Raw genomic sequence first — 144,179 nt, forward strand, 5'->3', positions numbered from 1 at the left:
TAACTTTTAGGACTATAGTTACTGATATTTTCTTTTGTGAAAAAAATAATAGATTCTTCTGTGTGCACAAATTATGTTAAATGTAAAATTACTGTTGTGAGTGGTGGCAGAGGGAACACTTATAAATCCGATTAATTTGTGAAGAAGATCATAGCATATTTTATAGTGATCTTTGGACAGTTTATTCCTCTTCCCATACATTTTCATCATTATTAAGATGGACTTAATTCCTTGGGCCAAATAAAATTACAGGTTTTCTGAGTCATGTACATAAGCCAAATACAACATGGACAAAGTATAAAATGAGTCTGTGCATTTTCTACTCTTTATCTCCTGATTTCCTCACGCTTCCTCCTACTGATGAAATGGGGTCCAACTAAAGTACATGAACTATGCAATTGCATCACCATGGATAACTGCTACCAATATGAGTTATTTGAGTTATCATTATTTATAATTTTTTAGAGATCATTTTAGAGTGCAAAGTCTTCAATAATGCAGACTTAGATTTTAATCTGGGTTTTGTGATTTAGTGTCTGTGTGATCTTGGGGAAATGACCTAATCTCTCTGAACTTTAGTGCCCTGATCTGCATGTAATTTAAAGTTACAATTGCTTCTTCCCATTGAGCTTAACTATGAGAAGACAGCTTCTCTAAATAAGCCTTTTCAGTCTCTTCTAATTAGCTCCCCAATTTCTTATTGCCATGCTTAAAAAGGCCTGAGCCTTGATCTAGGCACTTTGGCCTCTACTGTGTGGGCTCTACTGCTCATCACTCCTCCAGACATCCATCTTCCATCCCCGTACCCATGGTTGATCCCAGGTCTCTGGACTTAGAGGCCAGAGATGTTGTTTTTCTTTTCCACTTTATCCTACATGCAACAAGACTTTTCCTTGAATTTTCCGCAGCACTGCAAAGACCATAAACAGCAGCTTTTAATTTTATTATCCTTAAGATTAGATTAAAGTAAAAAGAATAGAAAGACTGTAATACTTTCCAAATTATATCAATTTCTTCCAATTATATCCTGTTTCTTCCTAGGCTCCCCCTTCAATTCCCCTGCTCACCTCCCAAGACACAAGTTAGAGCTCACAACTGTTAAAGTGCCCTGGGAGCCCAGAGTTCATCTCAGAGAAAAGACGGAGTTGGTCTTCACGCTTTTATAACACACACCAAGACTTCCTTTCCTAGGTCAGCATTTAACTTTCCTTAGTTGGTGGGCTTTGGCTGTGTTCCTTCCCTGTGAAGGAACTTCTTTTGTTTCTCTCTCTCTCTCTCTCTCTCTCTCTCTCTCTCTCTCTCTCTCTTACACACACACACACACACACACACACACACACACACACACACACAACTAATTTTAAGATGTGTTCTGGCTGAGAACATGCAATAAGATGATCAGATGGAATAGATTAGTTCATATCCCCAAGTCGTAACTGTTCTGTCTTGAGTAATTTCAAGAAGGATGTCAGTAGAATGGGTGGGCTTGGTTCAGTCCCATTTTGAACAATGTCTTTTTCATCAAGCATTAAAAGTATGAGATTCAATATCGCTGAGGAGTACCACAATAATTCACAATTTATTTCTCTCTACTGAGGAAATCTAATAAAAATGATAAAAGTAATGCATTAACAAAATACTTAGCAAATTGAATTACTCCCATCTCTCCTCTCAAATGTGAACAGTCTGGCTCATCTGTTCATCTCCTAGGTATGAAACTTAAGCTTTATTTTAATTGTGAAACCAAATGCTTTACTTTGGGGGTTTTCGGCTCATAGCGAAACAATTTTGCTCAAAAGCAGTGTTCATTGTGATTTAGTTTCTCACACAGTCTTTAAGTCAGTTTATCCTAAGGGCAAAACCCTCTCTACAGAGGAAATTATGTTTTAAGTCAGAATGAACCATATATGTTCAATGAAGTAATAACTGAATAGAGTAAAATTTAGTAATATATAATTGTACTTCACTCTAACACAAGAGCCTCTGATTCATCCCAGAGAAAGAGGAGCTGTGATATGAAAGAGGCCTCTTGCCAATATCAACCCACACTTAGAAGGTCAAGTAAGAACATGAGAGGAAAAGCGTAGAGAGAGCAGAGATGAAAACAAGTCCTGAGTGCCCTATTATTGACCTGAGAAAGAGAACCAAGGGATATCTTGGCTAACGTATAATCTAGAACTACAAAGAAATCAGGGCTAACATGTTAGCAGGTTCAGGGATCCTTCAGCTTTTGCAATTTGCTAGTGAAGTGCTTCTCAATAATTACAGTTTACAGGTGAATTTGAGGCTGTTCAATGACTCCAGAAGCCGATTCAGCCTGCTAGTGTTATAACACACATTGTGATAGCAATTAACTCTACTTGTGTGTTCATATAGATTTCCTGAACTTGCTCTGTAAGAAATGCAACTATCAAATCATGAGGTATCTCTCAAGAGAGGACAAATTATTACTGTTCAGATAGTATTACTTCCCCTGCAAAAGTACATGCTACTATTGTCATATGTATATCCACATATGGTGTCATTTTCCATAACACAGAATGCATATGGAGTGTTTCAGAATTAATACTTGGTTATTTGTACATGATTGGTTGAACTGAGGATCTCTATTTTCAGATTGATTATATTGTATGCTAAAACATAAAGTTGTCAAAAAGATGGTTTTGTAGTTTCAAACAGATCAAAATTATATATTTAAAAACAATTTGAAATTAATTTTTTAAAAAGCTTCAATGTTCTTTTTAAAATTGGCTTTGAAATAGAATGAAATATTTTAAAAGGTGTCCTAATCAAATATAGAACATAAGAATGAAAACTGAGTAAATGCACTCTCACAATAATATATGATAATTCAGCTCCTCTGACATGAATATCATTTTTAAATTGATGTTTCTTAGATTTAATAAAGGCAGCTTTTCAACACACAAATATGTTTGTGTATTTATATACATTTTATGGTTAAAGTTTTGCAAATGCATAAACAATGTCTTCTAAAAGTAATACACAACTTGCATAATAGCTAATTATGCTGCCAGTTGGATGTAACCCACTCAAAGTATATATATATATATATATATATATATATATATATATATATATCCTACATTCAGAAAATATTACGCAATGCCCGAAATCCAAAATTATTATTAGAAGCCCGTGATTTTTATCATGGTTTTACCATGTTAACAATTTTAAAATATCTTGGGAAAATCATAGTTTAGAAAGACATTTTAATTTGCTCTTAAGCAATCCAATTTAGTAATTTTGATTATAGCATTGTTAATATTATGGGCAGCTATAATAGAGTTTAGATTTTTTCTTTCATTATTAAATACTTTCTTCAGATCAAATGTATAACTCAGATTTTAGAGCAAATACTTAACAATTGTTTTCAAGCACTTAATATATAACATTAATATGCTAATTAAAACAAACAGAGTTCTTTTAAATCAGTAACTACCAAGTTATTATAGAATCATAAGCCATTTTAACAAGCTGTGGACAATGCTGTTAGCCTAAATGTTCTCAGGTGATTGAAGAATACACAACCAAATTACTTTCAGGATGATGACTTCATGTAGATCATTTATATCATTAAATGCAATTACTATAAGTTGGCTAAATATATGTGTTTTCTAATAATATTCAACTACTTGTATAACTGTGGTATCCTAGTTGAATCCATGAGAAATATCTTATATGAACTGGGGGGAATGTTGTAAAAATTCCTACAAATACAATAATCACTGTGTTTATAGTCACCACCTCAACAGTCCTGGATTGTTAATATGGCTTCCATCTTTTGACTGGCAGAGAGCATACTGAAGAGTCACAGTTTCTGAAAGAAAATAATCATAATAGTGCAACTATTACATGCTAACTTTGTGCAAAACCTGTGCTTAGTTTTGTGTAGAGATTATCTCTGTTTTGTTTTTGTGATGGGTTTTGCTATGTTGCCTAGGCTGTTCTTGAACTTGTAGGCTCAAGCAATGCCTCTGCCTCAGCCTCCCAAGAGGCTGGAGCTACAAGCGTCCACCACCAGGTCTAGCTGGTGAGTTAGCTCTTTTAAAGCTAGCTACACCACTGTACGCTGAGCTCTATTATATCCCTATTTACAGATAAAAACACCGGGGTTCCATAGTTATATACCCAGTCATTATTACCCCAACAAGCATTTCACTAGACATTTCTTGTCAAATAACTACTTTTCAAATATCTTTCTTGGCACAATATCTCAAGATGAATACTCAACTTGAATCGATATTAGTTTATCAATGTAGAGGATTATTTTATATATGGTGCCATATAACTGAGAAAATTGTTTCAAGTAGGTTTCATTTTGTATTATTGAGTTTTTTGAAGTTTAAATGACTAGGCCATTTTTCGAATATATAATTGAGATTTTGAAAATAGAAACTATTGTTTTACTACTTTTTCCCTATAAGAGGCATCTATGTTCTGAGAACTTAATGAATCAATCAAATTTTATAATTAAATAAAATTCAGAATGATAGCTGTTTTTTTCTTATGAGCCTTACAATTAATAACATTTGGGGAGAAAAATAAAAATCATTAGGGGAAATAAAAGACTGGTTTTTGCACTGACAAGAAAGACCCCATTTTATTTGATTATTTCCAGTATTGCAAGGGGGTTACTACTGAAATCTGGTATGTGTGTGTGGTAGGGGCGTGCAGGGGCACGTTACTACTGGAAATGAAGAGAAGAAAAATTATGCATATGGCATAGAGGAAACAAAAACAAGTTTTGAAAGTACATTCAGTATATCTCCAGTTTTCATCAAAATTCTGTGGTTTGTTAAACTGAAAAAAAAATGATCTCAAGATTTGGAGTTCTAAAAAGAAAGATATATAACTTAACCTTATACACCATGAGAAATGATCAGAGTATTTACACTTTTCTTACTCTTCACTGATTTTAAAGAATAAAAGATAAACCATCCAGCTTTTAAATTCCAGAACTAGTGTCAAATAATAAGAATTAAAGCATTAGTAATTTCAATTCTATTCATTACTGATTTAACTAATTTACTGTGATTATACAAAGAAATATATTCTGAGACTACAATGAAAGATCTGTGCCCTCTCCTGTCCTCATCAAATTTTTCCTTATTTTCAAAGTAATCAAAGCTGATAAAATGCAGCAACAGATATAATAAAAAGTACTTGAAAATAAATTGAGGCTTATGAGATAGAATGAGGGATGTGGCTGATAACTGAATTTTTGGAAAAAGAAGAAGAATGGTATGGAATATGATGGACTGTGTTGGTGTGCACAAATTATATTTGTAATTATTGAACAGTACACACACACACACACACACACGCACACACACACACACAGGTTCTCTCATAGAAGCTACAATGCTTCTTTTGATGTAAAATTAATTGAAGGCCTGGGGAGGTAGCTCAGTGGTTCAGTGCTTGCCCAGCATGTTCAAGGTCCTGAGTTCAATCCCCATCACTGCAAAATGAAAGAATGGAAGGAAGAAAGGAAAATAAAGAAAGCTCCCATTGTGGAGAGGAAATAATACATGCACATTTCACTCCAATTGACTTTAAAAAGGCATTCCCTGCCCGTATATATTTGATACAGGGCATTCTCTAATTGTTCCAGATAATGCTATATAGAAAACAAGATTGCAAGCTGTAGGAAATAATCTACTATACAGAAATAAACAGTAGCTTGATATATGTGTGTGTGTTTATTATGTATACCATATCCTTTGTATGCACATACAAGCTTTGCATTTGGAATATGTATTGCCATATATGTGTTTGGTCACTGGGACTGAGTACAAATAATAATGCCAATATTAAACTGAAATGTTACGTTGCCTTCAAGAGAACTGCATGCTAAGAAGTGAGTTAGCACAATGCAATATACCTTTCTGAAATAACTCTAAGAGGGAGGGCCATGGAATATAAATAAAATATGTGCTGTATTCTCTGAATTTGTGAAAAATAAGCATGAAATAAAATTTAGCAAAGAGTGCACTGACATTCCTTATTTTATTTAATTTTACCCAATAAGATACCCTCTTTTTCTGATTAGAAATCCATTATGTAAACACAAGGCTGCCTGAGATCTGCAGGTTGTCTTCCTATTTTTCATTAAGAGCCCTTTGACATGGCAGAGAGGGAGGTAAGTGTTCTGAGAACAGAAAGAAATTGTACTTTTATTGGACTAAGCATTCACATCCTCATTGGGACTGAATACACTCAATGTTAAATTTATTTCATGTTCATCAATGGAGTTTCAGTAAATCTAAACAAAATTCAAGCCCATGATCTAACATTATCAGTCAAAATTTATAAAATCTCCATAGGCTTCTGGCAATTGAAGGGAATCATTCACCATGTGCTGCAACATTTTATGCTAGATGCATTAATTAGAAAGGTTATCATGTGCTTAAGTGTAGGAAAAAAGTTGATCCAAGTGTAATGGGAAGATGTGCATTGGGCATGAACAATGAATCAGGAAATTAACTCATTAAGGCTTGCCCTAGGAAAAAGGTTGCCCATAATAGCTGCTTACTTTAACCTTACAGAGGAAGGAAAGACACTTGACACTCTCCAGATAAGGTCTGTAAGAATCAATTCAATTATATTATTTCATAGAAAAGATGGGAACTGAATGACTTCAACTGCAAAACCCCATCTGGTAATATCAACTCAATTTACCATGTCTTATATTGACAGTTTCACCTTTAACTCAGAGCTATCATACAATCAGCCAAGGAGCTTTCTGGCAATCATTCAAAGTACTTAGGAAGCAGGTTTGTTAAACATTTTAAGATATGACCAAGAAATGGGCTAGTATACAGTGTATTTTTAAGTTAATGAAATAGTATATAGGGGGCATATACATTTATATAGTGGTAAACTTGATAGTACTTGATCATGTTTAACCTCATCCCACTTCAATTTTGGAAAATCATTTTTAGTAATATTCATTAAAAAAAGAAAATTATACCTTCAAGAACAAAAAGACAGATAATAAAACCTTATGAATGAGTTCACAGTATGAGTACCTCCAATTTTCTCCCTTTCATCTGAGTACATTTTTAAAAATAAATATTATACAATTTTTATTAAAATATATTTAAGAAGACAACTAAATTAAAAATATGCTATATTTTTACATAGGGAAACACAATATTAGAAAGATATTGTGAAGATGTTGATTCTCCCCCAAATTGACTTTTTTTTTCTTTTTCTTTTTTTCTTTTTTTTTTTTGCAGTAATGATTCCAAGCTCCATCTCCATTTTCATGCTTTTTTCATTCTGGAATTTAGTTACTTTGAAGAAATGGTTGAAAAACACAAGTCATGGCTTCAAAAATCTTATAAAATATTTTTTTTTGAGATGATACTTCAGTTGAACCAGAAACCTCACTTATAGTATGTTTGGAGTAGCATTTATTATGAAGCCCCTTTTAGTGTTTTTATGTCACCTCTGCCCTGTCAAGCCAAGCTGTTGGATCCTTGAGCACAAGTCATACTGGCCTCCTCATGAATGCAGGAAGCCATATACCTGCTTGAAACCCCTCAGTGACCTGTCTGTATTTACCAACACTCCGCAGTTAGCAACATCTGTGTCTTTTCAGAAGGACCCATTTCGCCTTTGGAAAATCCACTAGCAGCTTAATATGTCAAAGCCCCTTTTGCTCAGTGTGCACATTGTTTAAGTCCCCACCAGAGGACTTTATTTTCCAAGTGTTATTTTGAGCATCTAATTTCCTTACTTTTCTGCCTTTCCAATGCTCCTAGTCAACAATATATCACATGACTAGGCTTAAGTCACTAATGAATAACCATAGATTCCCTCCTGATTTCAAAATAATTGAGTAACAAATTAGGTAAAATGTGGAAAATAAAGCATCCCTTTATTAATCATAAAACTGACATCACAGTAGACAGCAATGTCTGCCCATCAAAAACTAGCTATTACTTTGCTAAACTAGATAAATTTATGTAGTCATAGATATTGCCAGTAAAGAGTAACTATAAATCTATTTCTCAGAGTAAAAAGTTGGAGGCCTGGGGATGCAGTTCCATGGTAGAGCCCTCACCTACCATGCATGAGGCCCTGGGTTTGATATTCAGTAACACACACACACACACACACACACACACACACACACACAAATAAAGACTGAAAATATGATAAGTATTTAGAAAAATTGAATTTTTATATAAATGATACATATATTTTTCCATCATTAAAAGGAACTAGGCATCTGTCATTAGTGTGCATATGTGAGTGCATGTGTATATATACACGGGTGTAAATATAGAGAAAGCACAATTCATATATGCATACACACCTACATGTACATGTTCAGTTTTTCTAAAGTCTTCTCGATCAGTATTAACTTTTTATAATCTTTTATTTTTCAAATCTCCAACCACATTTCTAGTGTTCTCTATTAAAAGAATCTGACACCAGAGTTGTTTACATTGTATTATTTTCTGCTTCTTATTTCAACCATTATTTCTGAACACCAAGAATTCATTTATCTAAATAATATTTTGGGGGTACTACACAAGACATCTTAATATTGATTATTTACTTGAGTGACACTTTCTAAAGTATTGGGTTAAGCACTTTGTGACTTAAATTATCTCAAAACACATGATGTGGCTTGTCTTCAAACTTTGGAAGCTTAATTTAAATGTTTTCTACACATGATGTTTTTATAGTATTTTAACTATTCTCTCATGGGACAATAAACAGGACACGTTTATCTGCGAAAGACAGAGAAGGTAACACACTTTGAATAATCTAGCTGATCTATTTTTATATTTTACTCATTAATTTTGAGAGGTGAATAGATCACAATGAACACACTCCTTAAACGTGTGGAAAAAGCCACTCCTGAATGTGAACAGGCAGCTCTGCCAATGTCTTCTAGTTGGTCTTACTTTTCATACTCGTTACTATTTTCAATCTTTCATTTCTTTGCAGTGATCATTTTCAGCATGTACCTTTATACAAACAAATATCCTTTCTAACAGCAGTTCGGCAGCCATTATTTTATCGTTTCAGTTTTCAATGTCATGAAAAATGCCTGAGAGTTTTTTTAATGTGAAGATTTTACTGCTGTCACTTCCTCTGGGACATCTTTATCCTCTCACAACCACTGTCCTCATTTATGTCAATAAACATGCCTCTACTGAAATTCTGAGCTTGGTATGGCATCAGTGTCAACATTCCCTAGTAAGCTATTTACTCTACGACTCCACTGACTTCCATTTGAAATCTCCAAAGTTATTTTGTTATAGTAAAAGTTTCTACCATAGTATATGCAATTCAAAAGTATAACTGTTTTAGGTTTTTATTGCTGTAATAACAAATTACCACAAATTTGGTGGCTTAAAACAAATTCACCCTCATATAATTCTGCAGATTGGACGTCTGCTCTCTCTAGCTCCTTCCTGGAGGCCGTGTGCCAGGCAATTTTCCTCCTTCCTGCCCTTCCACCATGACATTCTACCTCTTCTCAATCCCAGAGCAATAAAGCCAGTCGACCATAGACTAAAACCTCTAAAATTGAAAGTAAACTAAATTTTTCCTCTTTTCAATCGTTTTTCTCAGGTATTTGTCCAAGTAGCAAAAAGCTGATTAGCACAGTCCATAAACAGTTTTTGTTCTCTGGACAACCCTGGCTTTGTGTACTCATTATACTTGTTCAGTATGGTCTGCACTGTAACTTCATGCAGACCCAGGATTCCTTTTATCATTGTTTTACTTTTGCCATTTCCAATCTAATTATAACTCATTTTATTTTCTGCACTCTTACATTTTTTTCTTTTGCTTGCTACACGTTTGACTTTGTTGGACAGATATTTCTCTTCATTATAATTTTTTAAATAAAATGTTACCTGAGTTTTTCACTGAGAGCAAAGGAAGAAACAGAAATATATAACTCCACTATCTTTGCATAAATTGAACAAGGAATGTACAGTGACCAATCACTGACAGACTTGAAAGAAGGATATGATTGGTTGTGGAATGTAATTACATCTACTTTATGATTTGTGGGCTGAAGAGCTAGCAATGAAGTGAGAAGGTTGTGCAAATAAAGTATGCATCATATACTCTGGAAACTGAAATTTTAAAACATATTGTTGGTAATTGGTGGCATTTTACTAAGCTGTGGTGACAATTATGTGCCTACTGAAACCAGGCAGAGAAACCAGCCTGACCCATATAACAATGATAAGAAACAAGTGAATGAGGAAAACAGAGTTCTACGATGATCTATGTCTGACCTTGAGAAAACCAGGATTCTAGGGTTTTTCAGTAAAATAAAGGATTTAAACTTTGTGAGACTTAAAATTCTTCCAAATATATATATATATATTTGAGAGTCTATATATATATAGACTCTCTTCAGATCATAAGATTGTTTATGCAATATAGTGATAAGAAGATGTGTTTTACTTTACACAAAAGGAACAATTATCAGTAATGATTGCTTAAGAATATATGAATGTCAAGTTTGCATTGTTGATGTAAACTGTAGCTGTCAAAATAGAAGTGAAAAGGATGAAGTCTTCTAACTCAAATGTTAGCAGTAAAACCATATCAAAATTTGACAACCTGACATTCATAAATTGCTTTTTGTCCACATATGGTACAAACCACCATCTGTTACACACTTGGCTCTGTCATCCTTTTGATCTGGATTTCATCAAAAGCTCACATTTCCTAATAGCTGAGAATAAAATGATAATAACATTTTCTTTCAAATGCTCACTATATGATGGCAGTTTACCTAATAACAACTAGTTAATGGGAAGGGATGGATTCTAAGAGCATTCCCATATGTGACAGCGTGGCTTTATAGGAATAGTGAGTTTCATGCTCCAGCCCAACTGTCTCCACATGAGAGTGAAAACTTCTTCTCATCACCATCCAGGAGAGAAAACTATGTGATAATGTTGTAGATTCTTTGCTACTGTATTTCTTCCCTGTGATTCATAGTGAAGTGACACATTCAGCAGGTGAGTATGGAGAAGAGAAGAATCATCATCTTTGACCCTTCCTCATTTGCATTTTAGATGAGTACTGCCAAAGCATTCTGTACTTTTCTGTTTGGTGGCCCTTGCTACCATTTTGTTGCAAGCACACAGAGGAGGCCCATAGTAATAGCATCCTCTAATACAAGGGTGCTTATGAACAAGCTCATCGCTCCACAGATGAAAAGGCATATTCTTCACTAATGAACTGGCATTTGGGTCTACAACATTTTCTGTGTCTTATTCTTAATGATTCTGAATTAGGAAGGGAGAAAAAGGATTACTTATTTGAAACATAGTTCCTCAGCATTAATAAACTTCCCAATGTAGAAAAAATGGAATGATGGGTTGCAGTAAGGGAAAAAGTCTTACTTAATATTTTTCAGGCTCAAGAATCAAGAAAACAAAAGAAAATTGCTTAGAAAGCTAAAATTTAAATATATGTCAATTTTCTCAGAAGGGAAACTCATTTATCCTTGAGTACAGGGTAAAGACATTCTTTTTATATCGTTAAAAATTTGCAGAAGATTTCCTTGTCTATGATAAAGGTGCAAAAATATAGTTAAACCATTTTCCTCTTTATATTTGTCTTCATCTTTTCAAAACCCTCAAGTCTTATTTTGCATTTGAATCTATATTTTAAATGCTTTTATTCTAAATTTTCCTAATACAAATTTACATTAAATAGAAAACATTTGACAAAGTTCAGTCTCAATAATGTTTAGAACACCAGAGTAATCGAGGACAGAAAGAACTATCTCAACATTGTAAAGGTATATATAACAAACCCAAATTCAATATCATACAGAACAGAGAAAAAATGAAAGCATTTTCTCTAAAAATAGGAAGGAGATGAGATTGACCACCCTCAACACTTGTCTGTAACATAGTCATTGAAACTCCAGCAAGATGGGGGAAAAAAGAGAAGTAAATTAAAGAGATACAAATAGAAGAAGAATAAATTACCTCTGTTGATGGTGTGATCCAAACAACTCTACCAGAAGACTTTCAGAGCTGATACAAAAAGGGTCATCATTTACAAAGTACATGTATGAAGACTTGAATTGGGTGTCAACATACCTTATATACAAACAGAGATATGAAAAATTATGGTATATATGTGTATTAAGAATTGTAATGCCAAAAAAGTACATGTATAATGGCATAAATTGACTGGAACATACTTTATATACAGAGATAGGAAAAATTGTGTTCTATATGTGTAAGAAGGATTGTAATTCATTTCACTGTTGTCCTGTATTTAATAAAAATAATAAGAAAACAGGATCCAAGATGGTGGAGTTGAGGAGATACCATTTCTGGCTTCTCTGTGCATGAATCCCAGAAAGCAGTCAGACCACTCGCCTTGAGGAATTACAGTATCTCATCTCAGAGCATGTGACAGGACCCCACACAGCGGAAATCTCTCTGTCTGGCAGCAGGAATCTGGACTCCTGTAAAGGAGCTGCTGCAGATTGAGATTGAGTGCTCCCAGACTCTTTGGCGGCAGTGCAGAGACATTGGGTCAGCTCCTCTACAAAGCTGCAGTCCACCAGGCTGCGTTTGGCTTCTGCATAGGCCACCAGACTGAGTTCTGAACACACCACAGGGACAGCCCAGCTTTCCCCACCTCACCAGACACCCCAGTGTGGGAAATGGACAAACTCCATCTTGGAAAATCTATCTCACCAACTTCTGGTGGATGTGGCTAAGAGTGTGGATAGGCAACTGAACAGGTATCTGGTTCCCAACCCCCCTTCCCTAGCCGTAATAACTCAAAATCTTTCTCTCAAGCTTTTGGTTGGCGTGGCTATCAGAGTGGAGTACCACTGTGCACATACCTGGTTTCCAACTACCCCTCCCCCTAGCTATGATAACCCAAAACCTTTCTGGCCATCTTTTGGGGAGTGTGGCTATCAATGTGGATCTGCGACTGAATAGGTACCTCATTTCCAACTCACCCTCCCACTTAATGTGATAACTCAGCAGGCACAGTTACTATCCAACACAAAAACAGCGCTTAGTTGGTCAGGAGCACAGTACAGCCAGGGCAGTGCCCACATGGAGTGAACAGAGGGCTGTGAGCAAGAGATCCCGCAATTGAGACCTGATAAGCAATAGAGGAGAGGAGGCTAAAAACTGAGAGCAACAAAGAGAGACCAAGATTAGACAGGCTCCAGGTAAGAGAGGGAGAGCCTTCTCACACTGGTTATTTCCACCACCCTGAGGGCAGAGACTCAAGCTGGAATAGACAACTCCACCTACTGAAAAAGAGGAAAACAGAATTCTAAGACTGTTTTTTTATTTCTTTTCTTTCCCTCTCTTTTTTCTTTCCTTTTTATTTTTCTTCCTCCCTCTCTTCCTCTTTCAACCTCCTATTTCTACTTCAGGTAATTTACTAATTACATATATGTGTTTGTTTTTATACATCCTATTGTCCTCCCATGTACTTTGTCTACACTAAATTACCTCCTTTCCATTCTCCTGCTACTAACTCCCCTGATTAGTGTTCTACTCCAAAGTTGTTAAGATATATTAACCCCATACCCTCACATCTTTCCCCCTTAACATAATGTCTTACACCCTACCCCCAGTTCTCTATATGCCACAAGAAACTCTATACCTTTTATGAAACTACTGACTATATTTTAAATAATAATTGAATCCAATACTTCTAGACATAGACTAACTATAAATGTCTAAATAACAAAAACTTGCTCTTAGATGATGTATTGTTGATATTGGGAACTGTTAACATCGTCCTTCCCACAAAGGAGAAATCTTGGAACTATACAAATCTATAGGGTAAAAACAATAACACAACACTCTCACAAAGCTGGAAAGAAACACAAGCAAAATGAAAAGACAAGGAAAGAAAGTACCACAAACAATTCAAGATAACACATCATTAGAAGAATTAACATCCACAGCAGACAAAATGACAGATAAACATTTCAGGATATACATGATTCAGATGTTTTGGAGTTTCAGAGAAGACATTAGAGAACAAATATAGACATGAAAGATCACTTTGACAATGAGTTAAAACACAAATCCAAGAAGCAAAAGACCACCTCTACAGGGAGATAGAGGATATACAAAACAAACAAACAAACTAACTAACTACCAACAACAAAAAAACTCTAGAAATCCTGGAAATGAGAGAAATAATAAACCAAATTAAAAATTCAAATGAGAGTATTACCAGCAGAATAGGCCACTTAGAAGATAGGACATCAGACAACGAGGACAAAGTATATCATCTTGAAAAGAACACAGACAGCACAGAGAGAATGATTAGAAAACACAAGCAGAATATCCAAGAAATATGGGATAACATAAAAACACCAACTTTAAGAGTTATTGGAATAGAGGAAGGTATAGAGGTTCAAACCAAAGGAATGAATGAAATAATATCAGAAAAGTTTCCAGACATGAAGAATGAAACAAAAATCCAAATCCAAGAAGCCTATAGGATGCCAAATGTGCAAAATCACAAAAGATCCACACTGAGACACATTACAATGAAAATGCCCAACATACAAAATAAAGAGAGAATTTTAAAAGTCACAAGAGAAAGGAATCAGATTAGATTACATATAGGGGTAAGCCAATTAGAATAACGGCTGATTTTTCAACACAGACAATGAAAGCTAGAAGATCCTGGAACAACATAATTCAAATGCTGAAAGATAATGGGTTCCAACCAAGTATTTTGTATCCAGAAAAATTAAGCTTCAGTTTTGAAGATGAAGAAATTGCCAGGAAAAGAAAACCAAAACAAAATTTGAATGTTATAGTAATTGTGATTTTAATGAACAATATACACTGAGAACTTTGTAAGTCTGATGACAAGTATTTCTTCAGTGAGGTGGTGGAAGTTTACTAGCCTGATGTAAGAGAAAAGAAAGTTCTGTGAATAAAAAAATTTCACATGTTATTAACATATTTTATGAAGCCTAATGAATACAAAAAGTAAAAGGAGAAAAATATTTAAATATGACCAATATAATTTATTTTTACTCTGTTCTATGGAAATTTGTCATGAAATACTAGGTTTTAGTACTTAAATACAGGAATGACTAATTTTGAAAAGTAGGAAAGGAATTATTGTCCACCAGCTGTTAGTCTGTGCTCCTAAATATGATCACATTAGTATGTTTATAAAAAAAACTTCATTTTTGAAAATACGATAATTAATGAACTGAAATATCAGGTTGAAAATTAAATTACTTCTTCAGAAAAAGTACACTTTAACAAATGGGATTTTAGAACTATCAGAGCAATAAATTGCCTTAGATAATTTTAATCAAATTTTAATAACATTTAAATAAAAATCAAATCATTCTGATTATATTTATGTTAAAGGCTGCATGACATATGCATGCTTGTATAACTTCCTGAGTTTGAAAGCTTTATGTGTTGCAAAAAATGCCTGAAAAGTGAAAGACTATACTCAATCATTTGAGAATGGTTTTTTCTGCCCATTCATTCTTCATTGCTGTATTTCCATTTCCAAAGTTCCTAATTTCCCAAGAAGGGCACAGGGCTTCAAAACTATAAATGGCTAACATATCAATATCTACTGCTTATGTCAAACAAATCAATAGGGATAATAAATGATTTAATGCTTCAGTGCATACAGTTATACAAATATTTATTCATGTTCTTAGCGTTCTCAGAGTTGATCAAAACCTATTTGCCTTGAAAATTTTCTCACATAATTGTGTTTACCTATGCTATCCTTTCAAATTCACATTTAATATTTAAATTCTGTTCTGGGGCATCCCAGAGAACCAAACTTGTTAGAAATATTTCTATGCAATCATTTTCCTGATGTGAGGTTGAAGTGGTATGGTGATTTTATTCATTTGGATTCCAATATGAACTAATGGTTCTAAATAACTCATTTCCTTCATATGGATTCTAATATTATTTGGACATCTGTTAAATCATTATATTTAATTGAAACACATACTTTGTAGTTGATTAATAGCTCAAGACAGTCTATAGAATATATGACATAAAATCATTATTAATCAGTACTAATGAATCTTGATTGTGAAACATGCTTCTCTGTTAAATTTTATAAAGATAAGTGAACACTAAAATACAGTCCACTTTCTATGAAATCATCATTCTTTCCTTCAGTGCATCAAAAATGTAAGCTACAGGAGAACTAGGACTTTTTTTGTGCTCTTTGATCTATTCCAATCACATGGAAAATTGCCTGGAAAGGATTAAATACATCTCTTCCTCAGAGGAAATTGAAGTGCACAGACCACCCATCTCTACTTTATTCGCTGGGTAAGACATAATGTCAACCAGAGGCTCAAATCCAGGAAACCAAGTTTGGGCTCCTGTAGTTGAAAGAAGATGTGAGGCACAGTTGGTGTTTTAGTCAGCTTTTTCACAGCTGTGACTAAAGGACCCACAGTACAATTGTAGAGGAAAAAGGGTTTATTTGAGAGCTCATGGTTTCAAAAGTCTTAGTCCATAGAAGGCTTCCCTCATTCCTTGGGGCTTGACGGGAGGCTGAGCATCAATGGCAGGAGAGGGTAACAGAGGGAAACAGCTCACATCATGGTGACCAGGAGGCAGAGAGAGAGGTCTCCACTCAAAAGATACAAATATATACCCCAAAGCCAAGTCCCAATTCCCATCTCTCCAGCCATATCCTTACCACTCCAGTTAATCCAATCAGGAATTAATTATCTGATTGGGCTAAGGCTGTAATCTAGTCATTTCTCCTCCATGCCTTCTTGCATTGTCTCACACATGAGCTTTCAGGAGACACTCCAGCTAAACCATAACAGTTGGGATAGTACATATGTTTTATTTGGAGGTAAATGTAGACAATTGCCAGTGCCTAGCTGTCGGTGCCATCCCTCAAGTCATCCATAGGCACTTTTTATAGGCAGGCCAAACAGAGAAGGCACATTACCAACAAATTACATAATGGGTGCATGCTTACAAGCAAATGAAGGTAAGTAGGCAGGCTACAGTATAATAGTACAGATTTTGAAAGAACAATTGTAATGGAAAACTTAGAAGCAAAAGGAAATATAACCCTATAATAATTTTGTCAGAATTGTTAAGTGAGCACAGAAACGTGAAGAACTAAGCACATTTTTTTTTCCATTTTGTTTGAAACATAAAGGAAAAATAAGAAATGGGTAACTCCAGTAGATAGTCAATATTTGAACAGATGGAAGATAAGGTTAAAAAAATCAATACGTCCATCTGTTTAGGTTCTGTGTTTTCTAATTAAGAAGATAATCTTCAACCTGGAAGAACAGGATAATTCGAAAATAGTTTTGGAAGTGAAATACATGATTGGAGGGGGCTTGAAAGTGACCACATACTTTTAAATGAAGTTATGTTTTCTAGCTGAGGTGCATTAGATCTCAGGACCAAAGAATTATAGAAATGACTTCAGGTAGAGAGATACCACTTGCTTTAAAGATTCATGGGAATAAGAAAGGTGATAGAAGATACACCATAAATATCATGATTTTCCCAAGGAGAAATTTGTAAAATCCAGTATTAAAAATGCCCTCATATTCAAATTCTCTCCCAATATATGCTATTTATATGATTTGTGGGGGTACTTAGCAAACATAACCAGATTCTAAGTATCATTTATTGAGACTATTGTAGCAATAATTTTTTTTTTCTCATTGGGTTTTTTTTTGGGGGGGAGAGAAGATTTATATGAATTTACTGTGATAAACTTATTGGCAAATTTTGGGTATAAATAAATAGTTATGATGAGTTTTTGAATGTTTTATAGTTAATTATAGACTTATTCTAAGGGGATTACCTAATGACAATTTAAAAAAATCTGGATAGAGTTCAAGAGTTCTGTTTTGGATATGAGATGTCCCCTGCAAAACTCACATGTGAGACAATGCAAGAAGGTTCAGAGTAGAAATGATTGGATTGTGGGAGTCAACCCAATCAGTGAATTAATCCCTGGTGGGATTAACTTAGTGGTACTAGAGGCAGGTGTAGCTGGAGGACGTGGTTAATTGGGGGCATGGTTAACGAGTATATATTTTGTATCTGGAACTGGAGTGTCTCTGTTTCACAATCACCGTGAGGTGAGCTGTTCCCTCTGCCACACTCTTCTGCCATTGTTCTGTCTAACCTCAAGCCCCAAGGAATGGATCCAGTCTCCTCCGGAATAAGGCCTCTGAAACAGTGAGCCCTCAAATAAACTTTTCCTCTCCTACAGTTGAGCTGGTCAGATTATTTAGTCACAGCAGAGAAAAAGCTGACTAAAACATGCTCCATCTTATTCAACAATTTAATAATTTTTTTTAGATCAAGATACAAAATTCAAGTTTCTCACAATGTAAATTTTGTATAATAGCTATTATGTTGATTGGCATCTCATTGAAAGTATATATTGTGAAGGAGACTGGAACTTCAGAGAACATTCCAAACCAGTGGCTAAGAAGATGAAGTAAGCAACACGTGCAAACACTGTAGAGAAAGAAAGAAAGAGAACTTGAAATATCCAGTCCCAGAAGAAACAGAGATTATAAAAGATCAGGGAAATCTGTTGCCATCTAAGGTCAAGCAGAAGGAATCCTGGACTTACTTTTTTAAGACTGGAATCCTCCCTTGTGTTTAATGTATGCCAGTCCAAAGGAAGAGTATGGGGGTGTCCCTAAGTTGCAGAAGGAGGAAGAAAGATAAGTCAGAAAGAAGAAAATGAATGTAAAACCTGTGGTGATAGTATTTCAATTTTTGGAATAATGGAAATTCAGTCAAATAGGAGTAAATTGTTATAAATAATTAGGTGAAAAATCAGTAGAAAAAATATAGAAATGAGTAACATGGTTGCTTAAAATATAGAAAATGGTCCAAAATGATTATTTTTCCCTATAAAGGACAAAATCAACAAAATTTGACTCTTATTTTGTTTTGCTAGAAGGGGCTGTATAATTTAATCTGTTGAGGATCACAGACAAGTCAAGGTGGCACCTGACACTTTGCCAGGAGGAGTGGTTTGAGAAGTAATGGCAGTGAGCTGTTAAGATGATGGAGATTCCTTAATGACTGACTGCTGTGTCTAGATTATGTCAATTAAGTTAAGCTGTGTATAATTATTAAGATGATGAGGATTCCATCCTTAATGACTGATTGCTGTAATTGGATGATGCTAAATTGAGTCAAGTTGTGTATTCAGTTATGTATATATACCTTTGCTGTCCTACAATAAAGTGGCTCCCACTGTACCAATCTTCACAAGTTGCTTGTCACTACCCTGACACCCCCCCCCAGTAATTTTGCCCAGCCAGACTGCATTAATCTGTGTTTCAATAAAACATGATCAGGTAGTGGGGATTAAGAAATAATTACAGAGAGTTTGAAGGAAGAGAATAGTGATAAGAATGGAGAAAAGAGCCAAAACCATTGGAAGGTAGACTTCACAGAACTTAGTATCCACTGACTGAAAAGAAGCAAGTGGAGTAATATGCAATCATATCTTAAAAAGGGTATAGAAAGGACAGTGATACTGCCTGGAAAAAAAGAGTGGTGTCATTAAAATATTCTTCCAGCAAGGCCAATAAGTGAGAGGAGAAAGGTAATGGCGCTTCACACATCCCAACTTGTAGGCACCTCTCCCATAGGAGAGATGTGCCTGTCTGCCCTGAAGAATAAATAGTTCAATTCAGACAAGCTTGTTTCTCTACCTGGTTCATTACATATAGATAGAGTTCATTACACATTAACTTAAATCAATAAGTGCTCATTCTTTAAAATTGCATGTTAAATTATACTCTAAACACACTTTAGGAATATTTTTCCAATCTTTTAAATTAATACTGTAACATGCATGCAAGAAAAAGAGCAGAGATTCATACGTACATGGTTTCAGTTTATGATAAATGAGCTCATCTTTAGTACCAAAATTTATAAACGAAGCATTTTCATCACCTCAGAAGACTCCTCTGAACCCTTGAAAAAAGTGCTGCTTTCAAGTAAATAATCTCTCATTTCTAACCGCCTATGGTTACATAAAGAACAATATAATATTTATTCTTTAATGTATTTCTTTTGCTAAAATTATGCTTTTGGGATTCATACATATATTTGTATATAATTATAGTGTTTTTCTTCTTATTGTATAATGTTTTATTGAGTGAATATACCACAATTCATTTATCCATTCTGACCTTGATGGACATTTTGTGAGCATTTGGAAGTTTCTAGATTTTGTATATTAGTAATTCTGCTCTTCTGAACATTCTTATATACAGTTGGGGTATGAACATATTATGCCTTTCTTTTGGGTGTGTGGTAACCAGGAGAAAAATTACTGGATCAAAATTATGCATAAGTTCAGTATAAGTGGACTGCTAGTTTTTCAAAGTGGTTGTACCATTTACAGTCTCACTAACAGATTCAGGGAGCTCAGTTTATTCCACATTCTCATTACCACTTTAAATGGTTAGAAGGTCTCATTTCAGTTTTTCTAGTGAGTGTGGGGTTTTATGTTTTGTATCTCTAACAACAGAAAAATTTGAATATTTTATTCATATTGATTTCTTAGTTATATATTCAACCTTATAAACTCTCTGTATAAAATTTCTTTATTCTACAGCTTTTTCTATTTTCTGTGGTTTGTATTAGCTCTCTATATACTAAGAATATTTATCATTTATCATATATATGTATATGTATTAACATGGACATCTTTCCCATTCTATTCTTTTTCCACTTCAGTTATTTCCTTTGTGTCTTCTCAGCAAAAAAATTCTCAACAGCAATATAATTCAATTAAAACATTTTTCTCCTTTATTATTTGCATTTGTTATATTCTTTTTAAAAACTGTACTCTAGGTCATGAAGTTGACATCATATATTATCTTCTACAAACTGTACTCTCTCTTTTGTACTTTATTCACCCACAATTCATTTTCTGGATGGGGTGATAAAATGATCAAACTTAAGTTTTTAGAAATACTGTATTTTCCGCTTTGTACAGCAGAGATACTTTTGACTACTATCTGATGTCGGTATAAGTTTTTATATGTAGTACTCTTTTCCAGATCTATTTTTACTTTGATCTAGTTTTTATCTTTGTGATAAGGCCATGGTGTTTTAATTATTATCATTTTACTTATGTCTTAATAAATGTCCATAGAAATTTCCAAGTTTATTCCTGAAGAATGCCTGTAGGTGTATTGGACTTTTGCTTTTTAATATAAATATTAAGATCAGCTTGCCAGCTCTCTCAAACACACACACACACACACACACACATACACACACACACACACACACACACACACACACACTGATGTTTTGACTGAAACTACATTGGTTTTCTAGAATTGATATTTTTGCAACACTAAGTTTTTCTGAGTATCAAGGTTCATTACATTTCACAAGATATTTTTTATTCAAATATATTTTTTTTCCTATTTAGAAGTCTGATATGTTTTGTTATACTGAGTCCTAGACATTTCCAGGATCCTGTTTTGTTTTGTTTTTGGAGGAAATTTTCAATAATATAAAAATAATACATTGTAATCCAATAATTTTATGGCTTTAGTTTTTTGCTGTGTTTATTCACAGTAGCCTTCTGGGAAATCTTACTGCATATTTTTCTTTAGTTTCTCTTATTTCTATAATCTCTTCTTTCTGCCTTTCAGTCCTTGATATTCTTTAGGGGTTGTCAAAAAGAGTTATAAACTCTACTATTCTCATTATACAGTTATGTTGTAGAAGTCTCTAAACCCATGCTGTTCAGAAATCCCTTGGGTAAGCATTTTCTGTCACAGTGGTCACCTGAGAAGTGACAGTGATGAAGTAAACCACCTGTATGTGTTGTGACAAGGGCAGGGCAGATAACCTTGGTGTTCTATTTTCCCATCAGGTATAACAGCTGTTTACTCAGATAAGTCACTAGTAGTAATAATAATTTTTAGAAAATTTCTTTCTAAATATTGATACCAGGAAGTAAAAAAACTTAATGACATACAAATAAATAATGATGAGTGCTATGAAAAATGCAAATAGCACCATTTCAAGGAGTATTATCTGCTTGGTACCAATCTTTCCCTGAATCATCCATCATGATAACAAGGAGCATAAATACAGAGGGAGATAACATTGGAGAATCAATGAGGGAAAATCAATTAAAGAATTTCAAATGCGGCCTCTTCCCTGCCCCAAATCCATGTGGACACAAGTCTCAATGTACATTTTGATGAATAAGGAAAAACATTTAATTATTTCCAGCCAGGCTGGCAAACATATCTTTTGTTATGTTGTTTTAAATATTGAGGGCCCATGCTTAAGAAAACAATAGTTCAAGGGATAATTGACTTATAATAATCTCTCAGAATGCTCACGAAGCATATACAGTGATAAAGTATAGCTTCAAGGGTATGAGTCACTTACTTCTACAATAAAAGCTGTTTTAAACTAGGAACAAACACAACCAGGGGTTGGGGGTGTGGCTCAAGCGGTAGCATGCGTTCAGCCCGCCTGGTTCAATCCTCAGCACCACATACAAACAAATGTTGTGTCCGCCGAAAAACTAAGAAATAAATATTAAAATTCTCTCTCTCTCTCTCTCTCTCTCTCTCTCTCTCTCTCTCTCTCTCTCTCTCTCTCTCTCCCTCTCTCACTCTTTCTTAAAAAAAAACACAACCAGATTTGAGCTTAGGAAAGATAAAATGCTAAAGAACCAAATTCAAACCTTCATTCTATGATTTTTGCCCACAAAGAACTAAAATGTTTATCAAGTACCTACTATACATGAAAAGAAAAAGGAAAAAAAGGAAAGAAAAAGCAAAACAAAACGTGTTTCTTCAAGTAGTTTTCATGCAGCAGACATTAAATATTCTCATTTAAAAATTGTGAGTTGTCTTTGAATTCAATTATTATTATCCTGAAGATAGCATAGAATCTGACATGCCAATTTCAGTGGGGACAAAAAAAAGCATCTACTTTCTTGTTATAAGAAAAATCTGGGACTTTTTCAATTTAATTGAAGATATATTAGAGTACTTATTCTTAATATCTTGGAGCCAGTGTTAAGGAACACTGGCTTTGCAAAATTTTAAGTGACAAATGTTATTTCAGAAAGCACAGAATAACTGGTTGAAGCAGGCACCTCTTTCATGAGACTGATTAGTTGTAAATAAGCTGTAGAGTGGATAAAGAATATTACATTCCTAGAGCTATTTGAGAGTCCTTGGGAAGGTCAATCTGTGAAAATATATATTTTCCATAGTTTTTAAATATAATTGTGACTCTAGGTCTGAAAAACAAATGCATATTTCCTATTTTCTATCTTGTTTTAGAAACAATTTTCTAAAACAAGATAGAAAACCTTCAGAATTGTGAACTTCATTGTTTTAGTTGGAAATAATGCAAAAAAAAAAAGAACTTAAGGGAACATCTTTTTCTTGCCCTTTCTGAATAATTATGCTTGTCAGCAGCATTGTTTCATGAATTAGTTCATAAAATTGTTCTATAATACTTTTTTTCATCCCTCTCTATACATAATTGGGCTAACATCATTTTGTATGCGTTCTAGAACAAGGCTGTCAAAACTCAATGGGAAGTCTAAAGAGTGTCCACATGTTAATTGAAAATAGGTAACACAAGGTAATATTTCAATCACAGATCAGAAAGCAGAAACTAAGACTTGTCAAGTAATGTTTCTGAAGTGTCTTTCCATCGATTAGTTTCTGAGATTCACAGGGAAGATTTCTTAAGAAAAAATTCCTGCTTATTTTTGAGAAAATTATGTTAAAAAAGAGAAAGCTTTGAGAAAACAGAAAGAAATTCAAAAAGAAGAAAAAAGGAACCAGCAGAAGTCTCTTGATAGTGCATTTTTACTACCAAACTACTGAAAGCTTCTGAAAGAAACTACAACACCAGTAACAGCAACCAGAGACAAATCAAGCATTTACTATCAACCATTTACCATTCAATCTACTTGACTATGTCTATTTTGAGCAGCAAGGACACTAAACAATTAACAACAAAAGCTTCTGGTGGGAAAACCATATCAAAGACTCAGTGCAATACATAAAACCAAATATCAAAGTATTTCAAATTTTAGCCTCAGCATCAATACACTTAAATTAAAATTTTTTGAATTTTATGAGCTAGTAACTAAATTCTCATTGCTAATTATGGGATACATGATAAGGCAAAGTGCCACGTTGCCTTTTCTTGCAACAATATGCAAAGTACTTTTTAAAGCCATGGTTGTTGTCAAATATTGAAGTAGTTTTTTCTTTTTTTTAAATTTTTTTTTATTGGTTGTTCAAAACATTACATAGCTCTTGACATATCTTATTTCATACATTGGATTCAAGTGGGTTAGTAGTTTTTCTTTGTTGTTCTCATGAAAATCTTTATTTTCTAACCCCCTCCTCACACACACTCTGATTTTCCATTAACCAAAGATCTAGGTGTTATTGTATTCATTTTATAAATGAGGAAATGAGGCACAGAGGAATGAAACCATTGGTCCAAGACCACACAGCTTATAAGGCAGCACACTGACACTACCACGGCCCTGCTCAAGGCCACGCCTCTTCTGGGCTACATTTCCTCTATAGGTCAGGATGGCCATTTTCCTGAGTTATGCTTCCATTCTTAATAAAAACACTATAGTGAGGTTTTTAAAATTTACATTTTAAAACCTTCATGACCCTCTGGCTATTTTTTATCCAATTTGTAAAGTAAGAATTTCTTCTGTCCATATGAAGTGGTTTACCTTATGAAATAGGCTTCTTTTCTTTTTTCTCTTTCTCTTATACATCTCAACCTAAAAATACAACAGAAGATTTTGTTAAAAGCTTTGCAATTTTCTTTGAATGTATATAGATTTTTAAATATTTTCCAAAAAGAGAAAAACTTAAATGGAAATTAAGCAGTTTATCATTTTTAACCACGCAGAATACATTTATTAATTTCTGTTTACAATTTGGTGTCTTCAAAATCCATTACTTATTGACATTCATTTATATATTCAATTTCTCATGGAAATGTTGCTTTCCTATTTCTCTGTAGATAATAAAATTCTCTTCCTAGGGTTCAAAATTACTGAATAAGTTTAGTTAATAGTTAGGTTAATTTTTAATCATTGTTTTATTTTTCCTGCAGTAAGAACTAAGATACTATAGGATGAGCCTAATACAAAGTGGAGATTTTGGTTCTCTGTCTTATTTACTTTTTGTGAGAACATAAGTTAAATGTAAGTAAAACTCAATATTCCTTTCAACACATTGAGTAAAATATACACTTGTTTTTATATATAGATAGATAAATCTAGATATAATTGATGTAAACATTAACTTCTCAGTCAGTAATACATTACGACCCATATAAATAATCCTCAATAGCCAAATATTTGTGAATAAAAGAATCTAAGGTCTTTTCGTGTCAACATTCTTCTCCTGTGTATACTTTAATTACTTCTGCATTTTTTTCTCTTTGCATACTTCTAGAATATGAAAAACACTGTACATTTGGGGCTGGGGATGTGGCTCAAGCAGTAGCGCGCTCGCCTGGCATGCGTGTGGCCCGGGTTCCATCCTCAGCACCATATACAAGGATGTTGTGTCCGCCGAAAACTAAAAAATAAATATTAAAAAATTCTCTCTTCTCTCTCTCTCTCTCTCTCTCTCTCTCTCTCTCTCTCTCTCTCTTAAAAAAAGAACTCAATAATTTGAATACTTTTAACTGAGAATCATCATTTCTATCTTCTTTTATTGTTATGCTTAATGGTTTCATCTGTCACTTCTCCTAAAAACTTTCATTTACTTAAATGTATACTTTCATTGTGGATTGTGATTCCCTTAAAATTAAATCTCATGAGGAAATCAGACATACCGTTGTGCATTTCTATCACATAATAAAGCTGGGCAGATGATGTTTATGGTGTGGTGAGACAGCTAGAGTTTGATAGCTGTAGTAAGACTAATGAAAGGAATGGCAGTTACTGATGAGCATTCACTAGGGTGACGGGGACCTGTGTTGGTCTTCCCTTTTCTTCTATTCAATAGAAATGTGTTTGACTGAAGAATTTTTCTCAGGTAGACCTTAACGGTTACTTCACTAATGATCCCAATTCCAACCAGTGACCCAGAAATGAAAGACTATATTTCACAAAACTGCTGGCCTGGACTCTAAACAAGACTCACAAAATGTCATGTCCTTGAAAACAGGAACCCCAACATGCTGGTATATGCCTGTTACTCAAAACTGAGTTCAAAAATAAAATATTGAATGGGCCACAGAAGAAGGTTATGTCTAAGTGTAAAAAAGAAACACAAATCTTTTCTCCTCTGTATGAGAAACATTAGAAAATCTGAAATGTGATATTATGTTGGTACAAGATCAACCATACAAGTCCTTTTATACACTAGTGCCATTTCAATATTATTTATGACTCCAAGGGGACTTTTCAATTTATTTTATGATTTTTAGAAGGTATGGATTTCAGAAGTCCTGCTGAATCTAGGTTTGTCCACATATAAAACAGTATTAAATCTATTTTAGCACTAACAGACAACTTAACTGATATTCTTTTATCTAAATGATGATCATGTTGACCCTCTTTATAAGAAAACTTTGCCTAAAATTTTCTGTTTCAATAAATGGCAAGGCTTTTTTTTTATTCTTGCAACCAAAGAGAAGTACAAATTAAATTTAACAAATATTGAATTTAAATATGATAATAGTATATATGAAAGATAAATGTAATAGCACTCTGCATAGATATTTTCTGGACTCTATATGCTTCTAATACTTACAGATCATAATAATGACATACTTGCTTACCCAAATATCATGGAGAATGATTGATTAATGTATCTATCCATCTATGCGTTCATTTGACTATCATGCTACAATAGTGGGTATGTAAAAGAATTACTTATGTGATTGCTGATTGCTTTGCATTGGTCTTTGCTAAGCAATTGCTGCTGAAGTGTTATTCAAAGTGCTCTACAACTTTGCCCTTCCCCCAGCAATGTATAATTTCCAGTTTTACCACATTCTCCTCACCTTTTAGAATTTTCAGATTTTATATTTTTGGGGCATTCTAACTGATATATAGAGGAATTTAATTGGATTTCAATTTATGTTTTCCTAATGACATAGATGTTAGCTCCTTCACATAAACTTGTTTGTCATGTACACAGGTTCTTTAATAAACAATGGATTCATATATTTGTCCGTTTAGTTCTAGTTAATTGTTATATTTACTTCTAATATTTTAACATGTTCAGGAGATGTCTTTTATAAGATTCATAACTTCAAAATATTTTCTCCTAGTTTGAGTTTTGCTGCCTTGTTTTATAGATAATATCTTTTGATATTCAATTTGTCTTGCTTGTTCTGTTTTGGGTTGCTTTAGACAACTTATTCAAGTGACATTTGCTTAAAGCAATGTCACAATTTTATTACTACATTTTTTCCACAAATTTTTTAGGTTTTGCTTTTATATTTTGGACTATAGTAAAATTGGACTTAAATTTTTTCTTCTTCTTCTTCTTTTTTTTTTTTTTTTTTTTTTTTTTTTTTTTTTTTTTTTTGCCAATATGTGAATAGCCAGTTTAAAACACTGGTCTTTACATTGCATTGTCTTTGCTTCATTCCTTGCAAACAATTGAGTCTATCTGTACCAATTCCTGTATTATCCATTTACTACCATTGATTTAGGTGTGTGTTATGTTGCTTCTACCAAACAAACTTTTTCTGTAAAGGACTGCATGATACATATTTTAGGCTTTGTAGGACTCATTTTTCTTTATAATTTTCATTTCCATTTTATTTTTTAAAATGTAAAAAAAATAAAAAATAAAATCAAATCAAAGGGCATTCCAGTTTGTGGTCAGTAATTAGCCTTTCAGCATGTGCTGCATTGTGTTGGCCTTCAGGGTCCTGTCTTGATTCCCAGCCTGCCAGTGACTGTGACAAATTTACATATTGTCAGTGTTTCAGTTTTGTTCTTTTATTGAAGAATAGTTTTGGCTATTGAAATTTTCTTCTTTTATATATAAATTTCAGAATGAGTTTGTTGATTTCTATAATTTTTTTCTGAAATTTCAGTTTTTGATTGACATATTGAATCTTTAGACTTATTTGGAAAAAAATTAATATCCTAAAAATATTGAGATTTCTAATCCATGACCACAAGACATCTTCTTTTATTTCTTTTTTTAAATTGAAAGAGTATCAATTTCAACACAGAACTATTATGCATATTGATTAGATTAATATGCATTTTATTGTTTATTATTATAAATCATAAAGTGGGTTTTTAGATTCCAATTTCCAGTTGTCCACTGCTAATAAAAATACAACTGATTTTTTTGTATATTAGTATTATATTCCATGAACATTATAAACTTATTCATTTGTTCTAGAAATAGTTTGTTGTTCTTTTTTTTTACTTAATCATTCTTTTAATTAAGTCATTTAATTAAACAAAAAAATTTTTACACAAATTATTGATAAATAAACACAACTTGGTTTGGAAAATGAAATACAATTTAATCATATGTATATAGTTGTATTCATAAGATAAGTTTGCTCAATGAAAAGCTATATAATAATGAGAAACATTAAAGGGTCAAATTCAAGTACAAAGGAAGACACTCCTCTGAATTTCCATGTTTCATTGAGCATCACAAACCAACAATCTTTCAGTTCTTTTCTTGTGCATTATTCTGTTTCCATATTCTCTGCATCTGATTGGATCCCTAGATTTTATTTCATTTTTGTTGTGACATTCTCCACTGATATATATCATTGGATGCTGTTTTGGGGGTTGAATGTCCTCTGGGTGACCATTCCTACCTGTAGAGCATGCAGACTTTTCCCTGTGTTTCCAAACAGAACTCAGTCGTTATACATTTTTTAATTTATTATATATGACAGCAGAATGTACAACAATTCATATTACACAATGGAGCATAATTTTTCATATATCTGGCTGTACACTAGAAATCCTTTTTTTTCAAAAATATATTTTAGTTGTATACAGACACAATATCTTTATTTTATTTGTTTTTATGCGGTACAGAGGACTGAACCAAGTTCCTCACACATGCTATGCAAACACTCTACCACCTGAGCTACAACCCCAGCCCTACAAATAGTTTTTTTTTAGTAGCTTTTTTTGAACTTCCTGTTTGGAGTTCCTAGGTAGATAGTCTGTTGTTTATCTAATGTTGCTTTCATTTCTTTCTTTTCAATATTTACACCTTTTAATCTTTGATCTGGTCACATGCACTGAGTAGGCCCTCATGTATAATACCAAATGAGTTGTGCTGGTGAGGATCAGTATCTTGTTCCTAGTCTCAGGGATGTAAAGCATTCAGAACTTCATCATGTATAAGTGCAATTGTACACAACAGGTTTTGTTTTAATTTATGATACCCTTTATCAAGTTGAGAAGTTTCCAGTTCTCCCACAGATGGGACATTTTATCATGAATAATAGTTGAAATTTGTCCTTAGAGTGATGGATTTTCAAATGCTGAACAAGACTTTACTTGTGATAAATTAGTTTGATCCCAATATATCATCCAGTTTATATATTGCTGGATTCCATTTCTAAGTTTTTTTTTATTGAGGACTTTTTGATCTTTATTGATTATGGGTATTTATTTTAATTTTATTTTTGATCAAAGTGTTTTTCTATTCTTGAGAGAATGGTTATACTGAACAGATAAAATGAGAAGAATCCTTTTTCTTCTACAGTCAAGGAGTGTGAAAAACTTGCATTGTTGCTGCCTTGAGTGTATTGCAGATTTTAGGCTGGGCTGAAGGTCTGTGGTAGAGCATTTGCCTAGCAGGCACAAGGTCCTGGGCTCAATATAGATCTCATTTCAAAAGTATATTCATATTAGATTGGAAGCATGTGTGTGTGTGTGTGTGTGTGTGTGTGTGTTTGTGTGTGTGTGTGTTTGTGTGTGTGTGTGTATGTGTGTGTGTGTCTGTTTTAAGGTTAACTGTGACTTCAGTCTAAGTATTCCACCTAGCATTATTCAGATAGACTTTTTCTTCTTGAGTGATTTCTTTGTAATTTGTGTCTTTTAATAAATTGATTCATCTAATCTAATTTGTCAAATTTGGGGTATATAATTGCATTTAATATGTCCTCAAATCTTTTTAATTTAACTTAATTAGAATATTTGGAATTTGTTTCTTCTCTCTGTTACTTGGTTTTTCTAGCCAGCATATTATTAAGTTTTTATATATTTAAAGTTTTTCTATTGAGTTTTTACTTTCACTTCATGAAGTTGTATGTTTTATTTATTTAAAATACTCTTTTTGTGTGTGTGTATAAATCAGTTACACAATAAAAAAAAAAACCACTGAGGAATTTCTGATACTGTCTTGCTCCTAAGAATGTAGATTGCCAAAGTTCTTCTGTTATTCCCTACTGTCCCCTCTTATTATGAGTTAGTATCTGGCTATCAAAGAGAACATTTGGCCTTTGGTTGTTATACTCTGTATATGAATAATACGTCAAAATACATTATATTGCCATTTATAACTATTAAGAACAAATAAAAAATAAACAAACAAAAAGAAAGTAGATTGTTATAGTTTTATATACACTGACAGAAAAACACATGCCCTTTGATCAGAGGTGGCATTTTTATTCAAGTTGAAAGCAACACCCAGAGCAGTTTCCTAGCACTGATGCTCCTGCTGCAAGACCAGATGGACCACAAGATAGAAATCCTGAAATCAAGAAAAAACTGTCTTTATAATCCTCTGGTACACTTGCTCATCCTCCCCTCCATATAAAATAGTCTGGAAACATCTTCCAGGAGAGAAGAGAGGTGTCTGTAGATTTATTAACACAGAATGTGAGCAAAGGTATTCAAGCAGGGGAATTAGGTAGTTGTATGATTCCAGGTCTTTCCAAAGGTTCTTATCTTTTTTAATATAATTTTTCATTTGTTTTAATTAGTTACACATGACAGTACAGTGATCTTGACATATCATAAATTTGAATCAGATGGCATATAATTTCTCATTTTTCTGAGTGTACAGGTTGCAGAATCACATTTTTATTTTTTTGGAGACACTAGCTTTCAAGTGTGTTTCATAAAGACTCTTGAGTGACATGATCGGAACTGTGCAAAAATATCGAGACAACAGTGGCATAATATCTTTTAATAATTATGTTAAGTTTTGTTTTTATTTTCTTGAGATGGAAGATAAGATCATAGCTGTATATAGGTCTGAATGCAAAGCAGTTAATGATATATATATATATTTCTGCCAAATCCTGTTTTATGTGTATTCTTCAATTTTTAATGTTCATTCAACGAAAATATTGTCTTTCTTTTATGATATCTTCTTCAACCCACCCATCTTAGAAGTGGGGTAATTTCCAAATATTTTTAGGATTTTTCCAGATGATTTTTGTTATTGTTTTGTAGCATAGTTACCTTATAATCAAAGGATATACATTATATAATTTCAGTTCTTTAAATTTGTATACTTTTTCAATGGCCTCAAGTATTTTTATCTTGGTGATTGTTCCCTGGGAAAAAAGTTGGATTCAACTGTTTTATTTCTGCTATTAGATTATCATTTATGACTCATTCCTATTTTTTAACAATTTTCCTCTATTTGGCATACACATCCTTAATCATTATCTTCACTACTTTAAGCTATTACTTGTCTATGCAATAAGTTACCCATTGCCTCTCCAATTCTCTTTGCTAGTGTTTTCATACTATGCAATGCAGGAAATTTTCCATTAGGTATCAATTAAGTTTTAAAATATTTAAATATAGAAAAATTACCTTTTTTATTTCTTCAATACTAGACTCTTCAAAATTTTGTTTGTTGACCTCTATTTTCTCTATTTTTATTTAGCATCATAATCTCTTTGTCTGAAAATTTTTCATATATATATATATATATATATATATATATATATATATATATAATTAGTTTAGATCTAAGAGAGTTTGGCTATTAAATATATATAGAGAGATATATGTATATATACACATATACATGAATTGAGATATATTTATATACATCTATCTCTCTATATATATGTATATACATTTCTCTCTCTCTCTCTCTCTCTCTATATATATATATATATATATATATATATATATATATATATATCATAAAAACATATGTACAAACATTCTTGTTGAGTACCTACATACAGGGGGAATTTCTAAGTCATGATTCATATTCATGTTCAATATTATTTGATAAATATACAGTCATATCTGCTTAAACTGTTTACCAGATATATACAAGAAATCTGAACTGTGCAAATCCTGAACTATCCCCACCTTTAGCTATACTTGTTATTGTCATTCCTTCTCATTTCTGTTGAATGTGAATGTTGAATTTTATTTTGAAATTAATTTTAATTTGCATGTATGTTTAGTTTTCACTTTATGGATGTCAAATTAAATAAAGCACCTTTTTATGTTTATTGACTGCTAGTATATTAGCTTTTAAAATATGCCTGCTTGCTTTTCTGCCCATCTACCTATTTCGTTTTCTGTTTTTGTCTTTCTTTTGGTTTGTTTGTTTTTTTGTTTTTCTAGTAGAAAATCTTTCAAGTCCTTATAACTTTTATTTCATTTTGTTTTCTAATGCACAGGTTAGAAATAGAACAAGCTGAAAATAAGTGAGGATATTAGCATCCTGCTCTACCAACTTCAGAAAATACTTTCAGAATTACATTACTTAGTATTATTTAGAGCAAATATCTTATATATATTTTAGCAGTTAAAGAATGCACTTAAATAATAGATATTTAACTTGTATCTGCTTTTTGTAAGAAATAGATGTCAAATATTGTTATTAAATGAAAGTATTGTAATACATTATGAGACAACTATAGCACATATACATTATTCAAAATTGTAATAGATAACTAAACTCAAATTTAACTTAAAACATCAAAAACAAGAATACCTGCTTCATTCATAGTGAGTTTAAGGCCTTTTAGGATGAATTGATTTGGATGCATTTCTACATCTATAGAGATGATTGTATAATTTTTGTTTTATTTAATTTAATTATATAATTGATTTTAAAAAATTAAGCTAGGGCTGGGGATGTGGCTAAAGCAGTAGCCCGCTTACCTGGCATGCGCACAGCCCTGGGTTCGATCCTCAGCACCACGTACAAATAAAGATGTTGTGTCCGCCAAAAACTAAAAAATAAATATTAAAAATCTCTCTCTCGCTCTCTCGCTCTCTCGCTCTCTCTCTCTCTCTCTCTCTCTCTCTCTCTCTCTCTCTCAAAAATAAATAAATAAATAATAAATAATAAAAAATTAAGCCAATTCTGGATTAAACCCAACTGAATTGTAAAATATATGTATTTTACAATTGAGTTGGTATATGTATTATGTTTAAAAGGTATAACTATTTTAAAAATTCAAATCTCCCGTACACAGGGTTCTACTGGATTTGGTTTGCTAAAATTTTATTTCAAATTTTTCATTTTCATGTCGACAAGAGTAATTTTCTCTTCTGTTAAATCCTCAGGTTTTGTGTTTAAGGTTCTGGTTTATAAGAAAAAAATGATGATAAAATCGTAGTGATTTTTTTGGTCCTTAGATGCTTTGTATAAGATTTTCATTATTTCTCTTTTGATTATTATTGAAATTCATTGCTGAAAACATCAGAGAAGAGATTTTTCTTTGTGTGAAGGTATTTTAAAGTTTTGGTTATATTATTTATATATAACTAACATATACAGAATATAAATATATTATTTATAGCTTTATATTCTTACTAAGTTAATTTGCTTATATTATCAGCCACTCAAATGCACTACAGTCATCAAGTGTATTTAGTAATTTTGTCTATCTTATTTTAGTTCTGCCATTTTTCTATTACATCTTTCAAGTCATAAAAGTAGAATTGTCACATTATTTGCAGATTAAAACTCTTGGCATAGTAAATTGTACTTCTTTATCTGTAGTAATTTTTCTTATATTAACATCTACTTTTTGTTCAGCTTCATTTAAATTAAAGGCTTCAAATTATAGCTTCTATTTATGTTTTACTACTATATAACTTTAAAACATATTTTAGCTTCCTGGCTGATTTTCTAATCCTGATATTTTTTGTCATGTAATTGTAACATTTAAAAGACACATTTCCCCTCATAGAAGACAGGTGGAATTGTTTTATGTGTGACCAGAAAGCAATTGTTGAAGTGTCCCTTCCCACAATATACATTATAGAAAGAAAGAAATTTAAATGGTTAAAAACACCCTGTTGAAACTTCCTTTCTGTTATACAGCACACTTGATGTTTTTCAAGCTTTAAATATGAATAGGAAAAATTTGTGTTTTTGTGTCCTGGATTTTATAAGAAATTCTTCTATTATCATAATGATCTTACTTTCTGGAAGGTAAAAATGTAATGGAAGACATCAAACATATCTCTATTTCCTTTACTGAAATGTATAAACAAAAAAATAGGGTGTGACATATTCACTCCGATGTAAGGAATTGTTCACTATGCCTTGCATCTGGCACTTGTAAGTGTTCCTGTTTTACTATTATTGTAATTGTCTCTGGATATCTTTTTTATTGCCACCAAAATAAAACAAATAAATAAAAACAAAAACCCATAATACACTCCCACATTCACACACAAAGACAAAAAATTACCAAAAATTCTAATAAATTTAGGAAAGAAGTTGGATCAGAATAAACCAAAAGGTGAATGAAAGGAGAAAACCATAAAATAAGCAGAAGACTGGGGGTAGGACATGACAGGGTGAGATTGGGAAAGAGCCATAAATGTGCACTTAAGACACCTAAATGTCAATACCTGCTAAAACTGGGGATCCAAATGTGGGCTCTCTGTGATTCTGAAACAACCATGTACTGCTACTGGGTAGAGGAGCAGTGCCTAAAGTTCTCTGTAGAAACTACTCAGTCCTGATTGAGTGGTATGAGAGCAGGCAGAAACAATACATGAAATAAGGGGCGGGGCTTGTTCCAGAAGAAGTTCACTTCCAAACAGAGGCTTCATTTCCACACTGGCTGGACCTGCAAGCAGCAGCATGGTAACCCAATCCAAGTTTTTAGTAGTTCTATAATTGTTCGCTATACAATTACCTCAGCTTCTCTGTACATTTTAACATTTACATGATAAAAGTTGTAAAAATATGTCTTTGAATTATCCAACAATTTTAACCATTATGCAAAGTTTAAATACTAAAAGGTCATACATTGTAAAAGAAATTCAAATTCTTGAATATGGTGAAGACAGCTACCCACAGAGAACAGAAACCACCAAGCATTGGCCCATGGCTTCCCAAGTTTCTGAACTCTCTCACTTTCTGTACTCGCTTGCCTGGGGACCAACAGTTTTGAGAGTGAGGGCAGTCCACAGACAGTGCTTTGAGCTGTGTTTATACTATTTTTCCCTAATGTACATTATATTATGAGATTAATATTTTTAAAAATATAAAATTATATTTATAGTGTATGCTATATGTGTATGCCCAAGGCCCTGTGTTAAATCTCTGTCATCAAAAATGTAAAATAAAAGCAGAAGAGAGATGGGCATGGTGGTACACACCTGTCATACCAGCATCTAAGAGGCTGAGGCAGGAGGATCATGAGTTCAAGGCCAGCCTCAGCAACTTAGCGAGGTCCTAATTAATTCAGTGAGACCCTGTCCTGAATGAAATATTAAAAATGGCTGTGGATGAATCCTGAAATCTAGAAGTCACAACGTTAATCTGCAGAAATGCTAAACCCAGGGGCTAAGTGTATTTGTAGACTATGTAACTCAGGAGGTACCTGAGGACCCAAGGTAGATCTGATAGGGATCCATGCCAGGGCTCTGGACAGGGAGTAGGACACAGTGCTGCTTCCAAAAAGCTTTCAGTTAGTGCAGAGTGCTTCAGCCCTGGCACTATTGACATTCTGGACTGTTCCAGCTGTGAGGCATGGTGTGTGCATTGCAGGAGGTTTAGCAGTGTCCCTGTCATCTACTCACTTGATGGTAGTAGCACCTATGCATAATTGTGACGAGCAAAACATTGCCATATGTCTCCCTACAGACAAATCAACTCTATCATGAATGACTGGCATAATACAAAATATTGATAATCACTATTAACAAGTACTATAATATGCCAAGTAGTGAGGAACTTTAAAATTCTCATGGAAAGATAACATCCATGAAATTTCTATATCCTGTCAGGCACAGTGGTTTACACCTATATTCCCAGCAGTTTGGGAGTCTGAGGGAGGAGGATTGAAAGTTTGAAGCAAGCCTCATGAACTTAGTGAGACCCTAAGCAATTCAGCAATTCCCTGTCTCTAAATAAAATATATAAAAGGACTGGAGATGTGGATCAGTGGATAAAATGCACCCTGAGTTCAATTCCTGGTACAAAAAAAAAAAACAAACTTGTGTTTCTTGCTGGTCACAGTGGCACATACCTATAATCTTAGCATCTTGGGAGACTGAGGATTACACATTTCATGCCAGCCTCAGCAACTTGGGAAGACCATGTCTCAAAATAATAAGAAGAAAGAGAATCAGAATAGGCTGGGGATGCTTCTCAGTGGTAGAGCACTTGCCTAGCACATGCAAGGCCCTGGGTTCCACCCTCAATACTGAAAAAAATTACATATCCTAGGTGATATTTATAATGAGAAGGAAAATGATAAGCAACATCTATACTGTTCTATGACTGTGAAACAGCTCCCAATTGTATTGGGATTCAAAGATGACCAAAATCTATCCAGTAGGTTATTTTACTGAATGCTCACAATGGTCTTCCAAATAGTTATTATAGTATGTACTGAGTGAAAAATAAACCAGAATACCCAGAAACACTATTCCTTTCAATATTAGGATGCTGAGGTTGATGCTTAATGTCTCCAAGGCTCATGTCACCATCACCACCACCCACATCCACCAAAATAATACTATCTATGCAGGGGACACACATATGTATCAACTACCTACTGTTCTAAGGTCATCAAATTATTTAATGCTCATAAATTCCTATAGTATCCTTCCATTATACAGAAGGATAAGAGAAATTAGAGATTTAGCCAAAGCTAAAGTGTTATAAATTGGTAGGTGAGGGATTTTTACCTGCATCACAAAAGTGGTTCTTCTTTCCAGCTGCACACACAGGGAGACAGATATTCAATCCTCATTATTAATAGTTTCTATGTGTGTAAATTTTCCTACCCACTATATTTAATTTGTAACCTCAAAATCAATGCTCTTGACACCTTCATGGTCCTTTATGAATATACACAGAGCAATGAAAACTTTTAGCCACCAAGTGTGCATGTACCCACCTAGATCATGCCTGACCTTCTTATTATTTCATGGTCACTATCAACATCAAGCAGCATTGATGGTGCAGGACTGAGCTATGAAAAAGACAGAAGACAGGCTACAATTGGGGGCATGCAAGATGACCATCAATAGATAAAGCTGCCTGGGCATCACTGATGTGAGGCTAAAATACTGACACGACAGTCATGTTACCCAGAGTGAGAAAGATGCCAAACTTTTTCCAGCAGCTCTTTTTTTTTTTTTTTTTTTTTTGAGGGACTGGGGTAACCCGGGATTGAACTCAGGGCCACTTGACCACTGAGCCACATCCTCAGCACTATTTTGTATTTTGTTTAGAGACAGGGTCTCACTGGGATGCTTGGTGCCTCACTAAGTTTCTGAGGTTGGCTTTGAACTTGTGATCCTCCTGCATCAGCCTCCTGAGATGCCTGGATGACAGGCATGCACCACTGTGTCTGGTCTACCCTGTACACTTCAGGGTAAAAAATGGTCACAGGTCAATCTGTAGGCAGCTGTGCACACTTCAGAGGTGCAATAGCTCTACCCTTTGCTTCAGGCCACTATGACGGTCCAACATTAGGCAGAGATAAGCCATGGACACCGCTGCCCTTTTCTTCCTGACCATGTCCATACTCAGTAGTGTATCCCAGATGGATAACACAACCCAGAATGGCGTGGCAGAAATATCTACAATGATCCCATTGAGAGAACAAAATATCAACAAAGAATGTTTCCTACATTGCAGCATCCTAATGGTTCACAGTGAGAAGAAATGCCATTTCTTTGCCTAGAATGACAAAAGGAAAAAATAATCTTCAAGATAAGACATTTTCATTTTTGAGGCACTGATCTACATTATTTGGTGACAAAAGGAGCACTCCTATGAAGAAGAGGGCCCTAGGGGGTAGCTTGAGAAATAACTCAAAAGTGTACAGTTGGGGTGGAGTATGAGTGTCTGAGTGATGGAGGGGGCTGGGGATATGCTAGGGGGGTGGTGCATACCTGTAATTCCAGCAGCTCAGGGGGCTGAAGAAGGAGGATGGCAACTTCGAGGCTGGTCTCAGCAATTTAGTGAGGCTTTAGGCAACTCAGTGAGTCCTTATCTCAAAATAAAATACAAGAAAAGGGCTGGGGATGTGGCTCAGTGGTTAAACACCATGGGGTTCAATCCCTGGTACAAGAATTAAAAAAATGTCTTATATAGAGTAAACAATGTGATAAAGACAAGTGTTTGGTTCCTCAGAATTCCACAGTGGCTGATTCCAGGGAGAAAATCAGCCATAGGTAAAACTTAATTATGCTTTTGGAGGCCCTTGGAGACTCCTGTGTGAAGAGAGTGATGTATGCTTGGCACAGTCTGGGGAAAGAGGGATGCCTGTGGGAGAGAAGACACAGCCAGGAGGAGTGTGTGGCTTTTAAAGGGTAATTCTGGACTCTCAAAGGGAGGAAGGAACCTATTTCCCCCACTTACAGCTGCACCTGCTTGCAAATGGGACAGAGCAAAGGATTTAGTCAAGTTTAGCTCTGATTTAGACTTGCTCTTGTGTGACTTTTTCTAACTTAAGGAAACTTCAAATTAGCAATGTTGAAATTTTGCTGAGAGGTGACAGTATAGTTTCGAGTCCACAGCATGAACCCTGAAGCCAGGCTGTGTGGGTCCCCATGGAAATTCTGTCACTTACAAGCCATGTAACCTTGGGCTAGCTTCTTGATCTCTATGAACTTCAGTTTTCTCCTTTCAAAAGAGGTTTTATGCCAGGCATGATGACACACCAGTAATCCCAGAAGCTCTGGAAGCTTAGGCAGGAAGACTGCAAGTTAAAACAAGCTCAGCAACTTAGCAAGGCCCTAAGCAACTTACTTAGCAAAACCATGTCATTAAATAAAATATAAAAAGAGCTGGGGATGTGGCTCTGTGGTTATAACAAAAGAGCTGGCTCTGTGGTTAAGTTCCCCAGGGTTCAATCCCTGGTACCAAAAAAAAAAAGTTACAGTGATGTTTAAATGAAGAAATATACCTAAACCACTTAGCACTGTACCCAGCACACACGTGGTATTAATTAGTTGTGTATTTATAAGCTTGTACTGGCTCCAAAGAGTCATATGCTAACATGTCTCCCCAATTCCAAACTGAGTGTTATCAGTCATTACAGCAATAATTTGTTATATGTTTACCAGCATAAGGCACATCAAGAATTTTTAATATATAACTAAAGCACAGACTGGTTTATTTCAATTCTTTGCTTTTCTATAGATGACATAAACATTTAGAGGTTGCCCCCCAATCCTCAACCCACCAACCAATACTCTCGTGCTCTTCAAACTACAATAAAAGGATGCCCACAGGAGGTTAAAAACATTGTACTGAAAATGCTTTCAATACACTTAACCCACCAAATATCAAATCTCAGCCTGGCTTGCCTTAAACAAAGTCCAGTGGTGTGAGTCTACTGCAGAGCAAAATCACTGACACCATACCTCTTTTTGTTGTGAGGGGGTACTGGGGATTGAACTCAGGGGTGCTCAATCACTGAGACACATCTCATCCCCATTTTGTATTTTATTTAGAGACAGAGTTGCACTGAGTTGCTTAGGGCCTCACCAAGTTGGTAAAGCTGGACTCAAACTTGTGGTCTTCCTGCTTCAGCCTCCCAAGCTGCTGGGATTACAGGTGCAGGCCTGCACCCCTGTGCCCAACACAGAGCTCAATTTATAACACAGTGTGGTAAACCTCATGGAATTCACTGAATATTGAACTCAAAGTGAAAAAAAAAAAGAGTGGTTGCCAAGATCTGCTCTCACATCACTGTAAAGTTGAAATATTTTAAGTCAACCCATCGTAAGGTGGGGGCCATCTCTATTTATGGAGTGCTATCAATCTGTCTAGCACAGACTCGCTCATTATAGGGTACAGAAATATCATGAAGGTCCAAATAACAATCTCCCTAACCTATTTCACAAAGATAAAGCCATGAGGAAGAATCAAACTCACCCCCACTCCCTGCCCATCAACCTCTGCTCATCTCTTAGGTTAAAGGAAGAGCAAGCAGGAATCTGTCACCAGCTAGCTGGGGAGAATTTCTTTGTCTGGAATCATGCTTAGTACCACCAAACTTTATGAGCTAGTATTTGTTTCCTCCCCCAGGAACCTCAGGTCTTTGCCCAGATAATGTGGATAAATACAGCCTGGCCCTGAGGCTGTGTCATCTGCTGCTCTACCTGTACTCCTACTATATACAAACCTAGCAAAACCATCATGGACCATAGGAGGGGCACACAGAACCCCATTCACGATCTGAGTGAGAATGTATCAGGACTCCAGAATGTGTCAAAGTGCTTTTTTCTACCACTTTCTACCACTGGGAGATATTCATTTCACCATTTTTAGCTGTGTCTTATGATGTAAGCTACTTGAAATTGTGCATGATACATTAATCACAACATCTAAGGATTATAGAGAATATATTCTTTTAAGCACTTTTTCTAACTCCTTTTTGCAACCCTGTGAAGTATATTGGTAATACTCCACTTGACAGGAGGAAAAGCTGAGCTTTAATAAATTAATTTGTGGGCTGGAGTTTTGGCTCAGTGGTAGAGTGCTTGCCTAGCACAAGTGAGGCACTGGGGTTCAATCCTCAGCACCACATAAAAATACATAAACCAGATAATGATATTGAGTTCATCAACAACTTAAAAACTATTTTTAAAAATGTCTCTAGTAAGACACTAATTCACACAAATATGCAGATCAAATGTCTCTGTGACTTAAAACTGCTCCCTAGCTGGGCATGCATGTAATCCCAGCAGCTCAGGAGGCTGAGGCAGGAAGTCAGCAAGTTCAAAGCCAGCCTCAACAACTTAGCAAGGCCCTTAGCAAGTCAGGGAAAACCTGTCTCTAAATAAAATACAAAGGGGACGGGGCTGGGATGTGGCTCAGTAGTTGAGTGCCACTGAGTTCAATCCTAGGTACAAAAAAAAAAAAGAAAAGAAAAACAAATAAAAGAAAGAAAAAGAAAAAACTGTCTTCCAACTCCCTTCCTCTTAGGTAGTGAAAATTTTTACATGTATTAGAGATGATTTTTTTCTCACTTGAAAAGTGGCTGCAGCATCCTTCAGAGCAAAAATACTTCACCTCCCCAAAAAAGTGCAGGCACAAACTAGATTCACTAGGAATCTGTGCCTCAATGAAACCTGAGGGGGATATGATCATACTTTCCAATTCACAAAATGTTTTATGTCATCTGCACAGTCAAATGCAAAAGAAAAAAAACTGGGGATTATTCACACAACAGACAGCAGGCTTTAGTGTTAAAATCTCAGCTCCTATCCCTGCCCCCCCCAATAAAAATTCATGGCAAGAACTTACATCAGAAACTGCAAGATTCTTGCTGAAACTGTATATGCTAATCAAGGACATACTGTGAAAAGTGATAACCCGTCTAAACATTTGCTTAAATAGGCACCAATCATGTTTGTTTTTAGCATTCTGTGGCTAATCTGCAGGTTACATGAGTTGAGGTCACATTGACTTTATACACCCATGTGTAGAAGTGGAATTAAAAAGTTATGTTTAGCTGGGTGCAGTGGTGCACACCTGTAATCCCGGCAGCTGTGAAGGCTGAGGTAAGTGGATTGCAAGTTCAAAGCCAGCCTCAGCAACTTAGTGAGACCCTGTCTCTAAATAAAATAAAAAAAGGGCTGGGAATATAGCTCAGTGGTTAAGTTCCCTTGGGTTCAATTTCAGGTATGAAACAGGAAAAAAAACTTGTTTAAAATATGTGGATTGATAAAATAAAAACAACAATCATTCTTCAACTTTGAAGAGGGGAGAATCCTTGTCAAAATGCTAAACAGAGTGTTTGTGAGGGGTGGATAAGAGGGGATTTTTTTGGCTTATCAGACCACAGTACAATTCTGCTCAGAAATTCATTTTACCAATTAATTAAGAGTTGCTCAGATAGTATGAAAACAATTTACTAGAAATGGATATCAGAGAAAACAGGTTTGTAGCTGTAACTCCACTCCACTCCTTTGAGGCAAAAACTTCTGGTATATTTTCTCCAGGGAAAGCACTACCTAGCATTCTAGCTTTTAACAAAATGATTCCAATTTTCTTTATGACTATGGAATTATAGAAGAAGGGAATCAATAGATCTTAAGTGATATGCCAACAGGTCATGATCAAGTATAATAAGTTCCTGTCTTCTATTTCAGTCTCAATTTATGTGTTAGGTTCTGGAAAGGTGTTAAGAAATATTTGTTTCCAAGCCAAAGGGACATGACATAAGCTCCATCTGTTGGTGGTAGACAGAGTCTTAGTTCAGTGGCAGGCTTGAAAGTTTCTTTCTTTATAGGATTCATGGTAGTCTGACTGATATATTTCATTCAGGGTACCCTCCCCTTGCACCCCTTCGTCTCTCCCTCTGACCCCTTTGTCTATGCTACAGTTATGGTATATGCATTTTCAAATATACCACTATTCTATATAATTAGCATATACAAAAAATCCGCCCTTTACAGGGGATTGAATCCAGGGACACTTAACCACTAATCCACATCCCCAGCCCTTTTTCATATTTTATTTAGAAACAGGGTCTCACTGAGTTGCTTAGGGACTTGCTTTTGCTGAGGCTGGTTTGAACTTGCAATCCTCCTGCCTCAGCCTTTAGAGCCACTAGGATTACAGGTATGCACAACCACACCTGACTGGGAACTATATTTTTTAGGAGAGGGGTCAAAGTACTAGAGTGCCTGTTACAAGAGCAGTCCCTTGTTCTTCTTTTGCTGACATACTTCAGTGTGCTCTCATTTCTAGCAGCCCTTGCTTGCAAGGCTTTATGGAATCAGCAAGGTTTTGAGCAGCTGTTAGCTAAAGTCACCACCGAAAGGAAAAGGAAAAAAATTCCAGTGTGCTCATTGCATTCCCAGGATTTGCCCTTGCTCTGTTCCACTTGTTCTCTGGCTGACAGGCTGCCCACAGAGCAACCTGCTTTATAATCCAGAGACTGGGGAGGCTTCAAGTTGCAAGTCACATATTAACAAAGAGGATTTATCTCATCACTGCAGCCCAACAGATGCACACAAACTTCAGACTTACTGCAGATGCTATAAGTGTGCTCCCAATTTGCTTTTTCATTATTGGTGCTTAATGGAGAGGAGAAATAATGCCACTGATATTCTAGGCTCACACTACCTAAGGATTCAAGCAGGCTGCTGGGCTCCATCTCCAATGATAAAAGGATCGGAAATGAGGAAGAGAGAAATATTCTGAGCCTGTGCTGTCTGATCTCTGCCACAAAACTTCAACCCTGCCATTAGCTGCAAACATGTATGGGCACTGGAGATCCAGTGAGATACTGTGATATTTATTTACTTGTGTGTGGGAAGGGTGGATGAAAAGCTACACATATTTGGAGTTTCAACAATAATTTTAAACAATGGCATGACATCCTTGGAAACAGAACCCTATGCCTCTAAACTTAAAGGACATGGGAAGACACTTGCTTAAAATAAATCAATTTGGATGGGTACAGCCACTCTGGAAAGCAGTATGGAGATTCCTCAGAAAGCTTGAAATGCAACCACCATTTGACCCAATGAAACCACATGGTATCTCATCAAATAGTGTGCACTGTTATATGTAGTAGTAAATTTGGGAAATAACCCAAATATTCACCTATAGGATATCAATCACAAAATTATGGCACATGCATATGTGGAAATTCTATGTTACCACTAAAAAAGCGCCCACTTGTAATCCCAGCCACTCAGGAGGTGGAGGCAGGAGTAAAAAGAGTTCAAAGCCAGCCTCAGAATCTTAAGAGACCCTAAGCAACTCAGTGAGACCCTGTCTCTAAATAATATATTTAAACAGGCTGGGGATGTGGCTCAGTGGTTAAGCACCCTGGAGTTCAATACCCAGTACCAAAAACAGAAAGAAAGAAATGAGACTCATTTCACATACACAGTCATACACAATCACTGTCATGGTAAGGAAATATCTAAATGCAAGGATGAGATAGAAATGATAAATATATTTGTAGAAAAGCCAACACATGTATGCATAGATATTTCAATACTTAGACGAAAAGTTAGGAAAAGATGTACCTCACAGGACCCAAAAATGAAGTAGGGCTTCTGCTTTTGACTTTCTGCATTTCTGAAATATCAGATTTTCTTTGAACCAACATAAGTTGTCTCTCAGTATCTGTGTAGGTTTGGTTCCATGACCCACCTAACCTAATACCAAAATCTGTGGAAGCTCAACACTCACATAAAATGGGATAGACTTTGCATAGGACCCACCTACAACCTCCCATATAATTTAAATCATCTCCAGACCACTTATAAAACATCCAATAGAGTGCCTACACAATATTTCACTTGTGTGCATTTAGGGTGTTATGTAGGATGTAGTCATTTCAAGTTTTGCTTTTGGGGATTTTCTAGAATTTTTGATTTTGAGGAGTTTCTGGAATTTTTGCTTTCTAATTATTTTTTATTCTTTTTTAATCTGTGGAGGCAATTTTCTCAGAGGTCCGACATCTCTTAATCTTAAAGCAGTTTTGAGGGCAGGTAGGGTCCAAATCCGTTCCAGTTTCAAGCCCTTTGTTGGATACTCAGTATCAAGGCATCAGTAATTATTGGTTCCACAAGTATAATTAGAGGAGCAGAACAATCAGTTCTTCCCCAAAATCCCAGAAAGCATCTCCTTTTGTGGGGTGCTCTCAAGAGCTCGGAAGAATGTAGAGACACTGTGAGGAGCCTTGCGCTACAGGGCAGGACCATGGTGCATGTGGTCAAGGGCCCAGCCAAGGGCAGAGGGACCAAGCTCTGCAAAAATCAAGGCAGGGCCGCACTCCTCACGAATCCTCATCCCAGCCCCACTGCCATGAGTAAGGCGATTCCGGGCACGTGCAAGGCACCACCTACCTTACAGCTCTTAAGAAGCAGCTCAGGCAGCAGGTGGAGGGGCGGCTAAGGCAGCGGCAGCAGGCAGAGCAGCAGAGGTGGCGGGAAGCGGGGCTGAGGCCGTGGGAAGCGGGGCTGAGGCCGCCAGGGCAGCAGCGGGATGGCGCTGGCAAGTGGGGCTGCGGTGGCGGCGTCTGTAGGCGGGGAGGAGGCAGCAGCTGCAGGTGGAGCAGCGGTGGCGGCGGCAGCAGCAGCGGGCTCTGGAGCATGTGGAGCGGCGGCGGGGGCACGCGAGGCTGAGGGGGCAGCATTGGCGGGAGGTGGGGCGGTAGTTCCAGTGGCGGGAGGCAAGGCAAAGGTAGCAGCAGGTGGGGCCGCGGAGGTGGCGGGAAGCGGGGCGGAGGCCGTGGGAGGCGGGGCCTTGGCCGCCAAGGCAGCAGCGGGATGGCGCTGGCAAGTGGGGCTGCGGTGGCGGCGTCTGTAGGCGGGGAGGAGGCAGCAGCTGCAGATGGAGCGGCGGTGGTGGCTGTGGCAGCAGCAGCGGGGGCGGGAGCAGGCGGAGCGGCGGTGGCGCACATGAGCCTGAGGAGGCAGCATTGGCAGCTGGTGGGGCGGTAGTTCCAGTGGCAGGAGGCGAGGCAAAGGTAGCAGCAGGCGGGCCAGCAGCAGCAGTGGTGGCAGAAACGGAGGCGGTGGCAGGCGGGGCGTCGTCCGCAGCAGGCAGCGAGGTGCCACAGCGGCAGGCAGCGAGGTGCCACAGCGGCAGGCAGCGAGGTGCCACAGCGGCAGGCAGCGGGGCTGGTCGTCAGGCGGCCTGGCGTCCGCAGCAGGAGGGGGGCGTCGTCCGCAGCAGGCAGCAAGGTGCCACAGCCGCAGGCAGCGGGGCGTGGGCGTCAGGCGGCCTGGCGTCCGCAGCAGGAGGTCGGAGGTGACTGTGGCGGCAATCGGGTGGGAGCCAGAGGCAGCCGCGGCAGGCAGGTCTGAGGCATTGGCGGCGGTGGCGGCGGCAGGAGTGTGGGTAGGTGGGGTGAGATGGCACCGCCTGGTCTGTCCTGGCCTGTCAGGGCGCGGGCGGTGGTGTTCTGGTTTCTGCCACCTTGTCCCTGCAGTATGGGGCGGAGGAGACGCCCCTGATATGTAGTTCCGACTGGGTGGATTGGTTCCCAAAGGATTTCTTCTCTGGTGGAGAGGAGAAGGATGAGTTCAAAGCTGAGGATTCTGCTCTTGAGGATGCTGCACAGCCGCAAGTCCTCCATTCAGAGGGTGAGTTGGTGGTGTTGGGTACTTCTGTCCTCCCTTGGCTCCCCTCCAGTGTCCCAGGTGGCCGCTATCAGGAGTCCCAGAGGAGGGTGATGGTCATGCTGGCCTACACCTGGGTCGCAGCGCACGGGGAGGGGATAAGACGAAGAGACCAAAGGGAAGGCTCAGGTAGGGAAAGAACTGCGGAGGGACGCCTGGTGGGGGAAAGGGAGATTGCAGGAGCAGGAGGTCAGAGGTAGCGGGCTTCCCCCCTCTGCACCCTCATCGCAGGGCCGCCAACTTCCAACCACAGCGGCGACTTTCAGTTTCATTTCCACGGACCCTCCTGCCTGGGCTGTAGCCATCGCTGAGATGCCCAGTATGTTCAGCTGCCGGCAGCTCCAGGAGATGGGCCAGTGCTTGGAGAGTTTCCTAGTCGTTAGAGGACAGGACATGGAGACAGATCCCGAGCAGCTGCGAACCATTTATAACAGCGACTTCAAGATCAGGTACCGGCCTATGCAACCCGGCCCGAATCATGGGCCCTGTGTACCTCTACTATCTCCTGCCACTCCCCTCGCACTTCTCACTTTAGTGCAACCAAACTGTATGTGATACTAATCATCACTCACTATTACTGAGGTCTCCTATGTGCCAGGTGCTGGGCTAAGTGGCTTGCAGCAATGCTACCATCTTGGGTGAGGCTCACAGCAACCTTTAAAAGAGGCAAGCCTTGCCATTCCCATTTCATAATGGAGGGAAGCGAGGCTCCCAGAGGTGCAGGAATGGCCCAGAGGTAGCGAGGTCACACCCCTCACCTTGACTCACTGTGCCCTCCGTCTTTTGCCTGAGTAGTGCCCATTCATCTTTGGGAGACCAGTCCCCTCCCCTAGGCTGCCCTGGGAGCCTCAGAGGCTGCACTGCGGTCACACACTGGAATCTCTGGGTTCAGTCTGAGTGCTTCTCAAGGCAAATCTGGCCTACGTCAGCAAGACTCAGGTCAGGTTCTTCAAACTGGACCACTGGACTGACTCGCGGCTTCCAGAAAAGAGGAGAATGAAGCTGAGCTCAGATATCAGCAAGCACCATAAGTCACTGCTAGCCAAGATCTTTTATAACAGGTGTGTGTACGTGTGTGTGTGTGTGTGTATTTGTTCGTGAACACACACTTGCTTGTGAGGGGTACTCAGGGCATGGGGGAAGGGGCTGTCTAACCAAGAAGAGTAGTTTGCTCAGGTTGTGGGGAGGCCTCTTCCTTAAGGAATGGGGGAAGCAGGTGGGGGGCTTGGCTGTGGGTGAGAGCATGGCTGGCACTCTCCCCAGGGCATCCCCCAGCCCAGGCCGCTCCTGCCCTAGCCCCCACCCTTGACTCCCACTCTCCCCAGGGCTGAGTATCTTCATGGGAAGCATGGGGTGGACGTGGAAGTCCAGGGGCCCCATGAAGCATGAGATGAGCAGCTCGTTATCTGCCTGGGTTTGAACCACAAGGAGGTGCTGACCCTGAGGCTCTGGGACGGAGGAAACAAACCTGCTACCCTCAGTCACCTCTTCCCACTCTGCCAGAAACCCCAGTTTGCCTTCTACTATGGTGACCAAGATCTGCCCTGCCTGCTGGGCCCCGGTGAGTAGCTTTCCAAAGGGAAGAATTCTGGTGGGCAGGGCTTGTCCTAGCAGGGCTGCAGCTTTGGAGCACACACTTTGGCTGTCCAGTAGTCTCCTCTCGGGATAGGTCTGGCTGGGCAAGTGTCAGGGTCAGCATGTTGGTGGGAGGGTCCCTGCCTTCCCTCCCCCCTCCCATTCACTCAGCCTTCTTCCTGCAGGTGAATGCTATGAGTTGCATGTGCACTGTAAGACCAGCTTTGTGGGCTACTTCCCAGCCACGGTGCTCTGGGAGCTGCTGGGACCTGGGAAGTCAGGTTCAGAAGGAGCTGGCATCTTTTTACATTTCCCGTTTCTTGGCTGCCATCGCCCACAGCCCTATGGCTGCACAATTGGAGCCCATGACTCCCTTCAAGCACACCTGGATCACTGGAAACACTGTGTTGACCAACCGGATAGAGGAAGGAGAAAGACCTGACCTGTAAGCCCTCCCTCCAGACCTGACAGGGCTTGGCCTGTCCTTATCACAACAGTGTGGACCCTTGGTAAAAGCCCAGAGCTGGGAACCAAGGGACCCTTTATTCCCTCCTCTGGGCTCAGAAAAAAAAATTCTGCCTAGGAAGCAAACTGCAGGAGAGTAGCAGGAACAAGGACAGTATGAAAACATTTTTTAAGAAGTATTTTCACTGTGTAATGAATTATCAGGCAGCCCATTATAGACCGACACACACCTCTCCCCCCACCCTCTCTCTCTCTTTCTCTCACAGCATTGGGGATCAAAACCATGCATGCTAAGCCCATGTTCTACCCAGCCCCCTCTCTTCTCTTTTTAAATTAAAAATAATTGGTAGTACTGGGAATTGAAATCAGGGACACTTTACCACTGTGCTATAGCCCCACTTCTTTTTATTTTGAGACAGGGTCTTGCTAAGTTGTTGAGACTGGCCTTGAAATTTTGATCCTTCTGACTCAGCCTCCTGAGGTGCTGGGATTATTGGCATGCATCACTGCACCCAGATCTCTCTCTTTTTAAAAACAACTTTACTGAAATAATTCACATATCATACAGGTCAGTGATTTTTTTTAGTATGTTCACAGATATGTGCAACCATCATTACAGTCAGTTTTAGAACATTTTATTATGCCAAAGAAGAGAAACCCAATACCCTTCAGCTACCACCCTTTTTTCACTCACCCACCTGCTTAGTACTTAGCAGCCACTCACTTTATCTCTGTCTCCATAAATTTCTCTGTGCTGGACATGTCATGCGAGTGGACTCATGTGTAAACATCTTTTCGACATAGGTAGCTAGTTACAAAATACTGTAGGACCTTCACAGTTAGATAATTGTTCACTTTTTGTTAACAATATATAGGTGCCAGGTGCAGTGGCACATGCCTTTAATCCTAGTGATTTAGGAGGCTGAGGCAGAAGAATTACAAGTTTGAAGCCAGCCTCAGCAACTTTGTGAGGCCCTACACAACTTACTGAGACCCTGTCTCAAACCAAAATTAAAAAGGGCTGGCTGGGGATGTGGCTGAGTGGTAAAGTGCCCCTGGGTTCAATTTCTGGTACCCCAAAACAAAAACAATATATATACACATATAATATAAATTAATCTGGAAGCCTGCATACCCCCAAAAATTAACATTGGCTGTCTCAGGATGGTAAAAATGTTATTATAATTTTTTGCCAGATTCTTTTTTAATAATGAAAATGTATTATAAATAATATATTTTAAATATTCCAAGTATTGGGATTTCCAAAATTGGTCCACCCATGGACTGAGCAGCCACATGAGCTAGTGAGCTCCATGTCCTTGGGCAGAGGCTGCCGACCACCCTTTGGAAATGGCATCACAGGGGTCCTTGTGCCTCCTCCACGGAGGGGCATTCCCAGAGTCTTGAAGGTGACAAGTTCAATGTTTATGACAGCTTTTCCCCCTACTTCTGCAGTGCTAAAGGCCATGACTTGAAGGTAAGTATGGAACTGGGGACCTACTACCCACCCCCATGCCTCAGGCAGCTGCTCCCCATCCTTCTTCAGAGAACAAGTATCTTCACTGCCTCAAAGGAGATTGCTGAGATCAAGTAAGTGCTTTCCTTCAGTACCCCACTCCCGTCTTCCCTCTCCCTGCTGGCCTCTGCCTGTTGCTTTGGATGTCTGTCCAGCCTCCCAGGCTCTCTTTGTTCACCCTTGCTGAGCAGCCCACTTGCCAGTTGCTGTTCCAAATGGGCCTTGCCCATTCTGGTGGGGAACAGTGAGCACTGATCATTTCTTTTATTTTATCTTGTACATTCCATATTCTGGTGAGTGCTTTGAAGAACTCAAGTAATGCTAAAGTAAAACCAAAGCAGGACAAGGGGATGAATTGGTGATGTTTTACAGAGAGTAGTCAGTCCTGGTCTCTTTGAGGAGGTGACATTTGAACAGAGAATGATATTTGAATGAGGTTAGGGTGTGAGTCATGGAAGGAAGATCTGGGGAAGAATGTTTCCGCCATAAGATCTACCGCGGATACTCAAGTCAGGTCTGAGGTTGGGTCAAGGACATTGGAGGAAGCAAGAGTTGGGGCTCCCTTCTTCAAGGCCTCTGACCCAATCCATTTCTCTGTCCTTCTGGTCTTCTCTGATTAATGGTGTGTTCCTAGTTGCAAATGGGAGGGGCTAGATGCTCCTGGTCATGGGGGTGCTTGATCTGTCCCTTTTCTGCCCTTCCCACTTCATCCTCCAACCATCACTGCCAGGGCCCAGCTGGAGACAGCCCTGACGTGGAGGAACTATGAGGTGAAACTCTGACTGCTGCTGCACCTGGAGGAGCTGCAGATGGAGCATGACATCTGGCACTATGACCTGGAATCAGTGCCCATGACCTGGGACTCCATGGACCAGAACCCCAGGCTGCTCACTCTGGAGATTGGGGCTCAGATCAGGTGCAGGGAGGGCAGGCTCAAGTCAGCCAACCTCTATAGGCCATTCCTAAATACAGGTCAAACCTAGAAAAAGGATGAAATGGTTCCTGTCCCAGAGGGGTCAGCAAGGGATAGGGTGGGCATCCTTTGCCCAAAATGGTGTCAGAGCAGGACATTGGGGTTTTAATCTAGACTTTGCTACTACTGGCTGTGTGATCTTGGGCAATATCCTTGCTTTCTCTGAGCCATAGGTTCCTTATCTAAAAAGCATAAAGCTGGACTGGATAATTCTTAGGCCCCTTTCTAGCACACAGATTTTGAATGTGTGTACCTTAGACCAGAATTGCCCATGAGAATAAATTTCTCCACACAAATGCAGGTGGGAAGAGAGAACAAGGATGATCATGGCAAGATGACTACAGGAGATGAGTTTTAACAATATTTTAAAGGCAGAGTAGAACTGAGCTGGTGAGAGGGCAGCTGAGTAGAGTGGGAAGCAGCTGCCAGGCCTTAAACTAGCACCCTGGAGTTCTGAACCTGTGAGCAGCTTGGGAAGGTTGTATTCTTCCTCTCCCCACAACTCCTGTCTGGTGGGAGAGGAAGGGAAATAGGGAAAACGCAGCTCTCTGAGTCTTGGGTTAGAAGGCCAGAGCCTCAGTTTTCGTCCCTCAGAGATCTGGAGAGCCTGGAGGTTGGGTCCTTCAGTGACCATGCTTGGGACAGAAGCTTGCTTATGTTCACACCCTGTAGGTTCCTGGTGTGACTGAGAGCCACCCCTCAGTGCTGCGGGGGGACCACCTGTTTTCCCTCTGTCCTCTGAGACACACCAGGAGGACCCCATCACCTACAAGGGCTTCATGCACAAGGTGGAACTGGACCATGTCAAACTGAGCTTTTCCATGAGGTGGGTGTTGGGGGAACCCTTCTTCAGGCTTCTCCCTCAGGTCAGGGGAGACAAGAGGCTTTCTCCTAGGATGAGTGGATCCCAAGCACAGGGCAGGGGCTTTTCTTCCAGGGAACTCTGAGCTACCTCAGCAGCTGCCTCTCCTAGGGAGCTTTTATGGAAGTCTTGGAAACAGGGAGTGGAGCAGAGGGAGGTGGAGGGAGGTCCTGGCTTTTTACTGTCTGGCCCACCTAACTGGAACTACTCTACCTTTCTCCCTATCCAAACCCTCCTGAACCGATTTGTGGATGGGCTGACCTTCAAGGTGAACTTCACCTTCAACCGCCAGCCCCTGCAGGTCCAGCATCGGGCCCTGGAACTGACAGGGTGCTGGCTGCTGTGGTCCATGCTTTTTCCTGTGGACTCCTGTGGGGTCCTGCTGCTGCCCTCAGATGTGAAGCTCAAGTGAGACTGAGGGCAGGGGACTCCAGGGCTGGTTGGAGTGTGGGGCTTGGGGATGGAGTCCTAGAGGCTTCTGGGATGCTGGCTGGATAAGTTGAAGTTTGGATTCCCGGCCTCCCTGCCAGGCTGTATGACTGGAGTCTGGAGTCACACCCAGAGCAGCTGCAGGCCATAAAGCACATTGTTATGGACACCACACATCCAGCCCCCTACATCATCTTTGGGCCTCCAGGCACTGGCAAGACTGTCACATTAGTAGAGGCCATTAAGCAGGTGAGGCTTGAGGATAAACCTGGGACCTATATCCTTGACTCCCCCAGATGGAGCGGTTTTCCCCAAATTCTGATTTCCTTCATCTCCCTGAAAGTTCTTGTTTCTCAGCAGCCATCAAAAGTAGGTGGGGAGGGCTAGGGCTGTAGCTCAGTGGCAGAGCACTTGCCTGGCATGGGTGAGGCACTGGATTCAATCCTTAGCATCACATAAAAATAAACAGATAAAATAAAGGCATTCTGTCCATCTACAACTACAATTTTTTTTAAAAAAAAAGTGGGGAGCTAGAGTCAGTGTGGCTGTTGAGCACTGTTGGGTAGGTTGGGCACTGTGTGGCTCTTGGAATGACTTTTTGCATTTTGGTATTCATAGACTTGTGTGTTTTATTGCAGTTGTTGTCCCACGTCAAAGTGCTAATTGAACTAGCAGGGCTCCAGGATAGAACTTGTCATTTATATCACTGCCTCCCTTGGCTGTGGGAGGCAGATGCTTCACTGCCCCAGTGTGAGTCACTAGAGTTTGGGAAACTGCTTCCCACACTCTACCTGTCCGCATCTCAGGTGGTGAAGCACTTGCCCGAAGCTCACATCCTAGCCTGCGTTCCATCCAACTCGGGTGCTGACCTTCTCTGTCAGCGGCTCTGGGTCCACCTGCCCAGCTCCATCTACTGCCTCCTGGCCCCCAGCAGGGACATCCACATGGTACCTGAGGACATTAAGGTCAGGGAAGTGCAGAGGGTCAAGGGATGGCAGATGTCTGGGAGACTCTAAGGGTAAACCAGAAAAGTAGGGAGACTTGGATCCTCATCCTTGGGTGGGTGAGAACCCTCTCTGGGCCTCAGTTTCCATGTCTATAAAGTGGCCCAGTGCCAGAGTGAGGGTGGGCATGGGTAGAGCCAAGCTGATGCCTCATGTTGCTTCACAATCCACAGCCCTACTGTAACAGGGATGCGAAAAAGGGGGAGTATGTGTTTCCTGCCAAGAAGGAACTGCAGGAATATTGCATCTTAATTACCACTCTCATCATGGCCAGCAGGTGGAGAGTGTGTGTGTAAATAAAAGGGTAGTGGGCTGGGAAGATGGGGAAGGGTTTTCAGTGGGTGAGTGAGGGATCAGATTGGGTGAGCATTCAGGTTTGGTAGTTGGGTGCCTGGGGATGACCCTGCCTGGCCTGACACCTCCCAGGTTGGTATAAGCCCAGTTTCCCATTGATCACTTCACACACACCTTCATCGATGATGCTGGCCACTGCATGGAACCTGAGAGTCTGGTGGCCATAGTAGGTGAGCGGCTCAGAGTGGGGTACAGGTGTGCCACCCTGCATGGGGAGATCCCATCACTTACCTTTCTCCTCATACCACCTTTGCCTTCTAGGACTGATGGAAGTTAAGGAAACAGGCAATCCAGGAGGGCAACTGGTGCTGGCTGGAGACCCTTGACAGCTGGGACCTGTGCTGCAGTCCCCACTGACACAGAAGTATGGGCTGGTGTACTCGCTGCTGGAATGGCTGCTCACCTACAATGCCCTGTACAAGAAGGGCCCTGATGGCTATGACCAAGCTCATCACCTCAGTTCATAACCAAGCTGCTATGAAACTACAGATATGCCCACACCCTCATCTCCCTCCACTGCTAGCCCATGCCTTCGTACCCATTGTGCTCCAGCAGGAGGCTGTGGTCTGCATTCCTGGTGCTCTGTGCCTCTGTGATGCAGAAAGGAGTATAGACTGGAAGGTCGGAGGCCTCCTTTAGCTAGTGGTTTTATTCTGGACTACTGAGATTATCTAGATATGGGGGTGGTCAGACACCAGGATTTGTCTCATGTCTGTCTCGGATGGCATTTCCAGGCAATCCAAGGAGAAATGAGAAAAAGAATAGTTTTTCATAAACATATTATCAGATTAGAGGGCTAGGCAGGGTTGTTTGTTTTGCAGTGGTGGGGATTGAACCCAGGCTCTCACACATGCTAGGCACATTCTACCACTGAGTTACATAGCCAGCTCTGTTTTGTTTTGTTTTGTTTTAAGAGTCTCTTTGTTCCCCAGGCTGGCCTCAGGCAGTCCTCCTGCCTCAGCCTCCTGAATAGCTAGCTGGACCTACAAGCACACAGAACCACACCCTGTTTATATACTTCTTTTACTGAATAAGTTTAGACATTAAAAATGCTTGGATGAGTACCATATAGGACAGTTGCAGAAAGGAAATGTTATTGTATCATTACTACTTTTATTTTTGGATTTAACATATTATCTCAAATAAGGGTAATGGGAAGTGATACATTGTTTCTGTACTGACCTTCCTTGGCAAAATTGAAAGCTGAGTCCCTAATTTCTTAGTTTTTTCTTTTTCTTTCTTTCTTTTTTTTTTTTTTTTTTTGAGGGATGGAGTGTGCCAGGGATTGAACTGGGCACATGACCACTGAGCCACATCTCCAGGCCTATTTTGTATTTTTTTAGAGACAGGGTCTTACTGAGTTGCTTAAGTGCCTTGCTTTTTGCTAAGGCTGGCTTTGAACTGGTCATCCTCCTTCCTCTGCCTCCAAAGCCACTGCAATTACAGGCATGCACCACCATGCCTGGCAAATCTTAGTTTTTAAAAGTAATTTGAAAATAATAATAATAATTTCACTGTTCACTGGATCCCTATGGACCCACAAGTTCTGCTTTATGTGGTGTGCAATGCCTGGCAGGAGAGCTTGCAGGTGAATGTGTCCTGCTATGCAGAAAGCAGGAAGCAAGATGCTCATGTGTGGACCTAAAGCCTGTCCCCCAAGGGCAGGACAAAAGTAATCCAGGCCTTGGTCTAGCTCTCCCTCCCTCCTGCCTCTCAGGTCCCATCCCATCATCCTGGACATTCCCAACCAACTCTACTACGATGGAGAGCTACAGGCCTGTGCAGATGTGGTGGATCAAGAGTGCTTCTCCCGCTGACAGGGTCTGTCTCAAAAGGTGAGGCTGGAAAGAGCAGGACTCAGGCCCCCACCCCCATATCTTGATTGTTTACTGAAGGTAGGAAAAGGCTCCACTGAACACCAGGGGTCCCTCCAGTTGTCACCTTGGCCTAATCTTCCTTATTGCCTGCAAGGGTTTTGGAGTGGGAGGGAAGGGAAGCAGGGAAGTCCAGTTGAGGGTTTCTTCTAACCTATGACCAGGGATTTCCCATCATCTTTCATAGTGTGATGGGCAAAGATGAGCATGAGTGCAATAGCCCATCCTTCTTCAACCCTGAAGAGGCTGACACGGTGACCTCCTACCTGAGCTGCTCCTGGCCCCTTCCTCTAAAAAGGGGAAAGCATGCCTGAGCCCACAAAGCATTGGAGTCATCTCGCCATTACCGGAAGCAGGTCAGGCCCTCAGTTCCCAGCAAGGATGGGTCCTCCCCCAGGTGATACCTCTGGAACAGCCCTGGCCTCTGCTGGCCCTATATCTCAGAAGAGTGCAGAGGTCAGCTTCCTCCTCCCTCTTTGCTCCCCAGCTCTCTGGCCTCCTTCCTGCCTGGTTCCTCTTGAATTGAGGTGACTGCATAAGAGAAAGATGCCTTTCCCTTCATTCCAGGTGGAAAAATCCATTATTGCATCACCAAACTTGACAGGGAGCTTCAGAGACTGGAAGGACTTGAAGGTGACTCACTACTTCACATTCACTCTCACCTTCTTTGTACCCTTCTTTTTCCCAAATCAGAGACCTCAGCTCCTGTGCCACTGCTTCAGTCTGGCCCATGTCCCTGTCCCACCTCCACTGCCTTGGACAGAACTGGGTTTTTCCCCATCCTCTTGCTCCTCAAAGCTCCAGCTTATAGTTCTGGCATGAGATCAGGAAGCCTGCATGTTTAACAACCTCCCACATCACTGTGATTGGGCAGGTTTGAGGTCTTTGCCCTAAGAATGAAGTCCAAATGCCACAGCCTACCCCCATTTGTCATGTGATATTGTCACCTCATCTCCACCCTCAGTAGCTTAACACTTGCTCTGAGATGGTGATTCTTAATACAGAGAAAAATCACCTGGAGGGATGTTAATACTACCAGGGCCCCTCCCAGCCAATTAACACTGATATCTGGGGGCAGAGCCAGGGCACTAGTATTTTTTTTACAGCTCCTCAGGTACAAGCCTGAAACCTACTCTTTTGAGATTTGGAGACATCTGCCTTGGAAAATTCTGATCAGGAAGTCTGGGTTAGGGCCCAAGGTTCTATAGTCTTAACAAGTACTTGCTGATTATCTCCAGGAAAGTTTTAGAAACACTCTTTTTATTTACTGTGTTCTTTGAAACACTGTTTGCTTTGTTCTGATGACTTTACAGGCCCGAATCCCAGAGCTAGCTTTACTCTTGAGGCTTGTACTTCCAGAGCATGCCTCTTGTCCCCTGTGGCAGCACTCACCCACTGATTGACAATTGCCCAGTGTACCCTCCTTGCAGCTCAAGCGCCATGTGGCAGACATCCCTTAAGTTCCCCTTGAACCCACCTATTCTCACGCCCTGACTCTATCTCTTCTAGGTGGACTCTGTGGAAGAATTCCAAGGCCAAGAATGCAGCGTGGTCTTCATCTCTACTGTGCGAAGCAGACAGAGGTTTGTGCAGCTGGATCTGTTCTTTAACCTGGGTTTCCTTAAGAACCCCAAGGTTGGAGGGCTGGTGGGTGTAGCAGGAATTCTTCCTTCCTCTGGCCTTTCCTTCCCATGACCCCACCACTTCTTCCTTCCAGAGGTTCAACGTGGCTGTGACCTGGGCCAAAGCTTTGCTCATCATAGTGGGCAACCCCATTCTCTTGGGCCATGACCCCGACTGGAAAGCGTGAGCATTCCTGCCCTGTAATCCCTCATGGTTGCCACAAGCCCCAGCTTAGGCAGCTGTATCTTCATTAGTACCTGTTTATGGCTCAATCCTCAGGATCAGTTAATCTTCATAAAACCTCCATCTTATTTGTAAGTGAGCTGACATTTAGAGCTTGAGCAACCAAAGCTCAGATGTGGCAGGACCCAGGCCTCGCCTCCAGCCTGTGCTGGTACTCCTCATCCAGGCCTGCATGGCTCTGTGTGTCAACACCTCTGTCCCCCACAGATTCCTGGAGTTCGGTAAAGAAATCAGAGGGTATACAGGGTGTCCCTTTCCTGGACCTACAGAATGGACAGAACTTACTTCAAGATCTGAGCAAGCTCAGCCCCTCTATCTTAGGTATGACTAGGCCAGGGTGGACCAGGCAGGGGACAGTGGTAGAAGAGAAGGTAAAGAAGACAAACCATACCTCCTTTCTTTCTAGGGCCCCATGGTCATGACTACCTCCCCCAGGAGTGGGAGAGTAAAGGGGGCCTGTCCCTGCAAGTGGAGCCCCAGTGGAGGAATTCGCTCTGAAGACACAGCTGCCTGCCTTCTCACACCAAGCCAAGCCTTAGCCCGCTGCACCCAATCCTGAACCAGAATCCAGCTGGGCTGCCCCTCTAAGGGACAGGAAGGCTGGGGGATGGTGTTTACAACCAAGCCATTCCACCCCTTTCACTGCTGGGGATAATGACACATCAAGCTGCTTGTTAGCATTGTTATGGGGGAAGGGGAAGAAAGAAAAACTCTGAAAACAAAAAATCTTATTCTATGCAAAATCCTCTAGATCGTGTCTCCTCTTCTTGGGCCCAGCTTCCTGTGTCCCCAAGCTGACCTGCAAGAGGCTGAGACTGTCACACCCTGTCCAGGGCCACATCTCCTCACAGCCTCCATGTCCAGGGGAGGAAACTCAGTGGGAAGCCACCCACCAGTTACTAAATTTAGTCCAGACTAGAGACCATGCCCCTCACCTACCCCCCAGGCTAAGCCAGGCATGACCTCATCTCTGCTCCAAGACTCCACCCTTCCACCATAGTCCTGCCTTTGCCAACAGGGGGCCAGTCTGGCAAGCAACTTGGAAATGAAGAGAGAGATGGGACTCTGGGCTTGTAGCCAAGATAGGAACCAGACAAAGGAAATAGGAAGCTGCCACACACGTGTTGGAACCTGTGGCCTTTATTCATGACCCCCAACAAGTTCAGTCAGAGACAAGGCCCCTGCCCAAAGGAGAAACCCCAATCCACCTACCCTAGAAATGCTCCTCTGAGCCAGAAGTATATAAAGTGCTGGTGTGTGACCATACTCTGGGGAGGGCCAAAGGGAGCAAGAGCCCTACCCCTGGACCAAGGCAGCAGGGAGAGGGACTGCTCAAGAAGGGCAGGCCACAGGCCCAGCTCCCAGAGGACAGGGAGGGAGAGCAGGCCTGTCACCACTCTGGGGGCTAGGGAAACGAAGCAATCCTGGGCACGAGGAAACTGGAAAAAGGAGCCTTCAGCATGGAGTCCTAAGGGTGGAGCTCAAGGGCAGGTGGGTGATCCCTAAGCCACTGTGAAGGAAAAGGGCATCAGGAGCCGTGGGGATCTCAGAGAATGGGACAGCCCCTCTGGCACTTATTCTTGAGGACCTGGAGGCCAGCTTGAGTGGCCATCTTGAAAACCTCCCGCAATCCCTCATAGATTTTGGCAGAGCACTCAAGGCACTGATATGATTTGCCATATCCTGGCCTTCCTCATATCCGATGGGTTCCTGAGAAGACAGAAGATAAGGCAGAGGAAGCTGTTGGCTAAGTGCACCTCACACCACATCACCCATAACAAATACCTCCTTCAGCCTTGAGCTTACAAAGCATCCAGGCCCCGGCTGCCCCAGGCATGGATCTAAACCTCATGTTTACATTAAAAGTTATCCCCAGACTAGCCCCTCCTCTCCCACCTAGTTGCAGACTCTGTGGTCCACATATGTTTTGCCTGAATGTGTGTCAGCTACCTCCTAAATGACTACCTTCTCCATCATCCCCCCAACCCATCCTCTGCCTGCTGTCCCCAGTTTAAAACCTTGCCTTATATAATTATCCTCTCAAGATAGTCTCTATTCCATACCCTGGCAGCTTCATGTAATAAACTCTTCCTCTGGTCAGTGGGCCACTTAGTGAGACCCTGAATAAGCCAGATCCCTCACCCTCTAAGCCTTTCTTCAGCCATTGATGATGCCCTTCCTCCCCAGGTACACTGATGGCACAGTCTGCATACCCTAAGTGAAACATAATCTGTCTCCCGTGGACAAGGACTTCCTTATTCATCTTAGTAGCCCCAATTCCAAAGACAGAATAATAAACTGGAATAAATTAAAATGCCAAGTGACCTTGGACAAGTCACTTCATTCTATGATCATCTGATTTGATACTGAGGTTCCTTCTGGTTCTTAGCAGGGCACACACATGGGAGAGGAGGAGGTAGATATCACTATGACTGCTTAACACAGGACAGTTGGCTGAAGAGAGAGCTCCTTTCTGCCTCAGATTGCAACCCCTCAGGGGGCACCTTCCTCCCCAGGGTTCCCCATCAGGCAGCCCCACCACCTGCTTCATCTTGGCCAGCTCTCTCCTGGTATGCTCATCTTGCCTCAAGTCCTTCTTATTCCCCACTAGGATGATGAGCGCATTGGGGCATAAGTGCTTCACCTCCAGGGTCCACTTCTCAGGTATGTTTTCTGTACAGACATGTCCCAACAGTTTCCTCAGTTTAAGCATGTGGGCACTGGTCTTCCTTCCCATAGCAGTCTGAGGCTGATGGTCTCCTTCATACCTCAAAACCCGGTCCCTTGTAGCATATCCTCCCCCAAGCCCTTCCAACCACTGGAGATACCACAACAAAGGAGCCAGCAGAGCCTGTGCAGCCCTTGTGACTCCATCCCCACAGCCTCTGAAGATGGCTGACTCCAAAGCGTCTCCACCCGCTCTCTCCAAAGTCCTCACCCAGGCTGTTGGGGCTGTCAATGGAGAAGCACATGAGGATGACATCTGTGTCCAGATAGGAGAGAGGCCGAAGGCATTTATAGTCTTCTTGCCCTGCTGTGTCCCACAAAGCCAGCTCCACCTGACAAACGGGCAATACATAGCTGACCCCAAGGGCCCCAACCTACTACCCAGAGATCCTCTCAAACCACTAGTCCTGCTGTGTGCAAGGCACCATATTAATCACAGTCATAAAAAACTCAATTGAGTTTTTCTTTAAAGTTCTAAGATGTAAACTGGGTGTACTGCTGCATACCTATAAACCAGCATTGTGGGAGGCTGAGGCAGAAAAATCGCCAAGTTCAAGGCCATCCTGGGGAACTTAACAAGATGCTGATTCAATTTGTTTAAAAAAGTAAAAAGGGCTGGGGATGTAGTTCAATGGCAAAGTGCTGCTGGGTTCAACCCCTAGTAACCCCTCTCCCACAAAAATCACTAAAATGTGTTTGATTTTTGTGATCTCAGATGAATTGCTATCATGAATACCACTTTAATTCTCACATTCCTTTGGGATAAGTCATGCCATCATCACCATTTTGTGGTGGTGGGGAGTTTAAACCCAGAAGCAAAGGGACTTGGCCCTGATTACACAGTGAGTATGTGGCAGAACCAGAGGATATATCCAGGTTTTCTTTGGGGTACTGGGGATTAAATCAGAGCCTCATGCATGCTGGGCAAGTACTCTACCAATAAGCCACACTCCAGCCCTTTTTATTTTAGATAGGGTCTGGATAAGTTGCCCACACTGACCTCAAACTTGTGATCAATCTTCCTGCTTTAGCCTCCTGAGTAGCTGGCATGATGGGCATGTACCACCACACGTGAATACATCCAGGTTTTCTAAAAGTGCAGTTTAGTGCAGATGGCAGGGCACATCTTCCCTGTCAGCATATCCCTTTCCAAACAAGGGTTCATTGAAGTCTACCCAGGTGACTGACACTAGGATTTCTTCCAACTCCCCCACCTACTCCCATTAGTTCAACTTATGCAGCTGTGTAAACACGGGCTGGGGTAACTCCAACCCAGGCAGTGCAGATAGAGAACAATCACTACTGATCTACCAGTCACTTAGGCAAGAGTGCGCCACTGCCATCCCCCAGCAAGGCAACGGGCACCAGATGGTGGGAGGCAGAGGCCAGAACTTCAGGACAAGGACATGAATTAAGTGACCTGGAACCCCCAGCTCAGAAGACTTTCCCTCCAGGCTCTGGTTGGGCCAGAAGAGCAAGCAGCCCAGGCCAATCCAGGACACAAGGCCCAAGGCCAAGATAGCATGAACAATAGTTCCCTGTGAGAGGAAACCCCAGAGGAACTGCCCCACTGACCCTAAAAGGAGCAACCAAACCCCCGCAGAGACTGAAGTGTAGCTGGAACGGAGCCTGGAACTTGTGGCACCTCCCCTGAGACAAGATATGTGGGATACCTAGCTCATTCTCTTGATTTTCCCGCAGATCCAGTGGGCCTCCTACCTGGCTCACTTCCCCTGAAGTTTGGGAAAGACTCACTCTTCAGTTGACACCTCTTCCTCAACTTTAAAGCCAGAACTGAGAGAACTCTGTGCCCCGGGCTCCCCAGCCGACACCCCTAAAATAAATCTTTAGCCTAGCTGGGGAGTGTGGAGGGTAGATTCCTTCACACACTTGCATGAACGAACACACGAACACACACGGGCTGGATCCTTCCCGGTCTCCCCTACCCCATGCCCCAAGCAGTTTCCAAGGACTTTCGAGGGCAGTGTCCAACCTCCCCCAACAGTAGCAGCCCCCAAGGGTCACACCATGCCCTTATTCACGCCATTCCACCTTCCGGGCCTGGGAGAACTCCCAGCCCATGCCCAGCACCCCAGGCCAGGTCCGCGCTGGGCCGTCTAGCCTGGGGCTAGCCAGGGCGTCTGGGCTGGGTTCTCTCGCCTAGGGACATCAAGGCCTCTCCCCTGTTCCGCGGGGGAGGCTAGGGGAAACCTGGAGGGAAGGGAAAGGGCTCCTATCAGGGCCTCAGCAGGAGAGAGCTGCTGCCAGGCCGCTCCTGGGGCCCCTTGCTGCAGTCCGGGGAGGAGCCCAGCAGGCCAGACCCCAGCGCAGCCCGGACACCACGTCCAAGGGGAGGGAACCGGCCAAAACCCCTCGCCGGACCCGCCCTAGCTCCCAGCGAGTGGAGAGGAGGAAAGTGTTCTCCCGGGAACTGGGACGCCCTTCTCCCCCTGCCCAGACCCCTGTACCTTCCGCTCAGTTGCCTCTTGAGTTGCGTGGCCGTTGCAGGAGGCTGAGACTGACCCTAGGGGCCGGGCCCCGCTCCCGCCCCCGCCCCCGCCCCCGCCCCCCTTCAGTCCTTGGCTCGGCTGGCCTCTGGCCCAGCCCCAGGCGGCCAAGGGTCGCCTCCGCTGCGGCGCGAGGATTGGGGGGCACCTGCCCCGGGCTGGGTGAGAGGCTGGAAGGAGAGTCGCTCTGAGCTGCCAGGACCGCAGAGGAGTGGGCGGTGACCAAAGCGGGTGGAACCCCGGAGGGGCCTCTGCCCAGCATTCCAGCCCCTAGGGGCAGATGGGCGTAGAGAAAGTTGAGAAAGTTGAGAGGCGCTCGGGGTGGCGTCAGGAAGGGCCGCTGGTGCCCTCCCGCGGCCAAACAGCACCCGCTCCTGCCCCTCCTGGGCGCTCTCCGGAGGCAGGACTGGGAAACCCGGGTGCCAGCGCGGGCGATGGAGTGGGCCATGGTGTGTGCAGAAGACCACTCTCTGCCACTAGAATCCTTGCGGACCTTCTGGGACCTGCAGACCCAGACCACCGTTCTGCCTCATACCCCCTTCCTTCCACTGCCTGGAATTTCCCTGAGTCCAATTCCTACCTACTTCTCCAAGGGTACTACTCTTGGACGTGCTTCTGGATCCCCAACCAGGAATACAGTTCCCACAACTATTGTATTATTGTGCCGTTAGTGACGCTTAGCCCCGTATGATGTGTTACATACCATATTTACCTACATGTAGATCTTTCTTGTAAAAATGACTGAGGAGGTGGACAAAGAAGGAGGAAATCTATCAACATTTTATTGACTTGTATATTCTAGGAACTACATAACTCAACCTTTTAAATACTTGTCACAATCCTTTCGGGGGAAGTATACCCATCTCCTTTTGCCTGTAAGGAAACTGAGATTTGAAGACGCAGCTTAGCAAATGTTTGAGATTTCTGATAGCAAGAATTCATACAGTCAGTCCTGTGTGACTACAATGCTGGTGCTGTCTTCTGATGACTACCGTGCTCCTCCAGTCTTCCCTTCCTCTCGTCTAGCACAGTGCGTGTCCCATGATTGGTTTTCAAGAAATATTTGCCGAATGGATGCATGTTAGAAGTATTACAGACTTTAAAGATCTGAAGTACAGCCAACGCATTTGGTAAATGAGAAAACTGAGCTCAAGAGCAGTTTGGTCCCCAGGCCTCTTAATCCACTCAATAGTTCACTCAGTATGAAGTGAGAGCTATGTGCTGAAGATTGATTTATGCCTTCAAATAATTTATAGTCTAAATGAGGACTACAGACAATCTCAAGATATCTAACTCTTGGGGAACCTGACTCTATACACATTAACTATTTCAGTCCTCACAATAACCTGATGGCCTAGTAGTGTTATCTCCATTTTACTGAGAAAACAAATGGGGGCTCAGAGAGATTACAGAGTTGATGTTGGGTCTGGTCCTAGAATTCAAACCAATGGACTCTAGAGACCTTGCTCTTAATTGCCATTCCCTATGGACAACTCTTGCAGGCGGCCATACAGGAGGCATTTGCTGTTGGGGGGTGGAGAGAATGCATTAGCTATGGGATGCCCAGCCCTGAAGAACAAATGAAGTATTCAAATTAGGTTGATGTGTATATTTTAAATAACAAATTGAAGGTACTGAAGGCCTACAGAGTCATGGGAACTCCCTAGAAGACAGTGATGGTGATGGAAGATGAGGCTGGAGAAGGAAACAGAGACAGACCATGAAGGTCCTTATATGCCATGTCTAGGAGTTGACTGTGAATTTTTCTCAGGTACAGCAAGGAGCTGCTAGAGTTAGGAAACTAATATAATGAAAAAATAAGAAGGTGACAGTGGGAGTGAAGATATGTGGGAAAAGGTACACACACACGGATACATAAATGTATATATTCAACAATACAGTCTTGCATCATTTAATGATGGGGATATAAAAAATGCATCATTAGGCAATTTTATTGTTGTGTAAACATCATAAAGTGTACTTACACAAACTGAGAAGGCATAGCCTACTACACACCAAGGCTATATGGTGTATACCATCATAAATGCAGCTCATTGACATCATATAGCACATGATGGTACTTAGTGATGATTAGCATGATGAAGAGGAAATTAAAGGGTTACCAACTCCAATATTTCTAATTTGAGCAGCCAAGCTGATGCTCTTTGAGAAGACGAAGTAGGAGAAGTAACATGCTGTGGGGAAAATAGCGGATTGAGGTGTGTTGAGGTGAAGTGTCAGTGGGTTTTCACGGAAATGTTTGGGAGATGATTGGTATGTATGAATCTAAAGCTCAGGAAAGATTTGGGAAGAGAGCCCAATTTGGAAGAAACATCAGCAGATGGATGAAGATACAGAAGTGTCTGAGAACACTTAGGGCAAGTGAGTGGATTGAGGAGAGGAGAGGGCAGAAAGAAGAACTTGGAAAAAAATTCATTTTGGGGGGGCTGTCCTGATGTCCTTTCCACCACAGCACAGAACTTTTCCTTAACTTTTAGTTTCTAATTAAAGCAAATGAAGACACTCACCTTTATGCACCAGGTTTATTTGCCAAAAGCTGTAATTCTGGGTCTACTGGATATCCCTTTTTGGGTTAAACTGCAACTAAAGGAAGACAACTGCAGAATCTGGGCTGAGAGAGGGGTAAGCATGGAGAGGCTGGGTGGTGGTGGGAGGGATGGGCTGATCCCCTCAGGAGTAACTGCCTGGCCTTCCTAGGGGGATGACAAAGACTGAGATGTCATCCCTGGAATTCAGCTTGTTGTTAGGGAGATGCCAGCCATGTTCCTGGGGGATGCCCCGTGCCCCCAGGACCAGAGCTTGGGCCAGAGCTGTATACCTGCCAGGAGAACATGTGCAGATTCATGTATATGGTAATATAGACACAGAAGCCCACATGGGGTCCTCAAGCATTGCTTCCCTTTGCCCTTTACTTTGCCAGTGCCATCCCCTTACCATCATGTCATGCAACCCCTACCTGCTGGGGTCATTGGGTTCTTAGGCCTACAGCACCCTGTCCACAGTGGCAGCTACCTCACAATCATTGGTGACATCCCATAGGTCATCTGTTCCCAGGACTAGCAAATCGTCTGGGAAGTGCTCATACTGTGTCAGGTCATATACTCGAACCTGGTGGGGAAAGAGTATAGGGAGGATTGAGGTGTGGAGTTTGCTGGACAGGAAGCTTGGGGATAAAAGGACCCTGGATGAAAGCCAGCTTGAGACCCACAGAGGAGGGAAGGTATAGTTAAGGAGGCCCCCATACAGCTCACCTCAGGGAAGCAGGAGAGGAAAGGCTTGATGGGCAGGGTGGATCTGCAGACATTAAGGTTGTGGTCTCCCAATCCCCAGGTTACCCCAATAGTGGCCATCACTCAGGCCTGAGGGAAACATGGAAGGGGAAAGCTATTTAGACCTCTGCCACACAGCCCTCGCACACCTAACCTCAGGTAGAACCTCAACCTCCCTAGACAAATTGTGGTGGGTCCTCCTGCCCTCTCCCACCTCTACCGTGGATTTTAACTTTTTGCCCTCCCCACAGACCAGAGGAAACCTGAGGTCCTCCAACGGGATCTTTTTGTAGGCTCTGGGGAGGGGGGGAGTAGAGGCATCACCTAGGCATCAAAGCCTCCTCTCTTCTAGGAGCTGGACACCCACACACATACCCCTTAGAACGGCCCCATCCCCCAACTCCCAGCCTGGCCCAGCCTTCAGCTTCCACTTTGCTACTGGTGAGGGACTGGTTGGGTTGCCATGGGAACGACCCAGCTCTGAGGGAAGTGTTACCAGCCAGTCATGTTCTGGTCCCGGTAGAGCATCCTCTGCCCCAGCTCCTTGGGCTGAGCTCTGCAGGGGAACTCAAGGTGGGTGAATTCACCACCCAGCAGCTCTGGTTTCAGGAAGCCCTGGGGTTGAGAATGGCCAGACAGAGCAAAGGGCCAGAGGGTGTTACACTCACAGCGTACCCTAGTACAATATATAGATAGTGTTATTTTTTTTCTTCTTTTGCACTAATGGGGATTAAACTGAGGGGTGCTTTACCACTGAGCTACATCCCCAGCCCTTTTTAATTTTTATTCTGAGACAGGGTCTTGCTAATTTTTTGAGGCTGTCATTGAACTTATGCTCTTCCTGCCTCGGGCTCCTGAGTTGCAGGAATCACAGGTGTGCCACCTGTGATGATATTTATTATAGCAGACCTTTAAGTAAAGGTCCACATGCTACACACTATTCTGATACACACATTAACTCAGTTACTCTTCAAAACAACCCATGGGGCAGGAACTATTACTGCACAGAGAGGTTAAGGAATTGTCAAAGGTCACATAATTAGCAGAGAACAACAAACCAGGATTCAGTATCCAGGCAGTCCAGTTCCAGAGCCCAGGGGCCTTTTCTGTTCCCTCCCCCCACCTCTGATTTTACTTCCTTCCTCAGCTGGGGCCACGGTGGGTGCTGCAAACCATCTCAGATTCCTTCCTGTAGCATTATCCCCTGGGCACAGCCCTGCACTCAAGAGCCCACACAGCCGCCTTCCCAAGAAGCTTCCAGTAGGGAGTGTTCTGTGTTTGGTGGTAGTGGTGGTGGTGGTGGTGGTGGTGGTGTGTGTGTGTGTGTGTGTGTGTGAGAGAGAGAGAGAGAGAGAGAGAGACAGAGACAGAGACAGAGACAGAGAGAGGGTAGGGTTGGGGGGATATTCTCAGGGACAAGAGTGCAGAGAGGCACAAGAACCAGTAAACGATGTGGGTGGGAAGTTTGTTTTCTACTTACAAGCAGCTAAAGATGCTGGCGCTCAGTCTCCGGGGTAGACTCCCAAACATTGGAATGATTTCACCATTCCGGACAATGATGGCCCTGCCCAGAGACAGAAAAGGCCTGGCTCTCCTCAGCCCCCTTCATGGATAATTCCAGAGGGACCAGGCCTTCTGCTTAGGATTTCTTACCCAGGACTCCATCTTTCCTCTCCTTGTATATATAAGGCCTTTCTTTATATCTGTGGTCCTCCAAGCTTCTTCAATCTTTAGGGTTTCTTTAAATATTTTATTTTATTTTTTTACAGTACAGGGGATTGAACCCAGGGCAGCTTTACCACTGAGCTATATCCCCAGCCATTTTGATTTTATTTTGAGACCCAATTTATTATAGGGTCTCACTAAAGTTCTGAGGTTGATCTTGAGCTTGTGATCCTTCTGCCTCAGCCTTCTGAGTTTCTGGGATTACAGGCATGTGCCACCATGCCAAATCCAATATTTGACTTTGAACCCCACCACCTCACTCTTCTATCCCTCCATCCTAGAGTGTATGGCTCCTTGTAGCCACTTTTAAAGCCCTTCTCCTTCATACCTGCTGTCACCTGCATTGACCACATACACCTTGCCTAGCAGGTACACCACAACCAGTGCACAGCAGCCCCCCTCTACTTGTTGGCCATGACACTCCTGCTCCCAAGCCATCTGCTCATCCTGTCAAGTGAGGAAGGGTCAAGAGGGAGGAGAGTAAAAGAAGAGTTTGCAGACACCGAGTCACCCTCCCCACTCCCATCTGCAGAAATCATCTGGCACAGCCAAACCACAACTGGAAAAATAGTGAAACACATGGGGGTAACTACTCCTTCTGCCTCCCCTCAAAACAAAACTCTGCTCTGGCTCTCAATAGTGTTGTGGGTTCTCAGGGTCAGTCCCTGAGGCCACCTGGCTCTCACACAGAGTTGGCCAGAGTGTCTGCCTAGCCAGCCTTTGTCCTGGGCCACCCGCTCACCATGAGCTAGAAGGCATTCTCAATGGCCCCTACTACCAGGCTTTCATGGGTCACTTCCTTCTGTGAAGACCAGCAGGACTGAGGACCAATCAAGTGAGTAGAATCAGAGGAACCTGGGGTCCCTGAGGTGCATGGGAGGCAGAGGGGAGGTGGTGAGTGGTCTTGAAGTGTTTCTCCTAGGTCCTTTAGTTGCTCCCGGATGTGGCGATGCAGGAGCCGTGAGGCCATTTCGGCAGCTCCACCACTGGCCTGTCCATCCAACAGGCCCCAATAATAGAAGCTGAGTCCCTGGTGGGGAAAAAGTTGAAGGAGAGTAAATCTGTGTGTGTGTGTGTGTGTGTGTGTGTGTGTGTGTGTGTGTGTGTATGTATGTGTATGTGTGAGTGTGTGTGTGTGTGTGTGTGTGTGTGTGTATAGTATAGTATAGAACAAGACTGTAGGCATCCAATAAATATTAGAGAGGTTGACATTACAGGCAAATTAGATTTATTCACTTATTCACCCAGGGCACACTATGTGTCAAAAGAAAGGAGACCCTCAAAAAAGCCAAATTCTGAAGATAAAAGATGCAAAAATCAGTATCATTAATTAATTAAATTATCCATAATACACGAACATCTACATTTGAAGTAGAAAAGTAAACATTCATCTGACATGGCAGGAATCAATGCCACGTAAGGGTTCTGTGGCAAACACAGAAAGATAGTGAGTTAGGAGGCAGTTCTTCCCAGTTTCAGAAATAAAACCAGATGCCTGGTATCCCTCAGGATGAGTGTCTGTGTCTCTGGAGGCTAAGAGAAGGGGTGAGGTCTTACTGGGCTTTGGCTAGGCTCCCTAGGGGCCCCTGTAACACCCCTCCATCCTTCCACATACACCACTTCACAGCAAGCCTGGTCCTCATTGTGCTGGCTCTTGCCAGTGTTGATGACACTTCCAGGCCAGAGTGACCACATCAGGTTGGACACCAGACCAGGTCCTGGAATAACCCCCACCTTAGACATATACACATCCTCCCCTGTCGGCTGGCCAAGCTGAGAAAGGTCACAGCCACTTGGTATCCAGACCAGAGAGAAAAGGAGCAGGGAGAGCTGACGAGGAATACTGTCTTGGTGGCAGGCCCTACTTCATAGAAAGGTAGACAGTAGCACCTGCCTGCCTCAGATCCCCCCTTACTTGGCAAAAGAGGCTCCCTCAGAGGTTCTGCTGGAAGAGGCAAGATGAGGGTAAGAAGCTTTACTTCTCTGCTCGCCAAGACCCTACATTCCACCTCCAATGTCAATCAGTTCTCCCAGTACTTTGTCCCCAGCATTCCACAACTCATGGGCACACCCACCCTCACCCTAAAACTACCCAGCAAAAGTTTCTGCCTGTTTGGTAGTGAGGAAGTGCTTCAGCCCAGATCCTGAAAGAGGAATTGAAAGTAGAGTAAGAGTATAGGACCACCTGGACTGGGAAGGAGCCACTTAACCACAAACTTCTCCCTTGTAGGAAGTTAAAAGAGGTGGTGGTGGGAACATGAGACCACCAGCCACCTTTCTCAGCGATCTCAGTGTCCCCATCTCCCTCAGGGTTAGCTTTTCTGGTAGATGCATTTAAAAAAATCCATGTAGCCTAGAAGCACGCCCGCTGTCCTGATCAAGGGGTCTATTTCCTTTATCTGCTGCACCAATAATTCTACCCAGAGAACACAATCCAAAGGGTACCCTCCCACTGCAGTAGGCTGCCCCCTCCCCCACTCTGGGAGGCCGGCGGCCTTCTGGTGTTGGGCTATTTCTGGGTGTGGAGGGGGAGGGGAACGTAAGAGGGACAGGGAACTGGGGCTTTAGGGCTGGAAGCTGCTGATAGTCTTTCCAACCCCTATCCCCTGGTTAGAAGGAACTCCGCTCCTTTTTGAACAACCGCCCTCACCCCGCAGTTCCTTAGCCTTTAACCTGCAGAGCTGCGATTAGGACCTGGCCAACTCATCCTTGGCAGAGCCCCCCCACCCCCTCAGCTCTGGGAAAAAACGGGGTTTTGAGGGGAGAGAGTGAGGGTTATCAACGAGTTACAAGGTCTTGAGGAAGGAGATTCAGGCTGCACAGGATTGAAGAGAGGGCCCGGAGCGGGTGGTGCCCAAAGCCCAGAGGATAGCAAAGGTCCCGGGAAACGGGGGTTCACGGCTCCAAGCGCCACAAGGGGGGCGCATCCCTGGAGCGGGGATGCAGAGTTGGGGAGAAGTGGTAGTCCCATCCAGGTTTGGGTGCCCTGGGAGGGCGTTCACTCAGTGTAGCCAGTGCTCCAGGGCAGGCGGCGGCCCCTGTCCGGAGGGCTTTGCACAGCCCAGCCCGCCCAGCCCACATGGTCGTCGGCGCCGTCGCAGCCCCCAGGACTCAGCTGCAGAAAGGTCGGTCTGGAGAAGCTCGCTGGAGCCTCTAAGGTCTTCGCTGACGCCCAGCTCTCGCTTCCTGGCCTCGCTGGAGGGCTCTTGGGCGTTTCTGTAGCTGCAGCCAGTGGCGCAGAGGTCATGCTGGGCAGGTCTGGGGATTTGGTGCGCGGAGGTGAAGCACCCCCAGAGCTCACCAGGTGAGCCACTGCAGAGCGCACCAGTTTTAGCCTGCTGCTTCTTGGCCCCGCCCTCGGCTGTGGCGCTGCCTCTCTCAGACCCTGACCCTAGGGCTCAGCGTGGGCGGTGCTTACCCCTGTTGGTCCTTTGAGGCCATTGACTCCCTGCCTGGTTGGGACTGTGAGGGGCAGAACTTCCCCTAGCTCTAGGCCACCCCGGGAACCGCCCCAATGGTTCCCGATCTCTTCTCCACCTCATTCTGTCTTCATCCAGCCGCAATTTCTCAGAGGGAGATGGGTTTGTTGCACAGCACCCCAGCCTACCCAGACCCTAAGACTTTCATCTCCCTGAGCCACCCACCCATTCCTGACACGATCGCACCTCCTCCATCCTCAGACTGTTTCAGACCTGGTAATGCAGTCATCGCCCCTACCCATCCCAAGGTGGCAGAAGGTGAGAGGAGAAAGGTAGCAGGCTGGGAAGAAGCAAATCTGTGGGATGTTTTCCTTAGTTCAGACTGATAATGTCTAGCCATAAAGGGGGACTGGAGAGCCTCAAGGCAGGCCCCTTTTTCACAGTCCACATGCAGGGGGTCAGGGCCTATTATTTTTATTATTTGGTGTTTCAGGGATAGTTTGCTTACCATTTCTTCCTCCTTGCCTTTTCCCTCCACATTACCCCAACCTCAGAGCCCTGTTACAGTAAGAGATATGTCCTTCATATGAAGAGAAAAACTCACAGAATCTCTTTGCCTTTATTTTCCTAGTACTTTTCACATACAAAACATAACCTTACAAAGAATTTTACTATTTCCAGGCATAGTGGTGCATGCCTGTAATCCCAGTGGCTTGGAAGGAAAATGGAAAGTTGGAGGCCAGCCCCACCAATTTAACAAGGCTCTAAGCAACTTAGTGAGGCCCTGTATCAAAGTAAAAAAAAAATAAAAAGGACTGGGGATGTATCTCAGTGGTAAAGCACCCTTAGGTCCAATATCCAGTACCTAAATAAATAAATCTACAGTGGAAATTATATTACATTTTTTTTCTGATGCAGACACTGGGTCCCAGAATTTGATTCCCAAGTTGAGACTCACACCCATTATCCATAGTGACCATTCACCAGGCTATTATAGCCTTCCTGCCTGTCACTAAGGGTACCATTTCTGGGGTAGAAATATTGCCTTCCAGATATCAGTCTAGGTGAGGACTACTGAAAAGAACTTTGTAGCTGGGTCTAATGGTGATTGTTTGTAATCCTGTTGATTCCAGAGACTGAGGCAGGACGATCACAAGTTTGAGGCCAGCCCTCATCTATACACCCTACTGTCAAGTATAAAACATATATATATATATATATATATATATATATATATATATATACACATACATATATATCCCCTTCAAAAAAAGACCTCCTTTCAAAATAAAAAGGACCAGGGATGTAACTCCAGTAGAGGGCCCCTTGATCAAGCCCTAGTAGGAGGAGGACAGGGAACAACTTTGTGCAACCGTGAGAATGTTCTATATCTACTCTGCCCAATACACTTGTCCCTAGTTTCTTGTGGCTACTGGACACTTTAAATAGCGTTTGAGTGCTAAGTAAAATTTTAATGAGTTTAGATTTAAATTTAAATAAAATGCGGCTAGCGACTACCCCACCGGACAATGCAGTTCTGGAAACTTCAAAGCTCAAGACACCTTTCAGGTCCAGGCAATGACTCCTCACTTCCAGCGCCCCACCGCCACCTCCACCCCGCCTCTGCCCTTCACCTCTGAGCATCACCTCCTTCCCCTGAGCCACAGAACTAGGCGTCAGGAGGCCTGCAGGTTTGGGAGGACTTCCTCGGGGTTACCTATCTGACAATAGGGGCCAGTAGTTCTTCCCTCCCTCCTCCTGTCTTGAGTCGCCAGGTGCCTCTGCGGGCCGGCTTCGACCACCAGCCCGCCCATTGCCCCGCGCTGTCCTGTGCTGGCCCAGGTTGGAGGAGTGGGGTGGCACCGGCGCCAAGGCTGCAGCGGCCGCAGCACGCTCCCCAGCCTTCAGACGGGAGGATCAGAGAGGGTCCGACTGATCAGAGCAGGGCCCAGGGCTCTCATCACTGCCGCGTCGGTGATGCGAGTTTGGCCAGAGCCCTGCTGTCCTGGGGGCACAGCAACTTGGTGAGGGACGCAGACAGAGCCCTGGACTGGAGGGCATTCAACCTGGCTGCACCCAAAAGTAGTCTGCTCTCTGAGTTTTGGTCCCAGGTTCAGAGGCAGCGCGGACCTCAGACCAGCAGGTGGAACAGTGGTCACCGCTGTGGGGCAGGTAGGTCCCTGTGAGAGTGCTCAGAATTTTTGAGGACTGAAAGGACACTGGAGTTGGGTGAGGGTAGGTTGGGGAAGGTTGGAGGTTCTTGTGGTTCACGTCTTCAACTCCTTCTTGGTGTGCAGGCTGCTCACTCAGTCTCACTATAGCATGGGTTGGAGCAGAGGGGAAACAGGCTGGGAAACTGAGGTAGAGCATAGAAGTTGAAGAAACATTCCCAGAAGCTTTCTGCAGCTTCCTCTAGCCCCAGTCCTCTCCCCTCCCCCAGGTCTTTTGAATCTTGGGGTTCATAAGAGAGACCAGGTGAGTGGGATTGAAGGGTCTGTAAGCTCAGAAACAAGATCACCTGAGACAGGTTGAGCATGTAGCTCAGTAGTAGAGCCCTTGTCTAGCATTCCTGAGGCCCTGGGTTCAATCCCCAGCACCCCTCACCTGGGAGAAGCTGCATTTCTAATAGTTGAAATGAGGTTTCCTGATAGGGGCGGAGAGAGGAGAGATCTGTTCAGGAAAGAGATACATCCAGATAGGTGGGAGCTTAACTGTCTCCAGGATATTGCCATCACTTCCTCTGAACACCTTCATTCCCCTTTGTAGGTCCCTTGTTGCTGGGAGCTAGGAGGGAGGGTTCTCTTCCTTCCAGGGCCTCACCATCCTGCGTTTCACTTCTGCCTCCTTAGGAGGCTGAAAAAGGAGGAGTACTTAGGAGAAGGTGTTGGGGAGCTGTGGCCTGCAGTTCAGAGACCTGCTGAACCCCCATTCTGGCTCTGTGGGGTGAAAGAGGGTGACAGTGGCAGAACTGAGCCAGCTGTATGTAAGTCCAGGAAGCAAGTGCCATGGGACATTGGAGGTAGAGGCAAAGAGGATTCAGGGCTTGGGAATCCTCCCCAGAGGTCTATCCCAGCAGGACTCTATCTGGCAGATTCTGATTAGAACCCTCCCCTGATCCTCAGCTCTGTCCCAAGATCAGAGAGATGACAATGCTGATTTTTAGACCCCTCCCACCACTGCTTCACTCTGGTGACATTGAAGCTCCCTGGCCACTGGTCCCAGGCTCATCCTGACTCTGTAAGGGCCATTCCCAATCCAGAAGAAGAGACTCTGCCCCTGCCTAGAACAGCTTCATAACTGGACTCCGACCAACCCACCCCCTTGCCTTCTCCCAAGCTTTCCTTTACCCAACCAGACCAGGGCCCGGGCTCCCTCAGGACCTCACAACTCACTGAAATCTTTCCTACTTGTCCAGGTGGAGTGAGTCTGAGACCAGCAGATGAGCAGACTTAATCTAAAAGATCCTAACAAAAGGTGAGTGAAGAAACAGTTGAAGATTTGAAGTGTGAGGGGTGGGCAGATATTGGGCATTTTATTCTAAGATGACAGCAGGTTCCTGGCATTTGGTTGATCCCTAATACTCTCAGAATTGTGCTGGCACTTGAGGGAGGTCAGCAGTGACCCAAGGGGTTAGGTGAGCAACAGAGGTAGTGACCCAGGTCTATCCCTGAGCTTGAGACCCTGATGCCTCCTGAGACTGATTTTGTCCCCATCTGTGGCTGGGCAGCTCCCAGCCTTTGTGTACCTCTACTTCCCAGATGGAATTCCCTCCATTTCTAGTGACTCTCTGGAACAGATTTGGGAGTTTGAACCACCAAGAATGGAGGAAGATAAGGAAAGGGGAAGAGAGTTTGGCTCAGAAGCAAGGTGGTAGGTGGGCATAGGGAAGATTGCTGGGTTCTGGCCCCTGCCACCCCCATTTTTCATTTTCATTTTTAAATTTAAATATTGTTTAAATTAAATGGCCACTACATTCCCCAGGTTTGAAACTCAAAAAATGAAAAAGAGCCGGGTATGGTGGTGCACACCTGTTAACCCAGCAACTCCCTGAGGCAGGAAGATGTAAGTTCAAGGTCATCCTCAGCAACATAAGGAGGCCTTAAGTAATTTAGCAAGACCCTTTCTCAAATCAAACAAACAAACAATAAATAAATAAATATAAAAAGGGTGGGGCAGGGGATGTGGCTCAATGGTTAAGTATCCCTGGGTCCAATCCCTGGTACAAAAAAGAAAAAAATAAATAGGGAGTAAAAAAGAAATTGGTAGAAAAATAAGTCATCTTCTTTCTCAGCCAACCACTTTTCCTTCTTAATGGCAAACAATGTTATTCCTGTTTTTTTCCATAGCTAATTTTTTGACATTTTTGTTTGGTGAGGTTTGGTTTGGTTTGGTGTTTTGTGTATGTGTGTGCACACACGCTTGCGGTATTAGTGATTGAACTCAGGGCTACTCTATTGCCAGCTATTTCCTTGGCCCTTTTTATTTTTAAGTATTTTTTTCTGAAATTGTCCTTTATTTTGTTGTAATAAAACTGATACAAAGTAACATTTTAGTACAGAACCTCCCAGGTTGTCAGATCCTGTATCTGCCTGCACACCACCCATCACAGCCCAATCTGCCTGCAATATAGAAAATCAACGTGTAACCAAGGCCTCAAGAATGGTCTATAGTTCTTCTCAGTTGTCTGAGCTAGAAAACTTGTACCTGAAAAAGAAAGGTCAGCATTGAGAACCGAAGCTTGTTTCTCTTTTGAAGCACTGTGCAAAAAATCATATCCCTTTTTCAAAAATATCAGTAATGGCTAAACTACAATCTCATTTCTAGAATTACAAAGAATAAAATCAAGTCAAAGACATCTTGGTATTAAATGAAATTTTAGGAACAGTATTAAAATATGGATCCTACACCAATGACATCGGAGCCTGGTATAGAACCTGCTAACAGGACACTGCAGGACACACCATTTAAGGAATCTTCAGCCAGACTTATCTGACCTCCGAAGTGCATGCCCTTTTTATTGTATTTTGAGACAAGCTCTCACTAAGTTGCCCTGGCTGACCTCCAACTTGCAATCCTGCCTCAGCCTCCAGAGTTGCTGAGATTTACAGGTACAGACCACCACATGTGGCTCCAGAGCTAGTTTATGCCTATTCAAGCAGTATAAATAATCTCTCTCTTTTACACGTTTTATACACATCATCCCACATTTTGCTGCTCCCTCTTAACAGTGGATTATCATTGGAGATCACTGCATGCATCATTAAATAAAGCATTTTTCCATTGTGTTTCCACAGCTGTTTGGAAGAGACTGCCCAGATTCTCTTCAAAGCATTTAGCCAGTCCTTCATTGGTGGCTGTTTGGGTTGTGTCCAGACTTTTTGAGTTTCCATTTGCTCATCTATAAAATAGGTAATAACTATCCTAGTTTTTGGAATAGTCATGAAGGATTCAAGAGCATGTCTGGGTTAAGAACTGAAAAAAATGGGAGTTAGCATGATTGTTCCTCCCACACCACAGCCCATTTTTTTAATTTTGGGGGGATACCAGGGATTGAACTCAGGGGCACTCAACCACTGAGCCACAACCCCAGCCCTATTTAGTACTTTATTTAGAGACAGAGTCTCACTGAGTTGCTTAGCACCTCGCTTTTTGCTGAGGCTGGCTCTGAACTCTGGATGCTCTTGCCTCAGACTCGCAAGCAGCTGGGATTACAAGTGTGCCACTGTGCCCAGCTCTAAGACCCCTTTTAAATGTCACTTCCTCCTCAGGTCCTCCCTTTCTGCTCCCCTGTTCTCTGTGGCATCCATCGCTCCCTACAGTGACTTTCTGCCAGGCTTTGAGCTGCTTGGGGACAAGATGGGCATCTTACCCACCCTTGCCTCCCAGAGGGCATAGCACAGAGAAGCAACTAGGGCTGGGCACTAGGAGAGCCCCTCCTGTCTGGAGCTATGCAAGGTGTGCCCTTCTCTCCACAGGATGAGTGAAAGGGCCATGCAGAACTGGAACTCAGGCCACTGGCTGCTGGCACTGTGCTTGATGTGGCTGTGAACTCTCCTGGCCTTTGCTTCCTCACAGCCTCCAACTGCCACAGGTTAAGGGGAGGCAGCAGGGACTGGGAAGGAGGTTTTCCAGCACAACTGGAAAACTGGATAACACCCCACCCTGTTCCACACAGCGAGCAGATCTCAGAGGCAAAGTACAATCCATAGATTTCAGGGTTCTGACTCTTCCTTTGTTCATCACCCAGGCAACTGCTCTCTTCTGCTAATCCCCACCAGGATGATGCCTGGGAAGACCCACTGTTCTCTGTCCCTTCCAGGCCAGAAGGTTTTCTGCAGAGAGAGAGGCCCTCTGGTGGGGGCTTAAGTCTAGCCTCCTGGCCTAATTCTGGGGTTTTCCTTCTGGAATGGCTGAAGCCTATATAAGTGGATGATCCTCCCCACACACTGTAAGCCCTGGGGCCCTTGCCCTCACCCTGAGAAAGCAGGGAAGTGGGGGCGGGACCTGGTGCCTGCTTCAGCTTTCTTCTGCTCAGACCCAGGGTCTGCCAAAGGGTGATGAGTGCGGCTTCACTGGGGAGGAACAGGAAGATTTCATCTGCTTCTTTCTCCCCTGCCATTGGATTTTTTCTGTGTGTGATGCTGGGGATCGAACCGAGGACTTGATGCTGCTGAGCAAGTGGTCCATCAGTGACGTAAAACCAAAGCCCTGGAAATCTCTTAAATAACCTTCCCCAAGCAAGGTGTAGTGGTGCACACCTGTAATCTCAGTGATTTCCGAGGCTGAGGCAAGTTGAAGCCAGCCTCAGCAACTGAGCGAGACCCCATCTCCCAATAAAATATAAAAGGCTGGGGGTGCGGCTCAGTGGTAGAGGGCTCCTGGGTTCAATCCCTAGTAGTTCCCACCCAAAACACACAAACAAGAAAGGAAGGAAGGAAAGGCCTTCTCCCTAGCAGGTAGAAGCGGCTCAGGGACCAGCAGGTGGGTGGGAGGGGAGCAGGGCTGGAGGCCTGGGCTGGGGACCTGATCTGATGTGGCTGGCCCCATCAGTCTTTGTAAAGCAGGGCACGTATGAGGTGATCGCTTCTCACCACTGCTGCAACAGATACCACATGGAGGAGCACTCCCAGACTGTAAAATACTCCTGCTTTTCCAGCCAGGTGGCTGGCACTGTGCGGGCAAAGCCCTCCTGTGTGGATGGTGAGTGAGAAGCTAGGCCCTGGTCAGTGAGACTCTGAGCAGAGAGATAAGGAGGTCTTGTTGGGCCATTTCATCTTCTGGGGATCCAATTTTATACCCATCTCAGGGCTTTCATGATCAGAGTCTCAAATGATGGGGCACCCTCTGGGAGATAGGAGGGTAGATATGACTATCTCTGTGTTATAGACAAGGAAAGCTCTTGTTGTGTGCTGTCCCTCACTGCCCAGCCCACACCAACAGACTAGTTCCCTCATACTTTAGGCTTTCTGCCACACACAGCCTTTCAGACGTGGGCTCTTCACCTACTGCTCTCTCCCCAGCCTCTTCCACATGCTCTACTCTCAACCCTGCCTTTACATTAACACTTGTATTCCTTCACATCACCCTTTCCTACCTACCCACTCTGGCTTCTGCTCTCAAGCTTAAGTGGCATCTGAGCAACCATGCCCAGTGTGATCACATGCATGCCAGCTTGTGCCCTCCTGGTCTGTGGACCTCTGCACATGGTGCATAGTAGCTCACACACACCAAGCTCTGTGCCAATGACATGATTGCCTCAGAGACAACTTCACCTGCCTCCTTTCCCCCTCAATATCTTTGGTGAGATGCTGGGACCTGTAGGATTAAAGTTGGTAGGGCTATGTCCCCAAGCCTCAACATTTCTTCCTCTCTGGGCATCCCAGAGTAGGCAGAGGACAAGGGAAACATGGGACTCCATGCCAGGGGTGTGTGGAAATGTGTACCTCATTCACAAACCCCCCCCCTTGACTGATGGCTGTGCTTGCAGAAAACTTAGAGCTGCACTCCTGCCTCCTGCCCCAATAGCCTCTTTCATCCTGCAGAGGTGGTGGTGTCAGATGGAGCCCTGCCTGCCAGGGGAGGAGTGTAAGGTGCTCCCAGACCTGTCGGGATGGAGCTGCAGCAGTGGACACAAAGTCAATACCCACTAAGGTATCCAGGTGGACACCTCATTCTACTCCTCTTCTTCCTCTTTCACCTGGGGCAGCCAAGGGGGCACAGGAGCCCTGGGGATCCAGGATGGCATGACCCAAGTTGGTATCTGTGAGCAGTGAGATACTCACTGCATCCCCAGGTGGTCCTTCCATGTACAGTCAGACTCTGAGGACTGGTGTTAGGGCTCTGGATAAACAATCCAGGAGTGTCTTTCTGGCAGATTTTTTGATGGTCCATATGCCTTGTTTTCTCTTCTTTGCCTATAGTGAGTTTGCTTCTGGAAAACATCAAGTCTATACAAACAAAGTGGGGAATTGGGGAAGCTATCTAGATAATTCAGGGAGGAGTCTCTCCTCCTACCTGAATTCCAGGTATAATAGTCACTCTGCCCAACACTTCTCCATGGACTGTCCCCCCATTCCCACAATTCTAAACTCCAAACAGTTCATAGCTCCCTTCCTCTAGTCAAATTGCTCTGTCTGCTGTGACAGCAACCAAGAGGATTATTATTTTCATGGTTTGTTGCCTATCCCATGAAACAAGGGGTAATTAAAATTTTATTAAAGTTGTTAGCAATTCCATGTGTGTCATGGTTAATTAGTTGCATCTCTTTGTCATCACCATTTGTACAGATGAGTGACAATGTGGGGCAAGTCAAGGCACTGCCTTCTACATTCCGTGCCCATCACCACACATATCAAACAGGCAAACAAACAAGAAGAGAAAGAAAGGCAGCCTCAACAGTTTTGAAGAAAGCAACAATTTTCCCAGAGCACAGAACAAATGGAGCAGGGAGTTTGACTAGATATAGAGCATCTTATCTGTAGGCAGAGAAAGGAGACAGCCATTCTGATTATACCTAAGCCTAGATGAGACTGAGACCCACCACAGAGCTTGTGACATTTGTCACCACATTATATGTTTAGGTTTGCAGCCCATAAAGCCTACACTGTGCTTGCAATTTGTACAGTGACCTGGAAGCAAATAGTGGGTAAAGCGTGCCTGATTTATGTTTGCATGGTCCAGCTGGGCCACTTTTGCAGCCTGGACTGCTTCAAGAGCAAGGGACCAGCAGCAATGTGACCTGCGTATCCTGGAGAGTCTCTGGAACAATGGAATGGATCCACCTTGTCTTCTATTGTTTGCTGTTTAGGTAACACGATAGCTCTTAGGGATCACAGCCTGGACAGGAGAAGCTTGATTGAGCCTTGGACTGAAGAATGGCATCCAGTCATCACCCAGCAAATTTAGAGATTCACTTACCTGGACTCATGCTTCATGTCAAATTCACCATTAACTCTCTTGATTTTAATCAAGTCTCTAAGCAGATATGGATGAATCTCCAACCACATATCTTGAAGACTGTGCTCTGCTAGAGACAAAGAAGTTCAAGACACAATTCCTGCCCTTAAGGAATATCCAGTTGGGCTGGGGAATTGAAGACAGATAATTTAGGTCATTGAGAGTCTATGGAACCATGACTTCTGAACCACCTGCTGAGGGCATGATAGGAGTTTGGGGATGAAATTTTCGAAGTTCTTTGGCTACTCACTGGTCACAAGGCACAAAGATGAGAATTCACAATCAGCACCTTTCCATCCACTCTGATTCCATGGTAAACTGCTAACAAGTTGAAGGAAAGCTTTCTTCCTTATGCCAGGCCAGTAATCTCTCATTTGGATGGGATTGGATTGACTTGGGGAAGGAAAGCAATGAAGCATCTGTGGAGTCACAGCATGTTTGAGCTGTGTTGTTGGGTACGGAATGCACAGGTCCTTAGAATCAGCCTCATCCAAGCACCTCAGGTTTCTGTTCATTTGTTTATTGTAACAGATAAGAAAGCTGAATGTGGTGGAGCACACCTAATCCCAGCAACTCTGGGACTGAGGAAGGAGGATCACAAGTTTGAGGACAGCCTGGAAAATTTAGCAAGTCCTTGCCTCAAAATAAAAAGAGCTGTGGGTGTAACTCAATAGTAGAGTACTTGCCTAGCATATATGAGAGGTCTGGGTTTGATCCCCAGCATTACCGAGAGAGAGAGAGAGAGAGAGAGAGAGAGAGAGAGAGAGAGAGAGAGAGAGAGAGAGAGAGAGAAGAGAAACTGAGCCCCAGAGTGCAGAGGTTGAGATAATTATCCCATGAGCTCACAGCCTGGTCTCTCAAATCTCTAAGACTGCAGCCTTTCACTAGTATGGACCTTGAGATTCCAACCTGGACCTTCCTTATTACACCTGACCCTGTAAAGCATTGGCTGGACAGTAGCAACATTTTTCTTGGAACCTGCTAGACACTTTGACCAAGTTTACAGTTCTCCTATCTGCAATAACCCAGAATCTTCACACACCAGGATGTAGAGTCACTTTGTCTCTACTCTGCCCTAAGCCCCCCAAACTCCAAATAAGCTCCATGATAACACAGACGTCACTCAGCCCACTTGCAGTGGGTGTGCTCGGTTGGCATCCCCATTGCCTGCTCTGACCCGTCTCTTTTGTGGTCTTTAGCCTATGACGCTCTCAGAGGTTCTGGTTCTAGGAGAAAGTCTGGGAGGAGTGTAAGGCTGGCCAAAGTCCTGTCACTTCAAATTCACCTGCTGAGATGGTAGGCTGGAGGTGTTGTCTAGGGCTGAGGATCAGCTGGCATCATATGATAGCTTGGATGCAGCCTCTGTGATGGTGGGGATCACCAGGGCTTTAGGGGTAGGGTGTCATCAGAAACCAACTGGGATGATGCCACTTTCTGATCCTCAAGAAGGCAAATAAGATGATTTGGGACTAGTTTCAGTTCCTCCCTCTCTGCCTACCTCTTTATACAGTAGAATCAAGACTGATGTCTCCCTCACCCCACCCTAATGTATTTTTTCTTTTTTCTTTCTTTTTTGTTAACAGGGTGAACAATGGTGTCAGATTCTTGCTGGACTGTAAATATCAGTGCTCTGACAACTATAATCTCTGCATAGAGTGGGCTCTCAGGTGGGGTTGTCAGTGAGCTGATCAGAGCCATTCTTGCCTCCTTCAAGGCTGGGAAAGGACCTGGAGGAGAGAGTAAAGGTTGACATACTATTCCTGGAAAGAGTTGGAGAGTAAATATTTTAGGCTTTGTAGACCACAAAAGTGGGATACCTTCTCCATCAGATTGAGAACAGTATGTTGCACATTCTATGTTTTTGTTGTTTGTGTCATTTGGTTTTAAAAAAAAGCTTCAAAACTGCAAACAACTTTAGCTCAAATACAAAAAGCAACTCTTGGCCTTTTTCAAAAGGTCACTAACCCCAGTGAACCTCTAAAGTCAGGCCACGTTTGCAGCTTGGGATGGTTTCCCAGCCTCCTGGCCTGCCCTGGGTGCTGTGGAAACTTGAACTTGAGGGCAGGGGTGGGTTCTGTTTTTCTCTGAATGCTCCTTTAGGGGTGGGTAAGTTAATTATTTAGACTACAAGTGAGATAACTTTAGCAGAGTCAGGCAATAAAAGCCTGCTCTTCTGGAGGCCAGGATGTGGGCTCCTCCATTCCCTCCTCACCCTCAAGACTGTGTCTAGGAGGTAGGGACAGAGCTCCAGGCCCCTGCTCATCATAAGCCAACCAGTGCCCACCTCTGCACCAGCCAACCTCATTCTCCTACCTTCCCTGGCCTCCCTCATCCCTGCTCAGAGGAGACTGCTTTCCTTTGACACATGCTGCGATCTGGTAGTTTATTTTATTAGCTCCTCAAAGCCACATTTCCTCCAAACCTATTCATATATTTATCTGAAGGGCTTTGAAGGGTATCCTTTGCATGGCCAGAAAAGCCCCACATGAGAGGATCTGATGGAGAAGTTGTCCCACTTTCCAATAGTAGCTCCCTGGGATCTTGTTTCCAACTAAGTCAATATTTGTGTGCATTTTGTAGCTGTATAATGAGAGCCTAGAATGTAAATTGGTTTCCATGGATTGTCTTCCTCATCTCCCTTTAGTGTGCTTAGTCTCACATCCTCTGAGTTCACAGACACCCTCTGCCCCTCAGCTGTGAAGGCCTTAGGAAGGTTGCTAGTTACAGATCATGTAGTGGATTTCTGTTGTCTCCTGGCAGTTTCCTTAAGGTCTGTGAGTGACATCTTAATTAAAGGCCCCAGACAGTTGCACAGAGTTTATGCTGTAGCTTCCTAAAATCACAAGCTCACAGCTGGAAGGGATTTCAGGGGCCAGTTAGTTAACTCGCTCATTTATTTGATAAGGAAAGGGTGGCTTGGAGAGCTTAGATAATTTTCCCAAAGTTACGCAGCAGACTGCTGGCTTGTTCTGCCCAGTGACCCACGCAGACAAGTGATCTTTTCATTACTGCTCATCACTTTTTACCCCAGAACTGATGAGGGACCTGGAAAGTAGTTAGCAAGAATGAATGTGAAGCTAGGTGCTGTGGTGCACACCTGTAATCCCAGTAGCTCAGAAAACTGAGGCAGGAAGATCTAAGTTCAAAGCCAGCCTCAACATTTAGCAAGACCCTAAGCAACTTCCTGAGACCCTGTCTTTGAATAAAATATAAATAGCCTGGGGATGTCTCTCAGTGGTTAAGCACCCCTGGGTTCAATCTCCAGAACAAAGGAAGAAAAAGAGGAGGAGGAGGTAGGGGTGAAGAAGAAGAGAAAGAAGGAGGAGGAGAATTATTAACGTGAAAGAGTCTGGACACTTTTATGGCTTGAGTGCAAGAGGACAGAAGTAAAATGGAAACATTTAGAGATATACACACAGAAAGAGGGAAGAAGCATCCAGGTGCAGTGGGCACACATGTAATCCCAGTGACTGGGGAAGCTGAATCGGGAGGATTACAAATTTGAGGTCAGCCCAGGCAATTTAGCAAGACTCTGTCTCAAAATAAAAAGTAAAAAGGGGTGTGGATATAAAAGGGGTCAAGTGCCCCTGGGTTTAAGCCCAGTACTGTATCACTTTACCACAACTTCCAAACACCAGAGCACAGGACACAATAAAACAAAACTAATGCCATTACAAAGAGAATTGATTTTTGCCTTTTCTGGAGGAAACGGAATGGAGCCCCTGTCAACCCCTGAAAGCTGTGAAGCCAGCCTTGATTGCTTTTAGGTTCTTACAGTCTGCTACAGGAGTCTGTAAATGAAACTCCTTGGTCACCTTTTCTTGTTAATAAAGTTTTATTGCAACAGAACCATGTTTATTTGCTTATTATTGCCTACTTATTATTGGCCACTTTTGTGCTATAACAGAGTTGATTTTTTTTAAAGAGAGAGGAGAGGGAGGGAGGGAGAGACAGACAGAGAGAGAGAGAGAGAGAGAGAGAGAGAGAGAGAGAGAGAGAGAGAGAGAGATTTTTTAAATATTTATTTTTTTAGTTTTTCGAGGGACACAACATCTTTGTTTGTACGTGGTGCTGAGGATCGAACCTGGGCTGCACGCATGCCAGGCGAGCGCACTACGGCTTGAGCCACATCCCTAGACCCAGAGTTGAATTTTTTAAGAGAGACCATATGTCCCCCCTCCCCGCAAAACCTAAATAATTATCTGAGCCTTTATAGAACAATTTTGCCAATCCCTGCTAAAGTGTTTTTTTTTTTTAAGCTTTCTCAATATGCACATTTCACAATTTGGAAAATGAGACTGCATTGTTTTCCTGATCTGAGGGACCTGTTTGTTTGACACTGAGTGTACCTGTGTCCCCTTTATTCCATTCCATTGTCAATTGTGATACCTGAAAAGAATTGAAGACATCAGACTAAGAGAGAGGGGCTGAGGCTGTGGTCCAGTGGTAGAGCGCTTTCCTAGCATGTGTGAAGCACTGGGTTGATTCTCAGCACAACATACAAATAAATGAATTTTTAAAAAGAAAGAAAGAAAGACTAAGAGAGATGCCATAGAGAAGACTTGGAGCAGATAGAGCCTTCCCTAAGGTTTTGTCTCTCCATATATCAGTTCAGTTCATGCTTTCCAAGTTCATGTTGTTTCTACTTTTAAACTTAAAGAATATAACTGCAGAGGCTGGGACTGTAGCTCAGTGGTAGAGAGCCTGCCTCTTAAGTGTGAGGCACTGGGTTTGATCCTCAGCACCACATAAAAATAAATAAATAAAATATTGTGTCCATCTACAACTAGAAAAATACTTTAAAAAAGGAGTAAACTGCATATGTACCTTGGGGGTAATGATATAATTGTACATGCCTGTATGCTGCTGGTGTTTGGGGTATTTGTGGATTTTCGTATTTCCATATCTACAATCAAGGATGATACTTGTATCATCAAACTATTTCAGCACAGAGATGATTAATCAAGACAGATGGCTAGACCAGGGCACACAGGCTGCACACAGTCCAGCACATAACTGTACATTCCTGCTCAACCTGCTGGGGCTAAGATGGGACTCCATTACAGGGTAGAGAGGACTCATTTCTCTCTTCCCCCCAGGGCAAGTAGCTAAACTGGATCCCGATATCCTTAAGCTTGTGGTTTGTCACTAAGTGTGGTTCTGCAGTGAACATGGGCACAGCAGCTATTGGACCCAGATGGCTATTCATGTATTTGGAATAGCCTTGTAGAATAGGTAAAAGAAAGCCCAGTTGACTGCTTTTTAAACCATTAATGAGGGTACTAACTCTGGAAGGGGAGTTCAACTTTTGAAAACGATTATGTATTTTCAAAAGTTGGATTGACCTACATGCTGGGTGATTGGCAATGTACCATCATCACTGCTATTAATGAATGTCTACCATGTCTCAAGTACCATGCGAGGTAACCATATATTAAACATGTGAACTAAAGATCTCCAAAGAGCCTGAAGACTGTTTGATCTTGGACATCTAACATATCTTGAGTGGAGAGAATGTTGCAGATAAAGAGCCAAGTTATCTTGGGCTATCTTTAATCTCTTTAATAGCTTTTTATTATTGACCTGTGTATCTGACCTAGCATTCTTGTGACTATGAAATAAAACTTTTGGAATGAATAATAAGCTTGATAAAAATGTTATAACATCTGAATCTTGTAAAAGATTTCCTCAGTTTATGAAAGACAACACCTGAATCTTCTAGAAGAGATTTATCCATCTGTTTGTAGTCCCCATCTACTTTCTTCTGTGACTGTAAAAGCCCATTTAACTTCTTCCACAGGAGAACCATGTCATTCCAGAGAACTTGAATCTGTTCCCAGCCCATGGTTACTCATATTTGGCTCTGAATAAATCATTTTTTTATTCCTTAGAGCAGAGTTGTTATTTTTGTTGACAAATGGAACTCCTCCCATCTTAAAATTTTGAGAGAGGGATTAAAGATTGGAAAAAGAAAATGGGGTATGAATTATTCTCAAGCAACCCTACATTCTAAATCAAGATGCAAGACTATTTGTTCAGACTTGTAAAGTGGGTGGTCAACAGCTCATTACCTGCCTCCTCATGTAATGACAGAAGGCTAACGGTTGAGGCTAAAAGGTGCACTTGAAGAACTGTCTGTAGAGAGATGTCACTTTCTTCCCCCTCCAACCAAGGGTGTTGATTCTTTCTTGCTATAACACTTAAGGTGGGTATTCCAGAGGGAAAAGAGTTTCGACTGGAATCATTGATATATGTTTGGGGGTAAAGGGACTCAGGCCTAAAGATAATCTAAAGGCAAGTGGCTGTGGCAGGATTTCTGCTCTGATAGTGAGTCCAGATCACTACCTTCAGGGTGAGCGCACCCCTGAGAGCTTAGTACAGCAGATGTTTGCATTTTCCATGGGCCAGATGTAGACTACCCCAGAGGGCCTGGAAAAGAGAGGTGACCCTAACTAGGGAAAGATTTACAGAAGCTACATGGCCAAATGGTCTTAAGTGGCCAGTGGGAGGAGTATTGCCCACATCAGTTGCAGAGAATCTCTTACTTATACCTATAAGTAAGAGATCCTCTGCAATAGGACATCATCCAGAAACCCAGGACAATGACCCTCAAGACAATGCCAAACTGTGATAGAAAGAGAAAGATTCATAGATATTAAATAATTTGCTCAATATCAAGCAGCTAATAAATGGTGTATGGTGGTTTTGTATAGGGTCAATTTGGGTAAGCTAGAACTATATTTTTCAGAATCATCTTCTTGTCATGGTTAGGGTTGGCTAAAAAGATATATTTTTAAATTATGTGGAAGGCAGAGAAATTTAGCAGAAGCAGCAATTACTTCCAGCATGTTCCAGGTTGTACTTATTCTGCCCCATGCCACTACCAGAAGTAGTAGCAACTTCCAGCCCTTTTGACCCACAGAAATCCCAGTCCATATTTCAGAGGCAGAGACAATGGACTTCCATTGACTTCTCTAGGATCCTGCTCTAGTAGCTGGCCTGCCTGAGCTCAAAAAGTTTGAAAGGCTTTCTCTGATCCTCCAATTTCTCTATTCAAACCTTATTCCCCCAGTGTCTCCAAAAATCATTGCTATTGCTTGATTATGGTTTATTCCCTTCAAAGCTCATATTGTAATTTGAAGTGATGGGAGGTGGGACCTCTAAAAGGAGATTTGGTTGTTAATGCCTTTCTCATAGGAGTGGGTTTTGCCTCTTCTGCACACACCCATATGCCCTGCCACACTGAGGCCCTCACAGAAACTGAGCAGCTGCTGGCTGTGCTCTTGGGTTTCCAGCCTGTGGATCTAAGACCTCTAATGGCATCTGGTTTTCAGGTGTTGACCTGGCAAAATGCTTATTCTTTATGCCTGTTAGGAAAGATCACCAGACTCAGCTTACGCCAACTGGTAAGGCCAGCAATATGCCCTCATCTTCCTTCCTCAGGGCTTTATCTACTACAGGAATGAGATGATGCTGAATGGACCAGGTAGGTAGCAAGTAGCAAGTACTTCAGAGGCTTTGGTAAGACACATGCATCCAGATGGTTGGAAATAAGTACCATAGAAATTTGGGTAAAATTTATTGAGGCCCAGAGATTTGAGGTACATTAAAGTATCACATCTAAGGTGAAAGACAAATTGTTACCTCTCACTTCTCTACAGTAAGAAAGGGGTGCAGTGTTTGGTGAGCCTCTTTAGATTTGGAAAGTAACATTCAATTACTTTGGTCATGCAGCTTTAATATATCAAATAATTCAAATGTCTGGACGTTTTGAGTAGGACCCAGAATGTGCAAACTTATCTGCTCCTTGAACCAAGCTTTCAGGTTCAATGGCGCTTCAGGTGTCTGGTACTGTGTAGGACTATGAATAAGTGTATGGAAACTTCAGCAGATGCTAAAGATGAATCACAGAACAAACCTTTAGGATTTTGGATCAAACTATGCCATTCTCTTCAGATAATACTTTCCCTTTTTGGCTTCATTGGGGAGGGTCTACTAGAAACTCAATGTTTGACTCTGGATTACCAAGTTACCATGTGACCTGAGCTGCATATTATGAGCTGGATATTATTTACAGCAATATTCTACTATCAAGTGGAAGTGGTATGCATATGTGTTAGAACTTGAGCAGGCCTTAAAGGTGAAAAAAAAATTGCATAAACAAGTGCCCCAGATTCCCTTGGCTCCTAACCCTGCTAAACTGCCTCTTCCCTGTCATGTGACCCTATGAGAAATTCTCTCTGACCCAGTTGACCTAAAGGAAAATATTTGCAGTACTACTATGCCACTCAGAGGGGACCCAGAAAAATAGCTGGAAAATCCTCCCTTTGTTTAGAAGTTTTAAGCAATACACATAGTTGCTCATTTTTCCTGGAAGGCCAGATAGCCAGTGATAAAAATATATACTTAAAAAAAGTTTTTGAATGGGTGTGTGTGCTGTGGCTGAAAGTTTGACTTGATACTCATAGTATTAGAGGGAAATACACATTTGGAAAATCGGTAATAAGGAAATCTGGGGAAGAGGTATGTGAATGAACCATGATGAGCTGAGACAAAGTGAAAATATTTGTGTCTTCATGAATGTCCACTGAAGTGAAATCTTAGTGGAGGATGATCTTCATAATCAGGGCACTAAGATAGCAAATTTCTTTCCCCAACTGTCTTTATCAGCCATCTCTATCTTTGTCCAGTGTCTCATAGTTCCATTATATAAGTTCAGGGACAGAAATTGTGCATGGCTTAGTAATATGGGCTTCTATTCATGAAGTCTGATCTGTCTACAATCACTGCTTAAAGGCCAACTTGCCAACAGCTTAGACCAACACTGAACCTTCAATGTGGCGCCATTCTCCAAGGTGAATAGCCAGTCATATGGTAGCAGGCTGATTACATTGGAACACTTTTATCATGAAGGGGCAAGCCTCTCCTCACTAGGGGACACTTAATCTGAATATGGATTTTTCCTTCCTTGTCCACATACTGCTAATTAGATCACCAACTTACAGAATATCTTATTAATATAATATTTCACTAAACATGGCTTCTGATCAAGGATCCTTTAACAGCAAATAAAATATGGCAAAGTACTCATGATCATAGAATTCAGAGGTCTTATAATGTACCTGGTTACTCTGAAGTAAATGGCCTAATAGAATGGTGGAATGGTCACTTGGTGACACAGTTTCAATGCTAGTTGAATACTCACATAGGACAGAGCTGAAGCAATGTACTTCAGGAAGCTGTGTATGTCTTGAAGCAATGATCAATATGTAGTGCTTTTTTCCCCCATAGTCAGGATTCATGGTCTGAAAATCAAAAGGTTGAAATGAGAATGATTCCTCTCATTGTCATTCTTAGTGATCCATCAGGGAAATTTTTGCATTCTAGCCCCACAACTTTGTTCTTTTCAGGTTTAGAAAAAAAATATATCTGCCTAGGTTAATGGCATGTAAGTAAAACATGTAATACATATATCTTTCTTTTTTTAAGAGAGGGAGAGAGAGAGAGAGAGAGAGAGAGAGAGAGAGAGAGAGAGAGAATACCTTTTTTTTAGATGGACCCAACACAATGCCTTTATTTTTATGTGGTGCTGAGAATTGAACCTGGGTCCCGCCCAAGCTAGGCGAGTGCTCTACCGCTGAGCCACAATCCCAGCCCAATAATACAGATATCTTTCAGTGATGACATTTAGTGTGCTGGAAGCAAAGGGAATATAGATTGAATAATAGAGAATGAAGTTAAAAACACCAACTATGACCACATAAATAGCTATAAAAAAGAGAACTGCAATAGTTAAAAATGTTTTCCTCACATTAATATGAATATTATTATGACCATAATCATACAATTATAACGTAATTGATTATATTAATACAATATGTTAACATAAATACTAAAATTTATTTTCTTCCCTGAAACTCATGAAATTGATCAGGGCAATTTATTATCTAAAAGCAACCAGAAATATATACAGAAGCTGCCTGAGATTCATCCAGAACCACAAAAATGTTGGGATTAAAGACAAAGGTGTGGTAATAATGAAATTATTTCCTGTTTGAGCCTCCCCACCCAAGTCATTATACTTCAATGAACTGGAAAAATTTTTCAGTGAACTGATTACATGTACCTTGAAACATTTAATCTGCTCAAGACCTATGAGGTAAGTGCTATTAACACCAGTTTACAGATGCAGAGAGGGAAAAAAAAAGCCTTTGGGCCTTCGATAGCTTTCATACTAACTGGGAGAGAGACCAGGAAAATGCATATGGAAAGTGAGAATTGGTGGGGAAGGATTAGGCAATGTGAGTTGTCTCATTAATCCTCAGAACAATTCCATAAGGTAGCTATTAATATTCTCATTTTATAGACAAGGAATCTAAGACCCAGAGTCTAACTAATTTGCCCAAGATCATAGAGCCCACAAGCAGAAGAACTAGGATTTACCCAGGATTGCCCAGCTCTAGAGTTTGTAGCATTTTATAACATGTGGGCTGTGTCCTGGTTATATCCTTGGGGACCCAATTCCCCACAGTCCAAACACTCCACAAGAAATGCTTAGGGAAGATGAGAAGGCCTAGGGATAGGCTGAGTAATAAATGCCACTGCAGAAGCTGACAGTTGGCCAGAGTGAGCTTGGAAGAAGCTGGATACTGTGTAGTTTGAATTCTACACTAAAGACAATGGAGAGCCACACAAGAACTCAGGAGCAAAAGCAAAAGTAGATTAGCACATTGAAGACAGAGCTGCTAAGTCCAGATGAGGGGTGAAACTGCACAGGAAAGATCAGAAGTTTTGACAATAATCTAGGTAAGAAATGATAAGTTCTTAAAACAAGAGTTGGCCTGGGGGTGTAGAGATAGGGGAGAGGAAGATGAAGATACTTTCCATCTCTAGGCTCTTTCTATTCTCTAGTCAATGCTTGCTGTGTGTGTGTGTGTGTGTGTGTGTGTGTGTGTGTGTTCTCTTCTCAATTGATGAGTGGCAGCCCTAATTCCATCTACTAGGCAGATGACTGACTGCTTACATACTGAAGGCTCAGTATTCCAATATACTGCCTTCTGCAGAGCCTATAATCCCTTCTTGTGAGTTATTTTTATTTAGTTATTTATTTTTACAGCTGTATTCATAACAAGCAAACATAGTGGTACTCTGTTTAATGACATCTTTAAGGGCTACCATTTGAATCTGAACCAACTGTGAGGAAAGACTGAAATGCAAAAGTTTTAATGGTATGGCCATTCTGGAGGACTAGATGTCCAGGAATTTCCATGAAAGAAAAGAGGCCACTCTGCCCGGTAAGGATGGACTGCTGGAGCGGGAAGGGGATTCCTTGAACACAAATAATTTTTGCTCTTTGGCTTCTAGGAATTTTGAGCTTTGTCTTTTCCCTCTCATTCTGACACAGCATCAAGTTTCTCTTTAACTTCTCTTAAGGCACAAGGATTCCCAGAACAAGATTGCTACATGCCATCCAGAGCCTGCATGGAGCTGGAGAGGCACATGATAGAACATTTCCTCTGATGCATTTTTCCACAAGAAAGGAGTGACAGATATGGAAAACGTAGCCCATTAAGACTTGCAAGATCTATCAATGACCAGTCAAAAACAGGAGCAGTGTGAGCAGCTCAGTATCCAAGTCCCACGCTGCACAGTCCCTAAGCTCTTGTGTAGGACTGAGCCCAAGGCATTCAGCTGAGAGGACTAGAAAGTGTTTTAGTTTTTTGGTTTCTCCTCAAGAGTGATATCTGGGAAAGTCTTCAAAGCTGGAAAGTCGAGGATAGTTCCCTTTTTCCCACCTGAGGGGAGTTTTCCTTGCTGTTCTCCACCAGCTCCTGCCCCTTTTCTGTGTTATCCAACACAAGCCAGGGGACATGCAAACATCGTTTGCTTTTAGTTGCTGATTGTTAAAGATTAAGCTGCTGGTAAGCTGATTGCAAAACAATAATCTTCCAGAAAAAAAATATTTTAATTAAGTTTACATAGAAACAATTGGTTGCAATCATAGACATTAGTCAATTAGACGTCCAAGGGGAAGGTGGGGGGCTGGAAAGGTGGAGGTGGGGAGTGAGTGAAGGATATGTACAAGATGGGGGGGGGTTTGTCTCTGGGTTAAGCAGGGCGACAGCTCTTCCAAGACAGTTTCTGCTTCCCTGTCGTCCCCATCCCCTTCTGGTTGGACAGTGACTCCCAGGAATTCTATTTTACTTAGAGGTGGGCAGTTGCCTTTGATCAATGAAGCAGCACCAACCGAGGACCGTCAGGACCCGACCGCATCGGGCTAGGCTCTGTCAGTGCCCCTCGGGGAGCTGCGGAGCCCGCAGATCTGGGATCGGCGGCGTCTCCCAGAGGATGTCCACTGATGCACCTCTAGGCTACAATGAGGCACAGGAGGCTAGTGGACGAGCCAGAGCCCCCCGGCACCTCCTGAGCGAGCTGGCTTTGCAGGAGGGCAGATCCGGGCGCACCTGGGCGGGTGACCGCCTCCTTAGAGGAGGCCGAGGCTTCTCCTTTCCCGCCCGGTAGGCTGCTCTGGCCAGACAGGTCCTGCCCGCTCCCATTGCTGGGTGGTCCATCGCCCCAGTCCTCCAGAAGTGGCACGCGGTGGCGCTCAGTGCAGGAGCAGGTGCGAGGCTGAGGCATTGGGGACCCAAGGGCGGATCCACGACCTCCAGGGCCATCCGGCCTCCGCGCATAGTCAGGGGCACGCATATTGGTTGGGTGTTCTGGACCTCCAGCCTCCGAACAATCAGCGGCCCCTAGCGGTGGGATCGGGTGGTGCTCCCGGCGCCCAACCCCGCGGGGGCGACGAGGGAGCTCCGCATCCTACCTCCAGCCCTTCCCGGCCTGTTCGCTGGACTCACCCCGCGCCACCTTCACCTGCTCCACTGTCCGGAGTCCAACCGGGCTGAAGGTATTAACTAGAGTTCCTCTTGGGCTCTGTGGCACCCCGACAGTCTCCGAGCAGAAAACCTAGGGCTCTGTAGGTGAAAATGAAGATACAAAGGTGCCAGAATATTGCCTGTCCAGGTTGAAGCTCAGTGGAAAGCTGCCTCCTTTTTCTTTTCTTTTCTTTTTTTGTTTTAAACTGAACTTCATCGAAGTACAGATTGCATGCAATAAAATGCACCCATTTTAAGTGAATATTTAGATGAGTTTTGACAGATTTACATACCACTGACATGATTATTTATATACAACGTACATCTCCTTAAAAGTTGTCATGTATGCTTAGTAACACACACACACACACACACACAAGTTATCTGTGTGGTATCCCAAACTACTCTCAGCCCCCACTCCAACCCATCCATGCATTTGGGTTCCAGGCAATCAATGGACTGCTTTCTGAACACTATAGATACATATTTATATTTAACTGTGCCTAATTTCGTTCACTTAGCATAATGTTGTTGAGAATCATCCCTTTTGTTGTAAGTCATTAATTTACTCCTTTTTATTGCTAATATTGCATTGTCTGGTTGTATAGCAAGTTTATACTTTTCCTTGTCTATAGATATTTGGGCTTTCCCCACAGTTTTGGCTATTTAAATTAAGATGTTATGAATATTCAAGTGAGTCTGTGGGGAATAAAACTTCATTTTTTTGAATGATTATCTAGGAATGGGATTGCTAGGTCATATCAGAAAATGCATTCAATTTTATAAGAAACTGTACAACTATTTTTCTGAAGTGGTTGGAGAATTTTACCATCCCAATTGTAGAATATGAAGTTTTGATCATTTTCACATATTCACCAACATTTGTATTTTAGTTATTCAAATAGGTGTCTTGTGGTATCTTACTATTTTTTTTTTAAATTTCAAGTCTCTGTGTGGGGTTTCTTTTTATCTGCTTATTTTAACAATTCATATATCTCTTTTAGTGCAATGTCTGTTCAAATATTCATTTGCTTTTATAAGGTCATTTGCTTTATATTATTAAATGGAAAAGTTCTTTGTATATTTAGGATATAAGTAAGTCTATGTTTTTATGTATTTTTCTTATGTTTGTGACTTGTCTTTTTTTTCTTTCTTTTTTCTTGGTACTAGATACAGGGGGCTCTCGACCATGGAACCTCATTTCTAGCTTCTTTTTATTTATTTATTTTTTATTTTTTTGGAACCAGGGAATAAACCTAGAGAGGCTTAACTCCTGAGCCACATCCCCAGCTCTGTTTATATTTTATTTAGAGACAGGGTCTCACTGAGTTGCTTAGGGCCTCACTAAGTTGCTGAGGCTGGCTTTGTAATCTCGATCCTTCTGCCTTAGTCTCCCCAGTCGCTAGAATTGGGGTTCATCACCACTATTTTTTATTCTGAGAGAAGGCCTCACTAATTTGCCAAGTTTAGCCTCAGATTTGCAAGTCTCCTGCTGCAGCCTCAGTAGCTCAACTCTGCATTCTAAAGAGTAAAGTTTTAATTCTGGTGAAGCCCATTGAGGATAATTTACCTTTTTGGTTTGTGATGTTTGGATTTTAGCAGAGAAATCTTTTTTTAATGACTTTATTTGTTTGTTTATTTATCTATTTATTTATTTATTTTATGTGGTGCTGAGAATTGAACCCAGTGCCTCACATGTGCTAGGTAAGTGCTCTACCACTGAGCTAGAGCCACAGCCCTTAGCTAAGAAATCTTTTGCCTTAAATGAAGTTGTGCAGATTTTTCTTGTTTTTCTTATAATTTTTATAGTTTTAGCTCATATCTTTAAGTCTATGATTTATTTCTAGGTAAATTTAATATATGATGTGAGGTACAGGTTGAGGGCCATTTTTTTTTTCTACATGGATGCCCCATTGCTCCAGCATCATTTCATTTTTTGAATAACCTTAGCACCTTGGCAGCTAGATCTTAAGATGGCATCTAATGAACACCTATATTTATGCCCCTGTGTAATCTCCCACAACCTTGGTTGTATTGCAATCAATAGTGTATAATTTTGCAGAAACGGAGGAGTAAGATTTACAATGCTAAATCATAAAAACATTAGCTTCTACCTTGCCCTCTTGAATCACTTTCTCTGGGGGAAACCAGTTGGATACTCAAACTACTCTATGGAGAGTTTTTTTTTAGCAGGGAAACAAAGCCTCCTGTAGCTCACATCTACCTACCAGACACTTAGGTGAGCCATTTTGGGAGTAGCTCCTCGAACTGCACTTAAGGATTCAAATGCTTAGTCTCAACCAACATCTTGACTGCAACCTCAGGTGAGCCTGAACCAGAACCACACATCTAAACTGCCTCTGAATTCTTTACATACACAAACAATACTTCTGGAATCATAATTTTCTGGTCCTTGGATTTATGTCTTTCCTTACATCAATATCACACTGTCTTTATTATGGTGACTTTATGGTGAGTACTCACACCCTCTAATCTTGTTTTCTTTTAACATTGTTTTGACTATTCTAGGCTTTTTGTTTTTTATACCAGTTTTAGAATTAGCTCATTAATTTCCTAAAAAAAACTTGTTGATATCTTAACGTGGCTTGCATTAAATTAAATTTTAATGTAGGGAAAATATTAAAACTTCTGGTCTATGAACATGGAATGTGTCTGCATTTACTTAGGTTTTCTTAAAAATTTTTAAGCAATATTTTGTAATTTTGAATATTCAGGTTTAGGACTTTCAAATATATTTTGGCAAATTTATCTCTACATATTTTATGTTTTTTTAATAATAAAATGGCTGATACAGTGTTTTAAATTTCTGCTTTTAGTTGATTGGTGGCAGTAGTAATGATAAACAATTGATATTTTTATACTGACTTTTTATCCTGTGACCTTGTTAAACATCCTTTTTACTTCTAGTAGCTTTAAAAAAGATTCATTTGGATTTTCCACATAAATGAGCATGTTGTTTGTGAATAAAGATAATTTTACTTCTTACTTTCTATTATGGAAAATTTTTATTTATTTGTCCTGCCTCACTTCATGGATTGGACCCTTTGATACAATAATTACTAGAAGTTGTAACTACAGACATATTGCTCTTATTCCTGATATTGGAGAAAACATTCAGCCTTTACTGTTCAATATGACATTAATTATAGGTTTTCTTAAGTATTCTTTATCAGATTGAAGAAGTTCCTTTCTATTCTGAGTTTGCTGAGAAATTTTATCATGAATAGGTGTTGATTTTTATCATGGGATTTTCTACATCTCTTGAGATGATCAAATGATTTTCTTTTTTTCTGGTAAGTAATATGGTAAATTAATAATGTTTATTCTTGAATGTTAAACTAATCGTGCAGCATTCCTAGAATAGATCCCATTTGAGCATAATGTAGTTCCTTAATATATTGTTGAATTTGATTTGCTAAAATTTGCTAATATTTGGTTAGGGATTTCTAAAAATCTGTGTTCATGAATGATATTGTTCTGAAGTTTTCTTTACTTATAATATCTTTGTCTTTATTTTGAAAACAGGGTAATGCTGGCCTCATAGAATGAATTGAAAAGTATTCACTCTTCTACTTTTTAGGTAGAGTTTATATTATTTTGTTGCTCCAATTGTAATGATTATTACTCACTAATGAAGTCATCTGGCTTAGAGTTTCCTTTGTGGTTTGATTACTAACCAGAAATTAAAATTCTTCAATAATTATAATGAATATTCAAGCTATTTCTTCTTGATTAGTCATCAGTCTTTCAAAATTATTATTTTTCCATTTCATTGAGGCATTGAATTTGTTGGCATCAACTTATTTAGAATATGCCCTTATTATTTCTTGAATATCTGTACAAACTGTAGTGATGCTCCCTCTTCCATTCCTGATGTTCATAAATGAATCTTTTATCTTTTTTTCACATTCATTCTAGCTACAAGTTTTTCTAATATTGTCTTCTCAGTGAATTAGCTTTTCAGTAATTGATTTCCCTAATTTCTGTCTTTTCTAACTAGTTTATTTTGTTCACCTTTATTTTTGCTTTGTTTTTTACCTTATATTGGATGTATTTTGTCTTTTGTTTTCTAGTTTCTTAAGGTAAAATTCTAGAATACCAATTTGAGATTTTTATTTTTTTTTACTGTAAATATATATAATGCTCTTACTTTCCTTTAAAGCTTAGCTGCTTCCTATAGATTTTGATATGTTATAATTTATTATTATCCAATTAAAATATTTTCTAATTTCTCTCTTGATGGATTCCTTGGCTCATATGTCATCAAGAAGCATGTTGCTTCATTTCCAAATACTTGGGGATTTTCCACTTAGATTTCTGTTATTGAGTTTAATTACATTGTAGACAAAGAATACTCTACATGGCTTTAATTACTTCATATATGTAGGGACTTATTTTCCAATAAGTCTGTGGTAAATGTTTCCAATATGGTCTGTTTGGTAAATGTTTAGTATTCACTTGAAAAATATGAAACATTTTCTATTGTGTAAAAATTCAATTAAATAAGTTGGGTTGTAGGATTGCTCAAGTCTTTTATGTCTTAACTGCTTTTGTATGTAAGGGGGGGTCCATTTCAACAATTACTGAGAAAGGATTGTTGATATCTCCAATTATGCTTGTAGGTTTGCCTATTCTTCCCTTTTTATTCTATGAGGTTATATTTTCTGTTTTAGTCTACTTTGTGTGATAATAATATAGCTATTTCAGCTTCTTTGTAATTGAGTCTTCAGATTTGAAGCATATTTCTTGTAAAGAACATATAGCTGGATCTTGCCTTCCCCCCCCCGCCTCAATTTGATCTGACAGTTTCTTCCTTTTAATTATAATATTTATAGCATTTTCATTTAAGGTAATTATTGATATGGTTAAATTTAAGTCTAACATATTATTCTTTTATGAAAATATTTATTTACTTTTTTAAGAAAGAGAGAGAGAGAGAGAGAGAGAGAGAGAGAGAGAGAGAGAGAGAATTTTAATATTTATACACACTTCTTATCTTTCAGCAGACACGACATCTTTGTTTGTATGTGGTGCTGAGGATTGAACCCGGGCTGCACGCATGCCAGGTGAGCGTGCTACCACTTAAGCCACATCCCCAGCTCCCCAAAACTTTTATTTTTTAGTTGTAGATGGACACAATACCTTTATTTTATTTTTTATATGGTGCTGAGGATCGAACCCAGGTTTTCCATATATATTTTATAATTTTTTGAGAGCGAGAGAGAGAGAGAGAGAGAGAGAGAGAAATTTTTAATATTTATTTTTTTAGTTTTCAGCAGACACTACATGTTTGTTTGTATGTGGTGCTGAGGATCGAACCCGGGCCGCACGCATGCCAGGCGAGTGTGCTACCACTTGAGCCACATCCTCAGCCCCTCCATATATATTTTTTTGTGTGTTTGTTTTTTCTTGCAGTGCAGAGGTTGAATGCAGGGCCTCATGCATGCTAGACAAAGCACTCTACCACTGTGTATCCTCCCAGCCCCAACATATATTTCTTTAACTTATTGTAGTTTACCTTTTCATAATCGCATACCCCTTTAAGTATCTGTGAGATCCTTACAAGAGTTCAGTCGGGTTCCTCTCCTCTAGGTATTTGTGTTCCCCTCTGTATCTGCTGTTTCTGGAGCTCTTTATTCCTTGGTATACGTGCAGATTTCCATTAACACGATTTCTTTTCTGTTTAACAAGTTTTATTAAAAAAATGTTTTTTGTAATTCTGCTCAAAATGAGTTCTCTTAGTTTTCATTTGTCTGAAAAAGCCTTTTATTTTGCCTGCATTTCTGAAACATATATTCAGAATTGAAAATGTAGGTGAAAAATTCTTGACAGGTTTTCTTTTTCTAATTTTTTTCTGTACTTTAAAGGTGTTGTAATATTGTGTTCTGACTTACATGGTTTTTATGATGTATTGCTGTCATACTTATCTTTGTTAACTTAATCCCTCTGTAGTGTCTTTTTATCTCTGATTGCTTTTTAGATTTTTTCTTTGTTACTAGTTTTCAGTGTTTGGTTATTATTTGTCTTAGTATGGAATTTTTTTTTTCACCAGGGATTGAACCCAGGAGTCGTTTAACCATGGAGCTACATCTCCAGCCCTTTTTATCTTTTTATTTTGAAAAAAGGTCTTGCTGAGTGGCTTAGGGCCTCACTAAATTGCTGAGGCTGGCTTTGAACTTGTTATCCTCTTTTTTTTTTTTTTAAGAGAGAGTGAGAGAGGGGGGGACAGAGAGAGAGAGAGAATTTTTTAACATTTATTTATTCTTTCTTAGTTTTCTGCGGACACAACATCTTTGTTGGTATGTGGTGCTGCTGAGGATCGAACCCGGGCCGCATGCATGCTAGGCGAGCGCGCTACCGCTTGAGCCACATCCCCAGCCCCGAACTTGTTATCCTCTTGCCTCAGCTTCCTGAGCCACAGGGATTTCAAGCATGCACCACCATGTCTGGAGGTATAGGATTTTTAAGATTTGCTTAGGATTTTTTTGAGCTTCTTGGATCATTAGGGTTATAGTTTTTGTCAAATTTGGAAAATTATCAACTATTTTCTCCCTCTTCCTTCCTATACTTCTGGGACTTTATTGGTACACCTTGCACATATTACACATGTCCAGTCATACATAAAACTAGACCACTTGTTATTGTTCCTCAGGTCAATGAGGTGCATTACCATTATTTGTTTCAGTCTTTTTTGTCTCTTTGCTTCTGATTTTTTACTGTAGTGTCTAACCTGTTGCTCTTCCTATCCAATGTACTTGTCAACTCAGCTATTATAGTTTTCATTCCTAAAAGATCCATTTGAATTTTTTATACTTTTCTTTCTCTCATCTTTATGTTCTTCTTGACCTAATTAAGCAAAGGAAACATATTTATGATAGCTATTATAATATTTGTGACTGCTATATACATTATTTTTGTCATTTGAGGGTCTATATTTTTCCTGCAGTTTTGGAGATATGGCATTCTGTCATCGATGACAAAAGAATATGGGCTTTTCTCTATAGACCAGGCATATTTTGAGCAGAATCTATGAGCAAGCCCATATAATGATGAGCAAAATCACTCTGGGCCCTTGCCTTAAGGAAGTCACATAAATTAATTTGGAAAACGAGTCTCTTACTCTTTCATGAATAAGGAAAAGATAACTGTAAAAATTCTGATGTTCAATTTTATTAGATGCCACAAAGCCCTAATAAAATCCAGATGACCTGGGTTCTATGTTTTGAGCGGATGTAGACTTTGTGTGCAATGTTAAGAAGAAGAAACAAATATTCAACCTTTCTGAGCATGCTTCTGCAGAAGCAGGTGCTTACAGGCTGTCACGACCCCCTTGCCCGCAAGGAAGACGCGACTCAGGAATCTTCTTTCAGCAGTTTATTCAGGCCCTTGATATTCTTCTAATGATTCTTCTACTACCCGGAATAATAATTGGATGCCCCTCCAAGCCTTAATAAAGCACCTCGAACCCCAATGCAAAGCTGCCACGTGTACCCTTCTCACAGGGTGCTAGAAAATGACACGCCAACTTTCTCTGATAAGGAGCTGGGAACACGCCAACTCTCTTTGATATGGAGTTGTCCTTCACAGACCACAACGGAGCCAGCGCCATCATGTAATGGCGACCACAGTCCGCAGGAACGGCTCACCACAACAGGCAGAATGGAGGCCATGGGAGGGCCACATAAACAGAAAGATATTCTCTGTCCTGTTTTATGTTTCTTTGGATAAATTAAAAACATAGAAACAAGGATCATTGTTCTTTTTTTTTTTTAAAAAAAGCCATATGTTATAATGCAATAAGTAGCTGCTCCTTCTGGGCTCTCCTAACACGTAACCGCATTATTCTGACCAATGTGATGCGTGGCTTTCAGATTTCTGGAAACAGAACATGCCTCCTGACTCACACCACCTTAGAGGACACCTATTTTAAATCATAGGAGCTTACAGCATTAGTAATCAAGTTGGCCACCTTTTTAAAATAAAATAACTGATTAGCAATGGCAACAGCTTAATGCCATACTAATGCCCATGTACTGATAATGCTAATGAAAATGGGCAGTGTTTTTCTGGAAAAATAAATGTTATTTTTTTCAAATGTCTTAAGATTGTCTCAAGCCTTAACTACTTGCTTAGGAATCTCTTTCTGTTAAACTAGGAGAAGGGAAAACAGAGTGACCTGTGATGCAAGGACATCCAGCTGGGAGGTCAGGAGAAGGCTGCTCAAACACTGCTTCTGTGTCCAGGTGATGCATCAACCAACCACGGGAAAGAGTGTTTTCAAAAACTATTTAGTGGTATGGAAATCATTCTGATATAATGCTGAATAAAATGAAATGAGAGCCCAAAATACAATATAATCTCAATAATATATACACAAAGAATTTAAAAGGTATGTGTATGTACATCTATACATATTTAAAATTTATATATACACATATATAAATTTACCAAGAAATTAACAGTGATATTTTCTGAGCAGTGCAGATATTTTTTCTCTTATATTATTCTTTTATTTTTTTCCCCCAACATTTTCTATAATGGGCTTTGATTGCCTTTTATAATCAGAGCCAAAAATAAAAATTATCAAATGAAAACTGGAAAATACTACATAGAATTCATAACCCTCTGTTAATGAGAAAGCTAACTTAATAATAACACTGTAATAAGAAAACTAACTTAAAACAGAATATCTCATTTTTAACCATTGTAGATAATTGGAAATCTTTTTACATGGATTTGTTCATGTGCCACTTCCTTACCAGAGAGACTTTAGGCGTTTAATTGGGAATTTACTAGAATTGGGCTCGGCTTTCAGCCACCATCACTTCATTTTGGCTAAACCCTAAATGAAAGAAACTCTGAGGCACATTGTTTGTCTACAGTGGTCCCCCTGGTTCCCAGATCCCTATGCTAGAAGACAATAGGTGGCCATTTCAATTAACAAATTACAGAAAGAATAATGCCCTCATTAAAAGCTTATCAACTATTCAAAAACATACCCTGCCTTTATCCACCCCTGTGTTTGCTCAAAAAGCACTGAGTCAGGAACAGTGCACTTCCAGGAGGACCCAAAGTCCTCAGATCCCAAGGGCCATTGGACCAGCACTACCCAACATACTACCAGGTACCCAGAGGATGAGGGAAAGACACCTCTGTCACAGGCAGGCAGTTGTTCTGTGAGCTATTAAATGCAATAAGCAAAGGGGAAGATTGGCAGTGGGTAATTTAGAAAGAGCTGTTAAATTCCAAAAGAAAAAGAAAATCCCTAGCTTTTATCAAAAGCTGAATAAAGAATAACGAAGAAATTCTCAATCAAGTGGAAACTATTGCCATATATACAGAAAGCCCTTTCTTTAAAACAGACCAAAATATAAACTCTCTATTATTAAAATGTCATCAGAAGAAATCCCAATAGAAATGACCAGAAGTCACTTTTTTGACTACTAGCTGTGATCGATGTTAAACCTCCAGCCCAGTCCAGATAGTAGTCACTAGAACAAGTGATTCATCTATCCATATGTGTACATAGAGAGGGGGATGGAGAGAGAGAGAAAGAGAGAAGATGGACTGAATCACACACAACTGGAGAAAAAACTGACTACACACAGTCACAATTAGACTTCAGCTTGACACGTGTCTGGGCCAAGCAACGACTGCTGTGAGAGCAGTGCATTCTATCCACAAGAGCAAGATCAGGGCAATGAGAAAGGCTGAAGGAGGAAATTCAAAGCAGAGGAAAGCAAGGTTTGTTCCTTGGCTGCAAAGGAAGAAGTGACCCACAGTGTACAGACCCACTGAGAGCCCCAGCAAACGCTAAAGTACAAGCATGACATGACATTTCAACAACAGTAAGAGAGTAAGTCCACTGCTCACAAGCCTTTCCAGTTAATGAAACAGAGGGCTAAATATCTGAACTAATTTTGAAGGAAACTCAAACCTTGGAGTTGACTTATTAGCATAATTCAATGATTGACATGTGAAGAATCAATAATAAAATTTTATGAAATATTATGGATCTTAAGTTTGGGTCTTTGGTACAAGGAGAATGTTGTAGTTTGTTAGTCAGCTCTTTCTTGCTCTGACCAAAACACCTGACACAAACAACTTAGAGGAGGAAAAATTTGCTTTGGCTCAGCATATCAGAGGTCTCAGCCCATGGTCAGATGGCTCCATCACTCTGGGCATGAAGTAGGCAGAAGATTATCATGGCAGAAGGGGGTAGTGGAGGAGAGCTGCTGTGCTCATGGCAGCAAGGAAGCCGGGGATGGGGAAAAGATAGGCCCTTCTAGTGCAAGCCCCCAGTGACCTACTTTCTCCAACTAGGTCCACTTCCCAATAGTCCATTCAGCCATTTGATGGATTAATTCACTGATGAGTTCAGAGACCCCATGATCCAACCATTGCCTGAAAGTTCTACCTCAGTATATGGGGGAAATTCCAGACCAAAACCATAACCAGTAAGCAGAGTAATGATTTCTCAGAAGGCCAACAGTCTGTCCCCAAATCTTGTGACAATATTACCTTATATGGCAAAAGGAGCTTTGCTGATATGACTCAATTAAGGATCTTGAGAGGGGAAGACAATCTTGGGTTACCCAGGTGAGACCAGTGTCATCTCAGGGAGCCTGTAAGAAGGAGGCAGGGGGGTCTGAGGCAGAGAGAACTTTAATTATATAGCACAGATGACTCTGAACATAGAAGATGGGGCCATGAGTCAAGGAATGCAGGTGGCCTCCAGAAGCTGGGAAAGGCAGGAAGGCAGATTTTGTCCTAGAACTCAGAAGGAGCACAGCCCCAGTGATACCTATGTTAGTCCTGTAATACATATATTGGGCTTTCGAGGTCCAAAACTGTAAGAAAGATGATCTGTGTTATTCCAAACCGCCATGTTTGTGAAAATGTGTTACGGCATCCATCATCACTAATGCCAAAGAGCACCCACTGTAGGCTTTCATTTGTTTGACCTAAGGTTTAATAGAAATTGGGGCACAGCAGAATTGGATAGGTGCCCTCCAAAAACCACTCTCCCATCTCCCATAGGAACAGAGAGTACTTTTAGTTAGGCTCTAACTTCCTGGAATGCAGACTTCTTTGCTCTCTACCCATATTGCTCTCCAAGAATGCCGAGCTTCCTCCACCCCTGTGCCCATGTGTCGAAGCTCCAGCCAAGGAGACACAAGGAGAAGCATGGGCACAACCACTGAGATGTGTCCCTACAGGAAACTGCATCCCACTTTGTCCTCTCCACATCTGCTGCTGGAATTGGTAGAGCTTGGAGATGGTATGGGAACAGAGCCCACCCATGAGACAAGAAACACAGCAGAAGAATCCTGGACTCCAACTCAAAGTTAGAAGTCTTTGAAAAAGAAATAAGCTGCTACCTTGTCCAAGTAACTCTCATTTAAGGATTTCTCTTATAGTGGAACACCGTCCTAACCAGTACAGACATAAGTTAGAAATTATAGATGCAGTCCAAATATTATTTTATATTTAAGAATGATACAATTTGACAGGCCAGCCATGCACATGCCCTCCCTCTCTGGCCACTAGATCCATTCCCATTTACCATTCTTCCCCACCCAGGGACATTTCTAATTCAGCTTTTTTTTTTAAAAAAAATTCTAATTTGTTATATATGACAGCAGAATGCATTTCAATTCATAGCATACATATAGAGCACAATTTTTCATGTCTCTGGTTGAACACAAGTCACACAATTTGTGTTTTCATACATGTACTTAGGGTAATGATGTCCATCGCATTCCACCATCTTTCCTACCCCAGGAGCCCCCTTCCCCTCTCTCCCCTTTGACCTATCTAAAGCTCCTCTACTCCTCCCATGCTCCCCACCCCAACCCCATTATGAATCATCATCCTTATATCAGAGAAGATATTTGGCATTTGGTTTTCTGGGATTGGCTTACTTCACTTAGCATTATATTTTCCAACTCCATCCATTTACCTGCAAATGCTATGATTTTATTCTCTTTTAATGCTGAGTAATATTACATTGTGTAATATACAAAAATTTCTTTATCCATTTTTCTACTGAAGGGCATCTAGATTGGATCCATAATTTAGCTATTGTGCATTGTGCTGCTGTAAACATTGATGTGGCTGTGTCCCTGTAGTATGCTCTTTTTAAGTCCTTTGGGTATAAATCAAGAAGTGAGATAGCTGCATCAAATGGTGGTTCCATTCCAAGTTTTCCAAGGAATTTCCATACTGCTTTCCATATTGGTTGCACCAATTTGCTGTCCCACAAGCAATGTAAGAGTGTGCCTTTTTCCCCACATCCTCACCAACCAACACTTACTATTGTTTGTATTCTAATAGCTACCATTCTGATGGAGTGAGATGAAATCTTGAGTAGTTTAGATTTGCATTTCTCTAATTGCTAGAAATGTTGACCATTTTTTCATATATTTGTTGATTGATTGTATACTATATTCTGAAAAATGTCTATTCAGTTCCTTGACTCATTTATTGATTGGGTTATTTGGTTTTTTGGTGTTAATATTTTTGAGTTATTTATATATCCTAGAGATTAGTGATATGATGTGTGGGTGGTAAAAATTTGCTCCCATTCAGTAGGCTCTCTATTCACCTCACCAATTTGTTTCTTTTGCTGAGAAGAAGCTTTTTTAGTTTGAATCCATCCTATTTATTAATTCTTGATTTTATTTCTTGCTCTATAGGAGTCTTATTAAGGAAGTTTGGACTTAATCTTCATGATGAAGATTAGGGACTACTTTTTCTTCTATTGGAAATAGGGTCTATGGTTTAATTCCTAGGTCCTTAATCTACTTTGAGTTGAGTTTTGTGCATGGTGAGATATAGGGGCTTAATTTCATTTTGTTGCATATGGATTTCCAGTTTTCCCAGCACTTTTTGTTGAAGAGTCTATCCTTTCTCCAATATATGTTTTGGGCACTTTTATCTAATATGAGATAACTGTATTTATGTGGGTTTGCCTGTGTGTCCTCTATTCTGTACTATTGGTCTACAAGTCTATTTTGGTGCCAATACCATGCCATTTTGCTCTGCACTTCATGATTTGGAACATGCAAAGTATACCGTTGTTCTTGATTTTTCATTGTGATTGGTTTTACAGGGTAACTTTATTAAGTAGATTTAGATTATCTTAAGGGAAACTCAAATTATTTGGGATGAAAATAATAAACAATAACGCCATTCACAAATGTGATTACAATAATGAGTATAGAAGTCACTCTTGAAGTTTCATCATCCCCAAAGACATTAAGATGACCCAACACAGTTTACAGAGAACACTATTGCTGGAAAAACGGTTGTAGAGATTTCTTAACTCCCAGCTCTTTATCATAAAGCAAATAACAATTTTTTATTCTAATGAATCATGAATCTCAAAATATACCTTTAAATTAAAGAGCTATTTCACAGGGGAAAAAAAGACACTACCACATCCAACATAGCACACCAACTCTCACATGTTAATTTAATTTGGGGAATGTTCTGAAACTTAAATACTGAAGAAAACTAGTTTAAAAAGGAAAATCACCACCCATTTAAAGAGGCTGACTGTGTGCGAAGTGCTTTCTTGGCACTTCTCAGTGAAACTCCTGAGTGGCTAAGTCCTATTTCTATCCCTGTTGAGTGAATGAGAAAGCCAAGGATTGGTGCAGCTGGCAGCTGAGTCAGGGAGGGAAGATCCTCCATAAATTAAGTTCCCTTTACCAGGTCCTGCAGGAAGTTAGCAGGAGAGAGGACAGTCCATGCAGAATCCCTCCCCCTCCATGCAGAATTTTATAGCCCTGTTGCCACCCAGTGACAAAATCCCTTCCATGGCAAGCAGTTTCCCTAGGAGATGAACCTGAAAGGAAAGACAAAAATTGTAAAGCAGCCATCTCCTTCCTGTCCCTTGGCAAACCTCGGTTCAGGCTGAAGCTTCCAGGGCTCTGTTTTTGATCTGCCAAATTGAAGGTCTCTGTGATCCTTGAACCAGGACTATTAATCTCTTTATAATCAGTGCTTCCCACAGAGCCTCTATCTCAATTAATGAGAACCCTTCAAAAAGGAGTAGATAAAGACGATTGGTTTCTGTAATTTTGCAGTGTTTTAAAACACTGGAAGCTTTACACAATTGAGGTGGAAGGAAAAATGAAAGCAACTAGTCGTTGGATAAAAATCATGGCAGAGTTGTATGTAGTCAGAAAAAGAGAGAAATGAGACAAAGAAGAATTTTTGTTTTATTTTGTTTGTTTGTTTGTTTGGGTTTTAAATACAGCCTCCAGTCAAAGGCTTGGCTTAAGCCTGGGGGGAAAAACATGATTGCACGCTCATTTTGAATATGCAAAGGATAGAATTCAAATAATGATTGAATTTAAACATATTCAGATTATACAAAATGGGCATGATGAGCCCTACTTTGCCTATGGTGAAATTCAAATAAAACAGTGTAGGAAAAAAGCATTTTTTCATCTGTAAGGAACCATTTAGCACTAAGGGATTATTATCATATGGTTATCAATTTCTCCCCCAGCTGCCAGAACAAGTTTGACTGCATTTTAATGAAATGTTGTGCATCATGAGTCTGTGTATTCCTGCAGTACAGAAAATAGCCAATGGCATGACTTATTCTCCATCAGTCAGCTCTTGTTTCATGTCCCCAACTCTTCTTGCTTGGGATATTCTTAGCTCTAGATATTGTCTCCCAAGATCCTAGTCACAATTCTAGTTGTCTGAGAAGAATCAAATAAACACATGGGTTTGGAGGAACATCATATCTGGATGTTTTTCTGCCCTTTTGCATGTGCACAAACTAGAGAAGGCTGAATAACATTCTAGCACCTAATGGAGGCATCCCTATTAGTCCATGAGCACCAGGCTGAACTTACCTGGGTAGCCTGGGACGTAGTAAATGCTCAAGAATTATTGGTGCAATAAATGGCGAAATGCATAGTTTGAAAAACTTACATAATCTTCACCCTTCATTGAAGGCAACATTTAAAAGGAGGTAGCTTGGCTCCTGGTTAAGAAAATGGCTTAACCAGTTTGAATATCAGCAAAAAAATTAGGCTTAAATTTCCATGGTCTCACCCACCAGCTGTGTGGCCTAGGAAAGACATAGTATCTTTTTCTCTTTCTTCTCCTTCTCTTTCCTTCTTGTATCCTGTTCTCCCATTCCTTTCCCTCTTCTCTCTCTTGCTACCTCTCCCTTCCTTCCTCTCCTCTGCCCCTTCATACTTAAAAGTCGAATTTGTCATATTCCTCACCTGATGGCCTAGTATTATCACATTTCCTCCTAAGCCTCCTCTTTTGATTGTTATCTGTCATTCCTCATCATTTGTCTCTATATTTCTCTTCTAATTCACCCACATGGACTATAGATAGTCATTCAAACATTTAATCTTTTTGTTTACAAAACTAGCATTTTTTAGTATTTTACTTGATGTGACATTTGCATGCAATCATAATAAAGGTGAGTAAATGTTATTTCTGTTGAAATCAGCCTGTGTTTCTTCAACAACAAGGACTTAAGATCCATCATGTTCTTTTCTTACCCTCACATTTCACCTTTCCTCTCTCTCAGTGATGAACACACAGAGTGATTCTCAACTTCCTGAAGTGAAAATTATGACCCATGTCCCACGTGGACCCATCTGAGAATTTCTCAGGATTAGGCTCAAGAAGCCACACCATTGGTGCAAGTGTGACACTCCATTGGTGAGTGGTGGAAGGTGGTGCCTCTGAATCTCTAACTAACTCTGTTTTTAATCTATTGAAAGAGGATACGACATCTGCTATGGTTGAATATATCCCCCAGAATTTTTGTGTTGGAAACTTAACTTCCAATGCAGGTGTTGGGAGGAGAGGCCTAGGGGCATTGCTCTGCCAGGAGGATCCCACTCTGGGTAGATTAAGTAGGTTAAATACATTTTTCAACTTAGCAAGATTTTCAGATTTATGAGGGGCTTGTTGGAACATGATAGCCTCATAACCTGAGGGGTATCTGTATGGAAAGGGCTTGGGTCCAGTGTTCCCAATATAGCTCTTGTCCTTCTTCCCATGATACGCAGCAGGAGTGATCTGACCTGGGTGGTCTTGAGCATCATGATTGGAGTGTGATGCCGCTTGTTAAAAGAGCCTATGGGACCCTACCCCAGGGTTTTGGTCAGCTTTCCATCACTGTGACAAATATCTAAGACAAACAATTTAGAGAAGGGAAGGTTTATTTTGATTGACAGTTTCAGAGTTTTCAGCCAGTGGTTTGAGTGAGGCAGAGCTTCATGGTGGAAGGGTGTGGCAGAGGAAAGCTGCTCAACTTATGGCAGCTGGGAGGGAAAGGAAGGGACCAGGAACAAGAAATAGCCTTCCTAAACAAACCCTCAGGGACCTACTTCTTCCTCTAAGCATGTCCTACCTACCCATTAGTTTCTACCACCTCCCAGTAGTCTGTTCAGTTACCACTGGATTAATCCACTGATGGGGTCAGAGCCCTCATGAGCCAATCGGTTCCCAAAGCTCCAGCTCTGCACATTGCTGCACTAGAGACTAGCCTTTGGGGGACATTCTAAATCCAAACCTTAACAAGATCTGTCCCTTTTCTATTGTGACAACTCTCCTCAGTGCTCTCCTTCCATGTGCCAGGCACCTCATCAGCCCGGGACCACAGACTTGCCCAATGCTCTGGCCCTGGGCTTCAGAGCTCACTGTCTTCAGGCTGCAGTTCCTGCAGGTTCCCTGGGAAGCCTCCAGCAGTGCTGGCTCCTCCAGCTTGTTCTAATGAATCACAAAATTAAATTTAGTCTCAGAGCTCCTGCCACTGTGATTTCCCGAACACGAGAGAGAAAAGCCAGTAACTATGTGTGTGTTTAATTTGCTGAATAAGTCATTTTGGAGCCATGAACTCCCAGCATCTAGCTGTGGTGGAAGGCACACATTGGGTGTATTCCCAAGCCTGGAAGCTTTCAGTGAAGATCTTATGTGTGTGTGTGTGTGTGTGTGTGTGTGTGTGTTTTCCCATGACCCACATTTTAAAAAGTCATTTAAACCAGTTAAAAAACAGAAGTATTAAACAATGCAGAGCTCGCCTCCGCCCACCTGTCCCGTCCTCTTGAGCTCCAACAGTTGGAGGTGCCGCCTGCTGTAGTTTGCCTGCACACAGCATTGTAGAAACCACTCCAGCCTGCATGAGGGAGATCTGTATTATGAAAATGCTCCAGAGTCTGGCACAGAGGCTTTCTAGATGTGCCAGCAATTTGTCTTTTGTTCTTTTTTGCAAAACCCTTATGGGATTGTGCATCCTCCAACATTCTAATAAAGGGATTTCTCCTTTTTTCTTTTTTCAAACGAAAACAGAAAGACTGGTATATGAGACCAGCCTTTCTACTTAACAGATAAATATCAGGAAGACATCTCAGTGACACTTTGTCATATAAATACTTCAAATCACAAGGACCTGAGGGGATATCCAGACTGCTCTAGATGTAGGTTTATTGTGCAGATGGGAACTGATTGATGTAGGGGGAAAATACCCCTCTCCAAAGTTGATGTTTTTTAATGGGCTTGCAGAGATAAATCCGCCCTAAACATATTCTACTTAGTATATGTAGACTCGTCCATCTCCGGGAAATAGAGATTCATTCTCCACCCTGCCTTTACTTGAGGTGGGCCACACTTAGTGACTTGCTTCAGAGAGTGGGATATGGAAAGAGAAGGAAATAACCTACTGTGAAGGAGCCTAGCAGACGCTACCTTCTTCAAGGGCTGAGGGCTCATGCATGGCACGTCATGTGGATGTGACATAACACCTGGTATGGCGTGCTATGGTGAGAACCTCAAACCACCTGCACAGCCTTCTTCCCCAACACTGATCACTCCACTAATCATGAGCAGAATATCAGACAGACCCCAACTACAATGTTCTCTAGATACAGAGCTCTACAGGATACGGAGCCAATCCCCCTCAAGACTCTCACTGTCATGAAACACAGAGACTGGGAAACTGCCACACAATAGAAGGGACAGAGGAGAGCAGGCTGGTGCCCTGTATTGGATCCTGGAACAGACAGATGATATTAATAGTAATAATTTTTTAAAGGGGAAAAATCTAAATCAAGACTGGAGTTTAAAACTTGGGTTTAAAAAAATGGATTTAAAAATGGTAAATTGTGCCTTTTCTATTGACTAAACCTTCAGAACCTCCAGGAGCTGGGAGGCATGATTCACACTGCCAACAAGTTTAAACTCTGCACACTTTATTTTTACACCAAAACCTGCAATAAAAATATCTTAACACCATCGCAATAAACATTGCAATTGTAAGGCAGAAAACGGGGGCTGATGATCTCCTTTGTCGGGATCTGACTGCCTGCCAGAAACAGTCCAGAAAGATAAAGTCACTTTCCAATTATTGAAAATGAAAAGAAGAAATGGAAACCTGAACTTTAATTTTTAAAAAAAGCCCTATGTATGTAAGCCCAGATGGGAAGAAGTGGACCAGGTAATGAGGGATACATGGGAAAAATTAAATCCCAACCTGATGAGGGAGAAAGTCATGGAAACAGTGAGAGAGGCAGAGGCAGCCAGAGCCCAATCTCCTATGACACAGTGGGCCACTAGCAGACTCTCTGCTCAGCATTTTCTACTGAGTGTTGAAATTAGTGTTATCCAAAGCAAAAACCAGAGTCTGGCACAGATTGAGGATTTCATTAACCTATTTCACAGATATAATAACTGATGCTCAATGAGATCAAATAACTTGCTTGAGGTCTTAAACTTGAGATCCAAACCTTGATCATACTCCAAAAAGATATATATTCTATTTACTAAATAAAATTCCCCAAATGTCAATCATTATTTTATCAGAATATCTCTGTGGCACCTAAATTACCACTTCCTTTAGACTTATCTGAGTAACACACTTTTTAATTCAAACATGTAAGTGTGAATGTATGTGGTGTGTGTGTGTGTGTGTGTGTGTGTGTGTGTGTGTGTACTCAGACACATGCTATCAAAACAAAAAAGGCAAGCATTTCAATGCACAAATCCTGACAACCAATGAAGTTGGGTTTTGCTATACTAGACATGCAGAGAAGGTAAAGGTCAAAGGAGGTGATGTGTGGGTTGGGAAGATGAGATGCTGGGCACATCAAGTAATGGGGAGGTCAGTCTAGAGGAGAAATGTGAGATGTGGGCAGCATGCCTTTTGACCGTAGCCTGATTTCTGTGATTCAGTGAGGTTGCTCATCATTGATGAAGCAAGGGTTATGTAATTAGAAACACTCCAAGGTCCATTGTAATCTATTACTGTCCTAACAGCCATGAAAGGAAGAGATGCCATAATCCCTCACCCAACGGACTGACTCCCAGTTTTGCTCCACTGGGAATGTTACTCTCAATGTACTCACTCAAATTTCCCAAGGTGCTGAGAGCCATAGCCCAGTCCAAATGATGCATGGCATTTTTGCCAGAACGCCAGCAAGCCATTGAGATGATAATGGTTATGTTAAGCTGTGTATATTAGACCCCCGCTGTCTATCTCCACCTGCTACTTTGGAGTTCTCCTGAGGATTCCTGGAGAGTTCCCATTGGTTGGGGAAGTGCCAGAGGAGGGATTTCCGGTTGGTGGTTCCTGGAGGAGCCCAGGGAGCGTGTGTGGAGTGTGCTGGTGGAGTTCAGAAATAAAGTTTGTTCCTGCTTCATTGGCTTGTGATTTGTGCCCAGCCAGTCTGCAGCACCAAGGGTCTGCTTGTGTGTGTTAAAAAATCAACACAGTAACCCACATGGCTCTCTTTCTAAGGCTGCCCATGTTCAGGACCTTGCTCACAAAAGTCACTAATCCTGGGCTGACTGGTGGTCAGCCGCATTCTTCTGTGGCTACCAAGGTCATATTCCCCAGGCCTTCATGGGCAATTTCCTCTTCATGGTACACCTTGCCTTTCACCTTCAGCCTTGGCCTTCAGCCAGCTAACCCCACTTGCCAGTCCTGGGTCTCAGCTTATACGGCACTCCCTGCAGAACCTGATCTTGACCCCTTCATCATGGTTAGCTGCTCCTCTCTCCATACCCCGTCTTCTCCTTACAGAAGCACCGAGTCAACGTTGACCTGTTGGCATGTTGTCCTTCCTGCTACCTAGAGCTCTCTAGGGCAGAGGCTGCACTTGGTTCCCCACTGTGTCAAGACTGGGAACAGAGCGCAGTACACAGCAGATGCCACTGACTCCGTACCAGTTAAATACAGGAACAACTAGGACCTCACAGTTGTCCAAATACTAGTGACACCAGTTAAGAATAAGATCAGTAGATGAGTGTGATATGTCCACACAATGGAAAACGATTCTGCCTTAAAAAAGGAAAGAAATTCTGTTGTTTTTTACAACATAGATGAAGCTAGAGGATATTATGTTAAAAGAAATAAGCCAGGCACAGAAAAATAAATACCCCTGTTGTCATGTATATGTAGAATGGCAGTTCTTAGCCACTGCAGTGGAAGGGAGGTTGGCTATATTGGTCAAAAGGTATAAAATTTCAATTTTATAATGTATTTATATTTCAAAAACAGTACACATATGATAAATACATATGATTTATATTTAAATAAATTTTAAAAATCCGTACTTCTCTTATTTTGCTCCAGAGAGTGAGAAATTTGCAAATAATAATAATGATGAAAATAAAATCAGGACAAGATTATCAGTGACTATACACGCCACACAAATGGAAGAAACATCCTTAGTCAGTTTCCATCACTATAAAAGTACTTGAAATAATCAGTTTATGAAGAGAAGAGGTTTGTTTTGGGCCTCAGTTTTGGAGTTTTCAGTTCATGATCTCTTGGTCCCCTGGCTTTGAGCCTGTGGAATGGCTTTACACCAAGGAGAGAGTACAGGATAAAGCTAAATTGCCTACCTCATGTTCAGGAAGCAAGAGAGAAAGAGGAAGAGACTGGGGTCCCACAATCCCCTTCCAGGATATCCCCCCATTGACCAAAAGACCTCACACTTCTACCCACCACCTCTTCCTAGCACCATTCTGGGATCAACCAATCCTTTAACACACAGGCCTTTGGAGGATATTTAAGATCCATGCTGTAGCCCAAGCTCTACAGTGATCTCCTCACAGCCTAAATCACATAGAATTGCTTATATGCACTCAAAATATAATGACTTAGAATATGTTTCCCATCAGGAGGAATGTCTGAACAAGGATATTATCTTATCCCAGTGGATGTTTAATCAAAATGTATTCTCTTATTAACTGTGATTTGACTCTGCACTGAATGCTGTGGCCCATGTGGACAAAGACATGGACACATCTAGTTGGGTAGACAGAGCTGGCACACCCAGGGCAGAGTGGTCAGGGATTTAAGGTCACACATGTTAAAATGATTTGGTGCTGAATTGCCTGATGCACAGGGGGCATAGCGTGAGCAGCCCTAACTGCTTTAGTTCTTTTCCTTCATAAGGGAGCTGAAGGTCAATGGCAAGGTCCTTTTAAAGGACTGGCATATAGGAGTGAATTACAGGGGCTACTGCCTGGTGCAATTTGAGGTCTGCAACCCAGTACAGCTCTTCCATTCGGTTTGTGTTTCTGCACACAGTAACTGTGAGGATGGGATAAGATGTTCCAGATCCAGGAAAGCTCTTTCATAATGTGCAATGGCACATAGTTCACTGTAGGGCTGAATTAACTTTAATAGCTTTAAAGTGACTTTTATATTTACAGAGTAGTAAGATCGTGAAGAAGTTATTAAGATTTCTTAGTTTCACTGCACTCAGCTCTGTGGGGGAAATTGTGTGTTGCAGAGCAAGGGCTAGCTAATTAAACTTGGTTCCTACCTCGGAATAAAGTTTTATTGGAACACAGCCATGCCCATTCCCTTACTGGGTGTCTACGGCTTCTTTCATGCTGCAACTGCAAATCTCAGGAATGCAACAGACATTTGCCCACAAAACCGAGACTAGTTACTATCTGGTCTTTTGCAGAAAAGATTTGCCAACACTTGCCCCAGAGAGCAAGTGTTGCCCCTCTAAAATTCAGAAATTCATATAATTTCATATTGGATCCCTTATGAATATCAAGAATCTATGTTACCTTGGAGGTTCACAAAAAGAAGGGCTTCATAAAGATGGAACTAGAAGGGAGATGAGGAAAGATGCATGCAGAACCTGTTAAATTGCTGTTTAAATATTTGTATGCATTAAAAGACAAAATGCAAATCACTTTTTACATTTTCATGCATTTAAAAAGGAACAAATTAGTTGCAGGTGTAAGAAAATAAATAGATCAATGATGAGGCAGAAATAACTTTTTACCTCTTTGTCTTTCTGCATTTTGTAGGTTGTTAGTCTATACTTCAGTCCCCAGATCTTGAACTAAACTACTTGGACACTGAGTCTGGATATGTCAAAATCTTTTTACCAGTGTAACCACATGTTGTGTACATCAAGTAGGCATTTGATAATTATTCACAAAGTAAAAAATAAAGACAACAATTAATTTTCAGACAAGTAGATCATCGTAAACCTCATCTTCTCTAGCTGAAAGAAGTTTGCAGTGCAGTCTGACAGGGTCCAGGGTGAGATGAGGATTAGACAGAAGGGAGCATAATTCGAATTTTTAAATAATTAGAGAAGTACACTCTCTACCAGGAAGACTTTTCTTTGTATATTAAAATCAAGAATATCTAAACAAATTCAATGCTGCAGATGAAGAGAACGTGTAGAGAAAACACATAGAAATAATTCTCAAATATTCTCTAGAATTTTATTGCTGAATCCATTTGTAGTAAGGTTTCATTTCCAAATTTTGCATTATTTGCACAGAATCCTATAGAACACAAATAAATAGAACAATAAATGTACAACTATAAAATCTGTGTAATGGAGGCAGGAAATTAGCATAAATGCCAGAACTCAACCATATCAATAGAAGGATCCAGAGCTCACCGAATGACTGTATTTCTATTCTGGCTCAAGGGAATGGATTGGCATGAATTGTGAATACAAAGTCAGATTAGGAAACATTCAGAAGCAGCTGGTTAAAAAGAAAGAAATCAGAAGCAACAGCTGCACTAGGATAATATCTTAGCTCAGTGAGTCTCAAATCCTACCTTCACAATGGAGTACTGGGAGCTTTAAAGCATTCCTAATTCCCTGGTTTCATGCCTGGACATTCAGATCTATGTGGCTGAGGATGGAGACTGCATTCATATTTCACAGTCAGGTTTGGGATTTACTAGTCCACCCACTTCATCTGGCATGAAAAACTGGACATTAATGGTCTCACAAAGCAATAAACCTGAAGTTTCCCACACATATAATGTCTTGACATTTTTGCTGTGTTTCACTTACGTTATAAATGATTAAAATATTATTCATTCAATCAATTCATTTTCTAAAATCTAAGACTTTAGCCTGGTTTGAAGCAATAGCATCTGGAAAAAAATCACAAGTATGATGTGCTGGTTGTCTTCTTTCTAATACCTATTAAAAAATGCACTGTTAACATAAGTGTGATACCCACACCCAAGATGGTTTTAGGTGATAAATGCAATTTAGAAAACTTAAGCAATCTAATTCCTAAAACGATCTGTGTATAGATACTATCGAGCTGAAGAATTAAACCACCCTTTCAACAGGAACTTGAAGTGCCTGCCATACAGCCCCATAAAAATGACAATACACATCTAGCTCAAACGCCTTGCTATTCTCTACTGCATGTGTGTCATTGTGCTTGCAAAATTATATCACACTTGATTTGATGAGTAAAATAATAGGTTGTAGTGATATTTGAGAAGCTTATCTAGTGACTGATCCAGAATCTTCGGGAAGCTTTTAAAACTTTATCTTTCAGGAAGACAAAGGTGCTATGATATCATTATCAACTTGTTACTGAGAGAAAATGCTTGTGAGCAGCTCTACATATAATTAATTTTCTAGATATACCTAAAACAATATTATCTGATATAAGTACATTTGCTTGTTTAATTATGAGTGAGAGTAATCATTTTTTATTAGCTGGGAGGTTTCTCTGAACCTTTAATATGAAAATATAATTTGTGAGATTTAAGGAAAGAGAGTTAGTATATGGAATTTTCCAAGTTTGATTGAGCAGAAGACTCTTCCTACCACAAGATAGAGATTTCTTTGAATTTGTTTTTTCTTGGAAACACCATCCCAATAGATAATTATATGAGTTATCCCTATATTTAGTCCAAGTTATATACTCTACAGGTGTGTTGAATCAGTAAAACATATATATCATTTATTTTATTTTATCCCTGTAGAGCAGAGCTCCCTTTCACAAGTTGGCATTCTGAGAAAATTTACATGGAAATTAACCGGGAGGATTGTACTGGAAATGCTTGTCTATGTGACGTATATGACACTTTGGGAATCAAAGCCTGCTCAGGGAAGGATCTTCCTGACAGATGAAGGAAAAGGTTTCACAAAGATTTTAAGCCCCACTTTTACATACTCATGGAATTCGACTCTTGTGTGAGAAAAGTGAACAGTGAAGAAGTTAATCCAAAGCAATGAATTAGAGCAAAAACAGGAAAGAGGATTTAGAAAATAAGTGTTCAAATATCTTGGAATGATTATTCAAGTTTTTGCAAGCAGTGGTCTTGCCTTCCTTCACTAAGTACTATGCTCATTTTCCAGTGCTCTTAGAAGTTCTCAGTAAACATTAACTTGGTGACTTACATGCCATTTTATCACTATGGCTATACTAAAAGGTAATTTTTTAAAAAATCCTGTAGGGGCTGGAGGTATAGCTCAGTGGTACAATTTATGCTTACTATGTGCAAAGCCCTAGATTTGATCCCCAACACATGCCCAAGAGAAATTCCCCTATGATTTAGCAATTAGGTACCTCTCCCAATCATTACAGTAAACAGTAATTCAGTAGATTTAAGTGTTTTATTCATCCTCAAGTATTTATATATCTATTTTGCATCTAGCACAACATTAGTTTCTGGGAATTCAATGGTGAGCAGGTAATTGTGCAGCCCCTGCCCTTGAGGCTTTATACAAATACAACTCATTTGCCAACCTTGAACATGCTTTTAATAAAAGATAGTCTGTGGTATGAGAATATGAAATAAGACATTCTTTGGGGGACAAAATAGGAATAACTTCTCTGAGGAGGAAAAAAAGATAGTTTTCTGTCCCTCTGAGTCCTTCCACTTATATCTTAATGTTAAGATTTCATGATTGTTGATTACCTATTCTAAAACACAGAGTGTATTCTTGCCACATAAAACTTTTTTTCTCTTCTAATAAGAATTATGGAACCTAGACGGGTCATGCTTTTGCAGGAACTATAACTAATCTAGGTCAATGCCATCTCTTCCTTGTGTTTTTGTAGTGGCTTTGAAACCGTCCACCAGATAATTTTAAAACTCCATGCTTTTCTTTGGATATTGGCAAAGAAAGGCAAGATGATTTGGGCTGCTTAGTCCCATCCTTAGCCATTGTCCAGAACACAGTGGAAGTTTCAACAAATCACAGGATGATTTCAGCTCCTGTGTCTGGAGCTGGCATCTGATAAGTTTTCTGTCTTCTTCAAATGGTTCAATTTGTCAAAGAATACCACCAACTGTTATTTCAGTTTTAGGTATTTTCAGTTCTATCATAGTATATAAATAAGGTTTTGTTGACTTGGTTCAAAATAGTGTGTTTTTGCTGGAACAGGGCAGGAAAAGATAAGAAAAGGTTTCCAATCAGATGAGAGAAGTAATGAACAAAGAAACCCATGACAAAATAGCTGCAGAATACAAATGCATGTGTTAAATGGCACAGGGGGAAATTGTAAAAGAGAAGTCCTCTGGGCTAGATCTCGATAACACACCATCCTGGGCTTGTTTCTCATTTGCATGAGCATCATTTCATCTCTTTTCTCTGAAAGTAAAATAAAGTCTTAAAACTTGTGTGCTGGGGAAAATATTAAATTATGGAATTTTTCCAAACCAAAAGATGCCACAGTGAAGAAGAAAAAAATAATCCAGTTATGTATATTGCCTCTAAAATAACCATGATTATGAATATGCAAAAGAGAGAGAATATGAGTTAACATGCTGCCTGCAAGGATAAAAGCACTGACTGTCCCTTAATGACAATAATGCCTCAGATTGGTGTGTTTTTCTCTGAATTTACTATTAACTATAAATCATTGAAAGACTTAATATTTCGCTTGGTCTCATTTGTGCCTAATGTTCCAAGGAGACAAGAGACAGAGACAGGATGTTTTTGTAAAGAAAATGATCCAGTGTTTAATGCTTTTCAAATCTCATTCTACTAACAGTATATCTTTCCCTAAATAGCTTCCATGTTTACAACCATCCCATCACCAGGGGTCTTATTGATTAATAGGGCTCTTGTTTACCATGTGTTTAAATTCTCAGGAACTTTTTGTAACAGGGGCAGGTGTTGAGGCCTGTTCAGAGTCTGTCCCTCATAATGGGTATACCCAGCCCAACAGGACAGGATGCTCAAGCAGCCAGGTGGAAGGCAGCCATGAACTTAGTGGACCAGGACAGGGGAAACATTCACCTCAGTGCTCTGGTAAGCACTGAAGCATAAAACTGTCCCTCAATTCTCAAGTATAATATTGTTGTGGGCTCCAATTGGATTTGTAGACAAATTTCTAACTCTCTACTCATCTGTGATCTTTATATAGACTCTAGGTTCTAGATTTTTCTGGACTCTATAGTTTATTTAGGCTCAAGAGAACGTAGTTAGAACATATGGCTGATTTAGTGACTCTCTAATAAAGACACAGATTAGGTTAAGCCCTATAAGCAGCAAAGAACAAACACAAATTAGTTTAGGCTAAAAGGGGTTATCCTAATTCACATATCTGAAAAGTTCTAGATTAGAACTGCCCCACCCATACTTGACAGGGCTCAAATAATGACACTGGGACCTAGACTCTGTCACCTCTTCTCCAATAGCTTCAATGTCAGGCTCCATCTGGTGGCAGACCCAGATGGATGGACTCCTAACTTCAAGACCCACAGCAAATAAAGTTCCTCTCCTAACCTTTTTGAAGACATGCCAGATTTCAGATGCCCAGACCTGAACCCATCTCTCAGATTGGATCACGGAAAGAATGGCTGAGCCCAGGTCACACCATCATCCCTAGACCTGGCAGTGGGACCAATTCCAATCAAACTGGATGAACTTAAAACACTGTTTCTCCCCCCAAAAGAAAAACAGTTTGATCAATAGCTAGAAGAGTGGATGGAGGTTAGGCAACAAATGAAATTAAAAATAAATAAACCAACTAATTACAATTAGAAAATCAAAACGAACACACACACAAATATAACTCTTTGCTACAACCTAAACCAGGAGGGGAGCTTCATCCTCCCTTCCATCATTTTCCATGGAAAACACTTTCCTTTAGCGCCCCCCCCCTCGCCCTGGGAAGCATCCATACAGCGCTGGTAACATAGCATTCAGCCCTTGTCAACTTCCACATTGTCTCCAACCACACCTTTCCCTTTCCAGTTTAATAGGAAAAGTGGTTCAACAGGGAAATAATTGAAAACAATTACTTTTTTAAAATTCTCATTTGTAGAGTTTAAAAACAATGTTCTCCTATGTCAATTCCACTACACTTTGTCATTGTCCCTTGAGTGTTTTACTCAACTGAAAGAAGGAATGAACCACCATCCAGGCTCTGGTCAGATGCACGTTCAGAGTTTCAAATGTTCTGTAGAAGGATGCTGATCCAAACTCAGCAACACCAGAGCTGCAGTACAGAAGGGGTTGGCCTGTGGGCGTCACCACGGTTCAAATGTGCTCTAATTGACATTCTGGTCATTCCCAAGATGTCTCAGAGATGGAAAAGTTAGATTCTCATCATTTAAATGAATAACCAAAATGACTAAATGTAATAAATTTTACCCAGAGAACAAAAACTTGGGACATTTTCGGAAGTTTGGTTAAAGATAAGTATGGGGGGAAAAATAACTAAAAGACTGGGGAAGAGCTAACTGCTTAGGTAAAGCACTTGCCTACATACACAGGGCCCTGAGTTCACCCTGAAAATGAAAAGGGAAGAGGAGAAGAAGAAGAAGGAGTGGAGGCAGAGGAGAAAGTAGAGGGGAAGAAGAAAGGGAGGAAGGAGAAGGAGAAAAAAAGAGGAGAAGAAAAAACAATATCTGGAAAATAGAGGACCAGAATGAAAGAGGGAAGTTCCAAGCAACCCTTTGTAACTTATAAGTTTTGACCTAATAACCATTTTAATGGTTGTTTCTTGAAAGCTGAGAAAGTTGTAGAACCTTGCAACTTGTCTTCTAGTTCTAGCCACACTCAGCCACCTGGGATTCACTACTTAGACTATCTTAATGACCAGCCTCTATGTGACAGTCACAGCACTTGTCAGCTGGGGAGATGGCAGGCCTCTTGCTCACAGTCCAGCAATAAGCGCCTCTCTCTGAAATACTCTCTCCTCAGGTTCTGGTGGTTTCCAGGATGTTGTGGGTAACCGAGGCCCTGAGCGTGGGTGGGAAGGAAGAAAGGGAATAGGGAGAGGGAGGGGGAGGGCAGGCTGTCCATTATCCATGAGGCAGGCCTGCTTCCTAAAGTACAACCTCTGGACAACACAAAATTTTCTAAATTCATCTACTTCCTGTTAATGGTAAGAGAATGGAACACCAGACATAATGTTTGTTAACTATGTGGAGAGAGAACTCTAATAAACTAATTCTGTGATTATCAATTGTTGAAGATCTATGGAAGACATTTAAATGCACATATGTTCAAAAACCACAAATCTATCTCAAAATATCTTTTATGAGTGGGAAAAAATACTTATACCTACCTTATACAAGAGAAATTATTAGAATTTTTTAATAATAGTGAAAAATTGAAAACAACAAGTCCTTCATAAAGAAATAGCTAAGTAAAATATTTTAGATTCACATAATGGGATATTGTGAAACAATTAAATAAATAGATTAGGAAGCCAGACACAGTGGTGGGCACCTGCAATCTCAGCTCCTCAGGAAGTTGAGGCAGGAAGACTCAAAAAAGTTCAAGGCCAGCCTGGGTAAATAAGCAAGACCCTGTCTCAAAATAAAAGGGGCTGGGTTTGTAGTTCAGTGGTAGCATGCTTCTGGTTCAATCTACATTAGTGAAGAAAGAAAGAAAGAAAGAAAGAAAGAAAGAAAGAAAGAAAGAAAGAAAGAAAGAAAGAAAGAAAGAAAGAAAGAAAGGAAGGGAGAGGGGGGGAGGAAGGAAGGAAGATAAATGAATAAATTAAATCTATACCCTCAATATTAATAAATAAAGAAAATAAAATTTTATAGTATTGAGCCCCTTATGTGCATTAAAATACATAACTTTACCTATACATATACATACAAATAAAACACACATGTATATGAGAAAACAATTTTAAAGAATGAAGAAAAGAGATGATTGAGTTTGGTGTCAAAAGAAACTTCAAGTTTACCTGAAATACTTTATTTCTAGAAAAAGGTGAGAGAATATGTAGTAAATTCATAACAACAGTCAATTCTGAATAAGACGTTCTATTTATTTCTTAACTTTTGTGTAATTTTAAAATTACCTCCCCAAGTAAAATTAATAATTATAATAATAATAAGGAAAAAATAAAAAAATAAGTAAGCAAATAAACTTTTCACCCTGGGGCAGTCATACCCAGGTTCCAAAAGTCTGAGCTCAAAATATATCCTGCTCCTTCCTGAGCAAATCCAGATCTGACCAAGTCATTATGGCTTCTAGTTAGTGTACAAATTATGAATATTAGAGATTAGGGCATTTTAGAAGATATAGTAAGTTGAAGATTCTCTTTTAGCTTTATTTATTCCCTCTACCAGAATTGCAAGAGAGAAGCATGTGTCTTAGCATCTTCTAATTAAAAGGAAAATGTACCCAGCACTGTGTGCCCCGGGCCCATCACTGCCTGCCCATCACTCACCCTCCTTCTCTGCTCTTAGGCTGTAGATCTGAGTGATACCAGCAGGCCCAGCTCTGCCCCTCAATACCACTTCAGAAAACAGCCACCAAGCCTGTCAAGGGACAGCAATTATAGGCCGGAGACATTTTCTTCCAGCACTTTATTGTATTAACTTTTTTGTTTGTTTCCTTTAAATTACAGGGTGACCTGCTTTCTTTTGGAAGTCATAACCAGTGACCATGAGAACAATACTTTTCATTAAAAATACCAAAATAGCCAAGATGTTCTCAAAGATTCCAGCTCTAAAAAATTGTACGAGCAAATGCAAAATCCAGCTACTAAAATTAGAGTCACAGATAGAGGACATTTTTTAAAAAGATAAGCTTTTGCCTTGAAATGCGATATTTCTGCCCATTGATCTGCAGGTATTTATAGAACTGTGACCTGCCATTGTATCATTAGATATATTTGAAGGTGGGTGCACAGTGCGTGAATTTGGTAAAGTCCCATGTGATATAAAACTTCACCTTATATTTTACCTGCTGGGCCAACAGTATTGAGTTCATGATCAAACTCACTTCTTGGTAAATGGCTCATATAATAAAAGTTCTCTGCCTAAAGGTCTCTGTGGACCAAAAATAAAATGCATTGCAGCAATAAATAAATATGCATCAGGTTAACAAGCCCTAAGTGTTGCTCTTGTCTGGCACTGGAAGCTAACAGTCTGTACTTCATGATAACAGAAAAGTTGGGGGAGTTGTTTTGAAAATATGCAAACTAAGCATGATGACCCACGGTGCAGCTTTTAATTCTAATATTTTACATAAATTATAAAGCATTTTTGGGAAATTGTCTAAATGGATGAAGTGAATATTTTCAAGCATTTGAAATAAAGCTGGGAAAACATCAAAGGTTCATCAACATGAACTCTTGTTTATGACAAGCAGATGCACGGGCAGTTCCTGATGCCTCCTAGGATCCCCAGATCCGAGGGACCATCTACTCAAAGCCATGTGTTGTTTTCCAGTCTTTGCACAAATGTCTCTATTGGTGAGTATCCCCTTGCCTCCAGAAAGCAACCTAACTTTCAGGTAACTATGAAGGAGGGGGAGATGCTTCTCTGCTTGGGTTCCAAGCAGCTTCCCCACTCCTTTGTGATCCCAGAGAGAACAGAGCACCAGCACCCCCCTTCTCTGCACGCTACACTCCAGACAGGATATCATGGCCAGTGGACCACCCCAGAGTCTTTGCTAAACCAGGAAAAACATCCCCATTCCCCTTGGCTTGTTATTTTCTTCTTTTTTAGTTTACACCCCTCAAAATTGCAAGGCTGAGGTCTTTTAAACAGTATTTCAGAGAGTCTTCTTAAAAAGAAGCTCCAAATATAAAACCCAATACTCACATAGTGGGTTGATTGGAAATAAAGAAATGACACATTTTTTAAAAAAACAAAAATTAATTTGGGGTTTAAAGACAAACACCTGGGCAAATTATCAGATAGAGATAAGCAGACAATGTAATATTAATATTATAATGATATCTAAATAATAGAATGAGACTACGTGTGCACATGATTATAGAGTACGTGTGTAGACAGAGAAGCCTCTGTTCTGGAAGCTGCTCTTAGTTTTAAAAATGAAAGTTCTGGCAGAAGCTGAAGTATCCTCACTAATCTGAAGAAACTCCAAATGTCCACAATGTCCCTAAAGGGAAAACTGGGTGTAAAGGTTGGAAATAAGTCCTGGAGAGAGTGGTGGAGGGGGTGCCAGGCAGGAGGCATATTTCATAGAGCAAACACATGTAATTCAGCAACTAAACATTGAGCAATGAGCGTGGCTTATAGCTGCACAGTAGTGAGATGTGAAAGCAGCAGCCACCAAAAAATAGATGCCAGGGGTCATTACAAATGAAAGGGCCATGTTCCTTCCAACAGCAACACTCAGCCAACTAGGATTCACTGAGCACCTACTGTTAATCAGCACCATTCTGAGAAACACAAAGAACATCAATGTGGCCAAACTCAAGGAGCAGGAGAGAAATGGAGTTCAAGTGAGTCTAGCTAACCCTGGAGCCAAGAGAAGCGGTGTGTAGCTTCAGCCTGTGCAAGCTAAAGCACAGCCCAGGAGAAGCAGCCGTCCCCTTGCTGAGTAACATGGGAGTCTGGAAATCGTGAGAGCTCCACACAACCGGGCAATAGCAGTCCTCACAGAGGGTGTTCAGAGGATGAGCTAAGCACTTGCAGCCATTGTGTCACTTAATCAACAGGAGCCCTTTGAGGATGATGAGGGTTATCATTACTTCTCCTGATCAGGAGCTGGAGAAGAGTTAGGCATCTCCCTTGTTAATGAATGTATATGGTAGATGATTGCAAAAACAGCCCCAGTTCTCCCTGAAGCCAGGCTCTTCACTCTGCAACTTTGCAGCTCCTCTAGTCCACAGTTCCTTGGGTTTACCTTGGCTGATTAAACACAGCTTGACAATGTCCCAGCTCAGCCTCCAGGGGACTTTCCTGCTTCAGGGGTCTAGAACCCCTGAGATCACCATGGCAGCAAGCCTCCAGACCAGCCTCCTGGAGAACAGAGCATGCTGCAGCAGGAAGTCAGCCCAGACCAGGACATGTTGCCAAATGTGCCCACTGAGCTCAGAAGCTAGGGCCCTAGTGGAGTTCAGCCCGCCCTGCCCAGCCCCACCCAGACCCCAGTCACCACCCAGGCAATCTCAGCAGGGAGTGTGCCTTGTGCTTACCCACTTTGGTTGTTTTGTTGTGAGATTTGCAACCCAAGACTGTCTGACCCCAGATGCCTTGTATTTCCTTACTCTATGTTGTCTTGCCAAATCCTGCAGCACCCTGCACCTCAGAATTCAGAGCATGTTTATTTCTGTTGCCTTTGCAGCAAGTAATTCTTTCCACCAGTCCTCCCAAACAGGAAGTCCATCTTGTTTATGCAAATTGATTTTTCCATTCTGAGGTTGTTTTTCCTCCCTAAATCCTCATTTCCAGCTGCTCTGGGTCAGGGGTAAAGACAGAGCCTTCCAACAAGCCTTTTGGCATTGCAGAGCTGAGAGCCATCTGTTTGGCTGTGGGCTATTCACCATGGACCCGGCAAGAAACACGCTTCTGACCAGCGGTTGATAATTTGATAGCTCATCATTACCCAATAAATATGCTAATCATCACCCCTGAAGTGGGACTAAAACAGTGATTTGGTTGCAAAACATCTAGTACATGTCCAGAAGATACAGAATGGATATGACTCAAGCTTAACTTGATAAAACTGTCATTTTGTTATTTATCCCATTTCATTTGCAGACGCACTGGGATCTACCCGAGGCCATGCCCGGGAAGTAAAAGGCCCTCCCTGCCATCTGATAAATAAGCAGGTGTTCGCTTTCTTTGACACACTATCATTTTACCCCTTTCCCATCTAGCTTTGTCTGGGCGAGTTTTCCTCTTCAGTAGATCTAATAGATTACCTAGAAATCCGAAAGAGCAATGAGAGAAAATCTTGGATGGAGGAAGCAGTTCCTCCTTCCCCAGCACCTGACCCCTGCAATCATTCAATAAGTGCTTCTGCTTGCAACATGCCTGAAAACTAGATTATGGAATCTAAAAAGGCACCTCAATTGGATAAACATTCTTCTTAATTACATAATGATGATGATAGCACCCAATGCAGGAAATAATATAAATGTGTTTAAAATTAATTTCTGTGTTCACTATTTTATCTTTTAATACTAATAAAGAAAATGAGCAAAAGTCATTAAGGCATTTGTTTCTGATCCCATTACCTCTTTCCTTTAATTTAAAGGTTGTTATTATAAATAGATTAGCATAAAATGAGGATCTGAGTCCCGTGTGTCACATCCACCATGACTATTTATGTCATCATCTATATAGACATTGTCTCTTGCAGATGGCCAGTACAACCTGTGAGACTGTACACAGTATTACCAGAATGAAGTGCTGATAACAATGGACCACTTAAAAAATAAGTCAACTGAAAGGGAAAAAAAATCAGCTAATAAGTATTTGAGCACACATTGTGTGCTAAGAATTGAATAAACATAATCTATTTAAGCTTTTAAACAACTCTCTGAAGTAACTGCATGCATCATCTCTGAATTATAGAGAAAATGGGAAACATTAGAGATGTAATCTGTCTTTTCCAATGTCACACAGATAGCAAGAGGCTGTGATTCCGTCTTGGAGTCAGCCTGAAATCCCCTCTGCTTTGGAAATTGGAAAGCCAAGATGAGAAGTCTGCAGGGAGAGGAGAATAAAATGGGTATTTCCAGAAGGAAGCGAGTTGATCGATGGACATAAGAGTTTCGGAGCATTTAAGAGACAGTGCTATCAGAACTGCCTAAAGTGAAGAGACAGGTTCTGCCCAGCCCCAAGTCATCACCAACCAATACTTTCAAACACAGGAAAAATAAAATATTGCTAAGAAAATTTTAAAAAACACATAGACCCCCGTTAAATTATTAGATATAATAGATAAAATTATTCTATGACATTGTTCTAGAAGTTTCTAAACAGTTAGTATCTGTCCTTGTCTCATGGGTAGGCAGGAGTTTGGGATCTTCCATAGTCTCAAGACCACACTTTAGGAAGCACAATTCAAAGTTTTGGTTCTGTGGCCCACTCTTTTTTTTTTTTTAAGAGAGAGTGAGAGAGGAGAGAGAGAGATAGAGAGAATTTTTAATATTTATTTATTTTTTTTTAGTTCTCGGCGGACACAACATCTTTGTTGGTATATGGTGCTGAGGATCGAACCCGGGCCGCATGCATGCCAGGCGAGCGTGCTACCGCTTGAGCCACATCCCCAGCCCCTGTGGCCCACTCTTAAAAAATCAACTCACCTCCCACCAAAGCCAGCTCCAAACCCCACCTTTTCCTCATCAATAACAAATTGCAGCTACTAGAACTTGAGTGCAGCACACAGTCTAGTGACAAGAAGACACACTTATAATTACAGGGCTTGGGGGAAAGCTCCCTGGGTGGGTGTTCTGGGCTCAGTGGTCCTACAAACATATCTATAAAACAGTCTTAGGGAAACAATTCTTCAAAGCAACATGAACACAGATGAGAACTCTAAGGCCTGAACAGAATCTGCATTTAATACAAACTCAACCAAGTACATTTCTACACTTCATAGACTCAAGATTCCTAGGGCTGAGAAATGCTGGAAGATCTCTCTCTGTTACCACCTACATCCTCTTCCACCACCATCCCAACTCTCCTTCATGGCTACCCTACATCTGCAAAGGTAATCTTCTTTTAAGAATTTTTTTTGGTACCAGGGATTAAACCCAGGGATATTTAACCACTGAACCACATCTTCAGCTGTTTTTCTTTTTTTATTTTGAGACAGGGACTCACTAAGTTGCTAAAGCTGGCTTTGAACTTGCTATCTTCCTGATTGTCTCCCAAGCAGCTAGGATTACAGGTGTTGCCACCACCCCTGGTTCTTTGAAGGTTTTTAAAGATAGGAATTTTGTGCTTCTTTACTTTCTCCTGAGTCCTTTTTTTTCTTTTCTTTTTTTCCCTTTCTTTCTCAGGGCTATGAAATGTGGAGAATATTTCTCTTACAAATCAAAGAATAGTTTAGGAGAACAAGGAGGGGCTACAGTTGTCAGATAAGGAGAAGACTCTGGCTTGGTTTATTGGTTGATTAACTAGTTAATTAGTTATTAAGTTGGGCTCCAGAAACATTTAACACAGAGATGTCTTAAGGGAAGGGCAGCAACTGGGATACCTCCTGAGCAATCCAAATTCCTTAGGAGGGTCTGCATGGTCTTGGAGAAAGGAGTCTGAAATGAGTGAGGAACTGACAAATAGAGAAATAGCTTGCTCTGACCCTCTACGCACAGTCCCCCTCCGTCCCAAGAGCAGGGATGGTACACTCTTCCTTCCACCCACTGTTCAGGATGTCAGTACAGGTGGTGTGCACTAATAAATGGTTGAAGGATTGCCCATGCTGGGCAAGGAGTCTGTGGGCAGCTGTGGAGACCTTGCATCCCAGACATGGGTAACAGATAGTCCTAGAAAGCCTATGAGCCTCTCCCCATTATGTCCCCTCCTCCTAGGCTCCCTGCCCCCTCTTCTGCCTTTGTAACTTTATTGTCACACAATTGAACCCATTGAAAAGTTGCACAAATTGGGGCTGGGGATGTGGCTCAAGCGGTAGCGCGCTTGTCTGGCATGTGTGCGGCCCGGGTTCGATCCTCAGCACTACATACCAACAAAGATGTTGAGTCCGCTGAGAACTAAAAAATATAAATAAATATTTAAAAATTCTCTCTCTCTCTCTCTCTCACTCTCTCTTTAAAAAAAAGTTTCACAAATGGTACCACCTTTATTAAGGTAAATTCAGCAGACTGATCACCTGGCTCCTCTTTTGACCCCTTGGCTTCCTCTGTGTGTGCACATGTGTGTAACACTTACACATACATGTGCTGAATGTTTTTATCTTTCATCCCAAATGCATCAGATGTATCTCCTGAGAACAAAGGTGTTTAGGAAATTGGTAGAAACGTGATATCATAATACACACGCCACTTTCAAATTTCACCAAATGTCCCAATAACATACTTACACCATTTTTCCCTTTTTTTTTTCTGACCAAGATCCAGTCCAGGGTCGTGCACTGCATTTGATTGTCTTGTCCCTTTGGTGCCCTCAATATGGACAGGATTTGGTGACATTGACATTTTTTAAAAGACACAGGAGAGATGTTTGGTGGACTACTCCTCCACTTAGATCTCTCTAGATGTTTCCTTAGGGTTGGGTTTTAATTATATGTGGATGCTGTACAAGTGACAGGTGTCTTTCTCAATGCTCAGCAGACACAGGACATTAACTTGTGCCCTTGGGAATGCAGACTTGGATCAAATGGGGGAGGTGATTTTCTCAGTGGAGATTTCTCTGCTTTAAAGTTTTCATTTTTGTCTTTATTAAAAATAATCTGTGGAGAGATGACATTGATAGTGTATAAATATTCTGTCTTCCAACAAACTCCCTCAATGGTTTTAACACAACCACCCTTTTCAGCACTATGACCAAAATACCTGGCAAAAATAATTTTAGAAGGTTAAAAGTTTATTTGGCTCATGATTTCAGAGGTCTCAGTCCATTGGTGGTTGACTCTATAGCTTAGGGCAAGTTAAGATGGAACATCACGGCAGAAGTTTGTGGCAGAGGAGAGCTGCTCAGGATATAGTAACAAGGAATCAGAGCTCTCTCTGCTCACCAGGAACAAAATATAAAGCCCAAAGTCACACCCTCAGTGACCTATATCTCCTTCAGCCACTCCTACCTGCCTATAGTTACCACCCAGCTAATCCATATCAGTGGATTAATCCATTTAATTAGGTTACCCTAAAAAATCTAATCATTTCACCTCTGAAAATTCTTGCATTGTCTCACACATAAGATTTTAGGTGACACTGCACATCTAAACCATAAAATTCCACTCCTGGCCCCCCAAAGCTCTACCCATCTCACAATGCAACATACATCTAATCCATTTCTGAAAGTCCTCATAGTCTTAACAGTTTTAGCATTGCCTAAAAAGTCCAAGTCCAAAGTCTCATCTGAGTCTGAAGACAACTTTTCAGTGTAAGACCCTGTAGAAATCAAAAGCAAGTTACATGTATCCAATGTGTGATGAACAGAGTAAACATTTTTATTTCACAAGGAAGAAATAAGGGCATAGAAAGAAGAAAAAGGACCAAAGCATGATTGAATTCCAGCTAGGCAAGCAAGTCTTGTAGCTCCACTTCCAGTATCTGGGCACATGGCATCATGAAGTTCTCTTCAAAGAGCTGTGGAGCTCTGCCCCTGTGACCATGCTGGTTGTAACTCATATAGCCTCTCTCTTGGTTTGTTTCTACTTGATTCCTGCAGCTTTTCTGGGCAAATGTTTCACATTACTGGCATCTTTGATTTATGGGTCGCCACTGCAGCTTCAGCTTCCTTCTCACATATTAATGTCTCACCCTTTCAAGGGCAGCCTGCAAGGACTCTGACCTTGACACACTTTTCTAGCCTTCCAAGCCGTCATTTGAAATCACGGTATAAGCCTCTATGCCCACCACCTCCCAACACTCAACTCTAATGTCCTGCATTCCTGCAGAACCAGCATCATGTGGCTGAAATCAAGGTCTGCCGCCATCTTGAGCAGCAGCCAATCCTACTGTGGGCATAGCTTCAGTAGCCTCTGAGTACCTGAGCAGCTAAGCACAGTGAAACAACTTCTGAGGCTGCCCTGTACAAGCAGCCCCATGTACTCCTCACAATGGAATTTTTACTTTTATATCCTTGAACAGACATGGGTATGGTCTTGCCAATTACTGAGATGCCCTTCATGCCATCTTTCCTATTATTTCTGGGTAAAGAATTTAGTCCATTTTTAGTGGCTGTAATCTCTTTAACACTCACACCTTCTTTAGCCGATTTTACTCACACTTTCACTTTGCTTTCTGCTTCTGAATATCAAAGTAAACTTGGCTAAAAGCCATCAGCAATATCCATGCCACTGCCTGAAAGCTGTGCTGCCTTGAAATTTCCTCCATCAGATTAATTAGTCCATCACATTTAAATTCAGACTCACAGAAAGTCTCAAGACATGGACAAAATGCAGACAACATCTTTGTCAGAACATAATATGAATGGTCTATAGTCCAATTTCCAAGAGTCCTCCATTTCCTCTAAAACCTCGTGAGCCCAGCCTTTACTGTCCACAGTTTTATTTACATTCTAGTCTGTTAAGCTCCCACCAGAATCACTCGTTAAGCTCCATTGACAATGTTCTAAAGCTTTTCTAGCTTGCACATGTAAACTTTTCAAAATTCTTCCCCCTACAAATGAATTTCAAATGCTTCTGAACCATATAGTCAGGTTAGTCACAGCAACAACCCCACCCCTGGTACCAATTTCTGTTTTATGAGGTTTTTCACCACTATGACCAAAATATCTAGCAAGAGAAATTTTAGAAAAAGAAAAGTTTATCTGCTCATGATTTCAGAGGTCTTCATCTATAGATGGTCTATTTAATAGCTCTGGGCTCAAAATGAGGTAGAATATCATGGTGGAAGTATGTGGAGGAGGAAAGCAGCCCAGGCCAAGGCAGCAAGAAAGCAGAGCTCTCTCTGCTCACCAGAGACAAAATATAAACTTCAAAGTCATGGCCCCAGTGACCTATATCCTCCAGTCACTCCCCAACTGCCTACAGTTACCACCCAATTAATCCATATCAGGGGATTAATCCACTGATGATGTTACAGCTCAAAATCTAATCATTTCCCTCTGAAAATCATTGCATTGTCTCACACATGAGCTTTGGTGAGCAGGGAGGCACCTATTATCTAAATCTTAACACTGCTCTAAATTCTATTTCTGATTATCATCAAATAGACCATCTAAATAGTTCTAGAACTTGGAAAATATATATATATATATATATATATATATATATATATATATATATATATATATATATATACATATACATATATACACACACACACTCAACCCATGGCTGCCCTGACCTGATCTTTTTATTGTACACTGTGAGCCCTTCCCCTCATTTTGAAACTGCTTCCTTTCCATATCAGCATGTGAGGATTTTAAGAACAACCCATATTCACAGTTTTTGTCTTGGTCATGAGGACACAGATGGCCTCTATCCGAGGCCATAATTATTTTGCTGCATTACCTCTTTCCCATGTCACTTCATGCATGTGAAAAACCACGTATGATCTGGCCTGGATTCTTTCCATAGAAAACACTAGTTGTTTTAGAATGTCTGGGTTTAACCAGTGGAGAAGCACCTCTGAATTAAAAAATAAACCAAGTCCTGGCCAATTTGAAAAGAAAAGTGTCCACTCAGTGTGCAAGCCACAATACAGCATCCTGCTGCCTCTAGAGCTAAATTAATTGCCAGAGCCTGGCAGCTCTCCAAACAACCACTGCTCTTCCCTTCATTATTGAAAATCTCTGCTGTCACTTCTTAATCAATGCTTCATTCGTAATTCTATGGATTGTATTTTGCTTGCACACAGGGAGGGGCTGGTGCAAATGCCACTTTTACTCAGCAATTAGTTTGCATGAGGATTTAAGTTGGAACTCACAGGTTGGCAAGATTTAGACATTCTGGTAGCAAGAAGCCCTCAGGCCTCTCTGAGAAACAAATGGACTCCCAACAATGCTGAGTAGACACAGGGAAACAATTTTTTAAGGTCCTGCAACCTATTAACCTATTGTTCAAGGTCATGAAGATACACCTGCAAATACTGGCCTATAAAGTAAAAATCAGCAAGCTCTCTCTCTCTCTCTCTCTCTCTCTCTCTCTCTCTCTCTCTCTCTCTCTCTCTCTCTCCCTCTCAAACACACACACACACACACACACACACACACACACACACACATTTTTATTTTCTGCCAGCAGTGCAAAAAATAAAAGAGATCAATAAAGAACCGTTGGTCACAAAGGGAAAATATCTTTAACATTTATTAGGCATTTTCTGACTAGCTTGTTTTCCTGTTTACTATGGGAATGCAGTGAGACTAGATGTGACCATTTTTTTCCCAGACCATGTTTTCATGTTCCAATCCTTTTCTTGTCTGCAGAACCCATAATTCAAACTAAAGAGTGAAATATTATTTGGATTAGGAGCAGAATTCTCACTCATCCCCAATACTCAGAAATTAACCAATAAAAGCCTGGAAAAGGAATTTTAAGATATTTGCTCTGATGGTATTACAGGACAGCATAAGGTACTCTACAGATGCCAGGTGAACTGGGGCCTCAGAAAGGCCCATAAACACCTCTGTTGATATACAAGACTGATGAGACATCCTTCTATTCCACTGGAAATTTGTCGTGACCATCTGCTATGTGCAGAGGTCACGTTGTCTAAGCCCCAAAGTCAAATAAAACTGCCAAAGGTCCAAATCCATTTTCTTAAAAATTCTTCTGGGACACACATTCTATAACCTCTTTTGGAAAGAATAAATTTAAAGTAGATCCGATTCCCAGAAAGAGCCAGTAGGTCATACTGTCCTTATATAAAAGGACATAGTCAATTCAACTGGTATTAATTGAAAGCATATTTAGGTTATGCTACCATAAGGGTATTTGGAAGGGACACAGACAGCTGCACCCTGTTAATCTGGTTTGCTAGAGTCACCTCTGTGGCTTAAAATTCTCCAATGGCCCCCTTTCTTTATGCCTGGGATAAACCCATGCCATTTTTCAAGGCCCCCGACCTGGCTTCTGTTTTTTGTCAATCTCCTCTTCATCACCCATGAACACCTGAAGTTCAACATTCTCCAGCCACCGGGAATCTTCTCAGTACCTCAAGTTTGCCAACATGTCAGTCAAGGGAAGTGCATATTTGCTTTTCCCAGCAAAACAGGAGCAATATCCTTGCAGGCCTGGTTTTCAGGTTTCAGCTCAGAAAACCTTCCGCATCCATCTGTCTCTATGATTGGCTCTTTATGCCTCTGCTCAGCACCTGCGAGCCTTGTCTACTTTCTCCCCCATTCCAAGAAGAGAGTTCTTCAATCCTGTTCACTACAGTATCTTCAGTAGAACTCAATAACCACATGTGAAATAACAGAAGACTAAATAAGAGTCTATAAAATATGGTCATATGGTGTAAACAACGTTGGATTCTGTTTCACCTTTTAAGTACCTCTGCCTTGTATTGTAAGTATTCTGGATGAAGTCTAATGTTCTCTAAAGACATTAGGTGTCTCAAGCCATCCATGGGCTGTGTGAGTGAGCTATGTGCATTTGAGCATATGAGGAGACTGGCCTGACCTTAATGCCTTATTGGGCTGTGCCACATATGTGTACCTTTTCTCTGGCTCTGCCTGTGATCCCACACAGCACCTGAGATGGGTGTGGTTTTCCAAGATGTCAATCAACCTGCTGATCACAAGACATCATTAAGCAAGACTCCACCCTTCGAAACCCAATCCCTTGCCTTATTTGGGTGGAACTTTCTATCAAATGTCTTTCCCCTAAAAAATAGAGGAGTTCAGGGTGGGTTCGCTCTCTTGCCTCTTGCCTACCTTGCTCCTCTTGCCTTTCAGCATAGGAGCTGACACCTGAGGCCTCAGAGCTGTCCCTGAATCCTGAAAAAGGTATTTCTGTGTTTATATGTGTTTGTTGTTGTTGTTGTTGTTGCCAATCCAGCCAGCTGGTGACAGTTAGGGATTCTGTCTCATATGCTTTTCTTTCACTCTGAAGCACTCATTGCTCAGGAAAATTTGATAAATATCTATAGGGAAAAAAAGAGGAAAGAAAGAAAAGAAGATGTGGAGGAAGGTAGAAGGGAGAGAGGGAGACAGGGAGGGAAAGAATTTGTCACCAGATGGACAATGACTTTTCCTGCAGCAACACACTGAAGCAAGCAACCAAGAGTTTAATGTTGGGACTCATAATAATTCAGATTCCATTCTCAGGATTAATTCAAAGCAGGAAAGTGCTGTCAGGCATTGGAGGGAGTGTGGAAAGTGGTATTGGAGAATTCTTCACTGGGCAACTCCGAAAACCATGGGAAGCCAGAGCTGAGCAAGTGAGAGACATACCTTCCTAAGAGCTCTGAGCAAAGATCTTTTAAATCAGGGGAACAGATGGTCGCCTAATTAAAGGGTGCCTCTCAAAGGTAAATTCTTTTTCTTTTTTTTTTTCTAATCCTCACCTTGGCAAAAGGTGAATTCCTCATTTTGAATTAGTCTCTCTCTAGGGCCCCTATTTCAGCCCCACCTCCCCTGTTCAAAAATAGGACATTCAACCTCTGCTGTCTTCTTCATTCTTGTGAAGAGGGAGCTGAGCATGTCCCCCCGCAGCCTAAGGGCACCACTTTTGCCGGTAAGAGGGAAGATGCATCTCAGAGATGGGGTATGAATTCCATTCCCATCTGAAACTTGGCTGTAGGAGAAAGCACCTAAACTGCCGCATTTATACACTAAACATCTGCTGTGTTTCGATAATACCACTCTCCTACTAGGCTGCTTTCTGCAAAATGCCCAGGAATGGCTCCCCATCACCCATTCGGTGCAGACAGCATGATGCGGTGAACAGAGGGAACCACTCTGAGTTTGGCCACAAACTAACTGTGGGATGCCGACAGGTCAGATCACCTTCATGGATCAGTTTCTTCTACAGACCAGATAAATGTTAAGTATCTTGAGGACAAAAAAATTAAAATGAAATTTAAAATTACAACTAAAGGTAGCTGCTTCTGCCTTCAAAGGTAGACCCCAAAGTGACGTCAGTAACAACCTTTGCTTGCTTTTTGTTTGCTTTGGCTTGTTTTGATCTAACTTGTTGACTCTCGAGATACTGTCACCAGACTGGCAGCATCAGTATCACCTTGGGGATTGTTGGAAATAAAAGTGCCCTGACAGGTGAATCAGAAGCTCTGGGGCTGGGACCCAGAATCTTATATTTTGACAAACAGCCTAAGTGATTCTGATGCAACTCATATTAGAGAACCAATGTTCTAGAAGAATACTTTTTTGGGTCTTACTGTGGACATGTGTGTGGGGTCTCCCTTGACCTCTGACAGCTCTCATCACCAACTCTGGCTCTGGCCTTGCATGAATGCTATGCCACCCATTGCTAAAAACAGAGCACAGGACTTTGTTGACCCATCAGTGACTGCCATTCCTCCAGCACAGTCACTGGCACAGGATGAGCAGATCCAGAAAAGTTTCAGAATTGGGGTGGGAAATGGACACTCCCAGAGAAGAAATGGCTTATGGGAAATAGTCCCTTGGGCACCATGAAAGGAAAAAGGCTAAGATGAACCAGACATGGAGGAAGATGGAAAAAAGAGGGGAAACCAAGGGTTAATGTCCCTGCCCGTGACTTGATAACAGTCCTACCATAGCAGCACCCCTGAAGCAGAGCGTGAACTGCACTGATGGTCTAATGCTGGTTTGAACCAGGTCTGGTATCACCTGTGACCAAGTATTCTAACTCTAACCACCCACACGGAGTATGAACAGTGAGGACTCTTTTCCCTAGTCCCCTAAAACAGGGTAGAGTAAAACACCAGAAGAGTCAAGTGCTCCCCATAAGAATACCATGCACCTGTTTTCTGCTAAGACTAAGGGAAATGCAGATGGTTCACCAGGTGAGGAAGGTAAGGGACCAGGAGAAAGAAAATATTTAGGGAGGAAGGAGGTAAGTGAGAGGGTGTGTTTAGACATGTTAGATACGTGAGGAGAACGTGGCCATGAAGAAGTGGCCTCCAGGGGAGAAGAGGTGGTCCATGGAAAGGGCATTGTACTAAGCACTTTCCCTGAAGAGTCAGCCCAGGTCCTACATTGAGAGGTAGAGCTGAGATCCCAGTCAGCCCGCTGCCACTGGGGTCCCCTTCCGTGTGCACCTCCATAGGCTCAGGCACCCAGGCTGAGATTCTTTCATGCTCACAGAAACTTCCCTAAGGTGTGCTCCATGCTCAGCCAGTCCCGAGCTGCTTTGAGAAGACTGTGGGAAGGGGGTGCATTTCAGCTTAAGGTACAGCCATACAGAAGGCGTGCCCTGTGCCCCCGGAACACTGAGGGGACATTCAGAGCCAGGGAGAGGCGGAGGAGCCAGCGGCTGCACAATGAGACTCTGAAGTGAATATGCAATAATAAACCCCTTTCCCACCTGGAAAGCAGTGCTGCTTGGAGGGAGCAGGGGTGTAAAAGTGAAAAATAAAAACAGTCTCGCGACACTTCCACAGGGCCTAGAGTCATCGTCCAGTGCCATCAAGTTCCCCCTTCCAAAGTCTAGGGCCTCTGTAATCTGGACGAACCCTATGTCAGAGGTCAAAGTTGTGAAGAAAGACCAAATATACTCAAAAGTAGGCTTTGTTTGTCCTTTGAAATGCTAATGACAGTTTATGATTTATTCCTATCATTTACTAAGTGAAAGAGAACCTATGAAATTTCCTTTCTCCTTCCTGACAGTTTGTGATTGAATTTTTCTGATCACTCAGGAGCCCTCCTATTTAGAAAAAAAATAGGAATACTTTGGTCAATGTTGTTCTCTACCTTTTCTGATCAGTGAAATTTCTTTTTCAAGAAAGCATTTGGGATTATATATGTAATGGTATATTGTTTTACTTCTAGGTTTATCTTCCTTAAAAATGGAGACAGATAGCCGGGCTTGGTGGACCATGCCTATAATTCCAGCAGTTCAGAGGGCTGAGGCAGGAGGATTGTGAGTTCAAAGCCAGCCTCAACAAAAGTGAGGTGCTAAGTAACTCAGTGAGACCCTAAATAAAAATACAAAACAGGGCTGGAGATGTGGCTCAGTGGTCGAGTACATCTGAGTTCAGTCCCCAGTGCAAAAAAAAAAAGGAAAGAAAGAAAGAAAAATGGAGATGGGTAATGCGACAGGGGAAAAAAAAAACTCTACTAAAGCATATGGGAATTGAAAAGGAAGTTTAAAAAGAAAAAAAAAATCTAAACTATACCAGCATTTCTTCATCTCAAGACAGTTGAAGTTTGAGACCAGATCATTTTTGTCACAGAGTGGGGGCTTGTCTTGTGCTTAGTAGCATCCCCAGTCTTTACCCACTAGGTGCCAGTAGCAATGACTCCAGACCAAAACTGTCTCCAAATGTTGCTTGAGGCTCTGAAATCAGATAAGAAAACAGAAAAGCCCTAGCAGAATCTAAGACTGAATGTATGAATATGTTTGTTCATATGAGTAAATACATAAATAAGTATTATCACCCCCATTAATATGTTTGATCACATAGAAATATGTGTATCAAGATAAATAGGAAGTAATATATTTTAATGTTTAAAAGTAATTATAGTTGGAACATGACATTGCAGTTGATTTATTATTATATTTTCTATATGTTAATTTTAATATTCTCATATATCACATGTAGAATTTTTTAAAGCCTTATGCATTTTTAAAAGAAACATCTTGAGTGCCCCCGGCTATTATGTATGATATATGCTAAGTCATGTTTTATCTGTCAAACATCTAGTACTCTGCTAACAGCTGAACCTCATTTTAACCAAAAGTGTATTTATTCTACTTATCTAGACTCAAAGTGAATGGTACTGATGGAACTGAACAGCCTCAATTTCCCTTCACGTTGACCCACACCATCTTACCACGTGACATCAAAGCACTTCCACTTTGAAGTCAGACAGTCGCATTAATTAGGAAAGTATGCTTACTAATTACTAAGGATCCATGACCCTTAATAACTTGGAATGTTTGCCGTGTCCCAATCAGTTAAGTGAAATTAGAAAAAGCCATGATAACAAAAGCAAATGGAGAAGGACCACACTGGGAGACATATAATTAACAAGCTCCATTATCTAAACTTTCATTAAAGATAAACAATCAAATGTTGAGATATGAAAGGCATAGTTTTTAATTAAACTGCAGCGTCCTCTCAAGACCTGCTTCCCCTCTGGAAAACATTCATCAACGTGTGTCATCATGTGTCCCAAACTGCCATTCTTTCTCAGGGGGTCCAGTTGATACTTAAGCAGGTTCTCGAATCCATTGAAACAATAAATTAAATGATGAAAGGAGAAATAACAATAAATTAAGCTGAAAGCTGTAGTATAATATTTTACTACTTAAAAAAAATCCATCCTTTCAGAGATTTATAGAAGACTTGAATAGCCAGGGTTGGAGAGGACTTCTTTACTTCTGGATTCACCCACACAGCCTTCCCTCATGGCCAAGGACATGTACTCTCTGATGATTTTAATTATTTGCTTTCAAGAACTGGAAAAGAAATCATCAACTCTCTAGTTTCAAGGAACATTCTAGAAACCTGAAAATCAGAGTAAAATTTAAAAAAAAGAAAGCAACAAAGAAACAAAGAAAACCCCTCTGTTTGACCCCTGACTCCCACACACACACACCAGGATACCAAGGAGGGCAGCAGCCCCGGGTGTACTCCAGCCCACTCAGAAAGAAAACATGGTGTCCATTTGTTCCATCAGCACAAATGTCCTTGCTCCGTCTGGTCTAGCCTCTGCTCTGTCTCGGTGACATTCCACGAGTGCTCCTCAGCTGGCTTCATTCCTGCCTGGGGTTGGCATGTTTCCAGCGGGTCCCCCACAGTTGAGCATTAGCACTCTCCTCGTGTTCCGCAGACTCAGTGTCAACCTTGATCACTGGCTTCTCTTTTCTCCCCACACTGTGTGTGATATTGTCACTCAACTGGATAACCAGTGCACACAGTGGGACAACCCTACAATCTGCTGGGAGGCAGTTAAGTACAGGGTACCGCCTACGAGGATGAGGAGTCAGACAGGCCAGGTTCAAACACAAACTGTGTTCCTTTGGAGCTGAGTGACCTCGTTGGATTGCTTGTGTTCTCTGCCTTTATTCCCTCCTCAGGGAAAAGGAGGACAGTGACAGCACCTTCCTGAAGGTGTTGAGGGGATTATGGAGAGGGAGCCAGGGCACACATGACATGCTCCGCCCCATGCCCAGCACCCAGAAAACTCTCAGCAGCCGGCACCGTCCATTATGCACATTTGCACAAGCAGGCCAACTCCTGCGCGGACATTTGCCAACATGATACGATTTAAAGGCGATCAAATGTACCTATCTTGAAAAATCCTCTAATCTCTTTGCAGGACCCTGGATCCCCACCCCTCAAATCACCTGATATTTTTCCTAACAGGAGACTCAAAAAAATTCAAAAATATTAACTAGGAAGAAAAGTGCATTAAGCCATTTTTACTCATTAATTAATAGCTATTAATTTTTCAATTAGCTATTCAACTAGCAGATTCCTGTTTCAATTCAACAAGTATATGCCGAACAATTACCAGTGCAAGAAACTGCTAAACCCATGGAGAAAGCAGAGTGGAAAGCAGAGAGGGTCCCTGGTTTTCAAGGACTCAGAAATTGACGGCATTGACAGACTTTCATGGATGTACAATGTGAAAACGTAAGGAATACCGCTGGTGGTCTGAGCTTGCTGTGCACATACTTTTGTAAGGGGATATCAATTCCTTCCTACATAGGAGAAACCACATTGGAGCTGTAACACTCCTCTGTCCATCCACCCACCCATCCATCCCTATAGCAGATATTTATTGAATGCCAGTTATTCACGAAGCATGTGCTAGGTACTGAGCTCACTAAGATGGTGAACAAAACAGATATTGACACTACCGACAGGTCACCATTGGCCCAGCAACATAGTGGACACACCCTAAATGGATAAACGTATAATGAGAGAGGGGAGATGGAAGACAGGAGAGTCTCATGAGTAGAATAAAGGGAGGAGACATGACTGAGAAGAGGACTTCACTGGGGACCTCTAGAAGAAGGGACGTTTCCAAGGAGACCTGAAGGAAGCTGAGAGGATGATGGATGGAGGATAAAAGGAAAGAAATATGGGCACAAAAGCAGCAAGCCATTTCTCAAAGCCTTGAAATGAAGCCCAAATGAGGCTATAGACTGAAGAGCAAGGCCCAGTGAGGTGGCCAGGTCATATGGTGCTTGAAGGCCTTGCGAATAAGTTGGGTTGTCTCTTTCCCCATGGAATAGAAACCATTAATGGGCTTTCAGTAGGGGTGAGTGAGAGTGATGCTATTGAACTTTATTTCAATCATTTCTGCTGCGAGGAGAATGGATTACAGATTCATACCATTTATGGAATTTGAGGTCATACAGTTTTAAGGCCACTGCAATCATCTATGGTAGGAGATAAGATCAAGTGCAAGGCAGCCTTGTTTATCCCATCTGCAGAATGGGGAGAACCATGCCTGCTCTTAGGGTTACTTGTGAGGAGGGATCCAGGAAGACATACGGAGAGTTTAGAACACTGCCGTGCACACAGTGAGGAGGCAGACCCCTACCGACTCTTGTCAAACATCACTACAGCTGTGCTTCTGCAAGAGATTGACAGATAGGAGCTGACTCCGATTGCACTTAATGGCAAGAGAAGTGTCACTGCCCAGTTAAGCAATTTCCCCAAGTTTATAAGGCTCCTAAGTGGCCAAAATCGGCTTAGACACCAGCAATCTGGCTGCAGAGCTAAGCTCTCATCTGCACTTCTGACCTTCTAATACATACATGGACTAGTCCTACAGAGGCTTTTCTAATAAGATTTTCAAATCGAGTAGTGGATTAAAATATCTTTGCATTTCTATAAGAATATTCCACAACATCATTTTAATGTTTGAAGCATAATTTATTTAACTGTTTCATAAACTGAGATTGCTTCCGTGCTTTTTAATCTTATAAATAATGCTGTGAACATTTTTTTATCTTTTGTTTCACCAACACTGGTGACTTCCTTCAAGAATTAATTCTCAGGACAGGGGTTACTGGTCAATACACATGAATATTTCAATAATTTTTCCATATAAGGTTGAGTGATTCTCCAGAAATGTGGCACCAGTATATTTTCTTATAACTTTTTCTGCTTGTTCTTCTCTGGCCACCAACTAGCTGTGGAGAGCAATTGAGGTGACTCTCAGGACCACATCAGCAGTGCCTCTCCATGTCTACCATTCTCTTCTCTCTGTTGTGCCCATAAGAGTTTTTATTGTAAACGTACTTACATGTGGAAATCCCTATGAGTAGAGAGATGCTAGGGAGGGTAGGTGAAGACCTAAGGGAGAGGGGCAGCTTTGCCCACATATGCTTGGCACAAACATGATGCAGCCTGGTATCAAAGATGAAGCACCAGGCTTCAGTATCAGAAGTCCAGAATTTAAATTGTGATCAGATCTCTATCCGTAGGTAAGTTACTTTCTGAGTCTAGTTTTCTCATTGTAAATCATTATGCATCAATAATACAAGTAACAAATTGGGAAGACTATATCTTGTCCATACTTAAATGCATCTTTTCTCATTTTTTAATATCCCTGAATCGGGAATATGTCATGTAGCTGATGATTTTAAAGTTCTTTACAACTGTGCCTGGTTCCATGCTCTGGCAGTACTTTTTCCTTAGTGGCTGAAGTAGGCAGAATTCCAAACATGACCTTCCAATGATACTCCCCCTTCTATAATAGCCTACTATAGAGTGGCTGGAACCTATGCGTAGGATGAGTTGTCACTCTAGTGATGACCCCATGCTACATAGCAAGAGGGAGATTTCCAGATTAGTTTTCTCTGGCTGGTGGACAAAAGTCAGAAAGACTAATAGCAGAATAGAGATTTGAAGAGACCAGGGCATGTAATAGTCAGCTTCTCATCACTGTGACAAAAATACCCGACAAGAACAATGAAGAGAGAGAAAGTTTTATCTGTGCTCACAGTTTCAGAAGATTTCATTCATGGGTTACAGCTCCATTTCTTTTGGCCTGAGGTGAGACAAAACATCACAGCAGAAGAGCAGGGTGGAGCAAAACAGTCAAGCTCCTGGCAGCTGGAGAGCAGAGGAAGAAGAAGGGGCTGGCCCCAGTGGTTACTTCCTCCAATCAGGTCCCGCCTCCCAGCAGTCAGTCCATCCAGCTGTCAATCTATTAATCCATCAAGTAGATTAATCTAGAGATGAGGTCGGAGTTCTCGTGATCCACTCATTTTCCAGAGCCCCACCTCTGAAACTTGCTGCACTGAGGACCAAGCCTTCAATGCATGAAGTTTAGGAGGACGCTGCAGATCCAATCGTAGTAAGACCCTGGCTGTACATGGCTTTGAGAAATAGGGATCTGCTACTTCTGTGGGAATATAGCCAGGTGATGTGGGGCAGCTCAG

General features: G+C 41.3%; 1 long non-coding RNA gene and 4 pseudogenes across 1 annotated transcript; 2 read left to right on the forward strand and 3 right to left on the reverse strand.

Annotated features, from left to right (window-relative positions):
* Positions 1-16,861: 16,861 nt before the first annotated feature.
* LOC144373741 (uncharacterized) lies at positions 16,862-38,496 on the reverse strand. Its single transcript, XR_013433307.1, has 5 exons — positions 38,398-38,496; positions 33,184-33,254; positions 24,805-24,855; positions 18,652-18,720; positions 16,862-18,533 (listed from the first exon to the last, which is right to left on the reverse strand). It is a non-coding gene; the product is annotated as an uncharacterized LOC144373741 (long non-coding RNA).
* Positions 38,497-46,917: 8,421 nt separating this feature from the next.
* On the forward strand, positions 46,918-58,266 carry LOC144373743 (helicase MOV-10-like; annotated as a pseudogene).
* A 381-nt stretch (positions 58,267-58,647) lies between these two features.
* On the reverse strand, positions 58,648-63,205 carry LOC144373744 (rho-related GTP-binding protein RhoC-like; annotated as a pseudogene).
* A 2,243-nt stretch (positions 63,206-65,448) lies between these two features.
* Positions 65,449-71,213, reverse strand: LOC144373745 (protein phosphatase 1J-like; annotated as a pseudogene).
* Positions 71,214-77,167: 5,954 nt separating this feature from the next.
* On the forward strand, positions 77,168-79,341 carry LOC144373746 (chemokine-like protein TAFA-3; annotated as a pseudogene).
* The last annotated feature ends 64,838 nt before the right edge of the window (positions 79,342-144,179 follow it).

This window comes from Ictidomys tridecemlineatus, unplaced genomic scaffold (assembly GCF_052094955.1).
Source record: "Ictidomys tridecemlineatus isolate mIctTri1 unplaced genomic scaffold, mIctTri1.hap1 Scaffold_474, whole genome shotgun sequence".
Lineage (NCBI taxonomy): Eukaryota > Metazoa > Chordata > Mammalia > Rodentia > Sciuridae > Ictidomys > Ictidomys tridecemlineatus.